We start from the raw sequence: 121,896 nt of genomic DNA, 5'->3' as shown, positions 1-121,896 counted from the left end.
AATATCAAAGGAGTATATAAAAGAAGCCATAGTAGATCATACTTCCTATAAATGACTGTTAATGGGTGAACGTATACTGGTTCATTGATCTGTGGAATCTAGACCCTAGCTACTCAAAGTAGTGGGGTCCAAAATGTTAGGGGCTGAATTGTATTCTCCCAAAATTCATATGTTGAAGTCCTAATCCCCATTACCTCAGAATGTGACTGTATTTGGAGACAGAGTTTAAAGAGATAATTAAGTTAATAACCAGTTCATTAGAGTGGGCCCTAATCCTACATGACTGGGATCCTTTTAAGAGGAAGAATTTTAGACACAGACATGCACAGAGGAAAGACTATGTGAAGATATAGAGAGAAGGTTAATGACTATAAGCCAAGGAGTGAGTCCTCAGAAGAAATCAACCCTGCCAATACCTTGATCTTGGACTTCTAGCCTCTGGGATTGTGAGAAAGTAAATTTGTTGTTCAAGCCACTCAGTCTGTGGTACTTCGTTGTGGCAGCCCTAGCAACTAATCCATAGCATCAATATCACCTGGGAGCATCTTAGAAGTGCTCATTCTCAAGCTCCAACCCAGACCTACTGAATTTCTCATAGGGAGGAGGGTGAAACCCCCAAATCTGTATTTTAACAAGTCTTTTGAGTGATCCTTATGTAGCTAATGTTTGAGTAGCACTGATCTAGAGCAGTAGTTCTCAAGCTGCACATCAGCATGCTCTGGGCAACTGTTGAGAAAGAGCAGTGCCTGGGCCTCACCTTGACATTTTGATCCAGTTGGTTGAGGATTGGATAGGCAGGAGTAGCAAGGGCAGAGCCGGCTTAGGCATTTTTTTAAAGCTCCCCTATGGACTGTAAGGTACAGCGATGGTTAAGATCCCCAGGTCTAGAGCCTGTTGGCTTAATGTAGAAATCTGCAGAAGAGATAACTGATTGCAGGCACTTTGGGATAAACTAAGGCAGTTTCCTAACTCCCTAGCTTAAGTAGCTTCTTCACTGGTAATGTGTGATTTCAAGAATAAACTGAATTCCTTCTCTAGATATAATGAAGCATCCTTTCTTCCACCTGCAAACCCCAGTTCCCTTCTGTGACTGGGTGTGATGGTTAATATTTTGTATCTAGTTGACTGGCCATGGGATGCTGAGATTAAACATTATTTCTGGGTGAGTCTATGAGAGTGGTTCCAGATGAGATTAGCCATTTGAACCTATGGACTCAGTAGATGTCCCTTAGTAGATCACCCCCATGTGGATAGGCCTCGTGTAATCCTCTCAGGGCTTGCATAGAACGAAAGGTGGAGAATGAAGGAATTTACTTTTTTATTTTATTTTATTTTTTCTTGCTTCACTGCCTGAGAGGGGACCTCTCATCTCATCTTCTCTGGCCCTCGGACCAGGATTTGTACCACTGGCTCCTTCGGTTCTCAGGCCTTCGACTCTGACTGAATTACACCACCGGCTTTTCTAGGTCTCTAATTTGCTGATGGCAGATTTTGGAACTTAGTCTCCATAATTACATGAGTCAATTCTTTATAATAAATCTTATTAAGAAAGATATAGGTGATAGATAGGTAGGTAGACAGACAGATGATGATAGATAGATAAATAGATAGATATAGATAGATAGATAATAGATAGATAGATAGATGATAGATAGATAGATAGATAGATAGATAGATAGATAGATAGATAGATAGATAGATGACAGGTAGATAATCTCCTACTTGTTCTGTTTCTCTGGAGAACCCTGACTGCTATACTGAGCAAGCCCAAACGTCAAGGAGCTAAGAACATCTTAATAGATCAGAGCAGCCCAATCCACCAGATTGAGAGAAATTGAATCATTCTGGATCTAGAACTGTTGTCCTTTTGTCTTGCCTGGAACTGGACAGGTGCAAGGCCCCTCCAGAATAGCTTACGGATGTATGGTGCCATTCCCCCAAGGGGTTAGTAAAGCTTATATTCAAAAAGTGTCCAGGCTCCCTGTTTAGGGTTTTACAAACTCCTCTATGCTGAGGTGTAAATGCTTAAGTTTAATGAGGTATCATTTCTGCCTGTTTGCATTTTAAAAAGAGATAAAGCCTTAGGCTACAAGGAAAGAACTCTGGAGGTGGAACTTTATACATCAGCAAACTAGCAAGAGAGGTGGGTGCTGGACAAGAAAATAATACTACTAATGATAATAATCATTGAGTATTTACCACATACCGGGCCTGTACTTAGAGCTCTTCATCCATTATTTCATTTAATCTTCACAGCAACGCTAGAGGTAAGTTGGGAGAACTTGAACTTAAACCATCTATACCCACACAGTTTACTGTCTATATTAACATGACTTTTATTATCCCTCTGCCATCAGCCACACAGCTTTAGAAAACTCTTGGCCAGGAAGATGAAGTTACAAATAACTTTGTTATTGTCTTGAAAGTACTCCGCTGGTCTCATCAATTCTCAAGGCTCCTTTGGAAATCCTTGTCTTGCTGTGTCTGTCAATCTCTTGCTGAATCCTAATCAAACCCCTAACTCATCAATGCCCCACCACTGCCCTCTCCTTACTAGATGCCGCTAAGATTCTGTAGAAACAGAGTTCCCTTATCTCAGTAAGCTATAAACTCAGTTTTGCTTTGTCCACAAGCTATTTCAGGAGCAGCATTTGACAAAACAATTCTTACCTCCATTTTACAAGTGAGGAAATTGAGGCCCTGAGAGGTTAGTTAATTTATCCAAAGACACAGAGCTAGTAAGTGGTGGGTCCAGAGTTCAAATCCTGCCATTCTGATTCCAGAAAGTACATTCCCAGCCATATGTTTACAAGTGCCTCCCTATACATTTGAAATCATATAATAAAGTCGCTTAGTTTTTCTCTACCAATGGTCAACCATGTGGTAATAATCTCAGAGAATCTGGAATTTCAGATGGCTCCTTGCCCAGTGCTGTGCTTTAAGATTGCTGAAGCCAGGACTACGGTGCTTTTAAACTATCTAAACCCCATGGCACACCTGCCCATCTAGATCATTACACAAAAGAGATGTGTTACCTGGTATCTATTACTGCTTTCCTTTGATGTCCACCTGCCTGAACCACAGCCGTCCTTGCCCTTTTCATAGAGCAGCTGCCTTCCCACAACTACTGTGTCACTGGGTTCCCAAGGTGACTTTGCTCCTCACTTCACACAGAAGATTTAGCTGTTTCTTTCTGCACCCCTGATCTCCGTTTCTCAGTACCCGGCCTTATGCCTGCCCTATTTTGCAATCCAATCCAGGATGCCCAACGTCCTGGAAGTTCTAGCAGACCACACCTTGGCAACAGAGGGCAGGCAGGCAGCAGGCAGATGCATGCTGCTATGGGTGGGGAAGTTTTGTCACCTGGCAGCCCCTCCATATGGAAAAGAAAAATCAACACAAACTGAAAGAACATGTGTCTTCAGGCTCCCTCTCCCTACTGTCTGTGGTATGTCTCTGCTGCCAACAGTGGCTGTGGAACATCACCTCTTCAGATAGGTCCTTAGGAAGCAAAACTCTCCGGAAAAATCAACACACTCCTCTGCCTCAATTCATGCAGGTTCTTGCTGGCCAACCATGCGTCACTTAAGTTCGCGTCTGCTGTGGGTTGGTTCCCACAAGTTGATAAAGGGGCTTAAAACACCTAATTGAGGGAGAAATATCTATCTGCTCTCTCTTAGCAGACGAAAACCAGGGAGATACTCAGGAATCTGTGGAAATCAGCCAGCTGAAGTCAGAACATTGCCCTTGCTTCTGTCTTTACCCAACACTGGGCTTCAGTCTATTGTTCTGCCAGTTTATTACCTGTTTCAGTTAACTGTGGCTTAACAAACCAACCCAAAACTTTGTAGCTTAAAACAATAACCTATTTTTTTTTTCTGAAAATTCACCGGGTAAGCTGGGCAGTCCTTCTGCTGGTCTTGCTAGCTCTCTCATGTGGATGCATTCAACAAAGGGTAAACTGGAGGCTGGCCTCAGAGGTGAGATCTGGAAGGGCTGGGCCCCTCTTTCCATGTAGTTTTTTAAGGAGGCTGAGTTTCTTCCCATGCAGTCCTAGAGCAGCACTCCAAGAAGGCAAAAGCAGAAGCCTCAGGCTTCTTGAGGTCTGGGCTTAGAGGTTAGACAACGATGTCACTTTCACATTGTTTCCTTGGTCGAAGCAAGTCTCAGGCCAGCCCAGATTCAAGGAATGGGAAAGTAGGCTTTACCTTTTGATAGAAGCATTGTGTTTTCACTAGGACTGTAACTGGCATCACCAGAGGAAGTAAACTCCCTTATCCAGAAATATTAGTGGATATTATCAATATCCACTAATAATGACTAAAAGACAAAACCCACTTACTATGTACTGGAAACTGTGTTAAGTACTTCACAATGATTGTCAAGAACCCAGCGAGGAGGGTTATGGGAAGAACATTTATTTCCCATTGCCCCCGCTTCCACGTGGTATGTCAGAATTCCCTGGAGACGAACTTCCCGCCTTCCGCCTTCACACACTCCCATCTCCTCCTTCCCATGGGAGCAGTATTAGGCCATTTAACATTTATGTTGACATTTTCCTTCCTTCAACCAAATGAAGGTAAACAAACAAATCTTTAACATTGTCTCTGTTCCAATTTATTCTCTTCTTTTTTGAATTCAACCTTTGTAGTTTATCTTTTCTTTTTTAAAAGTATTTTTCACTTATTCTTCATATACTGTGTGTCAAGCACTTGCAACCCAGAAGTCAATGGAGGCATCCTGACCTTTGAAAATTAAATTAGAATTGATTTGAAACTCCTTGCCTGCCGTAAGTGTGATGAAAAGTCCTGAGTCCCTCCCATTCCCCTGGATTTGGGGTGGGAACACAGTTTATCTTATTTTCCTTATTCCTTGTGAGTTGTTAACTCCACAGTCCTACTTCTATCAAATTATAAATTACCGTAGCGTCTTCTATGTGCTATTTCTCCTCCACATTGTCCCCTGACATGGAATACAGATACATTGCTTTGATTTTCCCCTTTAAACAGCTCTCACACCAAATATCTGAGAGTGAAACAGACCTGACTGAAGGTGCAGAGTGTTGGCGGGGGCGGGTTTGCATTGCTCAGGCCGCTCAAGCTTCCTCTGAGACCTGCAACTGTCCATCTTCACTCTGCTCCCACTTTGCACTTTATTATGTAAAACTTCATACATAGAAAAGAGAACATTAAAATGAACTCTGGGTTCCCATCACTTAATTTCAACAGTCACCAACTCACAACCATGAGTCGTTTCATCTGTAGCCTCATCCACTCAACCTGTCGGCATTATTGCAAAGCAAACTCCAAATATTCAGCATCCGTTTCTAAAAGAACTGCTTTTAAACGCATAACCACCATACCAATACCCTCCTAAATATAATTAATAGCAAACTTTAATATCAGCAAATGTCAACTCAGGGTTCATACTCTCCCACCTGGGGTTCAATGACACTTAATGAAGATGACTTACATTCATATTATCTCCAGCAGATCTCAGGTCTCATTGCTCCGACACAGACCCATATAACAACTGCCTACCTTAACAGGACTAACTGCCCCATTGGGCACAGTAGGCACAATGCCTACAGCCCACAATATTTTTAGGAGCGCACAAAAATGCTTTTTTTAAATGAGAAAGAAAAAATAAATTTTTAGTTAAAAATGTTATGATATGTAATATGAATATGTCCATCTTTATACCAATGCAGTCACAAAGTATAATTTTAAATATTATATTAAGGAAGAAAGGAGACCCAGAAAAGCAAAAGTGCTTGAGGTTCATGAGAGTCATAATGCAGCTTTGCACCTGACATCTCCTTTCAGATGTTTCAAAGGCATCCTCTAATCAAAGTGTGCAGAACTGAACACAAGAATCTCCTCTCTCCTCTTCTGGTCCTCTTTCAGTGCTCCCTACATCAATGAAGGGCTCACTAGAGTGAAAATAAAGAACGATCACCCAAATGAGGACACATCAGGCTATTTATACAAAGATTGCTATAGCAAGGGAGTCAGTCACCATCACTTGCATTTGGCAGTCTTAAAGGCCCGCAGAGGAGTAAGAAAGCTTTAGAGTGGAGGCAGGGAGAGAAGGATTTGGAATATTCTGATTAGGGGCTGCTGGCTTGAAGAAGTTGGGGATGAGCTAACTAGAAGCAGGGCATCTTATGTGACTGGCTTAGTGAGTATACTCCACTTTTTGTTGGAATTAGGGGCAAACAAAAGGCATCAATAAGGACCGATGACCAGATCCTGACCCTTCCAGGCTGACCTGCTGAAGAGGTTGTGGTTTGGCTTCCTGGCCTGGTTACTGCAGAGGCTGTGAGTCCGAATTTTTTTTTGTTACATATGGCCTGCCTATTGCCCACTTGTATATTCAGACACTCACTATCAATCTTGTTTTATATACTAGGAATCCAGAATTATCTTGAATGCTTCCCTCTCCCCCACCCCACATGCAATCCAACACCAAATCCTGTAAATATTCATCTCCCCACATATCTCTCAGATCTGTCACTTCTTTCCCTCTCCATCATGGTACCATCAAACTATTTTCATCTTTCACCTGATCTAGTAGATAGCCTCCTAACTTGGTCTACCTATCTCCACTGCCTCCTCCCCAGTGTACCTGTCAAAGTAATTTATTCAAAAAGCAACCATGATTACATTATCCCTTTGCTTAAATTATATTAACAACTCCCATTGGTTTTAAGCTAAAGACTAAAATCTTTAACATGGCCTCCAGGGCCCTGCAGGGTCTGGCTACCATCCTTCTGCCTCTTCTTGCATCATTCAAGCTCTTTTGTCTTTCAGTGTGAGTCTCATTGACCTTCTTTTAGTCCTTGATACATCTGCCCACCTGCTACGGGGGATTTACTGGAAGGCTGTGGGCAGCTCTTGAGTCAAAGAAATAGGGGAAGGGCCAAAGTCAGAGCCAGGGTAATAACTCCAGGAACACAAGTAGTAAGAGCAAAATGAAGTCTCATCAGGGCACCACTACTGGAAAATATTAACTCCAACTATACCCCACACCTACCCCCATTCTGCTTACAATTCAAATCCAAAGCCCTAGAGAACAGTTCGAAAGGCTTAGTTGGCTTGGGTCACATGCCCATCCCTTGGCCAGGACACCTTGAACGAAATTCCCAATAAAGCTTTAAACAATACAGAGAAGTAATTCCTCAAATAAAATTGGGAGTTCTAACCAGAAAGAGGAGGAATGGATGTAAGGTGGCCCCACAGTTCAGCAAATATCCACTAAACACATGTTCCCAGTACCTGGACTGACTTCTTGTCTCCTCTTTGATTAGTTAACCCTACTTAGTTTTTAGATTCCAGCCCAATTGTCCCTGCATTAGAGATGCCTTCCCTTCCCTTCCCAAGGGAGTCAGTTCTCTATCCCGTTATTTCCTAGCACTACAACCTCCCCTTCATAGCACTTTCCACTGTTGTAATTTTACATTTACTTGACAATGTTTGAATTACATACATCTCTCCCAATTGGCTAAATAGTCCATGAAAGCAGAGTCATGTGTTTGGCTTATGATATCACTAGTGCCTAACACAGTGCCTTACAGAGCAAAGACACCCAAAAAGCATTCATTTAATATATGAATGAAGCCATAAAGAGACGTGATTTCTCAGAGACATGAATTATTCCGCTCCTTCCTTAGAAGGCGAAAGTAGCTAATTTTTTAATTAATTAATTAATTTTGTATGGTGACGTTGATTAACGAAATCCAATAAGTTTTAACTGTACACTTTAACAGTAAGGCATATATATATTTACACTTGTGTGTTCACCTCCCATAGGTTAGATTTCTTTCTGTCACCACATATTTGACTCCCTTTATTCCGTCTACTTCCCCTCTCCCCCAGTCCCACCCTCAGGTAACCACTACTCTATAGTCCATGTCCATGAGTCTCTGTTTGTCCTGTTTGTTTGTTGCTTTATATCCCACATATAAGTGATATCATGTGACTTTCAACATTTTCTGTTTGGCTTATTTCGCTTAGCATGATTATTTCGAGTCATCCATGTTGTAGCAAATGGCAGTATTTCATCTCTTCTTATAGCTGACTAATATTCCACTGTATATATGTACTACAGCTTCTTTAGCCAATTATCTATCATAGGACACTTCGGTTGCTTCCGTGTCCTGGACATCTTTTCAGATATGGGTTTTCAAGTCTTTGGGGGTAAATACCCACTTAGAGGGATTGCTGGATCATATGGTAGATCAATTCTTAGTTTTTTGAGGAACCTCCATACTGTTTTCCATAGTGACTGTACCAATTTGCAGTCCCACCAGCAGTGTATGAGGGTTCCTTTGTCTCTGCATCTTCTCCAACACTTCTTATGTATTACTTCTCTTATTGATAACAGCTATTCTAACAAGTGTGAGATGGTATCTCATTGTGATTTTGATTTGCATTTCCCTAACAGCTAGTGATGTTGAGCATCTTTTCATATATTTGTTGGTCATTTGTATGTCCTCTAGAGAGAAGTGTCTGTTCAGATCCTCTGCCCATTTTTTGATTGGATCATTTGGGTTTTTTTTGTTGTTATTGAGTCCTATGAGTTCTTTGTATATTTTGGATATTAGGCCCTTATCGGAGGTGTTGCTTGCAAATATATTTCCCCATTCAGATGGTTGTCTCTTTACCTTGTTGGCGATTTCTTTTGCTGAGCAGAGCTTTTTAGTTTGATGTAGTCCCATTCATTTATTTTTGTTTTTACTTCCCTTACCTTTAAGTTCAAATTCATAAAATCCTCTTTAAGTCCAAAGTCTTTGAGTTTAGTTATGTTTCCTTCTACGCATTTTATTGTTTCAGGTCTTAAATTCAGGTCCTTAATCCATTTTGAGTTAATTTTGGTTTCATTCTTTTGCAAATGGCTTTCCAGTTTTCCCAGCACCATTCATTGAAGAGGCTTTCCTTTCACATTGTAAGTTTTTGGCTTTTTTATCAAAAATTATTTGCCTGTATAAATATGGGTTTACTTCTGGACTCTCAATTCTGTTCTACTGGTTTGTGTGTCTGTTTTGCTGCCAATACCATGCCGTTTCGATTACTGTCGCTTTGTAGTATAATTTGAAGTCAGGCAGAGTGATGCCTCTAGCCTCGTTCTTTTTTCTCAGGATGGCTTTGGCAGTTTGGAGTCTTTTGAGCTTCCCTACAAATCTAATGATTTTTTGGTACTATTTCTTTAAAAAATGCCGGTGGGGTTTTGATGGGGAATGCATTAAATCTGTATAATTCCTTAGGTAATATGGTCATTTTAACTATGTTGATTCTTCCAATCAAAGAACACAGAACATCTCTCCATTTCTTTGTATCTTCTTCAATTTCTTTTAATAGGGTTTTATAGTCTTCATTTTATAGGTCCTTCACATTTTTTATTAGATTTATTCCTAGATTTTATTCTGTTTGTTGCAATTGCCAAGGGAATTATTTTTTCCACTTCTTTTTCTGACACTTCATTATGAGAGTATAGGAACGCTATGGATTTTTGAACATTGATTTTTGTATCTAGAAACTTTACTGTATTTGTTTATTGTTTCTAGTAGTGTTCTTGTGGAGTTTTTAGGGTTTTCTATATAGAGAATCATGTCATTCGCAAATAGCGACGATTTGACTTCTTCATTTCCTATTTGGATGCCTTTTATATCTTTCTCTTGTCTAATAGCACTTGCCAGGACCCCCAATGTTATATTGAATAACAGCGGCAATAGTGAACAACCTTGCCTTGTTTCTAATCTTAGAGGGAAGGTTTTTAGTTTTTCACCATTAAGTATGATGTTGGCTGAGGGCTTGTCATAGATGGCCTTTATTATGTTAAGGTACTTTCCTTCTATACTGATTTTGTTAAGTGTTTTGATCATAAATGGATGCTGTATCTTGTCAAAGGCTTTTTCTGCATCTATTGATATGATCATATGATTCTTATTTTTTAATTTGTTTTTGTGGTGATTCACATTAATTGATTTGCATATGTTGAACCATCCATGTGACCCTGGGATGAAGCCCACTTGATTGTAGTGTATATCTTTTTAATATGTTGCTGTATTCGGTTCGCTAGTATCTTATTTAGGATTTTTGCATCTGTGTTCATGAGCGATATTGGTCTGTAGTTTTCATTTTTTTGTGTTATCTTTACCAGGTTTTGGTATCAAGGTAATATTGGCCTCATAAAATGTGTTGGGAAGTATTGCCTCCTCTTTGATTTTTTGGAAAAGTTTGAGGAAAATAGGTTTTAAATCTTCTTTGAATGTTTGGTAGAATTCACTGGTGAAGCCATCTGGTCCTGGACTTTTACTTTTTGGTAGGTTTTTGATGATTGTTTCAATTTCCATACTGCTGATTGCTCTATTTATATTTTCCAGTTCTCAATTCAGTCTAGGAAGGTTGTATTTTTCTAAGTACTAGTCCATTTCTCCTAGGTTATTAAATTTGATGTTATATACTTTTCGTAGTATTCTTGTATGCTCCTTTGCATTTCTGCGATGTCTGTAGTAATTTCCCCTCTTTCATCCCTGATTTTGTTTGTGTCCTTTCTCTTTTTTCCTTAGTGAGTCTAGTCAGGGTTTTGTCAATTTTATTAACCATTTCAAAGAACCAGCTCTTTGCTGCATTTATTTTTTCTATCATTTTTGTTTGTTTGTTTTCAATTTCATTTAATTCTGCTCTAATTTTGATTATTTCTTTCCTTCTACTGCCTTTAGGCTTCATTTGTTTTTCCTTTTCTAGTTTTTTAAGATGAAGCGTTAGGTTGTTTATTTGGGCTCATTCTTGTTTTTGGAGTTAGGTGTGTAATGACATGAACTTTCCTCTTATGACCACTTTTGCCGTGTCCCAAAAGTTTTGATATGTTGTACTATCATTATCATTCATTTCTATGTATCTCTTGATCTCTGTTTTTATTTCTTCTGTGACCCAGTTATTCTTCAGTAGCATGTTGTTTAATCTCCATGTATTTGTGGTTCTCCCTGCTTTCTTTTTGCAGTAATATCTAGTTTCAAAGCATTATGATCAGAGAATATGGTTGGTATGATTTGTTAAGGCTGTCTCTGTGATCTCTGTATCCCAGTATGTCGTCAATCCTTGAGAATGTTCCATGTGCACTAGAGAAGAATGTATAAGCAGCTGTTTTGGAATGGAAAGCTCTGTAAATGTCAATTATGTCCAATTGGTCTAATGTGTCATTTAAGGATGTTATTTCCTTATTTTCTGCTTGAATGATCTGTACATATCCGATAGTGGGTTATTTAGGTCTCCTACTATGATAGTGTTTTGGTCTGTTTCTATCTTTAGTTCTGTTAGTAATTGCTTTATATATTTCAGGGCTCCCTGATTAGGAGCATAGATATCAATAAGTAATGTCTTCTTGGTGCATGATTCCCTTTATCATTATGAAGTGTCCTTCAGTATCTTTCTTTACCTTTTTGATTTTGAAGTTCATTTCGTCTTATTAGTACCACTACTCCTGCTTTTCTCGGAATGCCATTTGCTTGAAACATCATTTTCCACCTTTTCACTGGGAGTCTATATTTGTCTTTGGAGCTGAGCTGTGTCTCCTGGAGGCAGCATATGGTTGGGTTTGATTTTTTGATCCATTCTGCAACTCTGTGCCTTTTTATTGGTGAGTTCAATCCATTTACATTTAGAGTGATTATTGAAATATGAGGTCGTCTTATTGCCATTTTATCTTTTGCTTTCTGATAGCTCGGTGTTTCCATTGCCTCCTTGTCCTTGTGTTTCTGTTTTCTTTATTTTGGTTGGCTTTTGTGGGTTTTCTCTCTGGTTCTTCTTGTTTTATGTCATATACTTCAGTTCTGAATCTTTGGTGTGTGGTTACCATTATGAGTATGTAAAGGATACTCATATATATACAGTTATCCATTTTCTTCTACATGTGCCTTATCTCCAATCCCCTTTGTGAATTTGGATCTCTGAATCCTTCCCTTTCTGGTCATTGCTGTCTAAATTTGTTCCTATGTATGCTGAATGTTCATTACTACTTGCTATAGCAATTCCCTTCTTATTGTTTAAGCTTATAATGTCCTGTCTTAATAAGGGTTGCACTCCTCATCTTCTATTTGCCTGATAGTCACCTTACTCCTAATTATGTTTTTGGGTTTTGGGGTTTTTTTTTGTCATTTTATTTTAGGTGAGCTGACTTCTTTCAGTATTTCCTGTAGTGCAAGCCTCATAATGGAGAATTCCCTCAATTTTTGTATGTCTAGAAATGTCTTAATTTCTCCTTCATATCTAAAGGAGAGCTTAGATGGATACATTATTCTAGGCTAATAGTTCCTTTCACTTAATAGTTTGAATATTTGATTCCACTCCTTTCTGGCTTGTAAGGTTTGTGCTGAGAAGTCCGATGATAATCTAAAGGGTTTTCCTTTATAAGTTACCGTCTTCTTCTCCCTGGCTGCCCTGCAAATTTTATCTTTGTCACTGATTTTTGATAATTTTAATACAGTGTGTCTTGGTGAAGACCTATTTGGGTTGAGATAATTCGATGTTCTGTTGACTTCTTTAATTCCAGACTCCAGCTCATCCTTTAGATTTGGGAAATTCTCATCAACTATTTGTCTGAAAATGCTTTCTAGTCCCTGCTCCTTTTCCTCACCTTCAATAATGCCCATTATTCTTGTGTTTCTTCTCCTGCTGATATCAGCTAGTTCTCGAATTTCTCTTTCATTATTTTTCATTCTTCAGTTTCTCTCTTCTTCCTTCTGATTTATTTCTAGAATTCTGTCTTCAATATCATTGATCCTTTCCTCCATTTGGTTGACCATTTCCCAAGCTTGCTATTTCATTTTTCAACTCTCGTAGTGTGTGTGTGTGTGTGTGTGTGTGTGTTTTATCTCCAGAAGATCTATTCTCTTCTTTTTGAGGGTTTCAATCTCCTTGCTCAAGAACTTATTCTGCTCATCTAGTTGTTGTTGTTTTTTTTCAGTTCCAAAATTGTTGATATAACTCGTTTCAGATTTCACTGTTTTTTTCAGAAGTACCATCCTGAATTCTCTGTCATTTAAGTAGCATATTTTTATGTTTGTAAGCTTATTTTCTGGAGATTTTTCTCTATCTTTCTGAGATGCCTTGTCACCTTGGTTGTTCATGGTGTTTAATGGACTATTTATCCACCTGGGCATTAAAGGAAGTGTATCCTGCTTTTTTTTTTTTTTTTTTTCCCAGAAAGAAGATTTATTATACAAAGGTCTCTCTTTAGCCTGTTTCAAAGAAGATGCTTTTCTTTTGGTTTCCAGTAGATAGTGTCTAAGCCTCTTGGATCCTCTATAAAGCTTTAATAATGCCTTTTTTTCCCTTATAGATGTTTAATCATTCTCGCTACCCTCAGTCTCCATCCCTATCAGTTTTAGCAACAGTTTCAGCATTGTTTGCTCAGAACTCCCTGGGGCTCCGTGGTTTTTGTTCTCAGAGGATATGCAAGAACAAAAGAGGCCCTCTGGGTTGGGGTTTGGGGGCTGCCACGGCTGGGAAAAATCAACAGTTGTTTCTCTGCCATCCCCGCTTCTCTGCCGTCCCCACTTCTCTGCTTTCTGCCCTGATGCCTGGACACTGCTGCTGGCCGCGTAACTCATAACTCCTTCAGGCAGGGCTGTTCAGGGAACTTGCCGCACCTTCACCCTTCTCCTCCTCCTACAGGGAGCTCCATGGGCTGTGAGAGACAGCTTCTTTGTTTCTCTCAGTCCACCACCCAACACCCGGGGTTCTGACCTGTGGTAGCTCTTATGTGCGGATCCCACACTCAGACATGATGGTGTGCAGTTTGGGTGTTCTTTGTTGAGTTTTAGATGTTTAGTTTACTGTTGTTTCAAGGGGAGAGATCTGGGAACATCTCTTACTCTGCCATGTTTCTGCAGCTAAATTTCTAAACAATTTGTTTCCTATTCATACTTTATTAGGTAATGTTATTTCATCTATACAATAATGCAGTTGGAACCCACTCTATATAAAAATACTGAGTTAGGGAATTTATTCAAAATCACACACCTGGTAAATGATTCATAGAGGATACAAACCCAGGTCTATCTGATTCTGAAACTGAAGTTAAAAACTACTATATGGTATTTGTCTCTCCATAACACCTAGTTATCTCCTTAATACAAAAGCCTTAAGAGCTTATTCACTTATAAAATTGGTTTTCAAATAAGTTCATTTTCATGTAAATCTAGGTATGCCATAAATGTAGTTTAATTTGTAAAATATCAATCCATGGAGAAAATAAAATAAACTAAATAAAAAAAAAACCTCTGGGCAGATGAAATTTGACAGAAATTATGGCTCTTACCAAATGCCTTACTTTTTCTGTCATTCATGATAAATGACACTGAATGTGGGTAAAGGAATGGAAATTGGTGGAGGTGTGATTATTTAAGGTAACCTGTTCTCTAAATTTTATTTATGTATTATAAAAAGCATTTAGATTTATCCAAAAGGCTTCACTATTTCAGTATCATGTCTTGAGAATGAGGGGATGTTGAAAAAGTAACACAAAGAATGTTTTCAATTCTCAGGGCTTATTAGAAAAGGGACCAAGGTGAAATCAGCTACTGGAAATCAGAACATGGATCTCACTGGGACAAAAAAAAGCAAAACCCGCAGATATAGGGAAGAGTGTTTCTCCAAGTCAGTCACAGCTATGAGACAACCAAGATGTTTGCAAGGATTATTAGTAAGGATAAGGAAGGCTATCATTTCCTCTTTTATTGCATGCTGGAGTCCCCAAACCTGCTAAACACATGATTACAGGTAACAGCAAAAATTGTTAACTGAAGGTCACAGCGGTGTTCCCTGGGGGTCTCGTATGTTTTTGATGTTCTGGGGGGAATAGAAACTGACAGTACCAGAGTAGGGAACTAAGTCATCTAATGTCTTCTAGATACATAACTAGAGTTTGACTGATGTGGCTTTCTGTATTTAACGCCTAAGAGGTTCTGCCAACTTCTGGATCCTCTGAGAACATTGTGCTTTCAAAGCAGCTGGCTTGACGTTGAAGACCTCTGGATCATAGTATACAATACGTACAGGAGCCCTGAAAAAGGGAAAAAAGATTTCAAGCTGAAATAAGATGAACAGAAAATGGATAACATTTCTCAAGCATCCACTATATGTTAGGCACAATGATATTATCCTATTTTGATTTTCATAAACACCTCATGAAACAGGAATCATGACCTCCATAACACAAATAATAAAATGAAGGCTCAGGGACATTACAAAAATGATCTGTGTTCAAATCCAGATTTGTGTACTGATCAAATTCCAAAGCCTTTGCTCTTTCCACAGAAAGTAAGTTCTGGAAATTTCTCAATAATTTGGTAGTGTTCAAACAAGCCAGACAGTCTTGTGGTAGACTTAAAGAAATCAAAGTTTTGAAGTTTCCACCCTTAGTACTTTACCACCAAATAATAGAAATTTTGCCCCTAGAAGAGACTCTTAGGCACTTGATCTTACTCTTCTCTTTCCTTTGTCAATGGACAGTGCTTGCTTCGTCAGCACATATACTAAAATTATTAATGAGCAAAGAATAAGCTTTATTTCATTTGATGTTGAACTTTTTTTTTGGAAAAACACCTTATAAAAATATTTTAAATATTATATTATATAAGAACTAACATATTTCCCATTCCTTGAGCTCAAGACTTCCACAACTTTTTCAGTGTCTCCAGATTTTCTTGATGATGCTTAAAAAGGAGGATCAGGTATTACCCCTTGAAAGCAATAAAATTAATTGAGATTCCGGCAAGTTAAAAAGTCTCAAAACAAACAGGAATTAGAGGTAAATTCTTCTTCGTTAAATGTATTTTTTCATTTGTTTGGAATAGGTCATATATGTACATGATGTAAAAACACTGAAAAATTCAAAAGCCTATTTAGTGAAAGTAAGTCTTCCTCCTATCCCAGTTTCCTAGCCCCGCCCCCCCCAAAATAACCATTGCTACTAGTTTCTTGTATAGTCTTCTGAGATATTGTAAGCATATACAAGTATATACAGGACACATATGTATTTTTTTTCTTGCACTAACTGTAACATATTACATGCTCTGTTCTGTAACTTATTTCACTTAACAACTATGCTAGATAATCTCATATCCACACTTACAGAGTTATCTCCTAGATCTATGTCCACTAACCCTTTAACTGTAGCCTTATATTTATAGTAAGAAGACCATAGATTTCTCACAATAAATGTAGCAAATATGAAAGATGCTTTTGAAAATTTCTCATATTTCCACAATTCTTTTCACCAGTCTTATTAGGTCAACTTTTCTCTGTCCGTAGCAGCCCCAGCCTTTCATGTCCCATCTTAGCCTTAAATTCACATACCTTGTACTTGGATTAGCCAGTTCTTGAATTCTGGGAGATGCTTCAGAATGGATAGCAGCATAAGATACTGGCCGGTAGGAATCATAAGCAGGTAAATAATCTTGATGAAGAGGCTTGGCCTTAGCTAGAGCTACTATTCGAGGGTTAGGCTTGGCAAACAAGGCAGCTTGGGATATCTACAGTGGGAACAAAAAGACACGAAAATATATTCCAAGTTTCACTACATCTCCCTCTCTTTACTTCTAATCATTTCTTTACTGCAATAGACTCCTAACTGGTCCCCCTGCTTCCATTCTTGCTCCTGTGCGATCCAACCTTCACATAGCAACTTGCCACTACAAATATGGAGGCGTGTCAAGGAAGAAGAGCAAGGGAAGCCACTGAATGTTCCAGGCTCCGTGCTGAGCACTGTGCCTTATCTGTTATTATAGCTTAACAGTCATCCTAGCGGGAACTGTTAGCTTTACATTTCCCTTGCTCACTTTGCCCCATCCAATTTCAAGGTAATCCCAACTTTAGGACTTTGACATGTACTCTTCCCTTTACTAAATATTCTCTTCTCAGATCTTCACTTAGCTAACTTCATCTCATCATTCAGGTTTCAGGTCAAATATCCTTTCTTCAAAGAGGCTTTCCCTGCCTACCATATGCAAAGTAGCTTATTCTCATAGTCATTCATTTCCTATTTTATTTTCGTCATCACATTTATCACTGCATAACATTATTTTATCTATTTACCTATTTACTTTTTATTTCCCTCTATCTTGTTCCTTGGGCATGGTGCCTGGCCCATACTAGGCATTCAAATACTTGTTGAATGAATAAAGCTAAGGAAATTTGTCACAACACCACACAGCTAGTGTAGCAAGGCTGGGATTCAAACCCAGCTTTTACTGACTCCAAAGTTCATGCTCTTCACCTTCTACCCCCAAGTTCCTTTCCATACTTTGCAAGTAGATCTTCCTTCCTGCCAGAGACCACTCTTTCAAGATTCCCTTTTCCTATGACTTTGGCTAATGCCCTCTAAGGGCAAAATAGCACCCTAGGAAGAACCATAAAGTGAGCTGAAGGATGCCAAGGCAGTGCCAGCTTACAGGATGGATAGGTTTTTCACATGTTTCTCTTGGATAGCATAGACCCTCTATCTTGAGCCTTGGATGGGCAAGGTCTATAATTCTTGGAGCTGTGACAGCAGTCTGAGCAGAAATTGAAACCCTGTTTTCAATCTAGAGGAGAAAAATAAAATAGTATGTGTAAGTTTCAAATAATAAACATCATCTTCATCAAGGTTCCAGAGTATGGCCTGACTTCTGGACCAGACTTCTCAGCAAATCCAGCAGAAAGAATGAGAAAATCTTACAGTAACCCACAATCATAACTGAAAGGATCGATTTCCCTCTTTGTCAAACTAGGTTGTATGGATTCCAACCCAACTTTTCAGGAACTTACTGTTAAACTAAAGGTGGTGAGGAAATGGCAATGTTGCATGTTGTCTAAGAGATCAATGATAATGCCAATTTACGGAGTGACAAACTCAGCCAAGAGGGGACAGCCTAGCCCTACCACATGAGAACACTGTAAGGGGCAGCACTGTGCTTTGTTCTCAACTATTTTTGTCCTTTAGGAATTGGAATGCACATTATCACAAATCCCCATGCTTAAAGTTAATTTTAGAAGAGTGGCTCTCTTCTAAGTTTAACAGGTAAGAAAAAGAAACCAACGCCAAGAAGAAAGGCAGAACTATATCCCCATAGATAATGTCATACTGGTCCCCCATGTCACTCCTCACTATCTTAATTGTGGAGATATGTTCAAATTACATGGTCTTCCACTTAAATTACTTGTATTCAAACTAAAAATTTACCACAAGACTTTGAAGGGGAATATAAGTATTCACTGACAATAAAATACGGTTTTAATCATGGGTAGAAAAATAATATACAAGGCGTGTTTCCAGTTTTTTCTCGTGTTTTTTAAAACGATGATGATACTAACACTGAAAGTGTTTTTTACATGCATTCATTTATTCCTCACCTGGGGTATCATTTTTATTTCATTTCACTAATGGAGAAACCAAGGTATTGTGAAGTTCAGCAATTTATTTAAGTTTATGTAGTTAGTAAGTGGCAAGTGGGGATTCAAACTGAAAGCCCTATCTGTCTGTACAACAAACACTGTGAAGTACTAATTAAGCATCTTAAGTATGTCTTATGAATACAGTTTTGTCTCTTATCAGGCTCTGGGAAAATCAAAGAAATATATGATAATCACTGTCTTCGATTAAGGCATACAATTTAAAAGGAAATAAAACAATCACTCATTAATTAAATTCATTAGATAAATATTCCTTAATCATTTATATTATGTAAGACACAACAAAGAAAAACAGAACAATCCTTTTTCTTAAAGTAATTTTCAACTTAGAAGAACCATAAACCTATAGGCAAATCATTAAGATTATATGATACCCATAGAAGAGAATAAATAAAATTTTGAGAGATTTCAAAGAAAGAACCAAAAAATCCAAGAAGATTCAGGGATAAAGAGACATGAGATTTAACTTTGAAAGACAGATCAGATTGTGACAAGTAGAGGAAAAGGAAAGATAGGGAAGATGAAGAAAGGAAGATGGAAAGGAAAGTCTGAGCACAGAGGCAAGGAAGCATTGAGCAGGTTATTTCTGGCTAAGATTAAGGCTTTTAAATGCATTTGTAACTAGATTTGATGTGGGAGGCATTCTTCATAGCCATCAAAGAACCATTAAGTCTTTAAATTAGAGAGGAAGCATGATCAGAGGAGGAACTTAACCTATTAGGTATGTGTGAGAAGGACCAAAGCAGGAACGCAGAAGGCTAGAAGGACAAAAAGAAAATCATGGCCAAAAGAAAAGAAACAAGGGTATTCATACCCTACCCCATTCTAAAATATTTTTAATGTTACAATATTTTAAACAAACTGATACTTGCACAAGAATAGATCAATGTAACCAAATAGAGAATTCAGAAATATAATCTAGTATAGTAACCCAATTTTATTTATTTATTTTTTTGGTCTAGAGCTCCTTTAAAGTTTTTAAAAGTAACCGATGGTTCCCAAAGACTGAGATATTTAAGAAAATTTATCATTTAATCTTAAAAAAAAACCATTACCTGTTACTATAAATACTTTTATGACAAATAACTGTATTTCCCAAAACAAATAAAGTGAGAAAATTAGTATGTTTTATGTTTTTGCAAATCTTTGTAATATCTGGCTTAACAGAGCACAGTTGTTTTGGTTGAAGTATATGAAGAAAATCCAGTATCACACAATAGTTGGAAAGACATGCATATTTAATACCCTTTCAGATAATTGTGGATATTCTTCTTTGATATTGCAAACAAAACTTGACATATAGTAGTTTCTTAAGTATCAGTTGTAATGTATAATCTGAAACTAGGTCAAGGGACTTTTCGTACTCTATTACTTTGAAATCCATTGGTCTATCTTGCACATTCAAAGAAACTTTTATGCATGCATGATTTTGAACTTGCAGATCATACTGAAAAGGCTCTGAGGAATCTTATCCATATCTAGGCTACAATTTTGAAAACCATCGCCCTAGTATAAATGACATTATAGTATATAATAATTCTGGCAATGAATAATTAGAGTCTTGGGCAATAGTGGGGGGGATTCTTACCCTTATTTTATATAAAAATATACTTCAAAAAGATTAAGGAATTAACTCTTTTAAAATAAAAATAAATCATTAAAATATTAATGAGATATTTTTATTATACAATTAATATTATGTAAAGTAAATAATACCTAATGTTGTCAAGGGTACAGTGAAAAAGGAGGCCCAAATAATATAAGTAAATATGTAAATCAAAACCATTTTTGTTGGAACACATTTTGGGATTTTATATGAATCGCCTCAAAATGTTTGTGTACTTCATCCAGTAATTTTACTTCTAAAATTTTCATTCTCAGAAAATTGTCAAGATTGAGAATATGGGGAGGAACATGTTGATAGAATGACCTCATAAATTCATACAGTAAATCAGACAAATCCTGTGAGACATCCAAAGTACATGTGAATAATACCAAAGGTATCTGCTAGATATAAAATAAGAGTCTTAAAATTTAAAATCTATTGAGTCAAAGATTTTAAATATTCAAACAGGTTGATAGCCTGAGTAGGAGTTTCTGACATCTGAAGAGATTAAGTGAGCTATGAAAGCAACCCCCTTTCTAAGTTTTATAAACCTGACAAAGTTAACTATAGAAAGAGACTGTTTATGACATTCATGGAGGTAAAAGGACTTCCCACAGTTCATCTAAAGTCTCTAGTGGCAAGTAACCTCAGGTACCTGTAATAGTAACTTGACTTCCTTTGTGGGCATGTGCTATTTTTAAATTCCGAGAAGATTCAGAATTAACTGTAAAAAAATAAGCTAAGATAATCAAATCATAGAATTAATAATTGTGTTAAGAAGAAGTATGTGCGCAATCTTGAGGAAAAAAAACAAAGTTGGAGGTATCACACGACCTGATATCAAACTATAGTACAAGTTTACAGTAATCAAAACAGTATGATACTGGCATAAAAACAGATACATTGATCAGTGGAACAGAACAGAAAGTCCAGAAATAAATCCATACCTATACACTCATTTAATATATGATAAAGGAGGAAAGACTATAGAATGGGGTAAAGACAGTTTCTTCAATAAATGGTGCTGGGAAAATTGGACAGATACATGCAAAAAAAAAAAAAAAGAAAAGAAAAGAAAAGAAACTAGACTCTTTCTTACACTATATACAAGAATAGACTCAAAATGGATTGAAGACTTAAATGTAAGAACCGAAACCATAAAACTTCTAGAAGAAAACATAGGCGGCAAACTCTCTGATATTGCTAACAGTAATTTCTTTTTGGATATATCTCCTCAAAGAAGGGAAACAAAAGAAAAAAATAAACAAATTGGACTACATCAAACTAAAAAGGTTTTGCACAGCAAAGGAAACCATCAACAAAATGAAAAAACAACTGACTGAATGGGAGAAGATATTCACTTATGATACAACTGATAAGAGGTTAATATTCAAAAAATATAAAGAACTAATACAACTCAACAACAACAAGAACAACAAAATCCAATTAAAAAATAGGTAGAGACCTGAACAGATATTTCTCCAAAGAGGAAATACAGATGGCCAATAGACATGTGAAAAGATGCTCAAGGTCATTAATCATCAGAGAAATACAAATTAAAACCACAATGAGATATCACCTGACACCTATCAGAATGGCTATCATCAACAAATCAAAGAATTACAAGTATTGGCGAGGACGTGGAGAAAAGGGAACTCCCATACACTGTTGATGGGACTGCAAATTGGTACAGCCACTTTGGAAAATAGTCTAGGGGTTTCTCAAAAAATTAAAAATGAATATGCTTTTTGACCCAGCAGTTGCACTTCTGGGTATTTACCCAAATAAAGCCAAAACAATAATCCATAAAGATCTGTGCACCCCTATGTTCACAGCAGCATAATTTACAATAGCCAAGATATGGAAGCAACCTAAATGCCCATCAGGAGACAATTGGATAAAGAAATTATGGTTCATATATACAATGGAATATCACTCAGCCATTAAAAAAATGAAATCCTACCATTTGCAATGACATGAATGGACCTAGAGGTTATTATGTTGCATGAAAGAAGTCAGTCAGAGAAAGATAAATACCACATAATTTCACTTGTATGTGGAATCTAAGGAACAAAATGAAGAAACTAACCCAAAACAGACTCACAAATATAGAAGACAATCTGGTAACGGACAGCGGGGAAAGGGGTTAGGGGACTGGGAGGAAGGGGTGAAGGGTTAAAGAAGTACAGATTAGTAGTTGATAGATGGTCACAGGGATGAGGAGTACAGCATAGGGAATGCAGTTAACATTAATGTAATAGCTAGGTGGAGAGCCAGAGGAGAGAAAGAGCAATTAGGGGGATAATTTTATAAACTCCGTAAATTTCTAACCAATATACTGTATACTTAAAACTAATAAAATAAAATTTAAAAAATATATATGTGCAAGAATTGATGAAATTTGAACATGGACCATGAGAAAGATATATGAATGTTAAATTTCCTGATTTTGATAACAGTATTGTAGTTATATAAGACAATGTCTTCATTTTTAGGAAATACATACTGAAGGATTTAGAGAAAGGGGTATATGATGTCTGTAACTTACTCTCAAAAATAATAAATGATTCAGAAAGAAATTAAACACAAATAAACAAGCACCATAGAGAAGAGAGAATGATAAAGCCAATGTAAAAAATGTTAATTTTTACAACTTTTCAGTAAATTTTAAATTATTATTAAAACAAAAAGCATATATACTATTAAAATCAAAGGTATGTACATGTTTAAGAGAATTGGGCCTATTAGAATGGTAAACTTACAACTGCAATTTGAAATGTATAAATGAGTGATCAATTTAGAATTATGACATTAAGTTAAAATCTTAAGCCCATGTCATTCTCACATTTAAAAACTTCAGGTTCACCATATTTATAAGTTTAATGTATTTGATTTTTAAATAACTAATATTTGAAAAGGTTTTGCTTGTTAATGTAGATGGTTGAAGAAAATACTTTAAAAAATCAAATTTATATATTTATAAATATAGTTTAAAGTATTTCAAGGTATTTAAGTTTAAAAAATCAAACCAAACATTATTCAAGACTCTTAAAAATCATTGTTAAAAACTGTTAGGATCATAAATAGAATAATAACTTTCAAGCTGAACTTAAATTTGAAGCCTAAAATAAAAAATAGATTATTTTTAATTCTAAATTTTTAAATAGACTATTAATTATTTAAAGCAAGCATATACCTCTGAACAGTCTTTTCTGCAAACAGAAACTATGCTCAAGGGTACCAAAAGACTCACATCATTGGGTGTAGCAGTTTTCTTAAGTGACTATAAATTCCTTGCCACTTCTCGCTTTGAAAGGTGGATTTTTGTATCCCTGCCCCCTTGAATCTGGCCAGACTTGTAACTACATCAATCAGCAGATTATGACTGCAGTGATATGTGACTTGCAAGGCCAAATCATAAAAATATAAAACATGTAGTTGCCACCTTGTCTTTTGGAATGCTCACCCTTGGGTACTCCATTTTAGGATATTCCTTCTCAGAATGCAGTTGCCATGCTGAGAGAGGTCTAAGACACATGGAGCGGGCATATGAAGGTGATCCCGTAGGTAGTCCCAAATGAGTCTAGCCTTCAAGTCATCCCAGCCTAGACACCACAAATAAGTATTGTCATGAACTGAATGTTTATGTCCTCCACTCACACAAAATTCATATGTTGAAGCCCTAATCCCTAATGTGATGGTATTAACAGGTAAAGTCTTTGGGAGGTGATTAGGTTTAGATAAGGCTATCAAGTTAGAGCCCTCATGATGGGATTAGTGTCTGTATAAGAAGAGGAAAAGGCATCAGAACTCTCCCTCTGCATACACACATGCAGAGATCATGTGAGCACCCAGCAAGATGGTCACTGGCTACAACTGGGAATAGAGCCCTCATCAAGAAGAGAATATGCTGGCACCTTGATCTTGGATTTCACAGCCTCTAGAACTGTCTATGGTATTTTGTTATGGCAGCCTGAGGTGACTAAGACAGGTGTGAAGGAAGCTTCAGATGATTCCAGCCCGCGACCATTTCAGACATGTGAGCCATTTGAAATACCCCAGCTGAGACCCCAGATAGCATGAAGCAGAGACAACCCTGCTTACTCTGCCCAGATTTCTGACTCATAAAATCCTTGAGCATAATAAAATGGTGGTTATTTAATGTCTTAAGTCTGGAGGTGGTTTTGTATGAAGCAACAGATAACTGGATCAGAACTATATTGGTTTTACATTATCTGGAGTTTGTTTTCTGAGCTGATTAGATTTAAAGGTATTAATGATCCTATTGCCAGTGGTTAAAAAAATTTTTTAAAGGACACTGGTAGTCCATGGCATACAAAACAGAAAGCAAGACTTTGGGTGACAAGCAACAGAGAACATTTTAGTAAAATAAGGAAGTATAGCGGAGTTGGTTTGTTGTTTCAAAGTACACTGGAGAAGCTGAAGAAAGAAATGATTAGCTCGAGCCTTTAAATTCCCACCTTAAGGTGTGAGTAAAGGACCAAAAAGTTTTATAACTTACCCCCTCAAAAACCTTATTTTCTATGGTCACAAGCCTGAAAATTCTTAAAAACAAACCTAAAATCTAATTCCGCAAGTGGGTAAATTACAATGCAAATTTAATTCTCAAACTTATATGATCTCCTATACTAAAATTAGGGCAATGATCAGGAAGAAATGGGTCCTTGAAAATAAGAATGGGGGAAGATGTGCAGATTCCAATGAAGCTGTGTACTTTAAACCACTGAGTACTGCTGAGCCTTCCTTACCAATAGAATCAGCACTTCCTTCCCTGCCTGAGAGGGTTAGACTCCCCTTGCCTGAAGAAACTGTAATGGCTTCCCCTGAAGTAAATACCCTCCGGGGAAGCTGCTGACCTACCCCTACTATCTTCCATTGCTTCTAGATCTATAACCAGACCCAAGTTCTAGGTGCCATAACAGCCTTCCATAGCTGTTCCAGCTCCCACAGTAGCTTAAGCACTAATTTTGTGTTACTCATAGTGGTTCTGTTTCTCTGATCAAATCCTGACTGATACATGAGGCACAGATGAGGTAGTCAGAAAAGTTTATGTGATGAGAGGAGAAAATAAAGAGAAAGAAAAGGAAAGTACACACCTAGAAATAAAGGTGTTATAAAAGCATGATATATTTACAAACATATACATGTTACAAAGTCAGTTAGGAACTGTTCCTTTCACATAGACTCACGTTTTTTGGAGGAAGGTAGTTTGGATCTGTGCCTTTGGCTATTGAGAGTCGTAGTATCCGAGGAGAAGGATCAGAGATTTTAAGAGAATCTTTTTTTAAGTAATCACTGAATGACCTATATGCAAATTGAACATAAAATATTATCATCATTGGAGGAACAATAACTGCATTTTCATTGCTATAATTAACATCCAAACAATTATATATATTATTTCTATCTCAGGAACATCTTTTCCCATAATCACCAGACTGGTTTTCCTCAAAAATTTTTTTACTGTGATCCACAGTAAGAAGTACATTTTATATTGTGATACAGCATATGTAAATCCATGTATGTATCTGAAATAAACTTATCATGAAATAATGCTTGCCCTAGGCAATATATTCTAATTTTTTAAATTTAATGTGATTTGATTAAAATAAAAGCTAAAATTGATTTCATGATCAACTGATAGGTTGAGACTTGCAGTTTAAAAAACATTATTATTAGCTGTAATAGTTTTTATGTGGATTCCTTAAGATGGTCTACATAAAAAATCATGTCATCTATGGTAGAGATAGTTTTACTTTTTCCTTTCCAACCTGAATGGCTTTTCTTTCCTTTTCTTGCCTAATTTCCCTGACTTGAATCTCCAATATGTTGAATAGAAGTGGTGAGAGCTGACATCCTTGTCTTATCCCTGATCTTAGGGAGAAGGCATTTCATCTTTTATCGTTAATTATATTAGCTGTAGAGGTTTTGTAGATTCTCTTTATCAAGTTGAGCAAGTTCCTTTTTATACCTAGTTTATTAAGCATTTTTATCATGAAAGTATGTTGAATTTTGTCAAATGTTTTTTCCTGAGTCTATTGAGATGAGCATGTGGTTTTGTTTTTTTAATTCTATTATTTTAGTATATTACATTGATTTTAGTATATTGAACTGAATATATTCTTGTATTCCTGGGATAAATCCAACTTGTTTATGGTGTATAATTATTTTTATATGTTGTTGGATTTGGTTTGCTAGTATTTTGGTGTCGATTGTTGCCTGTATATTTAGATTTGGTTTGGTAGTCTTTTGGTATGGATTGTTACATGTATATTCTTAAGAGGTATTGTCATTCTCTTGTCTTGTAACAGCCTTTTCTGATTTTGGTATCACGGTAATATAGACCTCATAGAATGAGTTTGAAAAGTGTCTTATTTTTGGAAGAGTCTAGAGGATTGGTGTTAATTCTTCTCTAAATATACCATAAAATTCATCAATAAAGACATCTGTTCCTGAGCTGTTCATGGGAACTTTTTTAAAGTTATTAATTCAGTTACTTTACTTGTTATAGACCTGTTAAGATTTTATTATTGAATCAAATTCAGTAGTTTGTCTTTCTAGGAATTTGCCCATTTCATTTACATTACCTAATTCATTGGCCATACCATTGCTCATAGTAACCCTAATAATCCTTTTTTAAATCTCTCTAAGGTCAGTTGCAATGACCCTTTTTGTTGTAAATGATTCTTAAAAAGGTCCCCTCTTTTTTTCCTGAATTTAGTAATTTGAATCTTCTTTTTGTCTTGGTCAGTCTAGCTAAAAGTTTGTTTTATTGATCTTTTCGAAAAACCAATTTTTGGTTTTGTTGATTTTCTATTTTTCTAATTTCTATTTCGTTTCTTTCTACTCTAATCTTTATTATTTCCTTCTTTTTGCTTGTTTTAAATTAATTTGATTTTCTATTTACAATATCTTAAGATGGAATATTAGGTTACAATTTAAGATCTTTCTTTTCTGTGTAGTCTTTTACAGCTAAAACTTCTCACTAAGCACTATTTTAGCTGCATATCATAAGTTATTGTATGTTGTGTTTTTATTTTTATTAATATCAAAGTGATTTCTTCTTTGACCATTGTTTAGGAATGTTTCACATTAAATATTTCACATATTTTTTAAGTTTCCAAATTTCCTCCTGCTATTGGTTTCTAATTTTATTCTATTGTGGTCAGAGAACTAATTTTGTATGAATTCAGTTTTTTTAAAATTTATTGAGACTTATTTTATGACTTAATATATGATCTATCATAGAGAATGTTCCAATTGATAAGGATGTATATTCTGCTATTTTTGGATGGCATGTTCTATAAATATCTTTTAGGTATAGTTGGTTTATAGTGTTGTTCATGCCTTCTGTTTCTCTGTTAATCTTCTGCTTGTTATTCCTCCCGTTATTGAAAGTGGGGTATTGAAGAGTACAGCTATTATTGTTTACTTGTCTATTTCTTCAGTTCTATCGGGTTTTGCTTCTTCTATTTCAGGACTCTGTTGTTAGGTGCATATATGTTTATAATTGTTATATTTCCCCTAATTGATTGACCATTTTATAATTATAAAATCTCCTTTGTTTCTAGTATCAATGTTTGTCTTAAAGTCTATGCTGTTTGATATGAATATAGCCACTCTAGCTCTTTTTTGGTTGGTTCACATAGTATACACTTTTTTCATCATTTTACTTTTAGCCTGTTTCTTTGAATGTAAAGTATGTGTCTTGTTGATAGCATACTGCTGAGTATTTGTTTTTTCACCCATTCTGTCAATCCCTGTCTTTTGATTGGCACATTCAATTCATTTATCATTTAATGTATTTAGTGATAACATAAAACTTATACCTATATACTGCCATTTTGCTATTTGTTTTTACATGTTATATCTTTTTGTTCCTTTTTTGTTCCTCCAAAATATTAAATATTTTTAGTGTGCCATTTTGTATATCATTTTAATTCCCTTATTTCTTTTCCTGTATTTAAAAAATTATTTTCTTAGTTGTTGCCCTGTACATCTTATAACAATCTAGTTCAAATTAATACCACTCCATCTCCTCCTCCTCCTTTTTGCTGTTTTTAAAAAATACATTGTATGCCCATCAACACAGATTTATACTTGTTGCTTTATGCAATTGTCTTTTAAATCAGATAGGAGAATAAAAGAGTTACAAACAGAAAAATACATTTATGCTGTCTTTTATATTTACCTATGTAGTTAATTCTATTGATGCCCTTTATTTATTCATGTAGGTTTGAGTTACTGTCTAGTGTCCTTTTATTTTAGCCTGAAGGACTCCCTTTAGTATTTACTGTAAACAAGTCTGCTGGCAATAAATTTTCTATTTTTATTTATCTGGGAATGTCTTAATTTTTCCTTCATTTTTGAAGGATAGTTTTATTAGATAGAAAATTCTTGGCTAACAGTTTTTTTTTCTCTTTCAGAGCTTTAAATATATCATCCTTCTGGCATTCATGGCTTCTGATTAGAAATCACCTGTTAATCTTATTGCAGTTCATTTGTATGTGATGGGTCATTTCTTTCTTGTTGCTTTCAAGATTCTCTTTTTGGCTATGGACAGTTTATGATGTGTCAAGTTATGGATCTATTTGATTTTAACACACTTGGAGTTTATTGAGTTTCTTAGGTGTGTGGATTAATGTTTTTCGTCTGATTTGGGAAGCTTTGAGCCATTATTTCTTTAAATATTCCTTCTGCCCCTTTATCTTTCTCTTCTTATTAGATTCCCATTATGGATATATTGATACTCCTAATGGTGTCCCATAGGTCTATGAGGCTTTGTTCATTTTATTTAATTTTTTCTGTTCTTTAGACTTGACTACCTCAATTAACCTATTTTTAAGTTGGTTGATTCTTCTAACTGTTCAAATCTACACTTGAGACCTTATAGTGAATCAGCTAAAATATATAACACAAGATTCAAACTCATGTAGTAGTTTATTGGCGATCCCTGTGTGTCTTCACTAAGCACTTGCTTCTCCCCACACACACATTCAATTCTAACAAGCTAGGTTATCTGTTTCCAGTGTACAGAGAGTCAGAAAAGAGGCTGGTTTGAGACTATTCCCCCAATAAAAGTAGAAATAACAGAAAAACTATGAGAAGCAAATATCTTATAATCCAAAAGCACAGAGGTAAGGTCATTTTGCCTCAGGAAAAACTGCTTCATAATCAAACAGCTCCTGAGAGGTTTTTTGTATTAAAGGTTTATGTAGTAGTTAATGTTCATAATAACTATTCAATCCAGTGAACAAAGGTTACATATTTGTTCAGTAGCAGAAGAATCAGCTTAGGAAAGCAGAGGAAACATAAACTTTTAAAAATACAGAAAGTTTTAATACTCAAAGGGGTTTTACTTATATGAAACATCAAACTCAGGTGTCTCAAAAAGTGGTGACAGACAAAGTATTCCTCTGGTCAATAAACAAACAAACAAACAAATAAATAAATATGCATACGTGTGTGTATGTGTATATATATATATCAATTTATATGTATATTTTAACTAAATTAGCAGATTTTTAAAAAATGAAATGATAAATAAGCAAATGGAGAAATTTTATTGGAGGAATTGGGCCTCTTTTTCTGGATTCTATGATGGAAAAAGACTTAAGTTATCCAGTTAAACCTCTCTCTGAATGCAGCAATCTTTACTAAAATCCATGTAAAGTCATCATTCCAGCCTGTGCTTGCACACTTTTAGGAATTAGGGAGGAGATGGCAGTTGATTTCTACAGATAAACATTTCCATTACTGAATAAATAGCCAATCAGAAAGATTTTCTTACATTTAGCTGACACAACTACTGCTCTGTAAATTCCTAGTTTTACTTCTAATTCTAGAATAGACATAAGGTAATTATACTTTACATACTCTTCCTCTTTCAGATGTTGACCCTTTAAACAGCTATCACTGAGCTTCTTTGGTCTCTTCTCTAAGCTACATATGTCCTTTCTACTGACTACTTTACATACAATATAGTTTCCAGAAACCTCAACATCTCATTCATTTTCTTCTGAATAGTCTCAAACTTATGATCAGTTTCTTGAGCTATAACATCCATAAGTGGACACATACACTTAATGTGTTCTGACTGAAGCAGTGTATAGTAATACTATCCACCTTCCTGTAATTGTACACTATACATATTCCACTAATTCATTCTTTTTTTCAACATCATAATCTTGGCTCCTATGTGAAGATATTATCTTAGCTGTCTTTTAAAGACAAGGAGAAATTCAGCATTCAAAGCAAAAGGATGATAATGAGCAAAGTCACAGTGACATAAAAGAACATCAAGTTCTATAAATTGCAAAAACCTGTCATATTTTATTTACATATTTTCTTTTAATTGGCCAACAACGATAAGTTTAGTGTGACTTTTAGCTTCACCATAATTTGAGTCAAATGTTATTATTAACGATATCTTCTAATTACCTATAATTGATGAAAATGTGATTTTTTTAGACAGATTTGTTGAAACGCAAGTGGACTTTTAGTTTATGGAGCTGCATGCACTAAAATAAGAGCAACAATATTGTGACACTTTACCAAATTAGATTGGAATCTGTGGAGCATCTCAAGGTACTCTACCTATTTATTATATGCTCTTTCTTGACTCTGTTGGGCTGTGCCAGCTTCTGGATCCTTTTGGAAATTTTTCTAAACAGTGCAGAAGAAGGGATCTCCCAGATTACAGAACCTCTGCCACAGCTGTAGTAATATTGAGCCCTGCAAGTTGTAGAAGAAGAAAAAAGTGAGTAAAACAGTCAGAAATTCAAATTATCATAGTAATTTCTAACACTGACCCCCAGATCTAGGGGAGCCAGCATGACAGTTTACCCCTTTACTGCCGAGCTATGTTCTACATGGGAAGAAGTTAGAAATGGTTACAGTCATCAAGTTTTCAGATAGTTTCTAATATTTTATTCCAAAATGAACAGTTTTCTATAAAAAATAAGCTGCATTTTCTAAAGAGACCAAAAAATACACTGATGTAAAGAAAAAATTTGCTGCTTTAAAACCAAATAATTTCTTTAACCTCTATATAGATGAATTAAATATTTTTACTATATTTTTAGTTAATAGAATGTATTACATTGGCATTTTTCTTTGTAAAAAGAACTCTGAGTTTAAGAATGAAGTCTACTTAACCATGGTATATAGATTATTTAATAATTGTTGGGTTTTGTTAACGAAGATTTTATTTAGGATAAATAATAATATTGTTCTTCTTATCACTCCTGCCCTTCAATCTTTCCCTAATCAAAATATATCATCAGTGGAAAAAGAAGTGATACTGTTTTAGATCTGCTGTTAACTCAGATTGCAGTCCCACTTCCACTTCTATTGTTTTCCAAAGGACCTTTGCTCCTTTAGAATGTTCATGGATGTGAATCTGCATCCATCTGCCCAGGCCTCTGTGTGCTGGCTGCTAATATAAGCCTGGGTCTGTGTTTAAGCCTGTATCTCCCTTGCTTGTGAATACTCAGCCTTAAAGCCTGTCAATACACCACACATCTGCTTTCAAGGGGTTTGAGACTGCCCAGCCCAGGCTCCACTGCTTGACTGAACTGACTCAGCCATCTTCACCCACTTACACTGACAACCTCAAACAGACAGGGAACTTCTTGCACTTACCTGAGATTCGCCTCTTTCAAAAAATGACAGTTCAGTTTAGGAACTTGAGGTAGAGAAGGAAGAGGTGATTTTGGACAATGGGGCACTTTGAAGTGATCAGACCCACATAAAGAGGGTGGGTGTGAGTGGGAGGAAGGGGTGCTTAGGCAGCTAATGAGCAGTACAAAGGCAAGGTGTATTGTAGAGTAGGGCAAAGGGTAGAGGCCCAGGCAGTGGGTGAGAGATACAAAAAAGAAAGATGGGAGGACACTAGAGACATAACGCAGCTACTCAGCATTCTTTCGGGTGGGAATGGCAAGCATCAAATGCCATGAATATATGTACTGACCATAATACTTATGCCTTATGCCGCCAACACCTAGAAGTACATGAGTGAGATGGAGAAAATAATACATTTTGTGGTTGTTATGAAGATTAGATAAGAGACATATAAGTCATTTTATTAATTAAAAAGTATTATTCAAATAAGATTTTATTATTAACCAACTTGTATATTAATTTTAAATTTCACATGTGCATATCTTTCTTGTTCATAGAAATTGCATATTAAAAGAATGCATGGCTGCTGCCTTTATATGATTCTACTCCCCTTCCACAGTCATCCACATACCCAAGTCTCACAATTCCGTCAAAGTAGCAGTTACTCTCAGTTTCCACCTTAAAAAGTTATAAAAAGAGCAAATAAACCCAAAGTAATCAGAAGAAAGGAAATAATAAAGATCAGAGCAGAAACCAAAGAAATAGTAAATGGCAAAATCATAGAGAAAAAATCAATGAAACCAAAAATTGATAAACCTCTAGCCAGAATGATTAGTAAAAAAGAGAGAAGGCATGACTTACCAATAACATGAATGAAAGAGGGAATCATCACTAGAGATTGGACAGATATTAAAAGGAAAATAAGAGACTATATGAACAATTTTATGCCAACAAATTTTTTAAATTAGATTAAATGGATAAATTTTTTGAAAGAAACACACTACCAATGCCCATCCAGAAAGAAATAATCTGAATAGCCCTTGTCGACAGTTTAGCTAAGCTACTCCATGGTATTGCTGCTTTGGCAACCATTTTGTTTGGCTAAGCAGCCTGCAGTGACAAACTGACACTAGTCCCTCATGCAAGCACATGCCCTAGATACCATCTCACCAAATCACAAGTAAATGTAAGTCCCTGATATGACTTCACTAAATAGCCCTTGGACTAACAGTCTCCCCCGATTCTCAATGCCTTTCCCTATGCGCCCCTTAAATAAGACCCCTGAGGAGCTTACCAAAATCTCATTCTTTTGGTTTGAATTGACTAATCTCGACTTAGCCTGGAAATCCCAAAGCATTCTACCTATGGATCCTAATAAAACCCCGGTTCTTCCTCTCTCTGTCAGAACTCTGCCGTGACTTCCCCTTGAGGCATGCCAGGTACTTCCTCTAGGACCTGTGAGTAATAAACTTCTCTATTTTATTTTCTTTTGTGAGTCTGTTATTGAACTGCAGGCACCCTGTGTTCCACTTAACAGGTGGTAATTGACAAATTTACAGCAGCCTTATGTCTATTAAATAAATTAAATTTATAGTTAAAAGCTCTCCCACCAACAAACTTCAGTCCTAGATGATTTCATTTGATGATGGATTCCACCAAATATTTAAAGGAGAAATAAATACCAATTCTATACATTTTCCAATTGATTGTATGAACAACTAATCAATTACCATAAACAAAGACATTATATGAAACAAAGACATTACCACAAGCAAAGACATTACAAAAAAACTATAGACTAATATCCCTCATGAACATAAACACAAAATTCTAAAGTTTTATTGGAACACAGACATGCTCTGTTTACATATGTCTATGGCAGCTTTCCCTCTATAATGGTAGAGCTGGGTAGTTGCAACAGACATTTTGTGGCCAACTATACATCTGGTCCCTTCCAGAAAAAGTGTTGACTTTTGACTAAAGTTGTATATTGAGATAGAGAAATGGCCACCTCAATTATCCTAAAAACCAAACTTCAGATAAATAATAGTAGTTTTACCTTTTTCTTTACTTTAACCTCCCTTACTGCCTGCACCTGTCCCTCACACCGCCCCCCCACCCACTACAGTCTTTTCTCCAAAGCCAACTAGCAGAAAGCTAAGTCATTTAACAAATGTGCTAAAAGCAAATTGGCAATGGGCATCAAATGCCTTAAAACTATCCTTACCTTTAAATGCCCTAATTAACTTATGGTAATCAAGCCCATGGGTGGTATACAAAATTCATAGTTTCATGAACAAATAAGTTCATCTGCAACGTGTTATATATGGTACATATCCTTGCATAATACCCTTGCTTTATTAAAAAACAGAAATCCTGATGAGTCAAACATTTATAAGATATAAAGCAAGTCTGCAATAGCTAAATATTAGATCTTGCTCTGAAAGAGTTGTACTGTAATATCAGATTGGAAACAGATATAGAATCCCTAATCCTCAATAAATTTTGACTATATGACTATTTATGGCTTTGAGATAAAAGGGCTGGGTTCTGTGTTCATTTTCCCTAGATTCTCCTGATAAAGTAACCTAGTAACACACAACACCAACCTGTTAGGTACGTATCGGTGGGAGACTTCTTTGGGCTGGGCAAGGTCCTCAAGTCTTTTAGTCAGCTGAGCATTCAAAGCACTCCTGGAAATAGGGCAAATAGGATCTTGATTCCCCCAAAACAGTTTTCTGTAACAAACCAGAAAAAATCAAATGGTGAAAAATTCACTGTTAATGGACATCTTAGAAATGGCTCTTGATGGCTTCTCTAATGATTTTACTTTAGTTTAAGAATTATCTCCATTACAGAATTTTACAATTTCCAGGCATCAGAAGCAGATAAATTACTTATTCAAGTTAACTGTCTTAAAATGTAGTGACCAAAAATGAACCCATTAGAGATAGTTCTGTTTCTGCCATCATGTAATTAACACTATAATTTATAGTCAGGTCAGCATAAAATTGGCATGTCACCTCTCCACACTGTGCTCTCACTTTGGATGATGCACTGTACCAGGTGGTCAGAAAATAGAATAGTAACAGAGTAAAATTAATAGCTATCATTTGTGGAATACTTACTGAGAGTAGGCACTGGGCTAAGTGCTTTACGGACATTTAGTCTCAGCAGCCCTGTGAAATAGGTATGATTATTGTGCAGAGGGTGAAGAGAAAAAGAGAAATCAGTCCAGGATTATCCTGAAAAAGCTTCATGGAAGAAAGTAGAAGGCACAGACTGCCATGAGCAATGGGAAAACCAACTATTGTGCAAGGCATGTTTGGGCAGAAGTGGAAAGTCATGTTGAGAGTAATTAAGTAACATTGCTGGAATGGGTGGAGAAGGCAGAAGAAGGTCTTGAAGGCCTGGCCAAGGAGTCAGAGAAAAGTACCTCAGTAACCCTACTTTGCATGTAACAAAATATGCCAACTAACTGAGCTTATGTCTTTAAGAGGCCCCAGCTGTTCTTTTTTTTCTAATTTTATTTACATTTTTGTATATAATCTTTCTGTTTCTACTTTGTAAACATCAGCTAGAGTCACTATTAGAAATGTTTATCAATCAGTCAGTTAATATCCCCACCCTCTACATTCTTCTGATTCCTTTTCCTAAATATGACTCTAATCTGTCAATTTCTCATCACCCTTGTTCCTATCTCCCTTGTCCAGATCCCATCATCCACACTCTTTTCTCCACATCGCTGCCAGAGTGATCTTTCTAAACTCCAATCTGATCAAGGTTATCCCCTTGTTTAAGACACTTTAAAGGTTTCTATTTACTTTAGAATAAAATCCCAACTCTTCACTGTGGCTTACAAGACCCTCTACAGTTTTGACAAGCACCTGCCTCTTTAGCCTGTATATTCTTCCAGGAGAGAGATCAGGTCTTAATCTTTTGGAGATTTCTCCTTGCATAGTTTAGTGCTATACACAGCAGGTACTCCATCATGGTTTGATGAGTGAACAAATGGTGAAAACAGGGACTCACCTGATGGTGATGTGAAGTAGAGATTAGAGAGGAGAGAATGACTTTGAGGAGAATAAGAGGCTAAAGCAGAAGTTTGTGTCCTCACAGGGTAGAAGTGGTCAGGGAGCTCTCTGGGGTCTCTAAATGACTAAATTACTCCCAATGTGACTTTCTGCTTCTGCCCAAACATGCCTTGCACAATACTTGGTTATTTCTATTGCTCATGGTTACCCCAACACATTTTATAAGGGCATTAATCTCATTGATGTGGGCTCTACTCTCATGATCTAATCACTTGCCAAAGGCCCCACCTCCAAATGCCATCACATTGGGTACAAGATTTTAAAATATGAATTTTGAAGGGACATAAAAATTCAATCAATAGCATCTGGTAAAGAGCTGGTATACAAAATATACAAAGAACTCTTAAAATTCAACAATAAAAAATCAAAAAGTGGACAAAGGATCTGAACAGATATTTTGCCAAAGAAGATATAAAGATGGCAAATAAACATATGAAATATGCTAGCATCATGCCACTAGGGAATTGCAAATTAAAACAACGATACCATTATATGCCTATTAGAATAGCTAAAATCAAAAAGCTGACAATACCAAATGCTGGTGAAGATATGGAGCAATAGGAATTCTCATTAATTACTGGTAGAAATGGTACAGACACATTGGAAGACAGTTTAACAGTTTGCTACAAAGTGAATATATTCTGACCCTATGATCCAGCAATTTGCACTCCTAGGTATTTACCTAAATAGGTTGAAAACATGTATCTACACAAAAACCTGCATACGAATATTTATAGCAGCTTTATCCATAACTGCCAAAACCTGGAAGCAACCAACATGTCCTTCGATTGATGAATGGATAAATAAACTGTGGTATAAACAAACAATGGAATATTATGCAGCGTTCAAAAGAAATAAGCTATTAAGCCAAGAAAAGCCATGGAGGAACCTTAAATGCCTATTGCTAAGTGAAAGAAACCAGTTAGAAAAGGTTACACACTGTACAATTCCAACTGTATGACATTCTGAAAAAGGCAAAACAATACAGTAAAAATATCAGTGGTTGCCAGGGGTTTGGAGAACAGGGGAGAGAAGGAAAGAAATGATAGGTAGCACAGGTAATTTTTATAGCAATGAAACTATTCTATACAAGACTGTAAGGTAGACAGATGACATTATACATTTGTCAAAACTCATAGAACTGTACAATTTAAAAAGTGAGCCTATGAATTAAAGGCTGGGAACTGCCAACAGGCCTTTCACTCTATGTATTCTCACCTTTTCACACTATATACTCTTTCCCTTCCTCACTGTATGTCCATGTAAAAGTAAATGGGAACTAAAGAATGACACATAACTGAAAACAACAATTCAGGTTTTACTTAGGAAACAAAGAAGAAAAAGAGGATTCCTGTAGCCAAAGGGAGAAGGACAATGGGTCTAGCCTGGTAGAGATTCAGAGAACGGGTATCTTCTAAGCAGAAGTGTTGAGACAGCAATGCCAGATGTTAGAAGAAATAATCTTGAGGATAGATATCAGAGTTTCAAAGGAGTGTGAAGTAACACTGTGAGATGGAGGTTCTCAAACCTGTCTGCCTATAACAATCATCTTGAGAGTTTTTAACAGTCCCAAAGCTCAAGTTGCACCCCAACCAAGTAAGACAAGATTTCCGGAGATGAGACCCAAGCATTAGTCAATTTTAAAGGTCTCCAGGTGATTTCAATGTGCAGACAAATTTGAGGACCAATGACCTAGGGTTTGGCTTCCATGTGTTGACTCAACTGAGGTGACAATATTGGTTCAGTGGATCCAGTTGAGCAGAGAAGTGGATACACCTAGGATAAAGGGTTAGTGGGCAGGTAAGGTTAATACTTACCTATTTAAGTAATACATCATCACAAACAAATCTATATAATATTGCCTTACCTATCTGGTGTTCCCCATTGTTTTTTAGGCCTAGAAAGATCTTGGATTCTCTTCCTAGAAAAAGAACTAACAAATACCAGCTGATTAATTCAGAGTACTCTTAACATATATGGTTACATCAGATGACTCCTACTCAAACAAATCCCATCTGAGGGGAGAGAGGAAAAATGCTCTATTTGATGTGATTTGAATAGAGCTGAAAAACTCAAAGTATTCAAAAATATTGTGGGTCAAAAATTCTCACTCCTCAAATCATTAATAATGTAGAACCTATTGAAACAAAGACAATAAATGTGCAATAAAACCAAGAGTATATTGTCTCCAGAAAACTCCAGGTAAAATGCACACTTATTAATGGGAAAACCCCTCAATTCTCATATTAAGGTAATTTGTAAATGGGTTGATTATATTCTGAAGAGATTGTATAGATTAATTTCAGACAGAATGTCTGGCTTTGGGAAAACTATGATACAGCAAGATATAATTTCAGTACCGATCACTCCCCTTTCTGCTTCCTTGGACCTTTCTTGATTGTTCTGAATCCACTTCTAAAAGAGACAGTTTATGTTCCCCAAACCATCCATGTATTCCTCTACATTTCCCAGCTTCTCTTGTAGTTATTTGGAGCCATGTGCCTACTTATGTCTAACTTCAGCAGAAGTGTTGGGTATCATTTCCAGGGCAATGCACTTAAGAGCTAATGTTCCTCCTCCACTTCTCTTTTGCCCTGTTGCAGTGACCCTGGAAGCCACATATTCTAGATGGCATAGCTACAGGATAGAAGAGGGCCAGCCAACTAACACTGGACTGTGACATGAGGGAGAAATAGGTTTTTATTGAGGCAAGTCATTGAGAGTTGTGTAGCTTGTTTGTTACTGCAGTGTTGCCTATCCTATGCAGATTAACACACCACCTACATTACTGTAATTCATATAATTATATGCTTGCTTGGAGTTCAAAGGTCCCAATAAATAACAACCTTTTTTTTGCCTACTACAATTAGGAACTAACTGAAAAAAAAAACTAGCACAGGAGTCAGACAAATAGAATAAGACAAATAGAATAAAAATGCTTTATTATTGATAAAACTATGTTGAAGAGAGTAGTGTGGATCCCTGACATCTCTGAACTGAACTCGACCCCCAGAGCTGCAAACCTCCCCCCACCCCATAGGGGTTAAGTTTGCTATGTGACAGAAAGCAGATCACTAAGATCATTCACTGTAGATAGACAGGTCTCAAAGAGAGAGGACCCAGAAGGAGCCAGTTCTCTCTCCAAACTCCATCAAACAGCTGTTGCTCTTACCCACCCCGGGGAATCTAATTAAGGGATAAGGCAGGAGGCTAGGAGAATTACTCAAAGGAAGTGCTTCTATGTACAAAAAAGGGAGGTGAGTGGGAAAGAATTCTCTCTCACACTTACCTGAGCTCTTTAATAGTGTCTAAACTCACTATGTTAGAATAAGCCCCTGGTGTCAGGTTGGATTCAGACCTGACACGGCACATGCAAACTCTTACGTGAAGATGCGGCCTTCCTAGTTAAATGGCTATTGATGCATCATGAAGCTCCTTTCAGAAAGTGAGAGGAGGCAAGTTTGAATTAATAGGAATCCCCAAGATTGCACATTCACAAAACTAGGTTATCCACCCTGAAGATCAAGCTAAAATTCTTCAATCACATTATCTATTTTCATATTCCTCTCTGTTTATTTCACTTGCATTGTCCCTCAGCCTTTAGTAATGACTTATTTGCCCCTTAACACCTTGCCTTAGCTGTGCTAGGGGAGTAATGCAAGTAAGGATTTTGCACGCATGCAACCAGGCAACAGTATTAACAGTGGAGCAGTTCCCCTGAGGCCAGTGTGGTGGTGGCAGCAATCAATCTGGGGACATAAAACACTTGATCCAACAATTATTTTCATCTAAGAGATTACTATTCCAATACTAATATTGGAGTTTCTGGGGTTTATTATTTTAAAATGGAGTGTCATTTTCTTATCCCTGGGAAGGTTACTTAATTCTCTGAGTTTTAGTTCATTTGTTCACCAAATATTCATTGAGTACTTACTATGTACCAAGTGTTCTAGGGCTGAGAGTACACTGGTGAATAAAACAGATAAAAACCCTTGCCTTTATGTCAGGACAGAAAGACAATAAATGAAATCATATGGTTTTTATCTTTCTCTGAGTTATTTTACTAAGCATAATACCCTCTAGGTCCATCCATTTTGTTGCAGATGTCAAGATTTCATTTTTTTTTAAAGAATTATTTTTATGTCTGAGTAATGTTCCATTGTATACATGTATCACTTCTTTATCCATTCATCTATTGATGGACACTTAGGTTACTTCCATATCTTGGGTATTGTAAATAGTATTGCAGTGAATATGTAGATACCTGTGTCTTTTTGAATACCATATGATTTCACTTATACGTGGAATCTAAAAAACAAAACAAATGAACAAACAAAACAGAAACATTTTGATGGTTTCCAAAAGGGACGGGGTTTGGGAGGATGTGTGAAGTGGGGAAGGGATTAAGAGGTACAACCTGGTAGTTACAAAATAGTCATGGAAATGTATAACATAAGATATATAGTCAATAATGTTGTAATAACTATGTATGGTGTCAGGTACTAGATTTATTGGGATGATCACATCATAAGTTATATAAATGTCTAATCACCATATTGTACAATTGAAACTAATATAATATTGTATGTCGACTATAACTGAAAAATAAAAAATTATTTAAAATAAGAAAGATAATAAACTAAATAAATGAAGTAAATACAAAGTTTATTAGATGGCAATAAGAGCTATAAAGAAAAATAAAGCAAGTAAGGAGGTTAAGGAGCATGTGGTGGGGAGAGGTTGAAATTTTAAGTAGCATGGTCAAAAAAGGCATTACTGATCAGTTTATATTTGAACAACGACTAGGTATACAAAATTTCCAGGGAAAGATTATCCCATTCCAACAGTAATAGCAAGTGTAAAAGTCCTCGGGGAGAAGCATGCCTATATGTTTGAAAAATAACAGGAGGTCAGTGTGGTTAACTTCATCTATAAAGGAAAATAATTATCCAGTTATAAGAATTGTGTACCTAGCACATTCTAACCCATGGAGTGGGTACTCAACAATGTTAGTTCTTTTTCCTTTCTCACCTGCAGCACCTGATATAATAGCTTGTATGCAGTAAATGCTCACTAAATGCCAACTGAGTTTAATTATATTTGTTTAAAATATAAACTTAATTTAAGTGTCTTATATGGGAAAATAATGGAACTATCAGTAAACCAGATGAGGTGATACATTTAATATTGTTTAAATTGTTTTAGTGCTGGAGGAGGTTGCTAAATAAAATACAAGTTTAAAGTAGTAAGGAAAATAAGATCACTGGAGAGGAAAAAAATTGGCGTATATGATAGAGGCTTTGTTCATTCCTCTAGCAACCAAGTCAAAGTTGTGACGGAAACAAGGAGCAGCAGCAAGGAAAAACCGCCTGTGATCTAGATGAACAAGCCATACAACTAGAGAGAAGTCCAGGAAATCACCCTGTGACAGCAGAAGGTAGGACAAGGCAGGGACGCAAGGCTGCCGGGTCTCCAGAGGCTGCGTGAGACATAGGCTGCGGCAGCGGCAGATGCTTCTTAAAAGGGTCATGTCCGCAAACAGATTTTCATAGTGAAGGACCTGCTCACTTTGAGCACCAGTGCCCATTCGGCTGCGCACAGGATGCATCGGGGATTTACAGGGAGACATTGTCAGAGTGAGGGTCAAGGCTCTGTACAGGAGTGCCGGCAGTATCCATTGTTTTCTGTTGAGCCCTCCTCCTTCCCAGTGCAGAGACACAGAGCTGCCATAGTCATGACGTCATCAAACTGGATAACAGAGGTCGCTCCACCCAGAGGATTCCCTGAAACCCCGCCTCCCCCAACTCATAGTCCCACCCAGGCCACATCCAGGTGTGTCCTCAGTGAGTCAGTGCTCCTTGCTGAGCAGCACCTAGACTCACCCTGGAGGCAGCTAGCCTCCATTTCTGGTGTAGCCTTTTGAGGCAACTATAAGCACAGCATCTTTGGATTGCTTGCTGAATCTTAACAGGTGGCCTCAGAGGGGCAGAGGCTGAGGCTAAGTTTGGCCCGCAGCAGAACCCCTCTGTGCCACTGAACACCTACTTCACAAATCCACACTAATAAGACCAGGAGACTTAGGAGCTTTACTTAGTACATAGAAACAGACATGAAAAGGCATCCAAAATGGAAAGACAAAGAAGCAGAAACCATATGAAAGAACAGAACAGAGATCCAGAAATAATGAAGTCAAGCAATCTAACAGATGTAGAGTTCAAAACAGTGGTAATAAAGATGTTCAATGAACTTTTGGGAAGTGTAGAGAACTTCAACAAAGAGATAAAAAACATAAAAATGGAAATTATAAAAGGGAACCAGTCTGAAATGAAAAACACATTTTCTGAGATGAGAAGTATATTAAATGGAATAAACAAAGAAATAAACAAAGTGAATAAAGAAAAGGATCAAATGACCTATCTAGAGGACGGGAAAGCCAAAGACATTCAATCAGAATGGCAAGAGATGAGATGCCAAGACTATAAAAATAATTTAAGGAGCATATAGGACACTATTAAAAGTCAAAATATCCATCTGATTGGCGTACCTGAAGGAAAACAAGATGTCGAACAGCTATTTGAAGAAATAATGATGGAAAACTTCCCTAATTTGGTGAAGGAAATAGACATACAACCCCAGGAAGCTCAGAGAATCCAAAAAACCAGGGATCCAAAGAGATCCACACCAAGACACATCATAATTAAAATGCCAAAGGTTAAATACAAGGAGAGAATCTTAAAAAGCAGCAAGAGAAAAGCAGATAGTTACCTACAAGGGAGTACCTATAAAACTGGCAGCTGATTTCTGAAAAGAAACTATGAGGGACAGAAGAGCTTAGCAAAAAATATTTGATGTGATAAAGGCCCAGGATCTACAACCAAGAATACTTTATCCAGGAAAGCTATCATTTAGAGTTGAAGGACAGATAATGAGCTTTCCAGACAAAAATAAGCTAAAGGAATTTATAACCACCAAGCCAGTATTACAGGAAATGTTGGAGGGACTCCTTAAGAAGAAAAAACATGTATCAAAAACAAGAATAAAGAATGGTAACAACTACATTCGTATCAATAAGTACCCAAATAGAAAAGAATTAAGTGCTCCAACTAAAAGGTAGAGTGTATGAATGGTTAAGAAAACAAGACCTCTACATACTGCCTACAAGAGACTCTCTTCAGGTTAAAAGACACACAGAGACTAAAAGGGAGGGGATGGAAAAAGATATTGCTTTGATGGACCTAGAAGCTATTTAAGTCAGACGGAGAAAGATAAACACTATATGATTTCACTTATATAGACTCTAATGAATAAAAAGAACAAACTAATCAAAACAGACTCACAAATATAGTGGACAATTGGTGACAGACAGAAGGAAGGAGGAGTTTGGGAACTGGGAGAATGGGGTGAAGGGTTAAAGAAGTACCAATTAGTAGCTGATGGATGGTCACGGAGATGGGGAGCACAGCAAAGGGAATGAAGTTAGCATTAATATGTTGGCTAGGTGGAGGGACAGGGGAGGGAGGGAGCAATTGGGAGGATAGTTTTATGAACTATATAGCTGTCTAACCAATGTACTGTATACCTGAAACTAATTTAAATAAATAAACTAGTAAATATGATAATCACCTCCACTTCCGTTTTCCCCCACATACTCTGATTCTTCTAACTCCCTTCTTTTCACTTGCAAGTAAACTATCTGCATTTTGTCCCTCAGGACTCTGCTGCTTAATTCAAGAGTTCCCAGCCTGGAGTCCCCAAATCTTTAAAGGATCTATGAAGATAATAATGGGAGTCCACAACCTTTAGAACATTTCAAAAAGTCAAATGAAATTCTACACCACCCACAGTAAGGCTGTAGAGGCTCCTCAAAATACCAAATTTGTTTCTGAAGTATATATTTCTATATATTCCTTCATGCTAACAGGAGACTCTGATTAGTAATCATATATGTCCTTAATTTTAAAACAAATTAACAAATGTGGTTGTTTTATGAACAACAACCAAAGAAAATCTTTCAAGACCTGAGATCGTGGTAGTGAGTAGAGATAACCAAAAGATTCTTTGGTGGTGAAATGTTTGGGATCTGCTACGTAACTGACAGGATGAACCCCCTGAGCTGTGCCTCTTAATATTTAGAAACATTAAAGATACTGTCCATTGCCAGAAAAAAAGAACCAAAACTACAACCTTATTCAATAGAAGAATGGCTTCACCATGCGGGTACTGCATGAACTCTGCTGAGATAGCCTGAGCCAAGTTCCCAGGGAAGAAAGAAAGCCATAGTTGCAGACAAAACATCTTATTATATATTAATCTTTTCAAGTAAGTTAGTCTGTGGCTTCCATCATCGCCTCCAAGCCAAGATTTTTCTTGTGACCTTTACTTCAACAGCTAAAAATGTTTTGTTTTGTTTTTGTAATATATGGTTTTATACAAGACCATTGAAAGTTTCCTTGTTTATTCCTATAGATACTTAAAGTGGGTTGCTATTTCAGTTAGAAGTAATCTTATTAACATTTGCTAATTCTGTAGGAAAATCTAACACCTTTCCCTTTTGTTCATCTATTGTGCATTATGACACCACAGCTACATCTCCAACCTACATCTGTGCATCTTAACACAGGTTTCCCTTTTTTCTTGGATATTTCATTATCTCACAATGTCTAGTCATGAGCCTATGCCTAAACAAAAGAAGGTGGTTGAAGGATATTAACTCTTGAAGGCAGATTTTTAAAAAAGAGGATTACATTGCCGTTTCTGTTTTCACTGATAATTATTCTCCTATAGTTTGCCAACGGCTACAAAAGTTTTTGAAATCTTTATCTTGGATATGAGCAATAAATATATGTTTATATAATGACAATCATGGAAATGATTTCATGTCTGAATTGATAGGGTAATTAAAACAATTCTCTCTTTTAGTCAGATACTCTTTTACATTTAACTATTTTGCTTATATTCACAATTTTTTTTAATAATCAGGCACAGCACATTTATTTAAAAAGAATTTTTAAAGTATGGGGACAGAATAGATAATGGAGATAGCACAATTTCCTCATAGACTCAAGCCAAATTAACAATCAAAAGCCAGAAATAGTACAACTACAATGATAACAAATTAAAAACAAAAAAACAAAAAACACCCTCCTCGCAGTCTTTTTCTAAGTATAAACTATTTCACTGTCTATTTAGCCATAGGTGAGTTTGCTCACTCAAGATGCATTTATTTGAAGTTATGTGGTATTTAAAATGGACACTCAAGGTAATATTCAGTAAATTTAAGTTCTACCAGCTCTTCTACTCACTGGCATGCAACTTTGAAAAAATGACAATTTCTCTGAATTTTATTTTTTCTCAGTAAAATCCAATTGATTATATCTACACTACCGACTTCTCGGGATTCTTGTGAGAAAAAAAAAATTTTTTAACTGCAGAGAATTACATAAAAATAAAATAGCAGAATTTAGTGCTTGAAAGAAATGAGAAAAAACTAGAAACCGTAATACATAGAAAATGCAAAATAAGTTTAAATAATAAGAATAAATATAAATGTTAAATAGTAATAATAAATATGAATGGTTTTAACGTACTTATTAAAAGAGTGGATAAAAATAAAATCTGATATTGTTTATTTTTCATCTATGCGAACCAATGATATAAACCCTTGGTATCTCTCTTTAATGATTCTATTCTGTAACCTCTTTTAACTGTATCTTAGCCAAACCAAGAGTAAGCATCTATTTTCAGAAGGCATTATTTTGTATATTGGATGTACACACACACACACACACGCACACGCACACTTTTTTTTTTTATAGAGGGTATTGTCTTGAAATTTCATTAGCTATTGTACTTGAATTAGAGGCAAGGGGGGTTGGGATACATTGACCCTGAGCTTCACAAAATCTATGACCTGAGATTGTCAAGCAGAATCTCAAGTCCTTTAAAGGTTCAGACCTAGTATGCAACACCTAGGCAAACAAGTAAAACACTGAATAAATATAAGGAGAGTTCTTCTACATCTCCACCTTCTCCCCCTTCTCATTTCTTAATCACTTTCTCTCTCTTTTTTCCTTTTTGCACAGGAATTGCCATTAGAAAAGGAACTTATGGCAAAGGGAAAGCACAGGCATCTTCTCAAAATCCTCAAGATAAGCTTTCACTTCAAATGCCCCAGATTGCATCTGCCCCATCCAGCTAGGTTGGCCCACCAGTTAAAGTCTTGAAAAATAGTACTACAGCTATAGTCTTACCATTTCCTTAAAAACACACAAGGACCAGGATCTGCAAAAAGAAAGTCAAAGCAAAAATTAGATTTAATCAGATTCAAAGTTACGATAAAGGTAGCATCACAAATCAATGGAGAAAGGAGTTAGGAAAAATAATTACTTAGGGGAATGGCAAAATTAAATCAAATATGTCACACCTCATACTAAAATAAACCACACAGGTAAATTGAGCAGATAAATAAAAAATTTAAAAAAAAACTGAATTAGAGCAAAAATAAAAGAATACCTACTTAATCACTGAATTTCAATATCTTTAATAAGAGTTAAAGATATAGAGGAAAATATAAATGGATTAAAGTATTTAAAACTTAAGATTTCTATGTGTCAAAAAGTAAAACTTGAAGAGAACATAAAAATTTGTAAAAATATTTGAAAACAAATATGATAAAGGTTTAATAATCTTAATATTTGAAAAGTATAAAAATATAAATAAAAACACTAAGGTGTCAAAAGTTAAATGGACAAAGGATAGTAACTGAATTCATATTTGAAGACATATAAAAGGCTAATAATTATAAGAAAAAATTCAAACTTGCCTGTAATCAAAACAAGGCAAATAAAAATTAGATATTTTGTAAATATCAAATTAGCAAAAATGTTTTGCAAAAGATGATGCTGGAAGGGTAAGAAGTACTCTTGTATACTGTGGGTAGAAATTTAAATTAGTACACTTTATGAAAAATAATTTGGCAGCAATGCTTATATTCCTTAATCTAATTCTACTTCTAAAAATGTACCCTAAAGAAATAATTCCAAGTGTCAGCAAAGATTTATGCATAAAAATGTTCATCTTTAACAGTAGAAAACTGGATACATCTGAAATGTCTCAAACAGAAGTGATTAAGAAATTAAAATTTATGTTTGGAAGTTTTTTGTTTTTCGTTTTTTAATGTAGGAACATGTAGATCATACAGGCCAACTTATCCTCATAATGACAGATTGTTCCAGATTGTTCCTTTTGGGAGTTTTGAAGCACATTTGAGTTTTGAAATAACATTTTCTACCCTCTGGAGTGTTTTGGTAAAGGAAAGTGGGTGTCCTCTGGCATCAAACAGACATGGCTCAAAGCCCAGTTTTGTTACTCAGCTGCACAATCTTGTGCGAATTATTTAACTTCTCTGAGACTCAGTTTCCCCTTCTCAGACAGGAAGATAATAGATTTTCTAAAGATTAGTGATATATATGTAAAGCACCTTGCATATAGTAGATACAGGTAGTATATGAATGGTCGTTAGTTAGAATTTTTAGTTACAACTTCAGTGTATCAATGGCTTCAGTAGAGAACTGCAAGCAACACATCAATCAAGTACCGATTGGGCTTCTACTATGTGCAACGTGGTGCCAGTTCTGAGAGAACAAAAATGAGTAAGAGGTGGTTTCTCTTCTCAAGGAATTTACAACCTGGTGGGAGATAGGCTATAAACTTAAAAAAAAAAAATGGAATTTTTGAATTCAGATATTTTCTATTACTGTACTTTTTAAGGCTAAACTGACTCAAGCCTAAGGAAAAGGGGAGAGAAGCATAAGAAAACGCCCCTTGTGCCTAGTCATGTTGTGACCCATGAGACACACAGCCCTTGTTCTGTAGACTTTTCATGTATTATTATACCAAGAGTGGTTTCCAGCTTTATTGGTCAGAGAGCCACTATAATACCGAATTAATCCTTTTGGAGAAAACTTCTCCAAATATTGATAACATGAATGAATAACACTCTTTTCTATTGCCCTTTCATGCTATAGGTAGAGCTTTCGCCATTTATTTTAGAAACACATTTTTTATGTTATTTCAGCAATGGGTAGGATGGCATTGCTCCCAGGTGGCCATTATTAGCTAATGTCCCAAGTGTTGTTAATTAACGATGCTCTTCAAACTTGTCTGCACATTAGAATCACCTGGGGATCTTTTAAAAATTGCAGGTCCCAGGCCAAACCCCAGACCAATCAAAACACAATCTCTGGGGGTGGGACACGAGCACTAATTTTTTTTTTTTTTTTTTTTTTGAAACAGACAGGTTTGGAGTCTAGCAGGTTATCATTTCATGGGTTAAGACCACTGGCTCTGGAATCAGACTGCCTGGAACCAACTCCTGGCTCTAACCTCTGATCTTGGGCAAGTTTATTTACGCTATCTGTACCTTAGTTTTCTCATGTTCTTACCTCAAAAGGTTGTTGTGTGAACGTTAAATAAGATGATACATGTAAAGCACACTGTATAGTGCTCAAAACATAGTACATACATATACAACAAATTGTAGCTATTATTAATTCTAAACATTAAGAATTAAGATTCTACTTAAACTTGGTGAATAAAAAACATTTGTTTAAGTAATTGTTAAAGAAGCATCTACTATTAAGGGTTCCAACTATGAAAATTCGTGAAATGAGAACTTAACTGTCAACATGTACTCACATGTATTTTCATTATTTATGCACTTATACCCTCCCCTCACTTCTAAAAAAGATTTAAGTTTGCTTACATAAACACATACACTACAATAGAATGTTATCTGTTTTAACATAAAAAAATCAAGGACAGAGTAGAAAAAATAGTGGCAGGAGAAGGAAAGAAAAATAAAATGAAACAAAGAAAGAATACATAATAAAGCCCAGTACAGTTGTATCTGAGCATTCTATTATTGAAAGCAAAACCACCAACTTTTCCTAATATTCAAATCTGAAAGAAATTTCTCTTGTGAAGTCACATTAGTATTATACAGGCATAAAATAAATTATAAGACTTGATAATAGGTGAAGAGAATCCTATTTTCTTTTTTCCTTCTTCAAACTTTACTCTTGATATATGTGTTTCATAAAACCAAGTTAAATTAAGAAAAATAAGTTTCCAGTAAAGTACCATACATGACTGAATACAAGGCACAATTTTTCCCAAAAATTATTTCTCAGAAAAGAGTTTACCTTATATGCAAGTTCTTTTAGGAATCAATCTCGTGAGGTACTTTCTCAATTACTTGATTTTCCCAACAAAGAAACAGTCAAGGAAAACATATTAGCCTGAAACAACTTCAATAAATGCTAGAATGGAATAATTATAGAGCTCTCCCTACAAAAATTAGTATGTAAAAAGAAAGGAGAGGTGAAGAAATTTTTAATGGGTTTAGTAATTATTCTTGGGAACCTCAACAAACATTTTTCCGTAGAGGACTTACAAATGGCCTACAAATATATGAAAAGATGTTCAACATTGCTAGCTATTAGGGAAATGCAAATCAAAATCACAATGAGATACCATCTCACACCCGGTAGAATGGCTACAATCAACAGGACAAGTAATAACAAATGTTGGAGAGGATGTGGAGAAAAAAAAGGAACCCTCATACACTGCTGGTGGGACTGCAAATTGGTACAGCCACTATAGAAAACAGTATGGAGGTTCCTCAAAAAACCAAGAATTGATCTATCATATGATCCAGCAATCCCTCTATGGCTATTTACCCCAAAGACTTGAAAACCCATATCTGAAAAGATATCTGCACACCGATGCTCATAGCAGGATTCACGGTGTCCAGGATATGGAAGCAACCAAAGTGCCCTACGATAGATGCTTGGCTAAAGAAGCTGTGGTACATATTTACAATGGAATATTACTCAGCCATAAGAACAGATAAAATACTGCCATTTGCGACAACCAGGATAGACCTCGAGATAATCATGCTAAGCAAAATAAGCCAGACAGAAAAAGTTGAAAATCACGTGATATCACTCATATGTGGGATTTAAACCTAAAAGCAACAAACGAGCAGGACAAACAAACAGAGACTCATGGACATGGACTATAGACTAGTGGTTACCAGAGGACTATAGAGTAGTGGTTACTAGTGGGGTGAGGAGGAAGAGGGAGGTAAACAGGATAAAGGGGGTCAAATAGGGGGATAGGGGGAGGGTGAAGTGGGTAAAGGGGACCAAATATATGGTAGCTGAAGGAAACTGGACTTTGGGTGGCGAACACACAATAGAATATACAAATGTCAAATGATAAGGTACACCTGAAATTTATATGATTGTATCAACCACTGTTACCCCAGTAAACTTAATAAAAAAAAAAGCAAAATAGAAACACAAAAAAATATAGTGATTGTATTATGAAGATAAAAGTACATCTACAGCATGATTTTTTTTTTAAAGCACTTACTTTTACATTACATGAATGAGTTCTGATCACTTGTAACATAATTTCCAGTGACAGCATCAAACCTAGGTTCGAAAGGGGCCCTATATTACCCCTAATAAAATAATGGAATCTAGGCAGTGAATGAGACTGGCTGCTAAAACTATTCAATGAAAGGTGAATGGGGAACTTTATAATAGAGGGATCAAACTGACCTCACCTGAACCCACTCACTAATTTTAGGACCACCGTAGAGAGCTAGGCACCATGTGCCTCAAATTGTGATGTAAGAGGAAGTATATAGCATCACCCATAAAAAAATTCTTACACAAAACAATTTACTCTGAATCTAAGCAAGCCTCTTAATCTACGTTGTTTGCAAAAAGTAGGGATCTCAAAGAACAAGTTAAGGACATCACAAAAAACAAATCAAATTCAGAATATGGAATCTTTCACTCAATTTTTCTAACAAATAAATGGTGTTTTAAAAAAGGGTTGTGATGAAGAATAGCAGAAGACACATAAATCCAAAATGCAACATGTGGCCCTTGTTCGAGGCCTCTTTGAACTAACCAACTGTAAAAAATATATTTTTGAGATGATTAGGGAAGCTTAAATATTTAGTGGGTCAACAGCAAGAAGCTCTAAAAGATTTTGAGTAAAATGATTAACAGTATCTCCTGCTAAGAGATAATCAGAACATATGGTTCTATCATGCCCTTTAAATGCTTGTATTTTATTCTATAGTACATAAATGCTCATGTTGCCTTCTCTGGCTAACAAAGGAGATAATCTGGCCTATGCTCCAAGCCATGTGATGGAGAAGGCTGCCATCTACTGGGAGAAAGCACTATTGAAAAGCTGTTCGTCCTCGAAGGTGATAAGGGAGTCTCATTGCACGTAGAAGTAAAGCATTTTGTAACATGATATGAATATCAAAGTATAACTATTCTCCATCTTGCCCTCTACCCTGCCTCCTAAGGAGTCCATGTTGGAGCTGCTCAGCCTCTAGTCTTTGATTATACAAAATGGGGTACCGATGACTTACAAGGAAATGGCAGGGAGCACCTCTCAGAACAGATGTAGGGGGCATTGTTTTAGGTGTACCATTGTTTTGAAGACAAGTCTTAAAGCAGTCCAGTTTTATATTGGGTATGACTATGTAAGCTAACATTAGGATGTTCTTTGATATGATATATTAAGCTATATGATCCAATCCTATTTATTCTTCCTTATTCCTCTCGTAGGCACAGCTCCCTAGCACTGGGGCGAGGGGTGGGGAGGTGGTCATGTGGACAAGAGATGGGAGAGCATGGGGAAGGGTTTTGTTTGCTGGTGAGAACGCAGAGGCAGAAAGAGGGCAAGCCTTTCCATGTGATTAAACGACAACAAAAAACAAACAAACAAACAAACAAAAACAGACTTCTATGCAAACTAAAGCTCAAAAATATCACATTTAAAGCTAACTATTATTAGGCTGTCCCTCCTCTCACACCCTAAAGTCTGCACTTTTGTGACTTTTTTTATAATTTCAAATCTATTTTTCATGTTCATTTTCACCCAATTTCATCTGTATGAAAATGGTGCTGATATCTGAGTGGTCATTAAGAAAGTTGGATTTATAGCTCACACCATATACCAGGATAAATTCCAAAAGGATCAAGGATTTAAATGTCTTTTTAAAAAATATATTATGAAGAAAAACACATGGGTGAATTCCTTCGTAACTTAGAAGTAGAAAAATCTCTAATTATGATTCAATATAGAAACCATAAAAGAAATGATTGATAAATTTTACTATAAAATGTTTTTATGGCAAAACAAAGAAAATAAAGATAAGCAAAAACAGATGACCAACAAACTGAAAAGATATGTCATCATATCTCAAAGGGTTAATCTTCTTGTAAATAGGAAAAAAACCCCTAGCAATTCAAAAGGAAAATTAGGCAAAGGGCATGAACAAATATATATCAAAAAATATGCTTAATATTGCTCATATAATAACAAATGCACATGAAAACTTAATTAACATGTTATAAGTTTTTCACCTATTAGATTTCCAAAAGGCAAAAGTTTGGCCACACACTCCAATGGTGAGGCTATGGAGAAGTGGAAACTTTTATTGCCAGTAGGCATACAAAATTAACTCCAATGGAGGGCAATTTTGCTAAATTGAAGTTACACACATATTTACACTCTAGTAATCCCACTTCTGGAAATTTATTCTACAGAGGTACCGGTACATGTACTAAATTACATGATGTTCAGATTTATCCATTACAGCATTGCTTGTAATAGCAATACCCTGGAAACAAACAAGAGGTATTAAATCAGTAGTGGCACAGTCATGTAATGGAACATGAGGTAGCTGAGGGTTTTTGTTTGTTTTGTTTTGTATTTTACAATTCAATGAGGTTTTTTTTAAATTATAGTTGGCATACAATAATATCTTCATTTCAGTTGTACAGCATAGTGATTAGAGATCTATATAACTCACAAAGTGATCACACTACTAAATCTAGTACCCCTCTTCTCCCTTACATGTTTATTACAACATTATTAACTATTTTCCTTATGCTACACTTCATATCTCCATGTCTATTTTGTAACTAATTATTTGTACTTCTTAATCCCTTGCCATTTTTCTCTATTCCCCTCCCCCCAAACCCTCTCCCATCTGGTAGCCCTCAAAATATTCTCTGTATCTATGAGTTTATTTCCATTTTTGTTGTTGTTATTTTCTTCTTTAGATTCCACATATATGAGAAATCATGTGATAATTGTCTTTCTCTAACTTATTTCATTCAGCACAATACCCCCTAGGTCTATCAAGACAATATTTTTTTCCCATCCCCTTCCTTTTAGCCTGTGTGTCTTTTAATATGAAATGAGTCTCTTCTAAGCAGCATATGTAGAGGTCTTGTTTTCTTATTCATTCAGCCATTCTATCCTTTGGTTGGAACATTTAATTCATTTCCATTTGAGGTACTTGATAAGAATGTAGTTATTACCATTCTTTAAGCCTGTTTTTGATACTTGTTTTTTTCTTCTTAAAGAAGTCCCTCCAACATTTCCCATAATACTGGCTTGGTGTTGATAAATTCCTTTAGCTTATTTTTCTCTGGAATTTCTTTATCTGTCCTTCAACTAAATGATAGCTTTGCTGGATAAAGTATTCTTGGTTATAGATCCTAGGTTTTCATTATGTTGAATATTTTGTGCCAAGCCCTTCTGTCTTGCATAGTTCCTTTTCAGAAATCAGCCGCCAGTCTTATGGGTGCTTCCTTATAAATAACCGCTTTTCTCTTGCTGCCTTTAAGATTCTCTATTTGTATTTCAACTTTGGCATTTGACATTTGTCTTGGCATGGACCTCTTTGGGTTCCTTTTTTGGGGGACTCTCTGAGCTTCTGGGGTTGTATGTTTATTTCCTCCTCTCAGGACTGTGCCACTGGACACCTACTTCACAAATCCACACTAATAAGACCGGGAGTGAATGTCCTCTATGATACTCCAGTCTACTTTACTTTATATGCTGTGTATGCCAATCATCTATTGTTAGGAAAGGTTAGGAAAGTTTTCCATCATTATTTCTTCAAATAGCTCTTCAACTTCTTGTTTTCCTTTAGGTACCCCTATAACATGGATATTTTTTACATTTGTGTCAGATAGGCTCCTTAAATTATTATTATAGTCTTGGCTTCTTTTTTCTTGCCATTCTGTTTGAGTGTCCTTGGTTTCCCCATCCTCTATATTGGTGGTTGGTCCTCTTCTTTATCTACTCTGTTAATTCCCTCTAATATACACTTCATCTCAGATAACATGTTCTTCATTTCTGACTGGTTCCCTTTTATAATTTCCATTCCCATTTTTATGTTTTTTATCTCCTCGTTAAAGTTCTCACTGAGTTCATCTACTCTTCCCATAAGTTCATTCAGTGTCTTTGTAATAATCAGTGTTTTGACCTGTGCATCTGTTAGATTGCTTGACTCCATTATTTGTGGATTTCTGTTCTGTTCTTTCACATGGTTTCTGCTTCTTTGTCTTCCCATTTTGGCTGCCTTTCTGTATCTGTTTCTATGTATTAAGCAAAGCTCCTAAGTCTCCCGGTCTTATTAGTGTGGATTTGTGAAGTAGGTGTCCAGTGGCACAGTCCTGAGAGGAGTTCAGCTGCAGGCCAAGTTTAGCCCCAGCCTCTACCCTTCCAGGGCCACCTGTTAAGATTCAGCAAGCAATCCAAAGATGCTGTGCTTATAGTTGCCTCAAGGGTCCAAGCCAGAAGCCAAGGCCAGCTGTCACCAGTGTGAGTCTTGGAACTGCTCAGCAAGTGGCACAACTCGCCAAGGACACACCTGCATGTGGCTTGGGTGAGGCCGTGAGTTGAGGGAGGTGAAGTTTCAAATGAATCTTCTGGGTGGAGCAACCTCTGTTATCCAGTTTGATGGCGTCTCCACTATGGCGGCACTGAGTCCGCAACTGGGAGGGGGAAAGGTTCAACGGAGGAACAATGGATACCACCAGCACCTCTGTCCAGGAGAGATCCTCACCTCCTGCCCTCACTCCGACAACTCAGTGTCCCCTGGAAGTCCTTGGTGCTCCTCCTCCTTTCCCCCTCCCCACCATGGAGCTGACCCTGCACTGGTGCTCAGAGTGAGCAGGTCTGTCACCGCTAATGTCTGCTCATGAATACGGCCCCTTTAAGAGGCATCTGCAGCTGCTGGTTGCTGCTACTGTAGCCTCTGTCCCACCCAGCCCCTAGGGACCAGGCAGCCTCATGTCTTTACCTCCTCTTACCTTCTACCATTACAGTTTGATTAATTATTTCTCTCCCTAGTTGTAGTGCTTCTATTCATCTAGATCACAGGCAACTTTGCTTACTGTTTGCTCTGTGTTTCTGTTACAACTTTGATTTGGCTGCAAGAGGGATGAACAAAGCCTCTATCACCTATGCTATTTTTCCCCAGAAACCTGTTTTTTTTCTTAAATGAGGAAACTCTGTATGTATTTATATGGAAAGATATCCTGTCAAGTGAAAAAAGTGAAGAAAAGTATAGCAATACTATCCTTTGAGTATAAAAGAGGGAACACACACAATCTTGTACAGTATTTCTTTGTATTTATATATAGACACATAGAAACTAATAAAGTGGTTACCTGTAAAAGGCAAGAGAGGGGACAGGGTAATAAGTGAGACATTTCCTTGTAGTCTTTTAATATTGTTTTGGGTTTTTAATCATGCAAATGTCTTACAAATTACAGAAAGGTTTTAAATTTTTTTTTGAAATTTCACTCAATATGATTTTCCTCCATACTCCCACCCTTGCCTGAGATCTTGTTTCTTTTAAATCACTTCCCTAATCCCTTATAAATCTAGATTAAATACTCCAGGTTCTGTATACTTGATATTAAATATTTTAGGTAAGTAGCTCTAATGAGTACTTTGAGTCCAATTTTTTTTTTTTAGCCTTTATTTTTTTAAAAAGAGGTCAGTAATCCCATTTAACTCAGAAAAATGAAGTGAATGTCCTCTATGATACTCCAGTCTACTTTACTTTATATGCTGTGTATGCCAATCATCTATTGTAGAACACTTCATTTGCTTCCACGTCCTGGCCACTGTGAATAATGTTGCTATGAACATCGGTGTGCAAATATTTTTTTGGATATGGGTTTTCAAGTCTTTGGGGTAAATATCCAGTAGAGGGATGGCTGGATCATATGGTAGATCACTTCTTAGTTTTTTGAGAAACCTCCATACTGTTTTCCATAGCAGCTGTACCAATTTGCAGCCCCACCAGCAGTGAGGGTTCCTTCGTCTTCGCATCCTCTCCAACATTTGTTCTTACTTGTCCTATTGATTATAGGTATTCTACCAGGTGTGAGATGGTATCTCATTGTGGTTTTGATTTGCATTTCCCTAATAGCTAGAGAAATTGAGCATCTTTTCATAAATTTGTAGGCCATTTGTATGTCCTCTAGGGAAAAGTGTCTGGTTCAGGTCCTCTGCCCATTTTTTGACTGGATTGTTTGTTTTTTTGTTGTTATTGAGTTGTATGAGTTCTTTGTATATTTTGGATATTAGGCCCTTATCGGAGGCATTGCTTGAAATATATTTTCCCATTCAGATGATTCTCTCTTTACCTCGTTGATGATTCCTTTGGCTGAGCAGAAGCTTTTTAATTTGATGTAATCCCATTCATTCATTTTTGCTTTTACTTCCCTTGCTTTTGAGGTCAAATTTATAAAATCCTCTTTGAGTTCAAGGTCCTTGAGTTTAGTTCCTATGTTTTCTTCTATGCATTTTATTGTTTCAGGTCTTATATTCAGGTCCTTAATCCATTTTGAGTTAATTTTGGTATGTGGTGATAGACAATACTCTAGTTTTCATTCTTTTGCAGGTGGCTTTCCAGTTTTCCCAACACCATTTATTGAAGAGGCTTTCCTTTCTCCACTGCATGTTTTTGGCTTTTTTGTCAAAAATTATTTACCTATATAAATATGGATTTACTTCTGGACTCTCAATTCTGTTCCACTGGTCAGTGTGTCTGTTTTGCTGCCAATACCATGCCGTTTCAATTACTGTCGCTTTGTAGTATAATTTGAAGTCAGGCAGAGTGATGCCCCCAGCCTCAGGATGGTTTTGGCAATTCAGGGTCTTTTGTGCTTCCATACAAATCTGATGATTTTTTGTTCTATTTCTTTAAAAAATGCTGATGAGATTTTATATAATCTGTATAATGTTTTAGGTAATATGGTCATTTTAACTATGTTGATTCTTCCAATTCAAGAACATGGAATATCTTTCCATTTCTTTGTACCTTCTTCGATTTCTTTTAATAGGGTCTTGTAGTTTTCATTATATAGGTCCTTCACATGTTTTGTTAAATTTATTCCTAGGTATTTTCTTTTTGTTGCAATTGTAAAAGGAATTATTTTTTCCACTTATTTTTCTGATGCTTCATTATTAGAGTATAGGAATGCTATGGATTTTTGAATGTTGATTTTGTATCCAGAGATTTTGCTGTATTTGCTTATTGTTTCTAGTAGTGTTCTTGTGGAGTCTTTAGGGTTTTCTATATAGAGAAGCATGTCATTCGCAAATAGTGACGATTTGACTTCTTCATTTCCTATTTGGATTCCTTTTATATCTTTCTCTTGTCTAATAGCACTTGCCAGGACCCCCAATGTTATATTGAATAACAGCGGCAATAGTGGACAACCTTGCCTTGTTCCTAATCTTAGAGGGAAGGTTTTTAGTTTTTCACCATTAAGTATAATGTTGGCTGAGGGCTTGTCATAGATGGCCTTTATTATGTTAAGGTACTTTCCTTCTATACTGATTTTGTTAAGTATTTTGATCATAAATGGATGCTATATCTTGTCGAAGGTTTTTTTCTGCATCTGTTGATATGATCATATGATTCTTATTTTTTAATTTGTTTATGTGGTATATCACATTAATTGATTTATGTATGTCGAACTATCCCTGTGCCCCTGGGATGAAACCCTCTTGATCATGGGGTATAATCTTTTTAATATGTTGCTGTATTCAGTTCGCTAGTATCTTATTTAGGATTTTTGCTTGAGAGTTCTCATGAGTGTTCATGAGAGATATTGGTCTGTAGTTTTCTTTTTTTCAACAATAATTCTTAAGTCTTGACTTGTTCCAGGCACTGCTTGAGGCACTAAGGATGTAACAGTGAAGACAAAGTTACCGCCCTCTGAGAGCTTAATGTAAACAGTAAAAATAGATATGTAATACAGTCAGACAAGTGCTTTAAAGAAAATAAGCAGGCCCAAGAGTGTTCTTTTTGACAGAGAAATGTAGTACATCTTTATAAGGAGGTGACAAATACTTGAGAGAAGAGTGTCCTGGCAGAGGAAAAAAAAGTAAAATGATTGTGAGGTAAGCACAGAGAGACCCACATGACTGGAGAGCAGTGACAGTGGGACAGATGAAGTTGAGGAGGCAGGCAATGGCCAGATCGTGTGGGGCCTCGTAGGCCTGCTAAATACTTTAGATTACAAACTACATGAGATGAGAACCCCCTATGGAGAGCTGAGAGCAGGAGAGCTGCACATACTTTATGTTCTAAGAAATCCCTGTGACTATATAAATGAGTAAGGGGTGGGGGGTCCACTATTGCAAGTGGACCAAGCAAAAGATGATAGTGGCTTACAAAGATGAGGAAGTTTTAGAGGTTAAGAAATGTCCATCATCATAATATATTTCAAAATTAGGGTTTGCTAATGGTCCGGAGGCAGTGGAGAAAAACAAGCATCAAAAATGACTTCAAGGCTTTCGACCTGAACAGTTCGTTGAATGAATGGTGGATGACATTTGCTGAAATGGGGAACATTGGTGGAAGAACAAGTTTAGGTGCAGAAAAGAGTTCACCTATGGACACATTAAATTTTACATGCTTACTAGATATTTAAATAGGGATGTTAAATAGATGGTTGTAAAACTCTGGAGCTTAAGGGAGAAGTTGAAGCTACAGATAATTTGGGAAGTTACTAGCATAACATTAAAGCCATGGAATTAATGACATCACCCAAGGAAGAAGGAAAGTTCTAAAGAATCTGAGAGAACTGAGCCATCACTCACTCGCTTAGAGGCTGGGGAAAGAAGTGGGATCTAGAAAAGAAAACTGAGTAAGGAACAGTTGACGAGGTAAGATGACAATAAAGGCAGTGGTATCCCAAAAGTCAAGTAAAGAAAGACTTCTGAGAAAGGAGTGAGTCAAATGAGTAAAATGAGGATGAATTAACCACTGAATTTGGCAAGGCAGAGGTCATTGTGACCTCAACAAGAGCAACTTTAGCTAAGTGGAGGAGACGAAAGCTTCAGTGGGTTCTCAAGAGAATGGGAAGAAAGGATATGGAGATATTGTTTTATAGACAACTATTTTGAGGAATTTTTCTCTAAACAGGAACAGAGAAATAGGAGTGGTACCTGGAGGAGTCCATGGGGTTAAGAAAAAGTTTGTTTGTTTGTTTGTTTGTTTAAGATAAAAGTTATTGCTGCAATGCTCCAGAGTAGAATAAAATGATGCAGGAGAGAGAGGACTAATTTTAAGAGCAAAGAGCTTAAAGTTAGATAGGGTGAGATCTAATATACAGATTGAAAGAACAGCCTTTAATAGGAACAAAGACAGTTTGTCCATTATTAAGAGGAGAAAAGGTAAAGTATATAAGAACAGATGCTGGAGTTTGGTAGCTTCCATGTTGGAAAATGAGTTGACTAAGGAAATGCAGTATGATTGCCAAGAAGCACTGAGAGTCCACTTGAAGTTCAAGGTCATGAATTTAAAGCTCAGCATAGTTGTTTTTTTCTTGTCATCATCTGTTTTTCAAGCGCAGACAAGAATTGGATTTAACTAAGGAAGAATGATGGAGAGTCAAGGGAGTTGAGGATATTTGCGAGGGAGTGATTCCATTGGTGGATCATGGACCATAGAGAGTGAAAAGAGACAGGACAGAAGGTAGTGATACATGGTGAATGGGTTGGAGGTCTCGTTGAAGCTGAAGAATTGATGGTGTACAAAGAGGAGTGAGTGAGCTGGAAAGACAGGTCATGGTTAGAGATTAGAGTGCTTGAAATCAAGATTTTAGAAATGTTACAGCAATAGACATTATCAAACGCTAGGGTAGTGGGTGCCTAAAGTGGGGTGAAGGACAAGATCATTCAAAGTGAGGAGGTCGAGAAGTCAAGTGGATCACTCATATGGATAGTGAAATCTGCATGCATGACAATAGGGTTGGTAATGAAAAAGCAGTAAACTGGAGCAATTTCAGTGGTGTGGAGGGGGAAAAAAGCCTAACTAGGTGGGTTGAGAAGGGAATGATAGATGAGAAATTGGAATTATTGTTTATAGACAACCTTTTGACAAGTTCTGCAGTGAAAGAGAACATAAAAATAGTGGTGATGGTGGGAGGAGGGTTCTGAAGAAGCCATAGTGTAAAGGGTTATTTCAAGATGGAAGATTCTATAGTATATGTGTATCCTCATGGAACTAATTTATTAGAAAGAGAAATTGATGCTGTAGAAGAGAGAAGGGATAACTGCGGGAACAAAGCTCTTCAGGAGATGAGTGGAATCCAAAGCACAAGAGGAGAATTTTGCTTTTCATAGAAAGAGACACCACTCTTCCCTGAAATATGAGAAAAGACAGAATCCGTGGATGCAGATAAGGCAATAGATTAGTTGTAAGAAAATAAGGGAGTTCATAACTGAATGCTTCTATTTTCTCAATAAAGTGTGAGGCAAAATCTTCAACTGTTTGGAGATCAAAGGTATGATGATTGAAGAAGGTAAAGAAGGCATTTAGTTATGTTTTCAGAGACTGGGAACTAACTAGGTGAATAAAGTGGGCTTGCCAAGCAGCACCAAGTGACCAACTGAGATTTGTGGTCATAAATCGGAAATAAAAGCAGTCAGTATGACTGTGTGATTTTGCACAGCAGGAGTCAGCTGCTCAGGTGTAGGCAGAAGGTGGGTGGTTGGGTTTAAACAGGGTTAAGCTTTTACCAGGAGAAGTATGGTGGTTAGTCAAAGAGTCAATGGAATGATAGAAGATGTGTATGAGGAAACTGAAATGATAGACCATAGAATCTGGCTGTTAAAGAAGAGTTGAGGAGAACATGAGATAAAAAATGGTCAGCCAAGGGATTGGAAGCCCAATGTAGACAAAAACTGTTTGGGGTGGGTCATCAGTGAGAGGTCAGAGATGAGCTGGTGCGGTCAGAGCAAAAGATATTCATATCTAAGTCCCATCAGCCCTGTTACCCTGTAAACTTGGTGAGGACTGAGCATATAGTAAGCACTTAGTAAATGTACTCTTCAAATGCTTGCTCAATTAATATGTTGTTACTACAACTTTAACAATAGAATAGCATTTCTCGAGTGCCACTCTGTGCCAAATACCAACAAAAAAATTTTCAAGGATTCCTCCCTTTAGTTGTGGAGACAGATAATGATGAAATACAAAATTTTAAGCACTATAATAGAAGTAATGTTTAAAGTGGCAACGCAGAGGAATGCAAGGACTAACTGTAGAGAAGAATTAAGAAGGGCTTCAAAAAGAAATGACAATGGATAATCAAGGTCAGCTAGGAGATCGTCGGTGAAAAGAGGAGAGAGTGAAGAGATTAAGTTTCTCTCATTGCTAGTCTCAATTTCCTATCAGATTCCCTTGAGGTCCAAAGATAGGTGACTGCAAGGCAGCAATTGAATGACACAAGAGTTCTCTTCTTTTAAAACAAAGTGGGCTCTTGCATGCAAACCTTCACATTAAGACCCCCAGTTTTAGGTAGGGAGTGGTTGCTCAGTGCCTCAGAGGGTCCCCATCACCTACCGTTCAGGGTAGACAATGGAATCCGAGGTGGGATTCTGGTCACCAGAGATGGGGAGGTCATCACCTTAGCGCTGGGAAACAGCTCGGCTTCGTGGGGCTTGTGGGGCTTACGGGGAGCATGGTACCCATGGTGCTCACAGGGAGCGAGGAGCTTGCGGGCTGCGTGGGAAGCGTGGAGCTCAGAGATTTCGTAGGACTGATAGGGTTCGTAGAGCACATAAGGCGTGTGGGGTTCAGAGAGTCTGCAAGGCTCATAGTGGTCGTAGGGCTCGGGGATCTCTCGCTGGCCTTGGTCTACTTTCTCCGGCTTCTTGGGCTCCAACGGTTTGTCGCGCACGTTGAAGATCCTGGTTACTAAGGGAGTCAGGAGGGCTTCAGAGCGAGCGGATGTTTCTGTCGTATCATGCCCATCCGACAGCTCGGATGAACCTGAAAACTCTTGGTTCTCCATGAATGCCCAGGAAACTCCGGCTTCGCGGGGCGCCCACCCTGGCTGCCCACCGCCGGGGCGCTGTTGGCCTTCTGCGCGATGGGAGGGGGATGGGGAGCACAACCTTTACCTGCCCCAGACGGCCCTCCCACCCCCACGCGACGGAGCCCCAGCGGGATAAGCCCCGCCCTGGCCCCCCTCTCTTCACAGTCTCCGGTTGCCAAGGCGACGCGATGCGCACCAGGGGCCCACAAGCGCGCCCAGCCCTCAAAGAGGGAAGAGCCAGAGAAGCGTGTCCACAAAGACACGGGGCGCGCTACTAACCAGTGCCAAGGGCTAGTAGTTTCACGCGTTCTCCGTTGCCGAGGCCCTGGGGTAGAACGTACTAGCTTCCAGTCTAGTTACAGCACCATTCAGACAGCAGAGCCAGGTCTGTTAGGTTCCCTGGCACAGGCTCTCCATAGACTATGGTAGCCTAATCATGCTCGAAGCGGATACTGAGATGGACAATATTCTAAGGCCTTCCATCACTGAGACAGCAATAGGAATGAGGGTAGTGGGAGTAGGGCGACGCTTAACATTCGGTCCAAGCTTAACATTCAGAAAAAGTCTCAGTTTTAGATTTTTTTTACTTTATATCCACATGAAGTTCTACACAGTCACAAAGAAACGCGGAAAGGACTAAAAAATATATAGTCGTCTACAACTTGTGTCTCCTTACAGGGCATAATGTCTACTGAAGTGAATTATAAGTCATTATTTTTATAAACCCTGTAATTGTGAACAGCACAACTTTTAGTATGATATATTTGTTGCGCGTATGTATTGATAACTAATTTGTTATATGTGATATCTTTTAAATACAATATATCAGAATTCTTATAATCCTGTTTTTGGCAACCCCCCTCCCTTTAAAAAAATCATTATTATACCAAGAGATCTTTAAAAAAAAAAAAAAGTGAGTGGTCTGAACCTCTCTCAGTCTCTGAGGAATGCTTTCAGCTAATTTCGTGGCCATGACGACACGGTAGAGGACAACAGAAGTGGTGGAGTTTCAGCGATGTGTTTATTTTTGAAAGAAGGGACTAGAGATGTTGGAATAAGTCATCTATCCAAGTGTATGTAAACCCAAGAACACCTTTGGCATGTTACTGGGTACTCCTTTGATATGCTATGTCTCATAGGTGCAAAATTTAAAAGAGACACATTTTGGATTGTGAATTTTTCCTGGAATGAAACTAGGAGAAAGTGACATATATATGAATCAGAAATCTGCTCCCTCAGACACACTTTGAAATAAACATGTGCAGCACTGTATCAAAAATTCAAGAAGTACTCGAAAAGGTTGGGAAAAGGAGAAATAAAGCTATCCTCAGAGAGTTTTAGCTCAACATGTAAACAATTGTGGAAGAGTTATATAAATTCTCCTTTGAGAGGCAGGATGGCCCCTAAATCAGTAAATGAAATGCCTTCAAATATCTAAAGAACATGTCATTCAGAAGAGGAGCTTCAGTCCACAATGGATATACAGAAGGATATCCCTTCTGTATACATATCTTTATATCCTAGTGACTGTGCCTGTTCAAAACTGCAGAGGGGAGAGGAACCGAAGCCAACAGACTGCAAATGTTACAGCTGGTTCCCCAGGCCCTCTTGAGACAGATGTGTGGCCCAATTCCAGTATACATCAATAGATCCATGTTCACTAGGCAACTCTCTGACATGACCCAGCTTCTTAGGGAGTCTGCTTACTGGGAGAGATTAAGATCACAGAATGAATTCTGGTCCACATCATTCTGATTTTATACACTGACTTTCTGACTTATGTCTTCCTTAGGAGAAATTTAGGAATTTAGAAATTTAGGAATCAATCTTGATTCTTTCTTTCCCTTACTCCAACTCCCTGCCTCCAATGCATCAGCAACTCAAGTTCATTCTTCAAATATGTCTTTAATCCATCCGTTTCTTTTCATCTCCCATCACCATGCCAGTCCATGTCACCATTATCTCTCTGGACTCTGCTGTGCTTTCCCAACTGGTGTTCTGACTTGGCCGACCTCCGATCATGACACTCCAAACTGTTTAGAATAAATCCCAGGCTTTGCACCATAAGGTGCCTGGTACATGACCTAGTCCTTGCCCCTTTCTCCAGTCTACTGTGGGCTGCGATGTCCTAGCTGTCTACATTCCAGTCTCTCTCTCCATGTCAAGCAAATTCCCATTTCAGCTTCTTCCTATACCCAGAGTTCACTTCTCCCCCATTTCACATACTTGCTCTTTTCTTTCAGCTTAAACATCACCCACTCAGAGGTCTTACCATCCCACAGTAATTTTTTTTAAATGTTCCTGCCGTTATTTTCTGTCTCAGATCCTTGCTTCCACACTGTTTATAATTATTTCGTCTGCTTTTTTATTTTTGTGTGTGCCTTCCCAGCTATAATAAAAGTACCTTAACAACATTCTCTCTCCTGGTGGCTGGTGTATGCCCAGTGCCAAGCACAGTGAATGACTCTGGATAGCTGTCATTATTTCTGTTGTTTTCCTGCCTAGCATCCTTTCCCTCTTCTTCTAAAAGTTGAACTTCTCCTTTCTGTGGGGAACTCTTTCCATATGGCTTGAGGGGGCTAATCCCTGTGGCCATTTTGCCCCCTGGCCTGGGCAAAATGGCCACAGGGATTGGTTCAGGAATGAATATGTGACCCTGGCAGAACCAATCAATACCCCTCCATGAGATTTACTGGATGGTTGCTTTAAATAGAGAGGGTCCATCTTTATTCTCGAATGAGCTATATATGAATGTTGTATGCTTAGTGCTGACAGCAATTCCTTGCAAAGGGAATCTGAGGATGAAGCCAAGTAGAGGTTAGCAGGGCCAAGAGGTATAGAGAAAGCTTTATTATCTTTGAACCCATGAATTCACCATATCCAAATTCCCCAGTGTGATGAGCACCACTCCCTCCAAATCCCCATTTTTTGGCACACACAAACCTAACTTGAACTGTCACCGTTTTTAACTGTCACCATTTTTAACTGACACATTTTCTGGTACACAGTTGGTGCTCAATAAATGAGTAAATGAAAAGACAGATCTACTCTTAATTCCTGAGCCTGGAAGGCTGGCAACAAATGCTAGATTTTGGTAAGTTCTTCAAGGTAATCAATGCCACCCCCTGAGGTCTGTTGAGAAGACCGCCAGCCAGACAGCCTATTTGACAACACTCCAACCTGTCTTGGCTGAGTGCCATTTCCACCAGAAACTCCTGGGACATGTACTTCCCATGACACCCTGAGAGCATCTCAAGTCTACTTTAATCATCCCCAGCATCAAGCAGTGACCACTACATAGACAATAGCTGTTCACTGAAGGAAAAACATCAGCCACACATTTTTTGCCAAAACGCAGAATCTAAAATCAAAATGTGAGAAAAACAAGGCTAAACGGGGGAGAACAGAGATATCACTCCCTATTTGAAAGCTTTTGGCATCATCTTTGAAATAGGCATCCAGGAACTTATGTACTCCCCTACCACCCCAGAAAACATAATTAAAATATACCTCATAGAATCAGAGTTCAGGGCCGAAAGCTGTCTGTATGTCCTTTTCCAAAGTGAAGCCTGAGTAAGACATGAGATGCTTAAGGGATTTGTCCAGGGGTCAGTTAGTGGCAATCCTAGGGTTTCTGACAATCCTGGATTATTGTGTGATCCAGCCTCCATAGACCAGACAAAAGAAGGCCTGTTATTAGACACTCGAGTGTCTGTTGTGATATGATACTATTAAAAATTATCCTGCAGCTCTGACTGTGAGAAAGCAAGTGACTTTAAAGGCATACACTCTAACATCTCATCTCTCCGAGAGCAATTATTATTTTGCAGATACACACCTAATTTCAATTATGTTCTATTTCAGCCCAAAGTTTGATAGAGAAGGCTATGTGCTAACATTGGGTAGAGGCTGTCCTCACCAAATTTGGCTTTTTATTTTTCCAGAGATTCTAAATTTTATTTTATTTTTTATTTTTTTAAAGGTTAAAACCATTTATTGTTAAAAATTTAAACAATACCAAAGATGATACAATGATAAGTAAAAGCTGCCTGCCCCCCACACCATTCCCTCAAGCCATATGCCAATGCCGTTGTTTCAGAAATTGTCACCATTAAAACTAGTGTACTTGCAGATCATATACATATACAATTAATATATGTACATATATATATATGCACACACGTATGTCATTTTAAATGAAAGAGACTATTATGTACTTTGCAGAGGTGCTGTGGTAAAAGGGAGCATGAGATGTGTTAGTTACTTTTAAACTTAACAGCATATTTTCAGGTCAACATATATCTTTCTCATTTTTTAATTAGCCCCATGCTGTTATATTTAATGGAGTTACTCTAATAATTTATAAAATTATTTCTCTATCGATAAAAATTTATTTTACATTATTACGTTATTATATTACTACATTTATTTTAAATTTATTACATTATTTCCAAGAATATCTTTTTATATGTGTCTTTCCATGTTTGTGTAAATATTTTTGTGCAATAGAATCTTAGAAATCGGCTTGCGGGATCATAGTAAATGTTTTAAATTTGTTTAAAAAATTATTTGTAAGTAAAGTTTAAAATAGATTAAAATTGTTTTTTCATAGACTTTGCCAAATTGTCCTCCAAAGATGTGTCATATTACTCAACGAAGGGTTTGAGAATGAATGTTTTTCACATCCTCATTAGCTGTATCTTTAAAGTTAAAAACTGCAGTATCACTGGTGAATTTGCATCAAAATCTTCTAATTCTTCAGTTTTTTTTTTTAATTATAGGCATAATAGTCTTGCAAAGCCAGATTCATCGCTTTGTGGGAGAGCAACACTTATTTGTTTGTTTGTTTGTTTGTTTTTATTATGGTGACACTGGTTAACAAAATCAAGTAAATTTCAAGTATACAATTCAACAGTAAGACGTATATATATTGCATTGTGTGCTCACTGCCTATAGTTAGATTTCTTTCTGTCACTACATATTTGATCCCTTTTACCCCATCTACCTCCCTCCTCTCCCCTCTGGTAACCACTAGTCTATTGTCCATGTCTACGAGTCTCTGTTTGTTTGTCCTGTTCATTTGTTGCTTTTAGGCTTGTATCCTACATGTAAGTGATATCATGTGGTTTTCAGCTTTTTCTTCCTGGCTTATTATTTCACTCAGCATGATTATCTTGAGGTCCATCCATGTTGTCGCAAATGGCAGCATTTCATCTCTTCCTATGGCTGAGTAATACTCTGTTGTATATATGTACCACAGCTTCTTAAGCCAATCATCTATCTTAGGACATTTAAGTAGCTTCCATGTCCTGGCCACCGTGAATGATGCTGCTATGAACATTGGTGTGCAAATATCTTTTTGGATATAGGTTTTCAAGTCCTTGGGGTCAACATATAGTCCTCAGTAGTGGAATTGCTCGATCATATGGTAGATCAATTCTTAGTGTTTTGAGGAAGCTCCATACTGTTTTCCATAGTGGCTGTACCAATTTGCAGTCCCACCAGAGGTGTATAAGGGTTCCTTTGTCTCCACGTCCTCCCGAACATTTGTTATTACTTGTCCTGTTGATTATAGGTATTCTAACAAGTGTGAGATGGTATCTCATTGTGGTTTTGATTTGCATTTTCCTAATAGCGATAATGAACACCTTTTCATATGTTTGTTGGCCATTTGTATGTCTTCTTGGGAGACGTATCTGTTCAGATTCTCTGCTCATTCTTTTTTAATAATTTTTTATTTTTCAGTTACAATTGACATATAATATTAGTTTCAGGTATATAACATAGTGATCACCCCAATAAGTCTAGTACCTCTGCCCATTTTTAAATTGTATTGTTTGTTTTTTATTGTTATTGAGTTGTGTGAGTTCTTTGTATATTTTGGATATTAGGCCCTTATCAGAGGCGTTGCTCGCAAATATATTTTCCCATTCAGATGATTCTCTCCTTACCTTGTTGACAGTTCATTTTGCTGTACAGAAGCTTTTTAGTTTGATGTAGTCCCATTCATTTATTTTTGCTTTTACTCCCCTTGCCTTTGAGGTCAAATTCATAAAATCCTCTTTAAGTCCAAGGTCCACGAGTTTAGTTCCTACGTTTTCTTCTATGCGTTTTATTGTTTCAGGTCTTATATTCAGGTCTCTAATCCGTTTCGAGTTAATTTTGACATGGAGTGATAGACAACAGTCTATTTCATTCTTTTGCAGGTGGCTTTCCAGTTTTCCCAGCACTATTTATTGAAGAGGCTTTCCTTTCTCCACTGTATGTTTTTGGCTCTTATATTGAAATTTTTGCCCATATAAGCAGGGGGTTACTTTTGGACTCTTAATTCTGTTCCGCTGGTCTGTGTGTCTATTTTTCTGCCATTACCATGCCATTTTGATTATTGTTGCTTTTAGTATAATTCGAAGTCAGGCAGAGTGATGCCTCCAGCCTCATTCTTTTTTCTCAGGATGGTTTTGGCAATTCGGGGTCTTTTGTGCTTCCATTCAAATCTGATGTTTTTTTTCTATTTCTTTAGAAAATGCTGATGAGATTTTGATGGAGATTGCATTAAATCTGTATGATGCTTTAGGTAATATGGTCATTTTAACTATGTTGATTCTTCCAATCCTTCCATTTCTTTGTATCTTCTTTGAGTTCTTTTAATAGGGTCTTGTAGTATTCATTATATAGGTCCTTCACATGTTTTGTTAGATTTATTCCTAGATATTTTATTCTTTTTGTTTTAATTGCAAAAGGAATTATTTTTTCCACTTCTTTTTCTGACGCTTCATTATTAGAACATAGGAGCACAATGGATTTTGGAACATTGATTTTGTATCCAGGAACTTTACTGTATCTGCTCATTGTTTCTAGTAGTGTTCTTGTGGAGTCTTTAGGGTTTTCTACATAGAAAATCATGTCATCCGCAAATAGTGACAATTTGACTTCTTTGTTTCCTATTTGGATTCCTTTTATATCTTTCTCTTGTGTGATTGCACTTGCTAGGACCTCCAGTGCTATACTGAGTAACAGTGGAGATAGTGGACAGCCTTGCCTTGTTCCTGATCAAAGAGGGAAGGTTTTTAGTTTTTCACTATTAAGTATAATGTTGGTTGAGGGTTTATCATAGATGGCCTTTATTATGTTAAGAAATTTTCCTTCTATACCGATTTTGTTAAGTGTTTTGATCATAAATGGATGCTGTATCTTATTGAAGGCTTTTTCTGCATCTATCGATATGATCATATGATTCTTATTTTTTAATTTGTTTATGTGGTGTATCACATTAATTGATTTGCGTATGTTGAACCATCTGTGTGCCTCTGGGATGAAGCCCACTTGATCGTGGTGTATAATCTTTTTAATATGTTGCTGTATTCAGTTCGCTAGTATCTTATTTAGGATTTTTGCATCTGTATTCATGAGAAATATTGGTCTGTAGTTTTCTTTTTTTGTGTTATCGTTACCAGGTTTTAGTGTCAGGGAAATACTGGTTTCATAAAATGAGTTGAGAAGCATTGCCTCCTCTTCGATTTTTTGGAAGCGTTTGAGAATAAGTATTAAATCTTCTTTGAATATTTGGTAGAATTCACTGGTGAAGCTATCTAGTCCTAGACTTTTACTTTTTGGTGGGTTTTTGATGATTGTTTCAATTTCTGTACTGCTGATAGGTCTATTTAGATTTTCCAGTTCTCCTTGATCAGTCTAGAAAGGTTGTATCTTTTTAAGTACTTGTACATTTCTTCTAGGTTATTAAATTTGGTGTTATATACTTTTTCATAGTATTCTTGTATGATCCTTTGTATTTCTGTGGTGTCTGTCATAATTTCCCCTCTTTCATCCCTGATTTTGTTTATTTGTGTCCTTTCTCTTTTTTCTTTAGTGAGTGTAGCCAGGGTTTGTTAATTTTATTAACCATTTCAAAGAACCAGCTCTTTGTTGCATTTATTTTTTCTATCATTTTTGTTTGTTTGTTTTCAATTTCATTTAATTCTGCTCTAATTTTGATTATTTCTTTCCTTCTACTGCCTTTAGGCTTCATTTGTTTTTCCTTTTCTAGTTTTTTTAAGATGAAGCATTAGGTTGTTTATTTGGGCTCATTCTTGTTTTTGGAGATAGGCCTGTAATAATATGAACTTTCCTCTTATTACCACTTTTGCTGTGTCCCAAAAGTTTTGATGTGTTGTACTATCATTATCATTTGTGTCTATGTATCTCTTGATCTCTTTTTTTATAATAAGAATAACTGACCCAGTTATTCTTCAGTAGCATGCTGTTTAATCTCCATGTATTTGTGTTTCTTCCTGATTTCTTTCAAACTAGTTGATCTCTAGTTTCAAAGCATTATAATCAGAAAATGTGGTTGGTATGATTTCGATCCACTTATTTTTGTTGAGGCTATCTCTGTGTCCCAATATGTAGTCAGTCCTTGAGAATGTTCCATGCGAAGAATGTAGAAGCAGCTATTTTGGTATGAAGGGCTCTGTAAATGTCAATTATGTCCAGTTGGTCCAATGTGTCATTTAAGGGTGTTATTTCTTTATTGATTTTCTGTTTGGATGATCTGTCCATATCTGACAGTGGAGTATTTAGGTCCCCAGCTATGATAGTGTTTCAGTCTGTTTCTCCCTTTAGTTCTGTTAGTAATTGCTTTATATATTTTGGGGTTCCCTGATCGGGAGCACAGATTTAATAAGTGTTATGTCTCCTGGTATATGATTCCCTTTATCTTTATGAAGTGTCCTTCAATATCTTTCTTTACCTTTTTTTACTTTGAAGTCTATTTCGTCCAATATTAATACCGCTACTCCCACTTTTGTCTGAGTACCATTTGCTTGAAATATCATTTTCCACCCTTTCACTTTGTGTCTATATTTGTCTTTGAAACTGAGATACATCTCCTGGAGGCAGCATATGGTTGGGTTTTGTTTGTTGATCCATTCTGCGACTCTTGCTTTGTTATTGGCGAATTCAGTCTATTTACATTCTGGATGATTATTGAAATATGAGGTTTTCCTATAGCCCTTTTATCTTTTGTTTTCTGATAGCTCAGTGTTTCCATTGCTTCCTTGTCCTTGTGTGTCTGCTTTTTTATTTTGGTTGGGTTTTGTGGATTTTTCCTCTGGATCTTCTTGTTTTATGTTCTATACTTCAGTTTCTGAATCTTTGGCATGTTGTTACCATTATGAATATGTAAAGAAGAGTTATATAAATGTATACAGTCATCTTTTTTCTTCTGCATGTGCCTTATCTCCAATCCCCTTTGCGAATTTAGATCTTTTAATCCTACTCTTTTCTGTTATTGTTGTCTCAATTTCTCCCTATGTATGCTGAACATTCATTACTATCTTAAAATAGGAAAACTCTTATTGTTTAAATTTATAATGCCCTATTCTTAGTAAGGGTTGCACTACTCTGCTTCTTTCTGCCTGCCAGTAGCCTTACTCCTAGTTATGTATTTTGTTGTTGTTGTCATTTTGTTTTAGGTGAGCTGACCCCTTTTTAGTATTTCTTGTAATTCAAGCCTTATAGTGAAGAATTCCCTCAATATTTATATGTCCGGAAAGGTCTTTATTTTTCCCTCATATCCAAAGGAGATATATCATTCTTGGCTGGTAGTTCCTTTCATTCAATAGTTTGAACATTTTATTCCACTCCTTTCTGGCTTGTAAGGTTTATGCTGAGAAATCTGACAATAATCTAATGGGTTTTCCTTTATAGGTTGCCATCTTGCCTGGCTCCCCTGAGAATTCTGTCTTTGTCGTTGACTTTTGATAATTTTAATATAATGTGTCTTGGAGAAAGCCTTTTTGGGTTGAGATAATTGGGTGTTCTGTTGACTTCTTGAATTCTAAGCTCCAACTAATCCCTTAGATTTGGGAAATTCTCGCTAACGATTTGTCTGAAAATGCTTTCTAATCCCTGCTCCTTTTCCTCCTCTTTGAGAATGCCCATTATTCTTATGTTTTCTCTCCTGATGGTATCAGCTAGTTCTTGAATTTCTCTTTCATTATTTTTTGTTCTTCGCTTTCTCTCTTCTTTCTTCTGATTTATTTATAGGTTTCTGTCTTCGATATCACTGATCGTTTCCTCCATTTGGTCGACTCTATTTCCCAAGCTCGCTCTTTTATTCTTCATCTCTTTTAGTGTGTTCTTCATCTCTAGAAGTTCTATTTAGTTCTTTTTAAGGATTTCACTCTCCTTGCTAAAAAACTCATTCTGCTGACCTAGTTCTTTTTTCAATTCAATTGTTGATATGAATTTTTTTGGATCTCATTGGGTTTTTCAGAAGTATCATCCTGAATTCTCTGTCATTTAAGTTTCATATATCTATGTCTGTAAGATTGTTTTCTGGAGATTTTTCTTTTTTTCTGAGCTGACATGTCACCTTGATTGTTCATGGTGTTTAATGGACTATTTCTTGGCCTGGACATTAATGAAAGTGTATTCTACTTTTTTCTCCTCCCCCTCCCCCAAAAGATTTATTATATAAAGGTCTCTCTTTCACCCGTTGCTAAGAAGCCATTTTTCTGTTGGTTTCCAGTAGGTGGCATCTAAGCCTCTTGCACCATTGCTTTATATGAAGTCTTAATAATGCTGTTTTTTTTCTTATAGATGTTTAATCACACTCACTACCCTCAGTCTCAGTCTCTGTCCGTATTAGTGATAGATTCGGTAGTGTTTGTTGAGATTCCCTTACAGCTCTGCAGTGTTCAGTCTTGGAGGACATGGCAGGAGGTGCCCTCTGTGTCGGAGGAAGGGGGATTGCAGCTCAACCTCCGTTTTGCAATCTCAGCTAGCAATAATCACTGTTGCTTCTCTGTTTTCCCCACTTCTCTGCTGTTCCCACTTCTCTGCTTTTTGCCCTGATCCCTGGGCACTGCTGCTGCATGGAGCTCACGGCTATCTCAAGCAAGGTTGTTCAGGGAACCCACCTCACCTTCTCCCTTTCCCCTCCTCCTGCAAGAAGCTCCGGCTGAGAGAGTCAGCTTGTTTGTTTCTCCCAGTCTACCTCCCAACTCTCGTGGTTATGACCTCTGGTAGCTCTTATTTCCAGATCCCTCTCTCAGATGTGCTTGTGTGCAGGTTGGGTGGGTTTTTTTGTTTAGTTTCAGCTTATTGTCATTTCAAGGGGAGAGATCTGGAAACATCTCTCACTCCGCCATGCTTCTAACATCACTTGCCAGAGATTCAATTTTAAAAGGAAAATTTGAAGAACAAATCCTCTTTCCAAATCTGTTTTTTTTCCCCCTCAACAAACGGTTTCTATCTTTTTAATAGACTATTTAAGAGCAGTTTTAGGTTCACAGCAAAATTAGCAGAACATATGGAGATTTCCCATATACCCTCACTTATGAACAGCCTTCCTCATTATCAACGGCCCCCACCAGACTGATACATTTGTTGCAATCAATGAACCTATAATGACACATCATAATCACCCAAAGTTCATAGTTAACATTAGCGCTTACACTTGGTATTGCGCAATCCATGGGTATAGAAAATGTATAATGACATGTATCCACCATTATAGTATTGTACAAAGTAGTTCCACTGTCCCAAAAGTCCTCTGTGCTCCACCTATTGTTTTAATTTGCATTTCCATGATGACATATGATGTGGAGCATTTTTTCATATGCTTGTTTTCCATCTGTATATCTTCTTTGGTGAGAAGTCTGTTAAGATCTATTTCTAAATCAGGTTGTTCGTGTTTTTATTATTGAGTGTTTAGAGTGCTTTGTATATTTTGAATAACAATCCTTTGCAGAGCAGAAAGTTTTTATTTTAATGAAATCCAGCTTATTGATGCTTTCTTTCATGGATCATGGCTTTGGGTTTGTACCTGTGATCCATTTTGAGTAATTTTTTGTGTGTGTGTGAATGTTGTGAAGTCTGTGTTTAGATTTTTTTCCACATATGGATGTCCAGTTGTTCCAGCACCATTTGTTGAAAAGATTATCTTTGCTCCATTGTATTGCCTTTGTTCATTTGTCAAGATTAGTTGCCTATATTTATGAGGGTCTGTTTTGGGGAGCTCTATTCTGTTCCATTGATCTATTTGTCTATTCTTCACCAGTACTACACTATCTTACTTACTGCAACTGTAGAGTAAGTATTGAACTTGGGTAATGTTAGTCCTCTAACTTTATTCTTCTCCTTCAATATCGTGTTGCCTATTTGGGGCTTTTGCCTCTCCATATAAACTTGAGAATCAATTTGTCAATACCCACAAAATAACTTAATGGAATTTTGATTGGGATTACATTGAATCTATAAATCACGTTGACAATATTGAGTCTTTCTACCATAAACATGGACTATCTCTCCATTTATTTTGTTCTTCTTTGATATCTTTCATCCGAGTTTTGTAGTTTTCCTTACATAAAGCTCCATATTTTGTTACATTTATTTATACCTAAGTACTTTATTTTGGAGGGGTGTTTTCAAAGTAATTATTAATGTAGTTGGATTAGTAGCTACCATATCTGTTACTGTTTTCTATTTGTTGGTCTGTTCTTTGTTTCTATTTTTGTCTTCCATTCTTTTTCTGCCTTTTGTGGTTTTGACTGAGCATTTTACATGATTCCATTTTCTCTTCTGTCTTAGCATATCAGTTATTGTTTACTTCTTTTAGTGGTTGTCCTACAGTTTGCAATATACATTTACAACCAACCCAAGTACTCTTACAAATAACACTATACTGCTTTACAGGTAGTGCTAGTACTTTTTAACAACAAAATTATCCTAATCCTCCCTCCCATCTTTTGTATCATTACTGTCACTCATTTCATTTATACATATGTATATGTAAATATATATAAACATACATAATTGAATATACTTTTATTTTGATCAAACTGATATCTGTTAGAGCAATAAAAAAAATTAAAAGTTTTAATTTTACCTTCATTTATTCACTTATTCCTTTTTCAATTATTTTCCTTCCTTTATGAAAATCTGAATTTCTGACCTATATCATTTCCTTTTCTCTAAAGAACTTGTTTCAACATTCTTGCAATACCGGTCTACTGGCAATAAATTCTCTAAATTTTGTTAATCTGAGGAAGTCTTTCTCCTTCACTTTTTAAGGATAATTTCACAGGAAATGGAATTCTAGGGTGGTGGTTTTTACTCTCTCAACACTAAATATTTCACTCCACTTTCTTCTTGCTTCCATGGTTTCTGAGAACTTTAATGTAATTCTTACCTTTGTTCCTCTATTGATACAATGTTTTTCCCCACAGGGCAGGACTTGTTAAAAAGGACAAAATGCTTTGGCGTATTTAAAAATGGTTCCTTTTCCTCAACCCTGGAAGCACCAGAGAATTTTTCTCTGATATTTACTGTGGGAATTTGGTTGAGCTCCCAGAGGTAAATCTCAAAAATTCTGGGGTCCCTCCTATGACTGGGTCCCTCTGAAGTTTTTAACTCTCAGAGTTGTCCACGTTGAGCCTCCAACTTGTCAATTACAGTTCTTGTTTTCCTACCTTGGCACTGGTTCCCGAGGGTGGTTTCCCATCATGAGTCTCTGTTGCAGTAAATTGTTCTCTATATTCTTTTGGTGGTCTCTCCAGTATTGGAGGCAGCAGTTTGCCCTCTGTTATCACCTTTCTATGGATCCTAGAAGAATTGTTGATTTTTCCATCTGTTCAGCTTTTCACTTGTTAGAGCAGTGGTAGCTAGCTTCCAAGCTTCTCACATGCCAGACTGGAAACTAGAAATCTTTTTTTTTTTTTTAATCAACAAGATACTAGGTTAAAAGTTGGATTTATATCATGTCTATAGGTAAACAGTTATCACTTTTACAAAATATTTCTAGTGAAGAAAGCTTATATATAAAAGAAAAATGTCAAGAATTTAAAAAACAAATTCCCACAATGTTCCTCATCTAGTGTCACAGGCTCCTAAAAGAGAAGCCTTTACTAAATCTTTCTGAATGGTGTTACATTTTATATTTCTATGTGGGTTTAAAAGTACTTAATTTTTTTCTCATTGCCTTATCCTAATATTTCTTTCTTTACAGTGTTAAACAAATATACTTACAGGAAAGATACCTGGATTTTTATTTGAAAAAAATATTTATTAAAATATTTTAATATAAATGTCATGTCATTGAAAAACTACAAATGGGATAAATGCTTGCTAACGTTCACTTTAATTTTTTGGATTAAAACTCTAAATTCCCCCAGATACATTGTTTTACCAATATTTTTAAAGTTCAAAATCTAAATAATGTTCTTAATCAATTAACACTATCTTTGTATATATGCTGTGAATTGAGAAAATAAAAAAATGGCTTATTTTTTATTTGAAAGTGGAAACCTTTGGCTTCAAGCTTGCCTTTCAACACTCCCTGATGACATTTGGATTATGAGCTGAAAAGTGGGGTCTAGGTCTTATCACTGCATATCTGCAGCCAGGTGTGCAATCAGGTCTTTGGCATCTTGCATGGCGGAGGGTATCTCTGAGCCATTCTCAGTCACTTGGGTTCCAAACAAGAACATCTTCCTGTCGTTTCCTACCTCAGATAATGCCAAAGCTTCATGGATATCTGTAATGTGATAGGCTGCTCCAAGATCCTTCACCAAGAATGAAAAAAAACATTGCTTATTTTATAGTCCTTTTGGATAGATACATTTATTACTCTCATTCACTGCTCTCAATGACCTCACCTTTATTTAAATATGGAGGCTATTGTGACCCTATTATTATGACCCTTATGATTTTTTTAATATAAATTTATTTTTATCAAAATTATACCTGTATTTACGAGTTATCATCAAAAGTGCATTCTTTGGAATGAAGTTAAAGCAGTAAACACCTCAATCAATTTTCTAAATGATGCAGTCAATCTGTTTCTAATTTTTTTCCATTTTCTTTTTTATTTCCCCAGAATTATATTCAATATGATTAATTATTGTTAGTTTATCTTTAACAATAGAAAGTTAAATCATTAATTGGATTTTTGCCATATGCTTTATTGATTACAGCATTTGCCACTCTGAGATTTTTTGTATGTGTGTGTGTGACCATTATTTTTACTGAACAAAAAAATTGTGGATCAAATTTTGGGGAATGGAGAGAGACAGAGAAGGGAGCAAGATTTAGAAAATAAAGTGGTATAAGAAGTAAGCCAAGAGGGGAGAGGGGGTGGAAACAAAGAAGACAAGATAAGAGAGGGAGAGGCTAAAAGGAGGGAAACCCATAAGGAGAGGCAGAGAGAGAAGATATTAAAATGAGGAGACAGCTTGCGCTTATGCTGCATGGCAAAGTCATAACCTTCTTGAGGTCCAAATGGCAAGGTCAAAACATACCTCTTGGACTTTCTAACATCAGGAATTATTTTTATAAATGATCTCTGATATTCTCTTTCCTAAATACACACAGATTTAGCTATACTTTTTAAGTCCTTTGCAAAAGTTTTAGCATTTTCACTCTTAAAACTGCATTTGGCTTTTTATTGTTTCATAGTGTTATTCCTAAGCTATAGGGGATCATATTTAAATCTTTGAACATAATCCAACATCACGTTATTTTTTTCTTGCAACAATATGAACCTATCAGATTCCATCACTGGGAGACTGTGAGGCTTTTCCTGATGTACTGTACATGGCATCTGTCTGGAGTTAATTACTCTCTGGATGTCGGTCATCCCAATTTATTGCCTGTCTTACTCCTGAATTCATTTAGTCCTATATCTTACAGTGACTTTTGTAACCATGTTAATGGATCCAGTAACATGTTGACAGTGTCTCAAGTTAATAAATTCCCTGATGGATTTGGAGAGGAGGTAAACAGGAGGAGAGTTTTGGATGAAAGGAGGGGCTCCTTGTAATGATAAAAGCCCATCAGGGATAATTCTGCTATGAACATGAGTATACAAATATCTGCTTTCAATTCTTTTGGGTATAAAGCCAGAGGTGGAACTGCTGGATCATATGGGAAGTATATTTTAAATTTTTTAAGGAACTGCCATACTGTTTTCTATAGCAGCTAGACCATTTTACATTCCTACTAACACTACACAGGGTTCAAATTTCTCCATGGATATTTAATATTTTTAATGCATATGTATGAAATAAATTCAGATTAGTCTAACTTCTTTATATATGGTAGACACAAATATTTTATCAAAATCAACAATCAGTAAATATTTACTGAATCAAATTTAACACATATTTGTTGGAGTACTATGCCCAAGGCAGTATGCTAGGCATTACAAGGAACACAAAGATAAATCCTAGTCTCTATTCTCAAGTAGTATATAATCCAGTGGATCTAATAAGTATAAATTGAATATATGGCATGTTGTTTAATACCTAGCTAATAGAAGTAGGTATTTTGTATTTCTGGTATTAATAATAAAACTATCGGGCACAATTTCTATTTGCAAAGATTTTTACCTGCTTGTTTGCAAACACAACCAGAGGGATGATTGGGTTTGTTTCAATCAGTTGATGAAGATGCTTCTTGGCTTCAGGTAATCTGCCATGATCTGCTGAATCCACCACAAAGATCAGCAGCAACCCCCTGGACAGGTACATATCCCAATAGGAACGGAAAGGTTCACTGCCACCAACTAGAGAATAGTAGAGAACAAAGACAAAAAAAATCACAGCAGCATCCACCAACATAGGCAGAAAAGGCATATTTAGATAATTTCTGAACACTAGGCGGGTGTTCTAATACCACTGTGTTAGAGTGTACCACTTGAGAACAAACAAAGAGATGTTACTGGGGAAAGAGTTGGTAGAAATATTTATCCTCCACAAGTATTTCATGCATTCTGGAACATGGGGGTCAGCATCAAATACTAAGTACTACAGCTTCCTGATCTGTTACGCACAGCAGCCATGGCGGCCCGTGCATGTCTATCAGCTATAGCTCAAAAAATAGGAATAGGCTACTAAAATAATTCAGGGACAGGGGATTAAAACACATATTTCTCTAAAATAAGTTTTAATTGAACTGAATTCATCGGCTTGCCTCACTTGCACAATTTTTTTCCTTTGCCAAATGCCTGGAACTAATTTCTCTTCTAATATTGCACTGAGAGTTAATATGATCCCGTGGACATTCAGGAATACTTGCCTCAGAAAAATAGTGCCTTTGGATTATTTCATTCTACTGATTCTTCCCAGAAAAACCTTTTTGGTTAATGACAATATTATATACACAATTAATTTAGTTTTTATTTTTCTCTTATGACAGGAGTTAGCAAACTATGACCCACAGTTTAAATAGAGCCCACTGCCTATTTTTGTACAGCCCACAAGCAAACAATGAATTTTACATTTTTAAATATTTGGGGGGAAAAGAACATTTCAAGACATGTGAACGTTTTATCACATTTGGATTTCAGTGTCTACAAATAAAGTTTTATCAGAATAGACATGTGGATTTGTTTCCATACTGTCTATGGCTGCTTTCACACTACAAAAGGCAGTGTTGTGTAGTTGCAACAGAGGCCATGTAGATCACAAAGCCTGAATTATTACTATCTGTCCCTTTACAAAAAAAGTTTTTAGACTGTTGTTTTAGAAACTTAACAAAAAGATTTAACATACTAACCAGAAATGGTCTATATTTGCCTTTCCTTTGTATAGAGCTGAGGCTAGTCATTCTTTGAAGTATTTCATTTTTAATTTTTTAAAAGAATGTTGTATAATCTGAGTAAGTCAAATGGTTTAAACATATTTGGTTTAAACAAAATAAACATTTGTGTTGCTTCCCATTTTTTTGTGACACTGTGACATTTTACTTGTGTAGAGATTTTTATTTTTTAGTTATTAACTTCTAACTGCAATGTAGTTAGAGAACATGCTTTGTATGATGCATCTTCTTTGAAATATTTGTTAAGACTTGCTGTATGGCCCAGTAAGTGGTCAATTTTGGTAATGTCCCATGAGTGAGAAGAATGTGTATTTTGTCTTCTGGATGTAGCTGAAATATCTAATTAGACAATTTTATATTGTCCGTTAGATCAAACTTGTTGATTATGTTCAAATTTTGTATACCTTTGCAGATTTTTTCTCCTCAATCTGAATAACTGACAAAGATATGATGAACTCCCTCATTCTAATGGTCCATTTCTCCCCCTAGTTTGATCCTTCTTTACTTCCTTTTTACTTTTTATATATTGAGACTATTTTCTTAGCTATTTATTTGGTCAAAATAATTATTTCTTCTACAGATTCAGTGTAAGTTGAAATCTCTATTCATAATATGGTTCTGAGATTTCCAGTCAAGATGACAGAGTAGGTAAAAGCTGCTCTTGCCTCCTCTCACAACCACATCAAAATCACAACTAAACTATAGAACAACTATTTGAGAAATGCCTGAAGTCTAGCTTAAGAGAAGTCCTATAATTAAGAACATACAGAAGAGGCCACCTTCAGATTGGAAGGAGGGACAGATATGCCTAAACCCATGTGTGGGGTTAAAAATCGGGAGAGATATCTCAGTTGCAGAGGCCCCCTCTGAGAAGTGAGGGGTCCCCACCCTACACAACTTCTGGCTGTGAAAACCAGAGGGGATCATGCCTGAGTGAGATAGAGGGCTGTGGGAGTGCCAGTCATGCCTCATAAAGGGCCCATACATGGTCTTACTGCTAACGGACTCACTTGCTCTGAGCTCCAGCACTGGGGCAGCAGTTTGAAAGGCTCTAGCGACATATGGCAAGGAACCAAATTGTCTGGCTTCAGGGTGAGGGATAAGGGGGCAGCTTTCTCCCAGACAGAAGTGCTGGTAGAATTCACTGTTACTTTGTTGAGCCCTCCCTGCTCCCCATGTACAAACGTAGGTAGCCACCATATCTGAGTCTCCATCAACCTGGCTAACACTGGTTGCCCTGCCCCGGTGATTTCGTGAGACCTTGCTCCACTCAACTTGTGAGCCCACCCAAGCTACTTCTAGTGGGTTTTCCATACAGATGGCCTACCTTGGCTCATGTTGCAGACTTTCCTAAAATCTCTCAAAAGTTTTCAAACCCCCAAAAAGCAGCATCTGCCCTTGGCATGCTTGTACCTCTTGCTAAGCACCCTTAAGCCTGGCACTAGTTACAGCCAGCCTCAGTTTGCAGCTTAGACCCTCTCAGCACCTCCAAGGCCAGTGCAGGTGGAAGATATCTGTGGATTGATTTGTGGCTCATGGCAGGTGGACCTGGGCAGGGCACTGGTAGTAGCTGAACTTGTCCTGTATCAGAGCCCCTTCCAGGGTCAGCATACTCAGTGGACAGATTTGGACCTTGCTGGAGCACCACCAGGCTGCCACCTCAGATGACACACCTAAAGGGCAGACTGGGCAGGTACCAGAGCCCTGTTAAAGTGAATCCTGTTCTATAAGGTCAGCCCCTGCACAACAGCTCCTGGGCTGTAGTCACAACCAATCCTCACAACCAAGCAGCCTGAAGGTCAGTCCCTCCCATTGATGTACAAAAAGCAACCAAGGCTCAACTACAATAAGAGGGCAAACACAACCCACACATGCAACACCTGGCACAGGTGACCAGGGAGACAATGCCACTGGGCCACACAGGACACCTACTACATAAGGCCACTCTACCAAGACCAGGAGACATAGCAGATCTACCTAATACAAAGAAACAAACAGAAAGGCAACCATAATAGAGAGAGAAAGAAACATGCCCCAAATGAAAGAACAGAACAAAGCTCCAGAAAAAGAACTCAAGAAAATGGAGATAAGTAATCTACCAGATGCAGAGTTCAAAAACTGGTTATAAGGGTGTTCAATAATCTCAGCAAGAACTTCAAGAAAGAAGTAGAAAACATAAAAAAGAATCAGTCGGAAATGAAGAATACAATAACTGAAATAAAGAATACATTAGAGGGAATCAACTGCAGATTAGATGAATTGTTCGAATCAGTGATTTAGAAGATAAGGTAGCAGAAAACACCCAATCAGAACAGCAACAACAACAACAACAAAATAAAAGAGGACAGTTTAAGGGGCCTCTGGGATATCATTAATGATACCAACATTTGCATCATAGGGGTACCAGAAGCAGGTGAGAGAAAACAAGAAATTAAAAACCTATTTGAAGAAATAGTGATGGAAAAATTTCCCTAACCTAGAAAAGCAAATAGACATACAAGCCCAGGAAGCACAGAGAGTCCCAAACAAGATGAACCCAAACAGGCCCACACCAAGACATATCATAATTAAAATGCCAAAGGTTAAAGACAAAGAGAAAATCTTAAAAGCAGCAAGAGAAAAGCAGTTAGTGTCTACAAGGAAGCTCCCTCTCATAAGACTGTCAGCTGGTTTCTCAACTAAAACTTTGCAGGCCAGAAGGAATTGGCATGAAACATTCAAAGTGATGACAAGCAAGGACCTACAACTAAGATGACTCTACCCAGCAAAGCTATCATTTAGAATTGAAGAACAGATAAAGAACTTACCAGACAAGAAAAGCTAAAGGAGTTCGTCACTACCAAACCAGTATTATAAGAAACGTTAAAGGGATTTCTTTAAGAAGAAGAAAAAAATATGAATAATAAAATGGCAATAATTACATATCTATCAGCAATTACTTTATATGTAAATGGACGAAATGCTCCAACCAAACAACCAAAATACATAGGGTGGCTGAATGGATAAGAAGACCTTTACATATGCTGCCTATAAGAGGCTCACCTGAGATTAAAAGGCACACACGGACTGAAAATAAAGGATTGAAAAAGACATTCTATGAAAATGTAAAGGAAAAAGAAAGCTGGGGTAGTGATGCTTATACCAGACAAATAGACTTTAAAACAAAGGCTATAATAAGAGACAAAGAAGGACCCAGTAATCCCACCTCTGGGTATTTATCTGAAGAAACCCAAAACACGACTTTGAATGGATATGTACATCCATATATTCATTGCAGCATTATTTACAATAGCCAAGATATGGAGGCAACTTGGGTGTCCATCAGTGAATGAATGGATAAAGAAGAGGTGGTATATATACAATGGACTATTACTCAGCCATGAAAATCATGAAACCTTGCCATCTGCAACAACATAAATGGACAGTATTGTGCTGAGTGGAGTCAGACAGAGAAAAAGACAAATGCCATATGATTTCACTTATATGTAGAATCTAAAGAACAAAATAAATGAACAAAACGAGCTCACTCATAGATAAAGAGAACATTTTGATGGTTGCCAGATGGGAGGGCGGTTGGGAGGATGTGTGAAAAAAGTGGTGAAGGAATTAAGAAATACAAATTGGTAGTTATAAAATAGTCATGGGGATGTAAAGTACAGCATAAGGAATATAGTCAATAATACTGTAATAACTATGGTGTCAGATGGGTACTAGATTTATCAGGGTGATCACTGTAAGTTATATAAATGTCTAATCACCACTTTGTATATCTGAAAGTATTATAATATGTATGTCAATTGTAATTGAAAAATAAAAATATTATTTAAAAAAAACATAATAATGCTTTTGTCTTAAAAATTTGCCTACAGGTTTACCAATCTCTGCCCACTGTTTTCTCCTCATAACTGGATGAAAACAAAATTAAAAAGATGATTGCAGTAATCTCAGAGACAATGGAGGTGCCAAGTTGAATAGGGGTAGTGGGAAAGGATGTAACTATTAAATTCAAGATTTGTTCTAGGGGTAGAAAAAATTAGTGTCTTGTGGACTAGAGGTCAGGTTACAGAAAGAGTAATCGATGTTGACTCCCAGTTTTCTGGCTTGAGCAATTTGATGGGTACTGACAAGTAGATTATAGGGAAAGGAACAGATATGGAGATAAAGCAAGCATTTTGTTTTGATCATGTTCGTTTGAAAGGCCAATTAGACAACTGGATGAGATGCGAGGCAACATTTGGATATGTTTGGGCTAGATGGATAAATTTGGGAGTCAGTAGCATAAAGATGGTATTTAATACCAAGAAGATGAATGAAATCATCCAGGAAAAAAATATATAACAAAAAGACGAGGATCTCATGCAACTTGGGGAAACAGCAATGTTAAAGAGGTGGCGACTCCAGAATTTCCACAGAGTAGGGGCTTCCGGGCTGCCCTCTGGTTACAAGAAGAAGTTTGGCGTTTGTCTATAGCTGCACTTGCAGAGAAGGAAGCACCCTGTATTTACTTAGATTGCATGTTTATTACGGGTAGTAAAGGAAGAGGGAGGCTATTATTATAGGAGGAGGTGTAAAACATTCCTCTCAACGTCCCTTTATTGCCGCCACTGCAAAAAGGAGAAAATAAAAAGAGCAGAACATGATTTCCCCCATTGTTCAGCCTAATATCAAACTACACACGCATTCTAAATATCTAGGAAAATCTAACCCAGTGTTACTTTACTTTTCACAAGGACCCAATGTCGAAAACATTATGTCTAGATTAAGGATTAACAAAATGAGGCTATCCTGTAATTAATGAGAAAGAAGGCTTACTCTCCAGGAACTCCATCTGGCTGCCTTCAGTGTTGATGCACACTGCATTGAAACCTTGAGTGGGTGCCTCACTGTGCTGGACTCTGTTTAAAGCTAGAGAGTGGAGAACACTGGTCTTTCCTGCTCCATCCAGGCCCAGCACTAGGATCTGCTTATTTTTCTCCTGTGAAACAAAAGATAAATTAATAAGCCTATGCTATCAGGGCCTTGTTTTCCTGGTTCCTGACAGTGTACCTGCCTGTGGTAGGACCCAGTATCTTTGTGGAATTGTTAACCAGAATAAAATTTCACAAAAACTTAAGAGGTCTAGAACAAACTATACCAGTTTGTATTTTATAATCAGCCATTAGTTATGTGAAATTAATCATACATCCCCTCTCAATCCCCAACTCCTGATCAATCTATCAAATAAATACTTTATATGTATCAGAATTTATGGGAGGTGCCAGAGAACACAGGGCCAATTTTCAGACTTCATTTTGCTTCTTGAGCTTTTGCACCAGAATTCAGTTTGTTGTTTGGGATCTTCAGACCTTTATGGTCCATGTATTGACTTTTACTCAGCATATAAGCATCTAAAACCTTGTATTTTTAATCTCTCGTCTTCCCAATTGGTTCACCAGATTAAAACCTCTTAATGTAAGTTTTCCTCCTATATGTCTTAATATAAGTATCACAATTAAATGAAAAGGCTAAGATTATAGAAATTGTTAAACCAGTTCCAATTGCAAATGAGCATTTATTTTAAAACCTGAAGTTAAAATCTTTTGAACTAGATGTAAACTTAAGAAAGAAACACATAACCAACATACCAGCCTTCTAAATTTTTATGACAAATGACTGAGGGACAACAAGGGCAGGCTGGTATGAAGACAGAAAGTTCAGAGTGCTGAGAAAAGTGGCTTTTAGGGTACAAACATCAATGGTAAACAGTAATAAATGAGCAACAATACAGCCAGACTGCTCACAGGAACTCAATTCTACTTCCCAAACAGCCTACTAAAGTTTCTTATGCACATAAAATACTAGTAAATGTCTTCAGTGGCACTGGTTTTAAAAAAACAATAATCTTAAACATTTTTGCTCGAACAATAAAGATTGTCATTAAACTGAGTTTCTGATAAAAAGTGATCCTAAACAGCACGAGAATGCTTGTCCCACTTCTCTCTCTTTTTAAATGAGATTTATGTGAAAGTGAGGTGTTTCAAATTCTGGTCTAACAGAGATTTGTATAGAGAGTATGATTTATGAAGACTGGTAAATAACAGAAATCGGAAAAGTACATATTTGTTTTTGGAGTGAATTCTTGATGGCTTTTTAAAGCAGATGTTATTTGCATAGATGTTTTCTATCTCCATCCCTACTTTCTTCCCCATTCCCATCTGCACCTAAATATTATAATGTTATTCTGAGAGTGTGACGGTAAGAAAGAGTGGTTTGATATACAAAAAAGACTTAATTGGATGCTTTAAAACTTTATGCTTTAAAGCAATGGTGGCACCAAGTAATGGCTGCAGGGGGTGGATTGTGTCCCCCTCATTATCTCCATCAATGACCAGACTCCTGCTACCTTAATATTCCATCAATTTCAAAATAATTTTTTTTTCACATTTTAACATATCTGAAATAAGCATTCTACATCCATGGTATGTCTTATTTTGGTTGGAAGCATTTTTTTTTCCTTAGAGGTACTAAAAATAATAGGATCTTAGATCCTGTGAAATATTGTGAATAAAAACAGTTACCTACTCCCTTTCCAACTGCATCACTGTCCCTCAAGTCTACCTTATTTAGAAATTCAGCAGGTATTGCTGCTTTACATTTTTCTTATTTTTTTAGTCCAAAATACACGGTCCTTCATGTTTATAATCTCTTAAGGAAAGCTGAGATTATTATAAACAGACACAGAATGTGATTCTGAACACAACTGTTTCTTGTCAAAAGTTAATCCTTTAACTATATATGGATCTATGCAGTCTGTTTTACCAGAGATCAAATGTATGTTAATAATTTACATTGTTTAGAATAAGGAAGCAGCTCTGAGTCCAAGAACTTCAGGAGCACAGCACCCACCACATGATCCAAATAATGTCTGGCTTTTCTCTCTTCCCCCTACCACTGCCCCATTTTAAAATTGTGGTTAAATACACATAACATAAAACTTACCATCTTAATCCTTTTTAAGCATACAGCTCAGTGGTATTAAATACACCCATTGATAATGTTGTGCAACCATCATCACCATCCATCTCCAGAACTCTTTCCATTATGTAAAACTGAAACTCTGTACTCATTAAATACTAATTCCCCATTCTCCCTTCCCCGGGGCCCTGGTTACCACCATTCTACCCTTTCCCTATGATTTTTGACTACTGTAGGTACCTCATATAAGTGGAACCTACAGGTATTTGACTTTTTGTGACTACAGTGCCTGGCTTCTGAGACATTTCAGTTAAACCTTTCTGACAGTCCCTTCTAGACAGTGGTGGTCTGAAAATAACGGAAGCCGTAGCCACAGCGCCCATAGAAAAGGCCCAGACAGCCCTAAAAAACATTCTGCACAAATTTAGGAACCCAACACATTCTAGAAAATAACTTATTCAACAGAGAGAACATGGAGAAAGAGTCTGTGTGCAGCGATGGTTTGAGGTGGGTTTCTCTGTCATGGACGGTGAGCTAGTGCTGAGTGCTGGACAGAGGATGGGGCCGGAGAAGGGCGGTTCTCAGCGTCCGGGTGAAGACCAACTAAGACCTCTTCTTGAAGACAAGACCCAGTGAGGGTTGGGACACAGGGTCAGGGTTATGGTGAAGGTGGGCAGGGGTCCAGGGAGAAGGGCCTAGAGAAGGGTTGTTCGAAGCTTGGCACATCTCCTTCTATCCCCAGAAAGCCCCAAACGAAACCCAATTCCCTCCTGCATCGGTCGGGGCCGCAGACGTAACAGAGCCGGCGCTCCGGCCTGAACGCCGACAATGGCCTTGCGGGGGTGGGGGTCTGCAGCAGCGGTCTCTTACCCGCGGCTCCAGCAGGGGCTTTGCCAAGAGGCTGTTGTTGTCCTCTTTCTCTTCTTTTCCCTTTAATTGTTCCTTCTCTTTCTCTGTCTCCCGCTCTTTCCTCTTCTCCTCCTCTTTATTCTTACTTTTCTCCTCCCTCCCTTTCTCTTTTTCTTTTTCCTTATTTTTTTCCTTCTCCACCTCCTTCTTCTTCTCTTTCTCTTCCTTTCCCTTTTCTCGAATTTTTTCTTTCTCTGGTTCCTTCCCCTTTTCTTTCTTCTTCGTTTTCACCCTTTCCATCTTCACGCCCCTGTTTCCTTCGCTTCTCCCGCGCGCCCGCGCGCTGGAGCCGTGGCCCTGAGTCCCGGCAGGTGTGGCTCCCGCGTGTGGCACAGGACTGAGACGTAGCTCCAGGTGGCATAGACCACACCTACAGTCACCGCGGCCGCAGCCAGTCTGAGGGCGCGCGGGCTGCGGCCGTCATCTCACGCTCGCTCGCTGGGGGAGGGAGGGAGCTGCATGCTGCATTTTCGCGGAACCTGAAAGCAGGAGGTGGATTGGAGAGGGGAAGGCGGGGGAGATAGAGAAAAGGTCAAGCCCAGCCAAAGGCAGGCCTGGCAGCGGGATTTGGGAAACACCAGCAGGGCAGATCATCCGTGAAAAAGCGTTCCCAGGTGCCATATCCTCGGGAGGGCACACTATGGCGCAACTTTCTCGGACTAGGCAGGATGTCCCAGACAGGACTTGCTGCGGACCCAGATTTGTGTCCCACGTCTCCCGCATCATCCCCGAGCCCACCCAGCTCACCTGTTTCCGACCAGGAGAACCCTTCAGGAGCCAGAGTCCCCAGAGGATTCCTCGCCTTTCCCCAGTTAGCAAGCCTGTAAAGTGAAGTTGGGTATCTTTCCACTCTTCGTGCCAACTTAACTATAGTAGTGTCTAGAGGTTGCTGTCCAAGATGCTTAGGGGAACGGAAAGTTTCTCTATTTTAAATTCCTGTCGTATTTTGGTTAAAAAAAAAAAAAAATTCTCCAGAGAGTAAATAGTAGTTTGTCAGGATCATGGATACTAGTAAAGCTGGGTATTTAAAAAAAAAAAACAACTAAAAATAGTCTAGTTGCTCCCAATGATCCAGTATGTAGCCAATTAGGAAACCTTTGGGATTTATCAAAGGTCGTGTAGGGTTGCTTAAACTGGTGGAGAAGTATATGGATGGTTCTTTTATTTTGTTCAATTGGACCATAGTATATTTCACAATCTAACATTATCTTACTACAATCAACTGACTTTCGTTCATCAAATCTGTTTGAAATAGTCTTGTGAGGAACAATGAATGAATGGCAGGATCCAGAAAACTTGAGTGATGCAAGTTGTTAAGGTTAACAATTTCCAACCAATCTTGAAAATGCTGTGCTTAATAACTTTTAAAAAATGTCTGCTCAATTCATTTACATACACATCTCAACGTAATGAATTTTCAGTGAAGTTAAAACTGGGTTCTCTCAATTCCATTAGTTTCGTGGCTTTGCTGGGAGGAGCAGGAGATTATTTTTAGATTATTTTTAAAAATTCTCAGATATATTATCCAGGAAGTCTTCTATAAAATGCCAACAACCAAAACACCTTAGTCCATACTCACTGTTACAATATTTTATTTTTAAAATGTGCCACAGTGAATGGATATATCCATATTGGTTTTTTATAAATGTACACACACATATATACAAAGTGTATATGTCACTGGTTAAAGACTTGTCTGAAAGAATAATTACTAGAAAGAATGTAGATGTTTATACTTATTTGAACTGATGTTTCAGTTGCTTAGTAATGACTGGTAATAACAATGACTGACAATTATAATGACTAAATAGAGAAATGTGAATTTCACTTTGTGCCTATGGGTCAAAATTTTCAATGATTGATAATTATCACCAAGATTCTGTAGCTTAAACCTAAAAAATGATTATCCTTCACCACAGAAATTTAATAAAATCCTAAATAAATTTACTAACAATTATTCCTGTAATGGGGTATATATTCAGAAGGAATAAATATGTTGCTCTTACCAAAAGGCCATTCTAAGAGCTCAAGAAGTATTATGCCATAATAAATCGCTCACATATAAGAGGGTCACTTGTTTAGATGCCACCACAGATTCTGATTATGTCAAAGAGAAAGGCAGCACATTCCTTACTCTTGTAAAGGAGAAAAGTCTTTTAAAAACCTCTTTGAAGAAGTTTCAGTAGATACGTTCAGAGTCAAACACAGCAGCACTTTATTAACAAGGACAGAGTAATATGATCATAAGGAAATAACTCTTAAGTCTAAATTCAATGCTATTTTGGGTAGCATAAAATGAGTACTAACAAGGGTGGGCATCTGTCACAACTGTTCAGTGTCACAACTGTTCAGTGGGAAAGTGGCTTGTAAGCAAGGAGACCAGAGCAACACTGACACCACAGACTGACTGTAGAATACTCCATCGCTTTGGGAAGGGTAATGAGGAGTCGTACTTCTAACTAGAAAGAAGAGCCATCTGAGTATTTATTAATTGGGCCAAACAATACTGTTTTAATACTGCCTGCTACTGAACTCTGGTTTTGATTTCCTCTCTACATAGGAAGTCAATGGTCATGCTCTTGATAGGGACCATTAAATCTGATTGAGACAGTCTGACCCCATCTGACCGTAAAACACTGAGTATAAGAGTCAGTTTCTTACAACATTGATGTTTCCTTGAGTTTTTTAATAGTGCTAAATCAGCATGTTATCATAATCTGAAAATGATATGGGGGCACAAAGGAGTCCTAATTTATATATATGTATGTATAAACATACAAACATAATTTTTAGTACTATATATAATATTGCATATTCCAGTATCACATGACCAAGAATTTATGGTAAAAATTAATCAAGACATTTACTTTAGTTTTCTTGTGGCCACACAGGTAATGAAGTGAAGAACACCGGTGAATTAATAGGTCCCTTTTTATCACATGATATTTCTAAGCAGATATTTGGAATGCTCAGAAGATTCCACTTTTAGTCTCCCAAGGCCTCCTAAGACATAATTTAAACTGGGACTTGAGAGGAACAAGCATCTTTGGACTCTAGTTAAAACAGAAGTAGTTTCTGTTTATATCCTAGGAAATCTTAGATAACATGCCTTGTTTGTGAAACAAAAACAAAACAAAACAAAACAAAAACACCAGCACACAAAGAAAAAGGATGCAATAGATATCAAAGTGGGTAAATGCCCAGTTATTTTGAGTCCTCATCATCTGCGCAAAGCTAGGTAGTACAAATAGGCCAAGTCAGACCACGCAGAGTTTGAGGAAGATGTCTTCCTGTTTGATGCACAAGAAAGTAACTTTATGAAAATATGGGGATGAGAGAGGGAGCAGCTCTGTGCTTCTTGCTGTGTTACCATTATGTTCCTAGTGTCGCTAAGACTAATTTAAAAATAGCCTGCAACAAGGATGTTCTAATCACCAGCCACCTTTTCCACCTTTCTTCTTTTTCTGTTGCTGTTTCTTTTTTGTTGCTGGAGCCCCTGCAGGTTTCTGGTGTCTTGGGGGTATGATATTACTTGTAGATGCAGATGCTGTTGCTGCACTGCCAGGTCTTGGGGAAGTGGGTGGGCTGCTCACAGTTTTACTGGCATCCCTGAAATTGTGAGATCAGGAAAGTGTTGGTCATTCATATATTCAACAAAGAAAAAGGCTACAAAAATGTACATACATGGATTTCACTTTCCACTCTGAACTATCTTCCCGACACATTCTATTTCTTTTAAGGTGGGTTCCCCAGCTCTCTATTCATTTTCCCTTTGAATAAAATGTTTACTGCTTTATAATTAAAGAATAAGTAATACACGGTACATGCCAATTTTAGAATGCTTAAAAAAGAAAAAAATTTAAATGACCTATATAATCCTACCATGTAGAAATAACTTATATAAGTAACATTTCTAATACTTCTTTCTAGTCACATTATTTATTTATGTCTTTATCTAGATATTTAGTACTTTGAATGACTCAGCGTATTTAGTTTCCTTTTGAAGATACAGGATTCTAATTATTTATGGTACAATCATACAATCCTAGTATTTACAATACAATCAAACCAGAAGTATCACTTTTTCTTCCTTTACAACACAATACTGCAAAACATCAAAGATATCTGACTGTACTTCTCATACTTAAAAAATATTTTAAAAAATTCTCACACATGACCCTGGGGCAATTTCAGAAAGAACCAACCTACGCTGAGTGAACTCAATTGGGAAGCAGTAACTTACAGTTCAGATGAAGCTCCTGCAGTTGCTCCCTGGGTCCCCTTTCCAATCTGATCCTTCTTTTTACCCTTCTTTCTTCCCCGGTAGTAAGAACGTTCACGCATTGGTAGCCATCTTTCTGGATCTGGGGTCACTTTGGGGTCATAATTCTTAGGCAGTTTTCCTGTGTAACAATTGATGAAGAAATGAGAGCTCCGTTCATAATGTTTTCAACACAGTTGTTTAAATAATATGTCCAAACCTGAGAAAAAATAACATTAAAACTAAAAAAAATTTATCTGAGAAAGTTTTATTTGTATAATCTCATAGGTGATTATTTGTATAATCTCACATGCCTTATTTCTAAGCATGACACAGTATTCAGAAGCCATAAAGGAAAAGATTTTACAGATATGTCTACATAAAAAAATTAATTTTCATTTGGTAAAAGGTACATTTTTAACAGAAATATGCAACAAAAAATGCATACTATACAACAGTGGATTAATATTCTTTTTTTGTTTTAATTTTTTTATGGTGACATTGGTTAACGATAATGTTCTTAATATAGAACAAGTTCTTGATAATCAATAGGTAAATCACACAAAAAAACGTGTGCATAGCTGTAAAAATGGTCAGCCAGGAGAAATAAGTCAACACGCATATGAAAAGATGCTCAGCTTCACTGAATAAAAATGAAAAGGGTAAAAAATTCTATCAAACTAACAAATATGAAAAGCAGTAATAATATCAGTGTTGGTGAGATAGTAGGAAACACTCAAATACCACTGGCAGAAGTGTTTACTGGTATAGCCTTTGTAGAGAGCAACTTAGTAGTACCAGTCAAAATTTATACTTTTAGAAATTTACCCTGCAGAAACCATAAGCCTCAAAGTTATGTGTCTAAAAATATTTTGTGATATTTTTTAAAATAGCAAACTAACTTAAATGCCTATCAATAAAAGAATGATTAAATAAATTATAGTATATCCCCACTATAGCAAGCTACACAACTAGCTAAAAAGTCAAGTACAACTATATTTAATAATTTGGAAAAAATGTCTGCACAATACAATCTAAAACAGAAGATTAAAAGAAATTATCCTGATATGTTCATATCAGCTTTGTAAAAACTTTTACTACCTGAGCATGTAAATGTATATATATGTTCTATATACAAAAAAGTAATTACTTCTGGGAACATGAATGTGGGGTAGGGAATTTTCCACTCTATGCCATTCTATAATGATAGAAGTCTATCACCTTTATTTTGTTTTTATTTTATTTTACTTTGTTTTTAGAATAAGCATATGTATATATTTCTAAGTTTTAAAAATTGCTCATTTGGCAAGCACAAAAAAAAAAGAAAAAAGTGAAATTGTAAATTATTGCTATCTATAGTTATCACCTGTTCTCATGAAGTATTACTAATATATAAAACAACACAAAACAAATACTTGAGTTTTTACCAATTTCCAAGTACTGTGACAAAAGTGAAGAAGAAGATTTCTAGTTAAAGACAGTGGACTGAATGCAAACATTAGCTTCCGCACAGTCCCCAAACTCCACTAAAATGACAATAAACACATAAGAAGGAAGAATAGGAGAAAAGATATTATTAATAAAATTGTGGAAGCTGGAAACCAGATGGAGCAGTAGTAATAAACTTGGAAAGCTGGATCCTAAAATGGCAGTGTAAAAAAATCAAGAAGCAACCTGATTTGGACCACAGATTTCCCAAAGACTCAGAAACAGATAAGTGGCTCCAAGCATAAGCTTTGCTTAGTTGAAGACAAGCATGACAATTCCACCCACTCCTGCCACAGATTAAGACAGTTTATGCCAATCAATGTATAGCACTCTTATGGTTAATGGTTCAGGAACAGACATTGACCTCTGTTGGCCCAATGAGATTAATGGGAAAGATTTGCCAAATGCAGAGAGGCCCTCTTCGTCCTGATGGATGTAAATGACAAGTATGTGCTCCTCTTTCCAACAAACATCCTAAGATTCTAATGGTATTAAGTTTTGTGTACAGCAGAGCAAACAGATACAACTACTGGATCAACCAACCTCGATGCTAACCTTCCTCCATTGCCAGTTTCATAAACAGTAAATTTACTTAAGTCAGTCTGATGGAGTCCTATGAAACCTGTAGCCCAAACCACTCTAATGCATAAGAGCGTACTGTGCACCAGGCAGTGTTCTAAGAGCATTATATGTAGTATCTTATTTAATCCTATCAGGTATATACTCCATATTTCACCCCACAGATGAAAAACTTACGTATGTTAGTAACCTGTTCACACTCACAGAAAAAGAGCAATGTTAGTAGAGCAACAATTTGAATTCAGAGTTGCACTCTTTAAAGTAATAAAATTAAATGTTAGCCATAGTAAAAAAAAACTCAAGTGTTCAAAGATACAAGAAGAAAGAACAGTATATTTATATCTGAAGATTTCTCTATAAGGCTAAACTCAAGCTTTTATCTTATAGAAAGAAATCCAAAGATTAAAAGAAAAAGCTTTACCTTTCTTTTTCTTCTTCTTCTTTTTCAAATCTCCCTGTCTACAAGGAGGAAAAAAATCATTAGCATCAGTGTGATAAAACACAGAGCATTAAGCATGTGCAAAAGAGCAAACTGAGTACTTTATCATAAAGGTGTTTAATATTTGGCATCAGCTCATCAAAGTTAATAAACTAGTTGGGATACTTAACTCAGGTTAAATTTAATCAAACTTCATACACCGTAGTTTTTGGAAGGGGGTTTAGAAAACAGGGGTAAGGTTACAATTATTTTCAGAAAACAGATACCATTTACACTGGCACATATTAAGTGTATGTAAAAAGAAATTTGCACACGCATGAAAATCTACAGTACTGTGGTAAGTTCCCTTATGTTTGGCAAAACTAGAGAACAGAAAATTAAACTCTGCCAGAAGAACATGTGCAGGTATAACACATACAAAGTATATCTCCGGGAGAATATGCAACACAAGTAACATTGGTTCTGGCCTTGGGAGGGAGTAAGGCAGACAGGGATGGGAGGAAGACTTTTTACTCTGCACTTTCTCATTTTTCAAGTTTGGAACCTTATGAGTTTGTTGAATTTTTTAGTAAATAAAATATTAAGTACACTGACTCCACCCCCAAAGGCACTAAAAAGACCAGACAAAAATCAAGAAAATACTTCAAAATAACTGTTAAATACTCTGACAGCTACAGTGAAAAGACATAAAAATATCTCTGTACATACATGTGATATATCTCTATGGGAACTATGAAATAGTGAACTAAAAAGATGAGAAAGCAACAATTTCTCTACCAAGTCATTCAACTGTGGAAGTTCAGGGTACCCTGAAGAGTGAGAAAAGCAACATACAGTGTCTTACTTCAGAGCTTTCTCTCTCACCCAGGCTATGCAATACTCTTCTAAATTGTCTCCCTACAAATCCATACTCCAAGGCCATATCTGTAATTTCCCAAAGATTCTCTGCCATTTCTTACTTCTTTGCTTTGCTCAAACTTTGCCTATCTCATCTTCTTCATCTTCTTCAAGAATCAACCCAATCGCTTCCTCCATGAAGCCTTTCCTAACCTCTGTCTCTAGGAAATATTATTCCCTCTGGTGTAGTCCAGTATGGCCTGCACAATCATAGCATACATTGCCTTCTGCTAGACTTGAGGGCAAGGACCATGATTTATATTGTGTCAACATAGTACATCTTCAAAATAAACTAAATCTTTGTATCCAAAACATCATAAAAGACATTAATAACACCTAATGAAAATGATATGCTGAAATTTAAAAGCTTAAAGGTCAATGTACATCTTACAGTTAATGAAACTGGCTAACCTTTCCACCAAATTAGCAAAATAAAGCTCATCTGAACTTTGGTTTAGAATTACTAAATGATGTACTAAATATACCAATAACTTACAGATTAATAAAGCAGGGCACATCTGGCCTCTGGAATACTATGCATAAAAAGAATGAAATATAGAATATGGGAAAATCTGAAACTTATTAAATGAAAGAAAGTGAGTTTGAAAACAGTCAGTACAATATAATCCCACTTCTATAAAAAACAAAATAATCCAACCTAAGGAAAATAGTTCTAAATCATCTCTCTGTGTAAACACAAATATCTGGAAGGATACATACTAAATTAATGCCAGAAATTAATTCTTGGCCAGGGAGGAGGGAGGAAACAAGGACTAAGAGCTGGGCACAGCAAAAAAGAAGGGAAAAGAAACAAAGGGGACTTAAACGTTATTCATATGCAGTTTTTATAAGAATATATTTTTATGCTTTACATAATTTAAAATCAGCATTAGTGAATGTTACAATGAAAAACATTACCCTTGCTCCTTTGGTTGACTATCACCAGCAACTTTTCCACCCTTCTTCCGAATGTATGTAGCACCAGGAGAATTTTCAAGAGCCTCAACATCTACTTTTAGAGACATGCTATCTGATGAGGGCAAGTGTTTACTAAGACTGGGATAGAACTGAAGTTCAGGAATACAATATACATATGAATATGTCTCCCAATATATCTATGCTGACAGGAAAAAAAACTGTCTTTTTTAGATGCAAAAAAAGTTCTTAAATCTTCTATAAAACAACATATCAAAGGTCATAAGGTCAATTATATATCATATACTGTGAAAAGAAAGCGTAAGGAGTCATAATCTAATTATCTTTTCCTTAACTCGGTAATCATACTTCTAGGTGGTGGCTTAATAAAAACTCTATTCCAAAACAACTGTCAAGCTTATAAAACATCAACTTGCTCACTGCAAAGGTTTTGACCTGTGGGTGTTTAGCATCCACCATCCCACCTCGGTTTTGGGAATACACCCATATTGGACTAGCACACAAGATCCAAACTCAGCCAATCTGGGCACCAAATGCTCTTAAAATTATTGTTTGACATAGGCACAAGACAGTTCAATCAGAATGACATTTCAGAATCATGTACAACTATTCAGGTAAAATATGCTTCCTTTCTTTTTGTTGCTGGAGAGATATAAGCTGTACCATGACGACTTTATTTTTGCTAATGGATCAAGCTGAATACCATATTGGATCTATTGCTGTAATTTTCAGTCACATTGACTAATAAATTCGCATTTTTGTTTTTACTAGTTAAAAGGAGGCTTTGTTTATTTTGTTAAAATTTACAGCATCAAAAAAGTCCTGGTCAAAAGAGGTATTGGATGAGATCTAGTATGCTATTTGGGAGCTATCTGGAACAATGAAAAGGATACGCTTTTGCTTTCTCAGGATCTACAAGTGAGTAAGCAGAAATAAGCTGCGCCAAGGTGTGAATATCTTTTGGATTTTGTCTAAAAGAAGAAATAAGAAAGTTACTAAACAGTTTATAAAACTGGTTAAAATAACATAAACAAGCAAAATAACTCCCTTGTATCAAATAACAGCAATAAAATAGGGATTTCTACATCTCCACCTTTCAGAGCTTACTTCCATAGCTGTTCTAGGTCACTAATTGCCTCCTTCTTCCGCCCATATTTGAGTTTGAAGTTTGCAGCTTCTCTTATCAAGGAAAAATGAACAGGAGATTTGGGCTAGTTTCAATAAAAAGAGAAAAAAAAAAGTTTTAAGGTATATCTAGCAAGCAAGTCAATGGAGTTATATTTATTAGACCCTTACAATGGACCTATCCATTAAATTCACATCTTAAGTTTTACGGAATGCATAAAACAACAAAAACAAATTTGGACACATAAACAGGAGGGGGTAGGCAAATTAGTGATGACCAATTTAGAACCTGGGAACACAATCCAGCTCTAATCAGGTTGTCCACAACTAAAAATAACCTCCATAATCAAATTTTAAACACATGTCACCATAGTTCTCCAACATTAACTTAATACTTCCCAGAACACAGATATCTCTCCACTGCTAATACTGTTAGCAACACATATGCCATTTGTACATATGTATACTTTGGATATTGCCTCTGCAGAGGTCTATGCTGGAAAAAATGAAGATGTTCCTATTAGATGGAGACATGATATACAATTATTCCATGTATAGCTGACCCCTGAACATCATGGGAGTTGTGGGAGATGACTCCCAACCCTGCAGTTTAAAATCCACATATAACTTTTGACTCTCCAAAAACCTAATAGCCTACGGTTGACCAGAAGCCTTAACCATAATATAAACAGATGATTAACACATATTTTTGTATGTCATATGTATTATACACTATATTTTTACATAAAGTAAGTTAGAGAAAAAATGTTAAGTCAATCATAAGAGAACACATTTATAGTATTTATTGAAAAAAAAAAATCCATATATAAATGGACCTGTGCAGTTCAAACCCGTGTTGTTCAAGGGTCAAAATATACTACTGTTCTACCAATTACTACCATCCATGGGCTCTCTAGCCACTAAAGATGAATTTTTTTATATGCAGTCATGTGCTATTAACATTATTTATTGAGATTACACACACAAACACAGGTACGCACACAAAGGAAGGAGATTCAGAAAACATAACAGCGATTTTTTTTTCATTTTGCAGCCATTTCTTACTTTCGATTATTTAGATTTGGTATACTTAAAAAATTGAATATGACAGTCTAATAGCATTCCATCTTTTAAATAGTGAGTTTAATTGTTTTAATTCTCCTAAATTCTGAGTTTAATAGTGTGGCTTTTTATTTTTATGTAAAAATTTGCCCTAATAATATTTTACTTCATTGTACCTGATGGCTTTGATACCACTGGATAGCTTGTGTGAAGACTTCAATGGCACTATCGATATCTTCCTCATGGCTGTACATGGTCACTAATGCAGATACCTACCCAGCCAAAGGTATAAATTAGTAAATAAAATTCCTCTTTTCCCATAATAAGCTTTTTGAAAATGGAAAACATTGAAGAAACTGCAGATAAAAGGTAAGCTTTCTGCCAGTACCTAATTCATCATAAAAACTGACATATTATGGAGCATAATAACTAGAAGTACCATAAACAATGACAGTGTTTTCCAAATACAAAGTTAGTTATCTATAAACTATACCTTTCCTTTAAAGCAGTGCCCATTAACAAATGGTTACCAATCCACAACATGGTAAGTACAGAAATTGAGAATAAGTGCTTAGAAAATTAGTTTATATAATCAGACATTGCTGGACTTTCAAGTGCATGAAAGTATGGTATACACATTAGCATGGCTAAACTCCCACGAGTCAGTCACATGTGACCTGAGCTACATAAAGCCGGTGAAAAGCTTGCCCAGTGTGTTTGAGGCTCAGGTGGTTGAAGTGGAGTGATAAGGGTAGGGACAATAGGTAATAAGGACAGAAAGGAAACAGAAACAAAAAGCTGGATCTTTGAGAAAAATCAGTAAAACTGATAAACCTCTGGCCAGACTGATTGGAAAAAAAAGAGAAGACATTAATAACCAATATCAGAAACACAAGGATCTACAGGAATATCTGAACAACTTTTATGCCAATAAATCCAATAAGTGAAATAGATAAATTTCTTGAAAGATAACAGAAAGCCAGATATTAAATATTAGAAATTTTATTTTCAGCCATATATTATATTTGATTCTATCATAAAGTAATTGTAGGCCAGTCTTTAAAATATAAATCTTTAAAAGAAAGCACTATCATAATACTATTATACCCTTATTAAGTGCCAACTGTAAACAAGCTGTTAGAGAATGCAGACATGAATAAAACAGTCCCTTTTCAATAAATGCACATACCATCACTATAGAATTAGTCGTTACTTTAAAATAGATGCTTTCACAGCTATACTAATCTAAACATGTGATGCTTGAATAATCAGAGAACTAAAAACTAAATTTGTTGGGCACTATTACTAACTTATTTTAACGCAAAGAAACAACACCGAGGACATGGTAATTTAGGCTAAGAAAATTCCCTATATGGGTCTTAGGTTATGTAAGGTTGGCGTCAGAGTAATATAAGGCCTAAGTAGTGTCTGGTACATCTGATTAAACCAATGCAAAGCAGAGCACGAAATGAATTAAATTTATACCAGAAAGTAACTGTTATTAACTATTACTCCTATATTATAAATATATTAAAAAATAAGCAGAATATAAAGTGAATACAAAGTAACATCAAACATACCAATGGACTATTAATTCTATTACTTTTTCAGTCTTATGATATTTTAGATATAAACTCACCATGCCTGGTTTATGCTTTAACTCCTCTATGCTTCTCAATATTAGACATGCTTTGGAAATATTACCTTAAGAGATTAGAAACAAAATCAGCATCACAATGAAAAAGCATATTATAGAAAAAAAAGACAAGAAACTTAATAGTCATATTTCGTAACATCTCTAAACACGCAAGCTTTGGGATCTTAGGGAAAATGTACTTCATTCATTTTACAGATAAGAAAAACTGACTAAAGAAACAATAAGCCTTGCTTACATCCACAAAGAAAGTTAACGGTAGATGACTAGAAAAGTCATCTCTCAACTCCCAATCTATTAAGTTCCATTTCTCCTTTTTCAGAACTGTAATTTAAAGGCAGAATCCTTCCCTAAAGGCTCTGAAATATGTTACTGTAGATATGAGTACAATGGAAAATGTCCTACAGTGTTAAAATTCTTATTTTCCACTCACTGCAAACCACAAAAACTAAACCTTCCAAAATCTTTAAAGACAAAACAACAAAACAAAAACCATGACAGGCTCTCTCTCAGTAATTTTATTGTAATAAATAAACCTTCCAAAAATAAACTGAAAATCAAATGAGGAATGAAGATAAAGAGAAGAGCAAGAAAAAGAAAAAAAGAAGGGTGGGAAAAAGAAAAAGAAACAAAGAAGGAAACGAAGTAAATGTGACAATGAGGTAACAGGGAGACCAGCAGTGTTTCTCAACTTTGTTTTCATAACTACCCTAGTAAAGAGTCTTTTTAGATATATTTTAATTGCCAATTCCCCTCCCCTCTATCCGTGAAAATTTCATGTTAGCCACCATAATATCAAAGATTTTTTTTGACACCCCCCTCCAACCAAATCAATTATCACTCCCACTGAGAATGCAGGTCTATACCACAGCTGTCTGATGGAACTGTCATGATGGAAACATCTATGCTGTCCAATTAGCCACATGTGGCTAGAAAGCTTCTGAAATACTGGCTAGCGCAACTGAGGAACTGAATTGTAAATTTTATTTAATTTTACCTTAAACTTAAAATAGCTACATGCGAATAGTGGCTACCAAATATGGATAATACAAGTCTAGATAATCATTCAAGGTTAGTTCAAATCATGGACAAAACACTAGCTGTTTTCTGTAAGATTCAGAAATGTCAGTTCTTATTCAATTTCCTTGCCTCTCTCCCTGAAACATGGGTTGTAAAGTATAAATAAAGGATAAAGGGCTAGGAAATTCTGAAAATCAGAATGCAAAGTATTTCATGCAATACTACCAAGTGACAGATATAAGGATTTCTATACACAACATATCCAGGAAATTTGAGTAAGTATGGTCTTTTGGAACAGAGGAATCCTTTGCTCCTATAGACTTTCAAGGTATAAACTGAGAATCATTCTAACAATTTCGAATAACCCAAGAAGAGGCCAACTAACTCACTACTAAATCTGTTGGAGCTCACTCAAGCTTCATGTTTAACATAGCAATAATTATGCTTCACCATTATGCAAAAATTTTTAAATCACAGTCTACAACTACTTCAGAATTATTCCAACCATATGTTTCCATTAAAATGACATTTTAATCATGACAAAATAATCATTAATACCTTGGGAAATTTTTAGCTGTGCCATGGTCAGCTTAATTTCAGCTGCATTTTCTGGATGCTGATCTGAAAATTCCTAAAATTTTTAATTGGGAGAAAAAAAGATCACATTTAATTTGTACAACTAACTGCATACATTCCAATTAGTTATCCTAGCTACATAAAAATTTAAATACAGTTTTAAAATATTAAATTTCTGGTTTTAGATCAAAATTTTACTTTGAAAAGATTTTATCCACCACCCACTATGCTTTAAAATTATGCTCCAGAAAAAAAATGCAATAATGCAAGTTTCCAGGAAGCCACTAATAAACAATAATTAAAATTATTATTTTTATATTTATATTTATTATCATAAATTTTTTTTTTTTAAAAGAAAGCTACTCAAATGATGCCTCTTTACTGAGGGTCCCTGCTAGGGATGTTCCTGAGGATGATCTTAATTTTACCCTGTCCAATTTACCCTCAGGAAATTCAAACATAATTTAACAGGCTGATAAAAATTAAGTCAGGGTCTCTGTAATTATTTGAGGTTTTGGATTGGAACTTACTGGAGAATACATTATTGAAAAAGGAGTTATGCATGTTCTGGTATTTTAAGCCTAAAACAAATTCTTAACTCACATCAAATGGATCTACAAATGAAAAGCATTCTTTAGGGTTTATGGCAAATATATACTAATGCAAACTTATATAAAACAAAGAATTAACCAAAGTGATACTCTGGAATTTGCCTAGTGGTATATTAACTATCAGTTTTCTCATGAAATTTATAAGCTTATACATTATCATAACAATGAAAATGAAACAAGGCGGCAACAACCTGACACCTCATTAAGAATTCCAGTAATTCCTTTACCTGAAGCAGCTCTATTGCTTTTGCGTGCTGCTTTTCACGGCAGAGCTGGGCAGCTTGGATCAACACAGGCAAGAGATGCTCAGGACTTTGGGACTGTAAACTGGCAGATATTTTTCGGCATTGTTCTGCCTAAAAGACAATATATCCCCCCACACCCCAAAAATAAGCTGGTTTATGAAATTAAACAGAGTGACCAAAAATAAGAGTAGGGAGAAGAGGGAAGGAAATCAGTTGAAACAAAACAATAAGTAAAATCTGCCTAGGGAGAAAGAAGTGGTTTACAGTATCTATTCTTAATGTATTTGTATAAGAAAAAGATTTCCATTTACTGAATTTAAGTTATGAGTTCTATAAGCACTTAGGAAAGGGTGAGTTCTAAACATTCATTTGGATGCTTAAATTCCAGAATTTTGTTTAAAAAAAAAATAAATCAAGTACTAGCTTTTGCGTCAAAACAACAAAATGTATAGGTATTTCTTGCTAAAGTATTTAAGAATAACTAGACTCAGTTCTAAATAATAAAAATGTTACTGCTTCTCACTCTCCTACTGAGTCTGCTCTAGAAGAGTATACAATCATAATTTAATTAGAATTAATTCATGTTAGGGTTAGAATAGACCTCCTTAACATTTATAACTTGATGTGATTATGCATAAACTAATATGAAAACTGATCTTAAATCTCTAATCATGATCAGCATCTTTGGTGATTTTTACTTTAATTCAGAGAGATTAGAAATAAGGTAATGAGAAAATTAGATCATGTTTTATAGGTGTGAATAGTATTTTCTTAAAAGCCACCAACTGCACACCTTTACAAAGAACTGAACAAATTACTTGTTTAACCAACAAACTATTATATAAGACATTTTGAAGAACACATGGGTTAAGATAAAATATAAACAAAAAATATAAATAAGTTGAACTGATACACCCATTATGCCTCATGTGCCATGCTCCAAAAGGTCTAGCCAGAGGAACCAGAGCTCTGTTACCTACCTGGTTTGTGTACATAGCAAGTAAAGCTTTGTTAAATTCTATAGCTTGCAGTTGTTTCTTGGAAAGCTTAAACTCTACCCCTTCTGCATTGGTTAATTTCACTTTCTTCTTGGAGTCAAAGACATTTTGGTCCTGACAAAGAAAAGTTCATCCATAATTAACAGCAATCTCAGATTTTAAATCTTTTAACACTCCAAGGCATTATTTCTCTTTCATTTAGTAATTTTATATAAACATAAGAGAGCTTGGAAAATAATACATTTGCCTGGTTGGGGTGTCTATGTTCCTAAGATGCACATAAATTTGTGTTGGGTTCTCGGTTTTCTTTGATCTTTCCACTATTAATGGCTTTTTGAAGAAAAGTACACAAGGATAACCCAAATTCTACACTGGAAATTAGGACTACAAAGATATTTAAATTTGCAATTTCTACAAACTAGGCCCTTTAGAATTTAGATGACAAACTCATTCCTTTTTGAAATACACCTGTCCCTTGATTTACGCGGTACTTTTTTTACGTGAGTTTTTTTAAATGCAGTAGATACTCCCCCGCCACCCCCCTCCCCGCCCCCCGGTTACATGGTCTTTTTATACAAGCTTTCCATTTACGCAGTCTCATTTTACACAGTTCTTTCTTTTTCATTTCCATTACTGGTGATTACTCTTTCTAAAAAACAATAGCTTAACTCGGCAACATACAAAGAACTAATACTTAATAACACAATTATTAATGATTCATTGGATGGCAAATAAAAAAGCACAAGTGATATTAGTGTTTTTCGGGATTGGTTTCACAAATGTTTTGCTGTAGAAGCTAAAAATTATATGAAGGAAAAATGTCTTCTTTTTAAAATACTTTTACTTTTAGATAAGGTATCTGATAATCCACACAATTTGGAACATCCAAATATAAAAGTTTTATATTTGTCACCAAATACAACTCCCTTGAGCTAATCTTTCGATCAAGGCATTATTTCCACCTTTAAGATTAATTATATTAAACGAAGTTTTAATGATTTTTTTAAATAAACTTGAAAATAATGAATCACGTGCAGTTACAGAAGCCTGGAATAAATACTCAATTTTTTAAGTTGTATCAAGAATATTGCTTTAGCTTTGAGTGATATAAAGCCATCAACTTTAAATGCTTGCTGGAAAGCAATATGGCCAGAAGTGGTTTTACCAGGGAATATGGTTCCAACAACAGGAGAGATTAACTGGCATTATTAACTTAATTTATTAATTAAATAAATTTCAAGAAGAAAGCCCTGACAATTTGAATGTAGATGATATTAACAAAATTACTGTTTGATCACAAATTAACTGATAATGAATAATAATACTTAATATCTGAAGCCCATCCAATGAATACAGCAGTGACCTAGAATCACTTTCATTCATTGCAGAAGATATTTACAAAGTTCATTGCAGAAGATATTTACAAAGTTCTTCAATTGGCCACAAAACTGGAAACTGCAATTCTAGATATTGATCCAAACATCCAATGAGCCTTAAAATTTCAAAAATATTTTTTTAAATGTTGCAGCGAATATCGAAGAATTTATGAAAACTTAGCAAAAGATGGGATTGGAAAAAGATCATACAAAAATATAAATAATGAAACCAAAGTAGTATTTCCAAATATTTCAACAGATGAAGATAGTGATTTTGTGCCAATTAAAAAGAGAAAGTTGACTGCTTTAGATTAGAGTACAGACGCCAACAGCAAATAAAACATTTTTATTTTTCTGAAATTTTATTAGCATTTTTTCTTTAAAATGTGTGAAATATTTTTATGACTTATATCGGCCTATTTCTTTAGTATTTTTGTTGTACTGGTGGACTCTTTTTACATGGTTTTCTTCTGCATAAAAAAGACACGTGGAATGGATAATCTGTGTAAATCAAGGGACAGGTGTATTGTCATTATATAAGCAAATCATGAAAATTCAAAAATACAGTCATACTGCTCTTGAACCCATTTTTAACAAAAAATACTAATGCAGCATAGCTACTGTTTTTCCTTAAGTCCCTCTCACCTAGGCAGAAGCACAAAGAAGCTCAATTTCTGAAATTTCTGTGTGAGGCAAGCACAATGTTATCTTCCTAAAGAAAGTCCTCTTAAAAATTATAGAAAGTCATGTACTTTCCAAGGAAGGAAGACAATTAAGTCACATTGCATTTTGAGAAGGGCAAACTGAGCATCAGAGTGTCTACTATGTGCACAGTTTTCTACCTTGGTTAAACCAAGGGGCCCCAACCTCTGGGCCACAATACTGGTCCATGACCTGATAGGAACCGGGCCGCACAGCAAGAGGTATGAGGCGGGTGAGTGACTTCGTTCATCTGTATTTGCAGCCGCTCCCCAACATTAGCATCACCGCCACAGCTCCACCTCAGATCATCAGGCATTAGATTCTCATAGGAGCACCAGTCCCCCCAAAAAGGTTAGGGACCGCTGGTAAATGATTTGCAAATAAGTGATACCACTGTGCTTCATTTTTCCCCCTCTTTAATCCCCCCTCCTCCACTTCCACCCCTGACCTATGGATGTTTCCCCTTAAGAACTGGATCTCTGAAGGTAGGGTGTCTTGTGGAGTGCACTCGGGGCCTGGCACCCCCAGTACACTTGGGGGGCTTGGTATACCCGGGGGGCGTGGCGTTCTTGTGGTATGGTCCATGGCTCCAACTGGGGCATGAACCCAGTACTTCCTGCGTGTAAAGCAGATGTGCTAACCACTATATGGAGCCACCCCCACTGTGCTTTTTAAACCAGGTCTTCTACTAGTTTAAAGACTAAAAGGAGGCAAAAAAGAAATCTAAAATAAATTCTACTTTTTCTGAGTGTGAAGCTCAATATGAAATTATTTTAATGTACAGCAAGAAACTGCCTTTCATATAAATCAATCCTCAAAAAAACATATTTCTAGTTGGTACTTGTATGTCACCATTTTCAGACATCAATTCACCATACATGCCACTGCCAGACTTCTATTAAACTTTGCTATCATGGCACTTATTCAAAATTTAATTTTGAAGGCCTCCTATACTTTGATATCATTCAATCTAACCTGTTTTTTAAAAACTAGCCAGTGTGTATGTTTCATCTTCTGCCCTCTCACTTTCCCCCAAGCCATAAATATTTCTTCATATTTCATTTGCTTTATGCTGCTGCTATAACCTTCAAACTGTATCCCTCCTTCAAGGGTCAGCTCAAATTTGCCAACCCAGAGATCTTTTCTTTCACTATATACTGCAATTATAAAGTATTCAAACAAATTTAAACATGCACATTTTTTCAACAGCAGAATGAGATTTTAAAACTATGTAATGATTAAGACTATGTTTCATCATTACCTAGTGTATCCAACACCATTCTGAATAAAAAAGTCAGAAATAAATACCTGCTGGCTGAAGAAAGTTGTGCATAATTAATTACATTAAGGTTGAAATATTAAGTTTTCACATAATCTCCTCCTCACAATTATTTATCATATAAAAAGAATTTGTTCTCAATGACATTTCAAGTTATTCATAAATATATATTGCTAAGATTCAAATGCCAGGATCGATTTTGGGGAACCTAAACCATGTCAAATGACCTGTAACATACTATAACTACTGTCCTCTTAATGCCATTATCCCACTTCTAGGGACCCTCTGTATTTCTCTACAGGAGGAAAGAAGTACCATGAAGGACTAGGATGAGCAAGCTAAAATATGATTCCAAGTTCTACCTCTTACTGGCTGTGACATTATATAAGTTACTTAACTCCTATCGGCCTTTAGGTTATACTCTCTTAAATTAGAAACAAGTACTGCCTTCTAAAAAGTTAATTGTGAGGATGACATGAGATGGCATTTGAAAAATTACATGGCATTTCAAAAAAACTCCAAATGTTACTTTTCTTATTTTCTATTAAGTTTCATATCTGAACTTGGAATGTTTTTCCCTTAAAACAATGTTCCAAATGGTGGTTAATCTGACTAGTATAATACCCTAAGATTGTCTATACACATATTTGTAATATTTTACACATAGGTTTGGGGTGGGGGAGAGGGAAGAGAAAGAGAATCTGCCATGTCTCCCTTCCCACCGAATGAAAACCATGAGAAGGAATAATTACACACAGAAAACCTGCATTCATACTCACTAGATGAAAAAATCATCTAAAACATGCACACAAAGTTTCAAAGTCCAAACAATTTATTTCTCTAACAAACAGAGATTCTCTATTATTATAAACTTGGAAAATTGTAAGATTTTAAAGTCCAGGCTCTGTAATTACCAAAAAGTTTTTTTACTTGAATAGACCTTGTAGAATCATCATCATTATAAAAGTTAAAATAACACTTTCCATCGTGATTTTGCTGTAACTGGACTTAGTCATGGAAAAAAGAACACTTATCCTAAGACAAGGCTGAGGAAATATGCTTTCAGTATAAAACTTAAGAATGGGAAAGACATGGATATTTCATACCTTGTTAATAGTAATAATGTTATTTGCAATCACAGCTAGCAATCCCACATCTGTCGGCCTGTGAACAACAAGCAACAATCAAAAAGGAACAAATCTTTAAAGAAGAAACCTCATCTCCTATAAAAGATGCTTCATTTTAACAACTCACTTACTTTAGTTTTATTATCTGATTGTAAAGTTGCAAAGCCTCCTCTGTGCAACCCTGAAGCTGCAGAATATAGGCCATCTGCCCGTGAATGATGGCCAGTTCTGCCTGTGGGTCTTCCTCAGTCCCATCCTAAGTAGAAGAGGAAATATTTTTTTCTGTAAATTCTCCAAATGAGCCACATACTAACCAAGTGATCCAAACATTCAAAAGATATATAATCCTAAAGACATAATTTTCAAATATTTTCCCTTAGTCAGTATGTTAAAATTTAGGAATTGCCAGCCAAAGAGGAAAGTTTAAATGAGAATGGCAAAAAAACGGATACTAGAAGAACATGGCAACAAGCTCATTGATTATTATTCTCTGAAACCTAAGAATGAAAAAAAAGTAAAAATCCAGTGTGCAGGTTTAACTTTTTACAATATCCTTCAATTCTGGAAAAAATTTTCTCATAAGAACACATTATAAAAACACTTCACTCTTCTACCATAACTCTAGTCCAAAGATTATAAAATTCTAATTATCACCATATAAAGAACTTCAAAAGCAGAAACTGATTCTCTAATTAAAACAGCAGCTTTCTTAACTGATACTCTAGATTAGTCCATATTCTGCATTCCTCTAAAAAAGTTGACTGATACCCATGTACAACAAATGCTCAAGGCTAAGGGGCTGCTTTTACTACACCTGGCACCCTTGCTCTCACCTGGTGAGTATATATGCTGACCAGGAGTCATGTATGTTTGCTTCCAATCCCATATGCCAGTTAGGTTTGAAAAGCAAATGATAAAACTTAATTACTATAGTAAGAGAAGAACTATTAGTGTGAAGAGAGACTTGTTTCAATGAAAACTATGTTGAATGCTCAGAAATATTTGATAAAGATGAGTTCCTAAAGAAAATTACTGTCTAATTGGGTGTGAGCCAGTAAACAGCAAGATTGGTGAAAAAGTTAACATCTATAAATATTCTGTAATAAAACTACTTCTCAACTGTCTTTAAGATATTGTTGTGCTTAAAAAAAAACTGGAGATGAAGTAATAAATGCTGAATTATGTGTGGAATATGAAAACATGAAATTCCTATGAACACACCCATATTCAAAGACCTAAGCCCTACATCTGAAATAAAAGAATTTATATGAATTTAAAATAAAATGCACAAGGCATATAAAAATTTTTGTATTTTAATTTCTCAGCCTAAGAGACTCCTTCCCTAACTAATCAATAGGTTTTCTACTCTGTATTTCTTATACTGTGATTCCTATTCAATGAATCACTATCTATTCCAAAAAGTCAAATATTACAATGAGGCCTCCTACAAATTTGTATTAGTCAGAAGTGTAAAATGTGGGTTTAACAACAGTAAAATACTTACAGAATCTTCCGATAATGAACGGCGGCAAAGATCTATAGGAAAAAATGATTTTTAAATTAACATTGCTGGGTCACTCCCATTCCTTTCACCATTTCAAAGAGCAAGAATTAAATTCATGGGCAGCAGATTTCAAGATAATTTAAAAAACAAGCAGATTTGAAATTTATCATTAGCATCAACTATAGTAGATAAATATTATCAGTCGCTGATCATTCTAGCTATTTTACATTTTTCTTTCATTTGTAATCTTTAATGTTAAAAAATTTTTTTTAAGGACATGGACATTTAAAAATACAAATGCTGACTGCAAAAAATCAATTATAGAAAAGTATAAAAATAAAGACAATAATTCTACCGCCCAGTGATTAACAACTATTAGCATTTTGGTTATTGTGTTTTTTAATGTAAATATAGAGCTGAATTTTAAAATAAAAAGCGGGATATTCTACATATGATTTTGAAATCTCCCTTCCCCCATCTACTATGCTATGAACATCTTTTATGTTATAATAAATACAGATCTACATTATTTTTAACATTATTATTTTTAATGACTGTATGGTAACCTAAGGTTGCAATAATAGGACAAAAACTCATGTTACTAAATTTCTTTCTTATGAATATTTCCAATTAGCATTCATACAGATACATATATGAATTTATCTAATTATTTCCTTAAAATAAATTTCTAGAAATAAAAATCTCTTGGATCAAAGGATATGCAAATTTTAAAATCAATTGCTCACTGCAAAGTTTGTATCACTTTTATACTCAAACCCGCAATATACGAGAATGTTCTTCTCCCATACCACTGTCAATACTGGGTATGATCAAGAAATTATAATTATCAAACATGTTTCTCTTCTCATGGTGCTCTAACCTTTGTTCTTATTTTAATCTTCAACATTTAAGAGGTTTCACCTTTTTTTCCTCCCAACAGTTCACCACAGTCCTTATATCACTTTTATAGCTTCCAAAGAAAATGTATACAGAAGAAAAGTATAAATATCTCAGGAGTTAAGACCAGACATAAGTTCTCTAATACTTTTTTTTCTTAATTAAAAGCTTCAACTTATGTAAATATTGTATATGAAAACATACTAAATGGAGAATACACTGGAATAGTGTTATCAGTGTATAAATGTAGTTGTGTGTGTGCATATATGCAAACATATATACGTTATTACTTCACTTGAGTACCTATTTAATAACAATGATGGTAACTAATATGTACTGAACGCTTATATGAAATGCCATGTACTAATGTAAGTGTGTGACGTTAATTAACTCGATTTACATTTAACATTCATAGTAACTTGTTCAAAAATCTACTCAGAATATACTTTAAGGTCCAGTGTGGTTAAAAATGAACAAGTAGTCTGGCTTATGGATTAGAGAGAAATAGAGGAGAGATATCATCAAAAAACTAAAAGAAAGGCTAGATGAGCTTTGAGAAATTCTCACTGAATCAATAATTTCTCTTTAAAAACATCATAAAAGTCAAATGCAGTTTTTGGAAATACTTTGCAAAGTTATATGCACATTACAATTACAGGCACATTATAATTACAAATAATTTTTAAATTTCCAACCTTCGGCTTTTTGTAGAATTTTCATTGCTTGATTCAGCTGGCCTTGCCCTATCAGTGCACATGCAGCATTGTAGCATAGTTCATGTGTGCCTTCTTGGAGGCCCAAGTTCTCCTGTCATGGAACAAAATACCAGTCAAACACCCGACAGAAATGTCATTTCATGGCTGTGTGGGTAGCACAAGGATACTCACTGGAACCACTTTTTCCCAATTGCTTTGAGCTGCAACAACTGCTGAAAGGTTTGTTTTTCTTTCCTCATCATAATCATCTTGGGAGTTTCGAACGAGATCCCTATACACAGCTAAGCATTCATCATAGCGTTCTAACCGGTATAACTGAAGAGACAAATAGCAAGTAAAAAAATCAGAGAAGACAAGATGTTATGCCTTTAATACTATACAAATCCTTTTTGAAACCACTTAGTAGGAAACCTAATTTAGCATAATATGGGCAATCATTTTTCCTTTATAATTTTTCAATTAGTTCTGTGGGCTACTAATACTTCCAAAAACTTACTTGCAATAAATTTCTACTACATTGCAGATTTCTAGGCATTATTCAGTTAGAAAAGTCATTGTATTTACTTCTTCTGGAGGTTAGGTAAGTGCCTAAATGGGGTATGAAAGAAAATCTTTCTGTAATAGAAATCACCCTGTTATCTAAATATGACTTACAATAAAAAAATTTTCCCACAACATATGATTACTAAGCTCCAGTAAACAGGGCAAAATCAGATGTTAACAAAAGACTTAATATTTTCAGGAACTCACTACACTTAATCTTCATTTTCTCTTTCCCAGAAACCAACTATTGTATAGGGTAGTCTGAAGTACACAAAACGTAATTCTTGCTTATTTCGTTCAAGTTGTCCTAAAGGGCAATAAGAACCATCACTGTGTGTCAATTAGTCCACCATGTCTAAAAGAGACTGTTGCCCTTCATCAATCTCAAAATGCTAGAATTTACCCTAAACTCAGCTAGCTAATCTTAACAGTTCTTTATAGACCTACAATCCATGAACTTGCCCAAATCTCTCTTTAACCCATTTATACGACAAGTCAATACATTATTTGCCCTAAAGTGACATTTTTAAAACTTTAAAGAGTATTTTGCTAGTTCTAATATAATATTTCTGTCCTCTCATCATTAATAGCTTTACTTAATATAATTAAGCCTTTACATAGGCTTAATTATGTCTCAAAACACCTTTAGAATAAGACATTATCAAGGATTTCATGAACTAGCTAAATTTACCCAAATTATCAAGATTTTATTTTAAACTTAGAAGAGTTAAAGACTAGAAATAAATACAATTTCAAAACTGTGTAAGTATATAAGCTCCTTTCCAACTAAAAAGTCCAAATTTCTTAGAACTCTTAACTTTCTTTAATTTTTTAATTACCCTGAGAAAGTCATTTGATCATAGTACATCACATATACAACTGTTTGTATGACGATCAAGAAGAGGGAATATGTTCAAACTCGTTTGTTGACACGTGTTGTGAAACATCAGGACGGGATGGGGTTCCTCATCCCTGCTCCTTAGTATAGGCAGAGTCTTCTCACTGAGGGTGATTGTCAACAGGTATTTAAAGCAGTAATTACCACTTGTCCATAAAGCTCTTTTAGTTTGTCTGTCTGCTGGTTGGCACTTTCTATTGTCTTCAAGGCATTCTCAATTCTGTTCAGCCTATACTCGCAATATGCCTTCTCAAAAGAAAGAGAGTTACTGAAAATAGAAAAAAAAAAAACAGTATCTGATTACTAGCTAACACAGCAGAGTGCTCACTGCATACTGCTCTAGGCCCTTGATATATATGAAGTTATTTAATCCCCAGTAACAACAAATGAGGAAACTGACAAAGGTTAGTGACTTGTCTGAAAGTCAGACAGCTCATTAGTAGCAGAAAATAGTACATCCATTTCCTTAGCCTCTCTTGCTTTCATATTTATCAGAATTATTGGCCTTTTGAAACAAACATTTAAGAATGAAATCATGAACCAGCTAAATAATTGTCTTAGATACAAAGATAACCTGAACACTATTTTAAATAGATTATAGAAGTTTCTTAATTCTACTAATCAAATATGCCATATAATGCTGCTTTGAACTTGCTCAATAGAAAATGATTAGCAAAGAAAAACCAGAAATCTTACAAAAAAATAGTATTTGTATCCAAACAGGTAAACACAAAACTACAAATATACATATAGAGACCTAAAATTTCATCGACATTAATGTGACACTTGAAACTCATTTTGAAGTTTCAACCATAACCCATGAGGAAAAATATTTATCAAAGCAATGGCAATATCCTTTATTTACTGGCCTAAGAAAAATTATTTCAAAATTCCCTATCTCAGTCAGAAAATGGTCAAAATTCAAAATATTGAATTTCAGCATAAACATGTTTACTAGCAGAAAGCAGTGTTCTATTTATTTCCCTTTTATTTTTAATAAAGATTTAAAATTAGTTTTCAATCTAATTATATATGTATATAGCTCAAATAAAAAAACAAAAAAAGGTATATACTGAGAGATTTTACTTTGTTTTTCAAATCTACCTTAACTTCCTCACCTCCTACAAGTGACATTTTTACTGTTTCTCTGGTTAGTATGTTTTTGCAAATACAGGAAAATACACATAAATTCTTATATCCTCCTTTTCTTATACAAAAGTAAGTATGTTATATGCTGCTCTGCAACGTATAAACCAGAATCTTATTAAAGAATAAATATGCTGCACACTTATTTTTCAATATATTTCTTTTGAGGCTTAGGCATAACTGTAAAGAAAAATTACAGTAACAATTCTGAATAAAAGTTCACATTTCATGAAATGATAAATAAAAAATATTAACAACAGCAAAAATACTATTATATATTCTCAAAACTGCTAAAGAACTCTGACACTGAAAGATCTTGGCCTAAAATCAAACCTAAACAATTCTCAAAGGAGGCAGGCACAGAAGTCAGGCTAAGACTGCTATACTATCCTAGTGGCCTCTACTTATACATCCCTACCATATATGTTCTACCCTCTCTACCTTTAAAATTAAACTTCTGCTTCCTTGTTCTCCTTATGTCCTCCAAGAACTGTTACATTTACGCTCTACATCCTTCCAGTTTACTTCTTTCTTAGTGGTAGGGAAGATGGGGGTAAAGAAAAGGCTCCCCTTAAAGGCAGAATAGACAGCTCCTATTACTCCTTCTAGTTTCAAAAACACTACTGGGAAGCAACAGAAAAAAAAAAAAGAAGGAAAGAAACAGGTCAAAAATCACTGAAAAGTGGGGGGAAAAAACCATGAAAATGGTTATAGCTATGGTAAAAGTGTTCCTAATAACTACAAAAACAACTAATTGAATCACTTACTTGGCTAACACTTTGGTGTGAGTATTAATGACATTCAAGGCTTCCTTAAAACTTCCATTCTGGATAAGGCATACCACTTTACAGTGTAGCGCAGTTACATCATCCTTGTTGATCTGCAGTACTACAAAGCAATTTTAGGAAAATAATTTTTAATTTCATTTCCTTTTCATATTTTTACTAAATGTTCCCACCCTCATCTCAGGAAACTACATTTCCAATTTTATTGCAGATTAGTCAAAACATTTTTTTTAAAGGTAGATCTTCATTTTTAACTTAAGAAGTGATAAAGAGAGTTATAATTTAGTAATTTTTATGTTCAGTGAGTTAGATGAATGTTTCCAAAAAGGTGAGTGAAATAAACAAGAAAGAAGCTATTTTCTCCAGCTTTTTCATCTTGGGTTGGAGGCTACATCCTACACATTTTATTACTTCACGGAGAAATAAAAAAGTTCATGTACAATTTGGAAGCAAATGACTTTGAGTATAAGATTATCACTAGATGCCTTGAGGTCTTAAGCAACAAATCTTAGCAACAAATCTTCTAGCAACAAATCTTAGTTTTCTGACCTTCAAGACAAGTATGAAAGCAGTACCTATTTTACAAGGTTATCAAGAAGATGAAATAAGAATATTCTGCAGGTATCTATAAGCTGTGAAGTATACGAATGCAATTTATCCTGCTGGCCATAATCCAAAAACTAGTCAAAATTTTTCTTTTCACCTAAGATGACCAAAGAGAAGTACAGCTGTTCAGTGTCAAAATGACAGGATCACTCCCCTTACTCCTAGGCAACTAAGGAATCCAATTCTAAGAATCAAAGGAATTTCTGCCAATTAAAAAAATATGTATATTGGAGAAAAAACTGACAGCCCTTGATTAAATAGTTCCTACAAAATACTTACATTACTATTGAGTAGTATTGGTTGCAGGCCTAGCCAAAGGCTAACGTTAATTCAAAACAAGTTTAGGAATTGAATTTCTAATTAGTATCTATTTTCCTTAATGTCTCAAATTATCAAAACTGCATTGTGATCACAAGCACTTCTTATCATGTTAACCGAGCAACAGGTTGTCGAAATTTATTTATACAACCTTGTATGTTACTGACATATTCTGTATGTTATTACTTAAATAGCTAAACCCTGTCCCGATAATTACATTTCCAGATCTATCTACATAGGCTGCATCGTCAGTAAATAAGAATTTAGTACGGCAGAGAGCATTAAAAAGCATGGCCATATTACAGTTACCTAGTAAAGGGTAAAAGAATATGAGTGAACCTCATACCGAAGGCAGTTTAGCCGAAATGATCCGTTACAGGGCAAAAAACAGGCCAAACTTTTTTTTCGACGTTATTTCAAATATTAGTGCTTTCACACACACACTTTCTGGTCTAATGACACTGACTTCTATCTGTGAGAATGCAGGCCTGACATCCAGATCCAGATGTTTCCTCTCCCCTGAATCTGTACAGCTGTCACCTGGTCGGCACTAGCCTCTAAATTACGTGTCCCCGGCAGGTTCCTCCCCCGCGCTGAGGCCCAAGAGAACAAGCTCCCTCAGCAATAGTCTCATCACTCCACTAAATGGAAGGAGAAAGTAGGGCAATGTGGAATATTAGCGAAATAAGACAAGAAAATAGAAGCGTCAAATAAGAAAACAGTTTGGATGAGGTGCTGGGAGCAGCGGTCTCTTTAAATCCCGTCCTCGCTTCCTGCGGTGGGTAAAGAAGGAAGTACACGTGTCTCTAAACTACCCAAGACCTGAGGATACGATAGTGTGGCGGAGCGGAGGGTCTGTAACCCACGCCCGCCACGCCTGCCCGGCGTTTGTGCGGGGGCTGCTGGCACAACACAGTGCCCGCGTCTGTCTAATCCGAGGTGGTCGCGAGCGCCGGAAAAAGGCCGCATCCTTCCGCCGGCCGGTGCCCGCCCCGGTACCCGCCCGGACACTTACTCTTGTTGACAGTCTTGAGAGCACGCGTGAAGTCGCCGTTCTGGCCATAACGGTTCACTTCGCTCCAGAGCGCAGGCACCGAAACCCCCCCGCTGCCGCCGCTCGCCATCTTGAAGGAAACGCGGAGGGATGGGACGACCTCTGCCCCGGAAGAAGATCTTAGAGGTGGCCAAGCGGGGAGTAAGCCAGTAGTTGCTAAGTGTTCGGAACCTTAAACTCTCTTATTCTTGAGTCAGCGTCAAACACTGTAATCTTCCGCTCTTGTTGCTAGAAATTCGTGGGTAGAGTCGATACACCTTACTGAAGCGGGTCTGGAGGAACTAGGTGTCGGACCCGGGAAGGGGTTGAGAAGGGACTTACCAGTTTCAGCGCAAAGCAGCGTGCGTTTCCGGGGCGACTGCTGTGGACTAAGCAGGATCGTGTTCCCACGAGGCGGAACTGGGCGACGACCTGTGGAGGATAAATAAAAGGTCTGTGGGATGGTAAAATACCAGCTAGAAACCGGAGGGAGTCATTCGAAGAATAGGGACAGAGGGGGAAAAAGCTGAGAGACGGCTTCTAGCTGCTTGAGAATACTTCGTAGAGGAATTGGCATTTGAAAGGAATCTTGAAAGATAATTAAGAAATTCTGGGGTTGGTTCTGGGTAAAGTTACGGCAGGGAAGCTAATATGAGGAAAGGCACCGAAGAAAAGAATCTCCCAAGTAAAAGCACGTTTGGTGAAACTCCTTAGCTACCCTTGAGCTCCAGTTCAGCAACAGTCGGCAGTCAGGTCAGAAAGGTAATGTGTTTTGGGGTGAGAATGTCTGGATTAGTACCTGGCTCTGTACTCACCAGAGGTCTAAGAACAAGTTATTTAATTTATCCAAGTCTCAGTTTTCCCGACTGCAAAATAGGGATAAAAAGTGATTTTCTAGGAAGAAAAGATAATTCATGCATCCTGGCATAGTAAGTACTCAGGTACCAGAGAGCGAGTCGAGGGGTTTTGTAACATCTTAAATGTCAAGATGTGTTTGAATATCAGAAAGGAGTGAGTACCTATGGAGTACTCTGGATGAAATGACAGAACATTTTATTGAACGCCTATTCTGTAGACTCATCCTGTCAGGGTCCTACTAACTCTTTACCCTTCCTGTCTGCTTTCCCAACAACCTAGCTAACTCCTTTCATCCGTCACATTACTTCTTTGAACCCGTTACACTCTCATAGAGCTCTTTATTTCTGAGCATATCATCGTTCAAGGTCTCTCTCACTCTAGATGGACTTAATTTCTGTGAGACCAGGGACCATATTTACCTTGCGCACTGCAGTAACAGCACACTGGTTGGCATGTAGTTAGTACTCAGCTTTTTAACTGAATGAGTTTTTGCTCATTTCTCCCCTAATCTGTGAGTACCTTGGCGGAAACTATGTCTGGCTTATAGTTTTCTTCCTCTGGTGCCTGACACATTTCATGTTTGGTCAATTTAGTACAGTGTAAAAACAGCACTAATGGTGGAGTGAACTCTAGGGAGGATATAATTTCTGTGAATTAGTAAAAATTTTGGGAAGAGCTGTGGACTTTCACTGGCTGTGGAACTGTCAGATTTCAAGCCAATTATGTCTGGATTTAGGGGCGGAGGTGTTAAGGAAGTTCTAGATGACATTCGATTTACCCAAAATTTTGGTGAATTTTTCTGAGAAAGGGTTTTATAGCTTCCGTCGGATTTTCCATAGTGTTTATACCAACCCACCCACCCATCTTTAAGGTTAAGAATCACTGCCTTAGTAGTGCTTTTCTAACTTTTCAGATCGTTGACTCTAAATAAGGCTTGTTTTGATTTTTGCTGATAGTTGATCCCATGTATTTTGTAGCCTCCAGAAATTCCTCAGAATTCCTCTGCCATGGATTCCTTCCTATGTTTCTATTTCTTCTGTCATTTTAAAGAGATTTTCTGGCAAACAGGATATAAATATATGGATTTAACCTTCCATTCTTGAAACAGGAGTCTTCCAAACCAGAGCAATCTTTTAAAGTATATATCAAATGCCACTCTCCTGCCCTCAGGAGAAAACCCATACTATTAAGCCTAGTATGTAAGATCCTTTATGATCTGGCCTTTGCTTATTACCTCCCCAACCCACATCGGTCTTTTGTTACTCAGTCCCCATTCCCCTTATATGTTATATTCTCCTAATAGATGTGTAGTTCCATGTTGCCATACTTCTGGGATTTTGCATATTTATTCCTTTGACAAATATTTGAATGCCTTGCATGTGCTGGTGTCAGACATTATACTAATTGCTAGGGATACAATTAACAACAAAAAGGACAAACCAGTGCACTCAGAATTTATTTTCTGGTTGGGAGAGGCAATAAATATATACTATGTTTGGTGCTAATAAATTCTATGAAGAAAGGTGAGGGAGTGGAAGGAGTTAAAAGTCCCTCCTTTTCACTCACACTATACGCTTATTCAGATCCCCTCCTCCTTTGTGTATTCAGAATACCCACCCTATCCTTTACTCCATGACAATATAGTGTTTTGGAATTGTCTGCTCTTGGAAGATTGCAAGACTCATCAAAGGCAGAAACTGGATCTTGTCCCCAGGGTCTTGCACATGGTAGGTACACAAAAACTTATTTTTGCACTGATGGATTTAGCAATGTATGATTTGAGAAGCTTCCATATACATTTTATCCACTCTGAGGTGGACAGAAGAAATGTTATTTAGGCCACTTTACATATGAGAACTGAAGCCCAAGGAAATCTTTTTGTTTCCATTCCACTGCTTTTTTCAGTTCCACAATGCTAGATTAACAACTCCACATAAAGTATTTGAGGATGTGGGCAGTTAAATGCAAAAAGTACCATTCCATTGAAAGTAAGTATATTCATTGGCTTTCCAAGGACTGCTGGGCTAAAGATGGCAGGAAGATTGATAGTCCATGGCACATCATGCTTTAACCCACCCACATTATGTTGTCCTTTTTTTCATTTTTAGAAATTAGCTGAAGGGAATATTTGTTTTCACGGTGAATCAGTTCCACTCATTCCATCCTCTACAGTCTGCTAAATGGATATTACATAATGCATTCATATGCCAGGATAGACTTTACATACGTCGACTCATTTAATTCTCATAACCTATTGAAGTGGGTAGTATTAGTCCCATTTAATGTAGGAGGAAATCGAGGCACAAAAAATTTGAATAACTTTTTGAAGGTCACATCATTCCTCACCTGGACAACAGCTTCAACTCGTGTACACAATAGCCAGAGAGAATTTTAAAACATGTTAACTATGTCATGCCCTTGCTCCAACTTTCTAATCGTTTTTCCTCTCACACTTCAGGGTGGGCCTATAGGCCCCAAGGGATCTAGTCTTTGTTAACATGAACATAATCTTTCTATTCTCACCCTTGCTCCAGCGATACTGGCACGTTTGCAAGCCTTCAAAAAGGCAAAGCTGTTTTACTTCCCATTCCCTTACTCTGGAAATCTATTTCCCCAATTCTTGGCATGGCCTGCTTTTTTACATCATTGCTCTGCTCTCCTCAGAGACCTTCCTCTTATCCCTATCATTATACTCTCACCTTGGTTATTCCTCATATGCATGTATACTTCCCTGAATCTATCCAATTTATCTTTTATGGCTTATCATCCCCAATAAAATTTCAGTTTTGTGAGGGTGGGGGCCTTGTCTCTGTTCAGTGCTAATTTCCTAGGGCCTAGGAATAAAATCAGGCAAAACATATTTCACAAATGGATGAATAAATAAAGCTTCACACAAGAGTTGATCTTTGTCTTTTATTTGGCTGCAATATTTAAATTTCAGACTGCATTAAAACAACAACAGTGTCTTTATGATACAAAGTTTAAATGCCACATTACTGGGCACAATTCTTCCTCTTTTTCATGTTAGCTATAAGCCCATAGAAAGTATAAAACACCCAAGATGGCAAACTAGTAAGATTTCTGTAAGTTACTTTTTACAAAGTTTTTCAAAATATTTCAAACAAGTATCTACTCCAGCACTGAATTATTGAGGATATATGTACTCTAGTAAGAAACTAATAGTGAAATTGACAATTACTATTGAAAATGATCAATCCTATCCACCAGTCTAAATCATGTTTGAAAATTTTCAGGTACTGCAGAGAACAGGTGAAGTTTTTGCTAGGCAGGGAGAAAAGCCCAAATAGTAGTCAATGACTGGAGTGACCATGAAGCCAAAGTTAAAAGATGTTAAAATCATATCTTTTAAATTATTCTTGTGAACGTAAGAAAATTAAGCAATACATAATTTTTACAATCCCACATCTCTGACAGGCATAGTTTATCAGATCACAAGGCAGTGTAAGGGGAATAAAGTATAAAATTTTCTCAGCTTACAATCCAATAAAGAACTACTTGTAGCCCTTGTAGCTACAGGTGATTAGGGAAGGTTTCATGGAGACAGTGAAGATAAAACTCTAATAACATGATATAAATGAGGACATTCTAAGAACTAATGGTACATAAGTGATGGTCCAAAAATTAGGAAAGCAAGTTCTCTTGATCAGTTACATCAGCAGTTCTTAACCTACAGACCAACACGCTTCAAGGGAACCAAGAACCAATGAAATCTGGTGACTTGTGTGCAATTTTCTAGGGAGGTCAACAGCATTCATTTTTTTAAAGGAGTCTATGTTGCAAAATAGATTTGAAGAGTTTATGTTGTAAGTCCTTGGGCAATCAACTTCAAAAGGTTAGGCTGAGAATGAAGACCTCCTAGATCAGGCTAATGTAGACTTTGACCCCTACTTGAGACTTGTGCAGAGGATGGTTAAACAGTAATAAATTCAAGACTTGGTGATGAGTTAGATGCAAAAGGTCATGAAAACATCAAGGATGAAATCAAAATTTTGATCTGAGACAGCGAATGCAGCCAGTTATAGGCTTAGTGGATGATTAATTAAGTTTGGAGCACTCAGAAATCGATAGTTGAAAATACAAGTCTACAGACACAGAGCTGGGACTCAGTAATGCTAGTTTTGTTGAAGGAGTTAAGATCATTATTTGTAAACAATGGAGACACTCAGTAGTAGGCAACATCAACGCTTAAAGGGAAATAGTAATATGAGAAATGACTGAGAGCTTGGAATATCTTGGTGTCTAGCCCAAGAAAGAAGTGGTTAGGTCAATCACACCCCACCAGAGATCAGGTGAGTGGTGATAAGGGATGCCAGCTTGTTAACATTTGAGAGAGGTGAAAAGTGTAGACAGTAGGCCAGTGGCCAGGGTCTTATCAAGATTTTAACTGTAGCAGAGATTCTTAACATTCTTGTAGACACAGATCCTTTTGATAAAACTGTAATTGCCCCCTTTTCATAAAAGCATATACATAAAATTTTATACATGTAAGTTTAAGGGGTTCATGGATATTTGGATGAAAGTAGTGATCTATAAAATTCTCAGTCCTGCATAATATAACATATCGAAATACTAATCTATATGGTTTATAGATTAATGATGAACTACAATACCTCTCATTAACAACTGCTCCTTCAGAAGTGAATCCTGCTAGGTACACTGCCTGGACTTACAGAAAGAAACTAGTTATGGTTATC

The 121,896-nt window shown here is 36.4% G+C and overlaps 3 protein-coding genes and 1 long non-coding RNA gene across 4 annotated transcripts in view; 1 reads left to right on the top strand and 3 right to left on the bottom strand.

Moving 5' to 3' along the window:
• Nucleotides 1–14,951: 14,951 nt before the first annotated feature.
• SPMAP2L (sperm microtubule associated protein 2 like) lies at nucleotides 14,952–62,017 on the bottom strand. The gene is made up of 9 exons (XM_039845317.1): nucleotides 61,567–62,017; nucleotides 46,049–46,079; nucleotides 37,666–37,719; nucleotides 34,314–34,442; nucleotides 30,679–30,816; nucleotides 25,272–25,386; nucleotides 17,456–17,587; nucleotides 16,362–16,537; nucleotides 14,952–15,066 (listed from the first exon to the last, which is right to left on the bottom strand). The coding sequence occupies exons 1-9, from the start codon at nucleotides 62,015–62,017 to the stop codon at nucleotides 14,952–14,954; spliced, it is 1,341 nt and encodes a 446-aa protein (XP_039701251.1).
• Nucleotides 62,018–76,216: 14,199 nt separating this feature from the next.
• ARL9 (ARF like GTPase 9) lies at nucleotides 76,217–88,532 on the bottom strand. The gene is made up of 4 exons (XM_039845285.1): nucleotides 87,464–88,532; nucleotides 84,452–84,614; nucleotides 78,430–78,605; nucleotides 76,217–76,605 (listed from the first exon to the last, which is right to left on the bottom strand). Exons 1-4 carry the CDS (start codon nucleotides 87,740–87,742, stop codon nucleotides 76,426–76,428), a joined length of 798 nt encoding a protein of 265 aa, XP_039701219.1. The 5' UTR covers nucleotides 87,743–88,532; the 3' UTR covers nucleotides 76,217–76,425.
• A 1,161-nt stretch (nucleotides 88,533–89,693) lies between these two features.
• Nucleotides 89,694–116,463, bottom strand: SRP72 (signal recognition particle 72). The gene is made up of 19 exons (XM_039845279.1): nucleotides 116,306–116,463; nucleotides 114,349–114,469; nucleotides 112,580–112,703; nucleotides 111,166–111,309; nucleotides 110,974–111,085; nucleotides 109,382–109,413; nucleotides 108,009–108,133; nucleotides 107,857–107,914; nucleotides 103,376–103,507; nucleotides 102,378–102,506; nucleotides 101,522–101,594; nucleotides 99,929–99,993; nucleotides 98,466–98,561; nucleotides 97,210–97,313; nucleotides 96,996–97,073; nucleotides 96,085–96,222; nucleotides 94,252–94,289; nucleotides 91,746–91,905; nucleotides 89,694–91,111 (listed from the first exon to the last, which is right to left on the bottom strand). The coding sequence occupies exons 1-19, from the start codon at nucleotides 116,412–116,414 to the stop codon at nucleotides 90,934–90,936; spliced, it is 2,016 nt and encodes a 671-aa protein (XP_039701213.1). The 5' UTR covers nucleotides 116,415–116,463; the 3' UTR covers nucleotides 89,694–90,933.
• A 93-nt stretch (nucleotides 116,464–116,556) lies between these two features.
• Nucleotides 116,557–121,896, top strand: part of LOC120588106 (uncharacterized) — a 13,615-nt gene continuing 8,275 nt past the window's right edge. Inside the window, exon 1 of the long non-coding RNA XR_005649142.1 lies at nucleotides 116,557–118,908. This is a non-coding gene — a long non-coding RNA (uncharacterized LOC120588106). The remainder of the gene's footprint in view (nucleotides 118,909–121,896) is intronic.

Source organism: Pteropus medius, unplaced genomic scaffold, assembly GCF_902729225.1.
Source record: "Pteropus medius unplaced genomic scaffold, Ma_sr-lr_union100, whole genome shotgun sequence".
Classification (NCBI taxonomy): domain Eukaryota; kingdom Metazoa; phylum Chordata; class Mammalia; order Chiroptera; family Pteropodidae; genus Pteropus; species Pteropus medius.
Note: the sequence above shows the minus strand (reverse complement) of the source record. Positions and strands in the feature narration are given on the sequence as shown.

Excerpts from the sequence above, each read along its gene's own strand:
- SPMAP2L (XM_039845317.1), bottom strand. The coding sequence starts at position 62,017 with ATGGAGAACCAAGAGTTTTCAGGTTCATCCGAGCTGTCGGATGGGCAT. Across the intron at positions 37,720-46,048 it reads TGTGTGTTTTTAAGGAAATG|GAAGAGAATCCAAGATCTTT; the intron begins GTAAGACTATAG and ends TTCTTTTTCTAG. Across the intron at positions 16,538-17,455 it reads GTGAAAAACCTATCCATCCT|ATATCCCAAGCTGCCTTGTT; the intron begins GTAAGCTGGCAC and ends TTCCCACTGTAG.
- ARL9 (XM_039845285.1), bottom strand. The coding sequence starts at position 87,742 with ATGGAAAGGGTGAAAACGAAGAAGAAAGAAAAGGGGAAGGAACCAGAG. Across the intron at positions 84,615-87,463 it reads AGCCCCTGCTGGAGCCGCGG|GAGAAAAATAAGCAGATCCT; the intron begins GTAAGAGACCGC and ends TTTGTTTCACAG. Across the intron at positions 76,606-78,429 it reads TTGTGTTTGCAAACAAGCAG|GATCTTGGAGCAGCCTATCA; the intron begins GTAAAAATCTTT and ends TTCTTGGTGAAG.
- SRP72 (XM_039845279.1), bottom strand. The coding sequence starts at position 116,414 with ATGGCGAGCGGCGGCAGCGGGGGGGTTTCGGTGCCTGCGCTCTGGAGC. Across the intron at positions 111,310-112,579 it reads AAGAGCTTTATGGACAAGTG|TTATACCGGTTAGAACGCTA; the intron begins GTAATTACTGCT and ends TTGTCTCTTCAG. Across the intron at positions 109,414-110,973 it reads AATTCTACAAAAAGCCGAAG|ATCTTTGCCGCCGTTCATTA; the intron begins GTTGGAAATTTA and ends TTTTTCCTATAG.